This window comes from Pristis pectinata, chromosome 5 (assembly GCF_009764475.1).
Source record: "Pristis pectinata isolate sPriPec2 chromosome 5, sPriPec2.1.pri, whole genome shotgun sequence".
Taxonomy (NCBI): domain Eukaryota; kingdom Metazoa; phylum Chordata; class Chondrichthyes; order Rhinopristiformes; family Pristidae; genus Pristis; species Pristis pectinata.
The window spans coordinates 4,422,565-4,566,743 of NC_067409.1; the positions used below are offsets into that span (position 1 = coordinate 4,422,565).

The window sequence follows — 144,179 nt, forward strand, 5'->3', positions numbered from 1 at the left end:
ACCCACTGAGTTCCTTCATCAGATCCTTTGTTGCTTATGTTTCTGCCTTATCTAGTCTGCTTGTTACCTCTTTAAAAAAAATCCTGTTAGATTTGTCAAACATGGTGTTTCTTCCATGAACCCAGGTTGGCTTTGCCTGATCCCGTTCTGTTCTCCAAGTGCTCTCCCTCCCAAAATGTAACACCTCACATTTCTCCACATCTCCCACCCCTCCACCCGTCCCCCAGCCTGTTTATATCCGACTTCAATACATCACTATGTAGTTCACAATACTGCCAAATTTTGCATCAGCTGCAGATTTAGAAATTATGGCTTTTACCTCAAGTCTAGGTCATGTCTGTACATCAAAAAATACTGATCACTGGGGAATGCCACCATTCACCATGTCCTCTCTGTAAAACAATCATTCACCATGACCGTGACGTAGGAGCATAGGAGAATGAGTGGGGACCTTATAGAGGGGTATAAAATTATGAAGGGCATAGATAGGGGGAATGCACACAGTCTTTTTCCCAGGGTTGGGGAATCAAGAACTAGAGAGGACATGTTTAAGACAGAGGAGAGATATAATAGGGGCAACTTTTTCACCCAGAGGGTGGTCAGTATATGGAACGAGCTGCCAGAGGAATGGTTAAGGCAGGTACAATAACATTTAGAAGACACTTGGTTAAGTGCATGGATAAGAAAGGTTTAGAGGGATATGGGCCAAATGGTCCAGCTTAGATGGCAATCTTGGTTGGCATGGACAGGTTGGGCCAAAGGGCCTGATTCTGTGCTGTGTGACTCTCTCTGACTCTATGCCCTCTCAGGATCATATGTTCCAATAAGATCACCACTCATCCTTCAGAACTCCAAAGAATGTAGATCTAATTTATTCAGCTGCTCGCGATAGGACAACCCTCTCATCCCATGAATTAGCCTGGTGAGTCTCTTTGGACTACCTCCAGTACTAATATATCCTTTCTTAAATAATGAGTTCAAAACTGTGCACAGTACTCCAGTCGTCCCTATACAATTGTAATAAAACTTCCTGTTTCTATTACTCTGTTACAATAAGGGCCTGCCTGCCTGCTATCGTTCTGAGACTTGTGCACAAGAACACCTGGAGCCTTCTGTAGTCTGCACATCCTCAGCCTTTCTCAGCAATTACAGCAATTATCAGCCTTTCTCCATTTATATAATAGCCTGCCTTTAGTTCCCTCTTTCCCAGATGCATAACCTCATATTTTCCTGTAACAAACTCCATTTACCAAACATTGAATTCAGTAAGAATACCTTTCAGAAGACGGGTGCAGCATTCAGCACCATCAGATGTGCACATTTAGGGAGCACATCCAAAGGTACATTTCTGATTCATAACTGAGGGTGTGGGCAGCCTGCTGGCTATTGAAACAGCAAAGATCACAATAATGTCAATAAACAAGCATAGCCTTACCTTCCTTATCTTTTGTCACTATTTAGTTTATTATGATACCCAGGTAACCGTTGCTTACCTATTTAATGGCAGACATAAAACCTGACACACGTCAGCCCGGTGACGACCGTCTTCCCAGTGGATTCGTCCTTCAAGCTCCACCAAAAGGAAGAAGACTTGCAAGGGCAGGTTAGTACTGAACTGTTGGTACCCTTCCTCCGACTGTGGGACCCACATCAGGAATTCGGCCTCACAATCTATTTCACTGGTTCAGCAGATTTCTTCATGCCATGTGGCACCATTCCCAGCACGTCATCAGCCTGTTCGGCCGGATTCCAAAATATATGTCAATGATGCCAAGTGATCTGTAAGGTTAGACTGGTTTTAGATGCAGCAGTGATGGTCATATATATAACATAGAACACGACAGCACAGTACATGCCCTTCAGCCCACAATGTTATGCCGACATTTTAGCTTGCTCTAATATCTATCTAACCCTTCCCTCCCACATAGCCCTCCATTTCTCTATCATTCATGTGGCTATCTAAGAGTCTCTTAGATGTCCCTAATGTATCTGCCCCCACAACCTCTGCAGGCAGTGCGTTACACGCACCCACCACTCTCTGTGTAAAAAACTTACCCCTGACATCTCCCTTGTACCTTCCTCCAATCACCTTGAAATTATGCCCCCTCATGTTAACCATGTCCAAGCATCGATGGTGTGTGACTTTGATAAGGATCTGGAGGTGATGGTGCTTATCCGCTCTATAACCCTGACTCGGAGAGTACCTCTCTGAGTCAGAGACTTGGGATGTCTTCTAATTGTTGCTCCCTGGAGTTATTGCTGCCGATCATCTCATGAGGCACCTTTTTATAAATGTCTCTGTAAACTTTACAGATGTTGCTTTCATTTTATAGGCAATTATATGGCCGTAAGTTGACTCCTTTTCCATAAATGTACTTGTTGTTTGATAATTTCAAATTCTTGCTAGTTCTCATAACCATCTTAGCCACCTGGTCTGCAGAGTTTAGACATGTACAATACTGTCCCTGGTACACAGTATCTCAAAATTGTCTGTGTCTCTTAGTATCAGGAATAGTGGGGGGAAACACAGCAGTGCAACGTTGTCTCAGGTGGAAGACGACTGCAGCTACATTCCCACACCTGACGCTAACTAAATGTTCGAATGTCAGGGTAACCCCACTTCACGTCGTCCCTTCAGCTTCATACTGACCAAGTCTCTTTTGTTTTCGATTATTCTACTTAACCCTTTCTTCTCTGCTCGACCGTCTACACTGCTGCTCTTATGACCTTGCACCTGCTGCTCTGGCTGCTACAAGGCCGGGAGGTTCACTCGCGCTGCTCGGGAGGGTTTAAACTAGCTTGGCAGGGGGATGGGAACCAGAGCGCTGGGTCAGAAAGTGGAGGGGTGGAGACGAAGGGAGATGTCATGACCAACAAGTCTGTAAGGAAGGACAGGCAGGAGCAAGGTAATAGACACGATGGAACAGATGTGTTTATTTTAATGCTGGGAGTATTAAGGGTAAGGGTGATGAACTTAGAGCACGGATCAGTACATGGAACTATGATGTTGTGGCCATTACAGAGACTTGGTTGAGAGAGGGATTGGACTGGATGATTAATGTTTCCAGGGTTTTTGATATTTCTGAGGTAAAAGGGTGGAGGAGGAGGAAGTTGCACTATTAATGAGGGACAACATCACAGCTGCACTCAGAGGGGACATAATGGAGGGCTCGTCCACTGAGTCTATATGGGTAGAACTTAAAAATAAGAAAGGAGCAATCACTCTGTTGGGATTATACTACAGACTCCCCAGTAGCTACCGGGACATTGAGGGACAGATACGCAGGCAGATTAGGGAAAGGTATAAAAGTAGCAGGGGGGACTTCAACTTCCCCATATAGACTGGGACCTCCTTAGTTCGAGGTTTAGATGGGGCAGAATTTGTTAGGTGCAGGAGGGGTTCTTAAATCAGTATTTAATTAAATCAGGAGGAGCCATACTGGACCTGGTATTGGGAAATGAGCTGGCCAGGTGACTGACCTTTCAGTGGGAGAACAGTTAGGGAAGAGTGACCACAAGTTTTAAGATCGCTATAGATAAGGATAAGTAAGGACCTTGCGGGAGAGTATTAAATTGGAGCAGGGCAAATTATGAGAGTATTAGGCAGGAACTAGGGAGAGTTTATTGAAAACAGCTGTCTTTGGGCAAGTCCACATCTGACATGTCAAGTGTGTTTAAAGACCAACTGCGCAGAGTACAGGACAGGGATGTCCCAGTAAGAAGGAAGGACAAGGATGGCAGGGTAAGAGAACCTTGGGAGAGGTGGTGAATTTAGTCAAGAAGGAAAAGAAAGCATATGTAAGGTTTAGGAAGCTAAAATTGAACAAAGTCCTTGAGGACTATAAAGAAACTAGAAAAGGACTCAAGAAGGGAATTAGGAGAGCCAGGAGGGGCCATGAAAAGTCCTTAACAAGTAGGATTAAAGAGAATCCTAAGGCATTCCGTATGTTCATCAAGAGTAAGAGGATAACTAGGGAGAGGGTAGGGCCACTCAAGGATAAAGGAGGGAACATGTGCTTGGAGGCAGCGGATGCGAGCAAGGTCCTAAATGAATACTTTGCATCAGTATTTACCATGGAGAAGGACGTGGAGGATAGGGAGATCAGTGTGGAGTGTGCCAGTATGCTAGGGCATGTTGAGATAAAGAAAGAAGTAGTGTTGGGTGTCTTGAAGAACATTGTGGATGTCCCCAGGACCTGTTGGGATATACCCCAGGTTATTGAGAAAGGCAAAAGATGAGATTGCTGATATCTTCGTGTCCTCTCTGGCCACAGGCGAATTCCTGGATGACTGGCGAGTAGCTAATGTTGTTCCATTATTCAAGAAGGGAAATAGGGATAATCCTGGAAATTTATAGACTAGTGAGTCTCACATCAGTGGTAGGGAAGTTACTGGAGAGGATTCTTAGGGATAGGATCTGTGAGCATTTGTAAAACCATGGCCTAATTAGGGACTGTCAGCATGGCTTTGTGCGGGGCAAGTTATGTCTTACCAAATTGTGATCATCTTCAAGAAAGTAGTGAAGTAAGATTCTGGTATCCACAGAGGGGACTCCCTGCCTTGTGCCACAAGGAATTAGCTTTACCCAGCAGGGGTGGAACTGTTTCCCAATTTGTAGTGTGAATTTCTTCCATCTAGAGGCACATTGGACATGAACTTCACCATCCAACCACTCCAGGAGTAATGCAAGGAGTAGTATCAATCAACATGCATGAGCTTTGACAAAAGGCTTTCACAAAAGCCTTTGACTTTATCTCTATCTAAAGGGACTGTGGGTATCCTTTTCACATCTGGGTGCCTGCAGTAATTTATTTCCATCTTACACTTGCTTGATGCTGGCATGTAAATCATGATGTGTATACTCTAGTAGCGAAGGCGGACATTCACCAGCACCTTCAGTGCCAGCACAAAAGAGTCAAAGTCAAGTTTATTGTCATGTGCACGAGTACATGTGTGCACAGGTGCAATGAAAAACTTACTTGCAGTAGCATCACAGGCACATACCGTCAGATAAGCAGGATTCACAAGACAAATTTAAATTAAACATAAATTATACACAATTTTATAAGAACACAATTAGAACAAAAAACAAAGTCCATTTTAGTGCAAAGTGGTCACTGTTGTTATAATTAGGCAGTGATTAGGGTTGTGCAGGTTGGTTTAAGAACTGAATGGTTGAAGGGAAGTAGCTGTTCTTGAACCTGGTGGTGTGGGACTTCAGGCTTCTGTAGCTCCTGCCCGATAGTAGCTGTGAAAAGATGGCATGGTAATATTGGAAGATCAAGAGCTCAAACCTCAAAACTTATGGCTTGCTGGCCAGCAATAATCTCTGTCCCCTTGTACACTTCTGAGAGCACAACTACCTACAGCAGGCACCTCAGAGCAGTGGAGAGATACCACCAAGCTGTCTCTGCAAAATCCTCCAATCCTACAAAGCAATGAAGGTGTTCTCTTCCAACTCAACATCGGCAGCATCGAGGCTCTGATTGCATTCTGTCAGCATATCTTATCTGTGGAGAGTGAAGCGGTTACCTCTCCTTCAATGACCTTCTGCAAAATGGTCACTCATTCCTGGATATAGGACAGTCCCACCACAGTAGGTGGGGAATGTAGCCAAGTACCTGCATGAATCTGGACACAGTGAGTGGACAATCAGTGACGGACAGTAAATTCTGTTGTTGCCCGCAACTGCCACATCCCACAACTGGATAAGCATACAACATGTCCATTGCTTTTGTCTTTAATCTCTTCCAGCTTTCACCTCATGAAAGACTGTCCCTTTAATTCCTGCCTTTTCTCTTGTCTATCTATGAATCTAAAAACTTGTTTTATTTCCGACATTGTAAATTTCTGATGAAAAGTCATTGATCTAAAACAAAGGCCACGGCCAAGAAAGCTCACCAGCTACTCTACTTCCTCAGGAGGCTAAAGAAATTTGCATGTCCCTTCTGACCTTCACCAATTTTTATCGATGCACTATAGAAAGCATCCTATCCAGATGTATCATGGCTTGGTACGGCAACTGCTCTGCCTGTGACCGCAAGAAACTGCAGAGATTGTGGACACAGCCCAGCACGTCACGGAAACCAGCCTCCCCTCCATGGACTCTGTCTACACTTCCTGCTGTCTCGGTAAAGCAGCCAATATAATCAAAGACCCCACCCACCCCAGACATTCTCCCTTCTCTCCTCTTCCATCGGGCAGAAGATACAAAAACCTGAAAGCATGAACCACCAGGTTCAAGGACAGCTTCTATCCTGCTGTTGTGAGACTATTGAACAGTCCCCTAGTACAATAAGATGGATGCTTGATCTCACAATGTACCTTGTTATGGGCTTGCACCTTATTGTCTGCCTGCACTGCACTTTCTCTGTAACTGTAACACTGTATTCTACATTCTGTTATTGTTTTCCCTTGTACTACCTCAATGCACTGATATGATGAGATGATCTGTATGGATGGCATGCAAAACAAAACTTTTCACTGTACCACAGTACATGTGGCAATAATAAACCAATTTTAAGCTATTTTTCAACCGATGCCACATGACTTGCTGAGCTTTTCCAGTATTTCCTTATTTCATATTCCCAGCACACACAGTTTTATGGTGCTGTATTTTCTTCTCCTCATCTCCTTTCTTCTACACTATCCCCACCCCCAACCACTTCTATCCATCGGCTTTATACAAAGCACACTTTTGCTTAGATCATTAAAGTGACAAAAAGATACAGAAACAGTTATTTTCATAAAGGAATGACTGATTATTTTATTTTCATCCACTGTCAACAGCTGCATCAAGACCCACAGAAACACCATCCGTCCCAGAACCGACAGAAGCCGGTGTCTGTCCACTACCCTACGACACTACAGGTATGCCGTGGAATGACTAAATGATCAGGTCAATAACCCTTCACCAAATTTCCAGCATCTGCAGTGTTTTGATTTTCCATCAATATTCAACGTCATAGAGTCATAGAGCAATACAGCACGGATACAGGCCCTTCGGCCCAACTAGTCCATGCTGACTATGGTGTCCACCTAGCTAGCCCCAATGATGGCTAATATTTGCTGCATTGCCTCTCCTGCCTCCAGAAAAGCATTTAAGATTACCATGTCTTTGCATTCAGAATAAATTTCCTCAAAAAAAATGTAATTGTGCCTATGCTTTATTGATAGTGCGATCAGTTCCATTATCTACCCTTCAACTGAGCACATTATGTCTGTCAACAGGTCAGGTGCAGGAACAAGAGCCTTCAATTATTCCAAGACGTGAGTCATAGAAATAAGTAATATTTTGCATGAAAGACATTGAAGTTCTGTGTTCAAGGTGAAATGGTCTAAGAAGTGTTTCCAGTGGTGTAGGGTGGTGATGCTTTGCAGTGTTGTTAAGTGCTGATTCAGCTTCCGAAGTCATGAGATCAAGGCTTGGGCATCTAAATGTCAAGACATTTATCAGTCATATAATGTATACTCTAAATGTATATCTTTACCATTAAGTGCTGGATTGTTTGACACTTTTCAACAGAAATTAGGTGAAAGAGTGTCACCACCCAGCACTGATCCTTGAGGTACCCCACTTATCACTACCTGCTACTCAGTAAAAAATCCGTTTATTCCTATTTTTTGTTTCCTGTTGGCCAACTGTTCTCTATCTGTACTAGTAGCTTAATTGTTTTAATTGTGCACACAAATCTTTTATGTGGGACCTTATCAAAAGCTTTCTGAAAGTCCAAGTACACAACAGCCAGTGATTCTACCTTATCTAGAGACACAAGAGACGGCAGATGCTGGAGTCTGGAACAACAAACAATCTGCTGGAGGAACTCAAGCAGTATCTGTGGAGGGAAAGGAATTGGCGAAGGTGCAGGTCGAACCCTGCGTCAGGACTGAGAGTGGAGAGGGGAGATGGCCAGCGTAAAGAGTAGGGGGCAGGGGGGAGATAGGGTGCGGAGGTGATTGGTGGACAATGGGTCCGCCAACATCAGCAGTTCCTTCTCCGTCCCACTGAGTTCCTTCATCAGGTCCTTTGTTGCTCTTGTTTCTACCTTATCTAGTCTGCTTGTTGCCTCTTTTTTTAAAAAAAAATTCTGTTAGATTTGTCAAACATGATTTGTCTTTCACGAGTCCAGGTCGGCTTTGCCTGATCCCGTTCTCCCGTTCCCGTTCCCTTCTCCAAGTGCTCTCCCTCCCAAAATGTAACACCTCACATTTCTCCACATTAAACTTCATCTCCTGCCCCTCCACCCGTCCCCCAGCCTGTTTATATCCGACTTCGATACGTCATTATCCGCATGTAGTTCACAATACTGCCAAATTTTGTGTCAGCTGCAGATTTAGAAATTATGGTTTTTACCCTGTCTAGCACATTAATGTAGATCAAAGAACACTAATCGTTGCAATATGCCACCATTCACCATCCTCCTCTCCGTAAAACAAACATTCACCATGAACCTCTGCTGTTTGGTATTGGTATTGGTTTATTATTGTCACTTGTACCGAGGTACAGTGAAAAACTAGTCTTGCATACCGATCGTACAGGTCAATTCATTACACAGTGCAGTTACATTGGGTTAGTACAGAGTAAAGTGTACCGGGACTCTCTGTAATGGATCCTCCCGTTTCAGTTTCTGTTTGTGTGCAGGGAGAAGGAGCACAGACTGGCGGTCTGATTTCCCAAAGTGAGGACGAGGGGTGGCTCGGAAGGCATCTTTGTTACTGAGCCAGTGTTGTATCTGTGCTATCAATGTCCTTTTCACCTTGCCAAGAAGGCTGTAAAGTGGCATCTTATCAAGAGCCATATTGCACACCACATTGACAGCATTATCCTCATCAAAAAATTCTAGCAAATTGGTTACACATGATTTGTCCTTAACAAGCCTGTGCTGGCTGGCCTCAATTCATTTTTCATCAGGTGACTGATCCCACTTGTCCCATCTTGTCCCACTTCATTAGTTTGGCACAACATTGTGGGCTGAAGGGCCTGTCCCCTTGCTGTACTGTTCCACGCTCTATGTTTCATGTTTCTAAAAGCTTTCCCACCACCACAGTTAATCAGACTGGCCTGTAGTTGCTGGACTTATCCTTGCTCTTTTTTTGACAAAGGAAGTAACATTTGCCACTTCTGGCAGCATCCCAGATCTGAAGAGCATTGAAAGATTATGGTCAGTGCCCTCACAATATGCAAAGTACTGTACCTGTACTTCCCTTTGGTGTTTAGTGTAGCGGTTAGTGTAACAGTATTTCAGAGCCAGCGACCCGGGTTCAATTCCGGCTGCTGCCTGTAAGGAGTTTGTACGTTCTCCCCGTGTCTGTGTGGGTTTCCTCTGGGTGCTCCGGTCTCCTCCCACATTCCAAAGACGTACAGGTTAGGAGCTGTGGGCGTGCTATGTTGGCACTGGAAGCGTGGCGACACTTGCGGGCTGCCCACAGCACATCCTCAGTAGCGCAAAAAGGTACATTTCGCTGTGTGTTTCAATGTACATGTGACTAATAAATAAATATATAATATCTAATATCTAGAAGAGTGAGGGGTGATCTTGTTAAAACATATAAGATCCTAAGGGAACAAGACAGGGTAGATGTTGGGATGTTTCCATCAGTGGGAGAGTCTCAAATGAAAGAATTTGATGTTGAGTCTGGAATGCTGTAAGGTCCTCAGATAGAAGATGAGGTGTTGTTCCTTAAGCTTGTGTTGGGCTTTGTTGTAACTGTGCAGGAATCCACAATTAGAAAGGTCAGAGTGGGACAATGAATTAAAGTGGCAGGTACTCAGAAGCTCAGAGTCACTCCTGCACTCCAAATGCAGGTGCTTGTCCTTTAATGTAGAGGTCACAGATTGAGTAGCCTGAGTGAGTAACTACAGTACAGTTTATGGATAGTACACACCATGTGTTGGTGGCAGAGGGACTGAACATGTAGGATAGTGGATGAGATTTCAATCAAGTGGGCTATCAGGCTTCTTGAGTGTTGTTGGAACAGACTCAGACACTTGGAGAGAATTCTATCACATTCCTGACGTGTTGTATAGATGCAATGGCTTTAGGGCGTGAGCAGGAGAGTCACACACTACAGGATGGATTAAGGGTTGTTAAGGATAGATAATAACTGCTTTCTTTTTCAATATTTTTATTAATTCCAAATAAAAAAATACAAAGTCCATGAAACAAAGGAAAAAAACAAAATGTTACAAAATACATTGTATTGAATCACACTTGAATTCACAATACTTCATATTAATAAACAAAAATGATAACTAATTAATATTAATAAATTGGAATAATTTTATTATAAAAAAAATCTAACCCCACTACCAAAACCAAAGCTGTTTGGTTAAAAAAAAGACAAAAAAAAAACACCCTAAAGACATAATAGTATTGGCCAATATCTGTACTTTAAACACCAAATCAGTGGTTTTGAAAGTAGTTCAAAAAAGGTCCCCATAATATTTGAAAGTTCAGAATAGATCCAGAAATAGAGCAACAGATCTTCTTTAAATTTAGATATGACATAACATCCCGTAGCCATTGAACATGACTGGGGGAAGTAATTTCCTTCCATTTAAGCAATATAGCCCTCCTGGCTATGAGAAATAAAGGCTGATATGTATAAGTCAGAAGTCTCCAGATTTATATCTTTTTCTCCAACAATCCCAAATAATCAGTTAAAGGATTTGGCTTAAAATTTATTTTAAAAAACATGGAAAAGGTTTGAAATACCTCTATCCAGTATTTTTCCAGACTCGGACATGACCAAAACATATGAATTCAAGAAGCCTCTCCATTATTGCATTTGTCACAATAAGGAGATGTATCTGAATAGAAATGCAATAACTTGACTTTGGACAGGTGAGCTCTATGGACCACTTTAAATTGAAGGAAGGAGTGATGTGCACATAATGATGAAGTATTAACCAGTTTCAAAATTTGATTCCAAGTTTCCTCAGAAATTGAAATCTGCAGATCATGTTCCCAAGCATTTTAAATTTTATCTAAAGGAACCTTATTCGTTCCTGCTAACCTACCATAAATCTTAGATATTGAACCATCATGAAAAGGCTTCAAATTAAAAATTACATCTAGTAAGTTCTTATCAGGACTTATAGGGAAAGTACGTACTTGAGATTGGAGAAAATCTCTAATTTGCAAATATCGAAAAAAGTGAGTTTTTGGCAAATTATATTTAGTTGACAATTGTTCAAACGTTGCGAAATTTCCTCCAACAAACAGATCCTGAAAACAAGTAATACCCAGTCTATCCCATTCTTTAAAAACTATGTCAGTCATAGAAGGTTTAAAAAAACAATTAGCAAAAATGAGACTAGACAAAGAAAATCTCAATAAACCATAATATTTTCTAAATTGTAACCAAATCCTCAAAGCATGTTTAACTACCAAATTATCAGTTAATTTATTTAATTTATTTATTGAGGTGAATGGAGTCTCAGCAAATCAAACAGATTTGATCTAAATTATGGAGTTGGCATTCATTTGCAATAGTGTATTTACTTCCCTCAGCATCTCCCTCTGACTCTAAGGAAAAAGTAATGCAAGGGCAGGCGGTCACTTGGGCTGTTGGCTGGTGTGGGTGAAGAGCACAGAAAATTTCTTGGCACTCTTATTGTAGCTGCCCAGTCATCACTGGGAACTTCAGAAAGGAATACTCCGTGGACACATTTCACTCTGCAAGCACCACAGACAGAGTACCTCCAAAGCAGTGAAGACCAAATCCATTCAAATCTTCTGAGGATAATGGACATCGTAACAATCATGAGAGTTCCAGTGCACATCCTGTGATCTGTCGATCTTGGCTATTACCCTTCCCAATATATTACACATTAGCCAATGAAAGTTACATTTCAGCTTGCTGGTAAAAAGTTACAAGCCAGTGTTTGCAGGATTGTTAGAGGAACAGGTAAAATCTACCAATCTACCCCAGTTGCCCTCAGTTCATCTTTCTGCTGATAAGGTTGTGGATCTAAATGTAATTTGGGTTTTTGAGCACATATTGTAAGACGATCCATTGCAGTATTGAGGGTATGCTGCATTGTTACAGATGCAATTCATTGGATAAATAATTAAACCAAGGTCAGTAAGAAGATTTGTCTTTATGCAGCCTCTTTGCTATTCCTTTCAGGATATCCCAAGGAGCTTTACAGCCTGTGAAGTAGTCACTTTTGAAATGTAGTCACTGTTGTAATGTTGGACAAAGCACAGATTTAAAGATCCCGAATGTTCTCTCGATGTTCCTCAGCATTTTCCTCAATTGGTTCTGCTACATCATGCTATCATCATTATCCATTATGTGTGTCTTTAATACTTTGTAAGATTTGCCAACTGGTGGTTTTGTTTTCCTCTCATGACTTAATTTAAACTAAGTGAATAGACTTGTTCATGATCACAATATACCCTTCTGAGTACAAGTCTATTGGTTCTAAGTATAACAGTTTTACTAAGATGCATCTAACACAAAGAAACAGCATTTAGCAAAGGTGATAGTCATAGTTTGTTCCTCAAAACCTCGGAGACTCAGTTTCTGAGTGACTGCAGTGCAGTCTCATTCTCCCTTCTGCATTCTGTTGACCGCAGGGCCTCTTCCTTCTGGTCACACTTGTTTCTTCTCTCTCGAGCCCCACGCCTTTCTCCTTGATCTTATCAGCTAACTACCAATTTCCAGAGTTATCTTACCCTTTGTTCCTTTCATTAATACATTTCACATTTCATTTATTCTCAGCCCAATCTCTTCATAACCACGTCAAGACATTCTTTATCATCTTTAATTACTCACAGACTGATTACTCCTTGAATGGCATTCTTATACTATCTTATTCTTGCCTTGAATTCTGTCACAAACGTTGCTTGCATAGGTAATATGGCTTTGGATATTTCAATCTGTGCTTTGCTCTCCATCTCTAAGTCAGTGTTCTGGCCCTATTTATTTCCAGTATCATACTTCGTAAAATCCTCTTGGTAAATTCTCAGAACAATAACACAGCACTACAGTCTAAACAGGAGCCATGTCTTTCACGTGTAGCAAGTTTTAAACATAATATTGTTTCAGCATATTCGTTACAGAGGGCATCATTTCTCACTTAGCTGACTGCCACGATCTGCCTCTCAACTTCATAGCATTTTAATACAGAACTGATACATGTTGTATTTGTTTTACAATTATTAATGTGAACAATCTTTAAAACACTTGCATCACAGCAATAAAGTTAAAATACTAACACACATCAGAGACATTTCCTAATAGGTTATACATTTAAAAAATTTACTTTTCATTTAAGCTGATTCTTACAATTGTTCCTCTCTTGTAGTATTTATGTTAATTACAAATTTTCCCATTTTGTTTTTAGAAGCCAACTTTTCACCCTTCAACCCAAATGCACCTGTTGATCTGACATTGCACTATCAACGTAAGTTCTTCAAAGAGTCGGAATACGTTTGCTTGTCAGCATGGTTCCCATACAGATGCTTTAAATATGTATTCAGTGTTTAGGGGATCGCAGCATAGTAGGTAGAGCTCTAGATCATGTATCCAGGGATATGAGTTCAAATCCCTCAATGGCAGCTGCAGTGTTGAACTTTGAGTGGAGAAGGAAAATGCCTTCTGTGTGAAATGGAAATGATGCAATTGCTGGATTGTTGCCTAAACACATCTGATTTAGTAATGTCCTTCAGGGAAGAAAATCTGCTTTCGTGACTTAGTCTGGCCTATCCGTGGCTCCACACCCACATGGCTGACTCATCTTCTTCCTCACTTCAGGGTAATTAGGGGTGGGCAATGCGTTCTGGCATCTCCAGTAACACCTGCATCCCATGAGTGAGCTAAAAAAATCTTACTTGCACTCAGTTCCTAGTTTTTGTTTGCAAGGAACTCCACCAGTCATAAAATACACTCTATTTAAAACAGAATTTTGCACTGAGCGTAAGTGTTCCAAAAACAAGATTGGTCAGGCCAAGGCAGAATAGGACTCTGTGGTCCCTCACTTTCAAAGCACAGTATATATTCATGGAGGAGTTGCACTGCAGTATTAAAGTTGCAGCTTAGAACAAACAAAAAAGTTTAATGTACCATAATGGTTTCAATACCAATGAAAGAGGTCAAGAAGGCAGCATGTAAAATAGAAAGGTTAAAATGTGAAGGTAAAACAACTGAAATCCTCTGGAATATATAATATACCAAGCTTTACTTGTCTTCTTATGTGGAGTCTCGGATATAAATATCAAAAGAAAGTCAGCAGTATAACATACTTTGAGGTAGACTGTTAACGATTACCATCGAATGTCTGAAAGTAGCTTGTGAAGGTTGTCAAAAGTTTCTCATAAAGATCATTCTCTAAGATCATTCTCCCAGTTTTGTCAATAAACATAATGGATTTGCACACTGGAAGGTATTCCTTTAACAATGTGATCACAAAATAATTACTAAGTACTGTATTACAGTAGGTGAGCTTTTATTTATGGTTTCAAGAGGTCACAGATGTGGGCGGGGACTTGTGGAAGGGTAGCCTGGGTGGAGAAGTTATTTTATCAGATAACTAGTTCCTTTTATCTACTTATTTCTTATCTGATGAACATCAGTTCTTGCAGGATTTCTTCTCGCACTTGTAGATATTGAATTTTGGGAGGGAACCTGCTGAAGTGATCAGGTGTGGTGATCAGGATACCAATTTAGGTTCTTCTATATGAAACGTTATTGGTGCCTAAGATTTGTCTGTGACCCCTGAAAACCTCCACTTTTCTCACGGTGAGCTTGTGAACAGACTGGCAGAGTCTGAGAAAGTCGCTGGGAAAAAGGAGTGGAATCGGTGAGTAGGGGTCAGGTTCTATGACAAAGTTCAAGGACAACTGCTGCAGAGTAACTAGAAGACATTTTCTCCAGGCAATACTGGGAGTCATACATGATGTGTGACAAAACAATTCAGTGCATGGCTCCAGAGAGGTGGTGCTGAGGTAGGACTGGTGTTGTCAGCCTGCACTACAGACCTGATGTGTTTTCAGATCATATCACTAGAGCATCATGTAAATGCTAATGATTGGAAGAGCCAAAGATCAGCCCTTTGGGTACTCCTTAAGTGACTATTATGTACACAATTGTCACTTGGAAAAACACCGTGCATTGTACCCCAATATGTAGATTCAGGCGCAGGGATGAGAACATTTGACCAGGAAAAGTAGTCATTACTGATAACCAAGGTGGATAATGAGTCTTAATTTTCTCCACACTGACAGCTCTGCCCGTAGCCTATTTTATGCCCGGCGATCCAGGTTCCGATGACTCACCCTGCGATCTTCCAAGTAAGTTCTGGATTAAGACAGATAAAGTCCGATTTCAAATTGCCTGTTGGTAATGGATCAAAGCAGTGTTCATTTGTTTCGTTGGTTCACAATGATGATTCTCTATGGACTGGATGTGTCTGTCAGTAGTAAAAGAACAGTGCCCAGCGTTCATTATACTCACCTTCATGCAAAGACTTTCTTTGATCTTTCCCACTGGGAACTTCCGTGTTTTGGCACAGTGGAGCCAGGACCTGTATGAACAGCTGTTGTATTTTCCTAACCAACCAGACTGAAGAATTATTGCGCTTGTGTAAAGAGCAGAGCTAGAGTTAATTCAGTACAACATTACATAAAGTAAAATAGAGGAGCATAACTTTGGGACTAAGAGAGGTAAATGGAGAAAACATGAATTAAAGCTAATTACTTGAATATTTTAATTTTTTAAATTGTCAATAATAATTAAATGCTGAAAGAATGAAATTCACCAAAGTTGCAGAGGGCAGAGGTTGTTCAGTACCAAATAAGACATCACACTGATAAAAAGGAAGCACTTGGGTCAGAAAGGGCAAGTTCCAACTTTTCCCATTCCGTTCAATAGACATTTCACATATAATGTGCCCTGTATTTCACTGTGATTTCAATGCAAGAAATTGTTACAGCAACATTTCTGAAGGAGCAAGTCACCTTACCAACTTCAGGATTTCATTGTGCAGGTGTCTGAAACTGCCACCTAGTTTACCTTTCAATAAAGAAATTTTCTTAATCCTGTCAACCATTGATATTTCATGCCCTCACTTTATAGAACATAGAACAATACAGCACAATACAGGCCCTTCAGCCCACAATGTTGTGCCAACCTTTAAACCTCGCCTAAGACTATCTAACCCCTTCCTCCCACATAACCCTCTATTTTAAATTCCTCCATATGCTTATCTAGTAATCTCTTGAATTTGACCAACATACCTGCCTCCACCACTGCCCCAGGCAGCGCATTCCATGCCCCAACCACTCTCTGGGTAAAAAACCTTCCTCTGATATCTCCCTTGAACTTCCCACCCATTACTTTAAAGCCATGGCCCCTTGTATTGAGCATTGGTGCCCTGGGAAAGAGGCGCTGGCTGTCCACTCTATCTATTCCTCTTAATATTTTGTGCACCTCTATCATGTCTTCCCTCATCATCCTTCTCTCCAAAGAGTAAAGCCCCAGCTCCCTTAGTCTCTCCCCATAATGCATTCTCTAAACCAGGCAGCATCCTGGTAAATCTCCTCTGCACCCTTTCCAATGCTTCCACATCCTTCCTACAATGAGGCGACCAGAACTGGACACAGTACTCTATAAGTGTGGTCTCACCAGATTTTGCCCTCCAGATTTCTTTTGTATGTACCCACGTCTACTTTCTGTGCTCCTTTAGGGCCTCCCCTGTTTTTAGTTCTCTGTACCTATGTTATGCTTCACTTTATCCTTCGTCTATCTGTCAATGTCCTATGACATCCATCATTGCTGGCTCTCAATGCTGAACTCGTTGTCCTCCAATCTTGTGAGAGTACCGTCGCCAAAAGTTCAAGAAACTGTGTAGCCATCACATTCTGAGGGATAATTAAGAATGAGAAATTCCTACCTCCTGTGAATGACTAAAACCAAAGTTAAAGTGTACTGAGTGTGGAGAATGTGATTCTCACCAAAAGAAAGGAAGGAAAGAGTAGATGAATAACTTATTTCAGGTTGCTGCAGCTCACTGTTTTCTTAGCAAAACCATCCACTCTCAAGCTGGTGATGATACGATATGCTGTAACAAGAACTGCAATTTAATTCACTTCTTTAAAGTATTAATTGTTACCAGGAAAAAAACCTTATAAGATGATGAGATGTGAGACAATATGCAAATATTAGAATGGAGTGGAGCAAATCACCATTGAGACTTGTCTTCCACTGCTCGGCTGCCAAGCTGTTTAGCTTATAACAACTACTAAACAGAGTAACCATCTTTTATATGAAGGTATGCAGGCTATAAAATAGATTAAACATAATAAGGAATGGCCATTGGGCAAAATACCGTCCTGAAGATGGGTCCTGACCCAAAATGACCGCCTGCTTTTCTCCACGGATGCTGCCTGGCCTGCTGAGTTCCTCCAGCATCATTGTATTTTTCATCTAGATTCCAGCATCTGCAGTCCTTTGTTTCTCAGGCAAAATATTCCAAGACATTTTGAGATTTGGATATAGCACAATATGTAGTTTTACAGAGAAATTGCATTCATAATATTTGCTTTTAATACTTAAAACTGAGAAAAAAAATTGAAACTGTAAAGCTAATTTTAACTCTGTTCCATCTAACAGACAATCTTGGTTAATTGAACATTCCCAGCCAACCATTTTAGCTTGGCTGGATTCAGCTGTGAGAAGATCTCCTGCACCAGTGATGTAACGGCCTGACTTAAAAATGGATTATTGCATCCTGCTGACATCATTGGGACAAGAAAGCTGATGGTGGCAAGAACCCTGGTCCCTAGAAGCAAATAAATGACTTAAAAAGAGTTAAAGGTTCTTGTGGTTTCCCAAAATGCAAACTAGTTAGCTACTGAATTGCCATTAGATGCCCTCAATATTACCTTGACTGTGACTACTTTCATGGGTGCTCTAAATATTTGTGTAGTAACCCGCTTATTTTACCTCTGGTCCTCTAGTAATTCTTGGCTTCTCCATGGCAATGCTTGAATTTACCCTATTGGAAATTTACAGACAAATTTCTAACGAGTGCAACAATACCAGGGCAGTAAAACTGGTGTTTTTAACGGCCTTGATTTTAATTGGGATACAGTCTGCGTTAAGGATATAAAAAATGCAGAATTCCTACATTGCATTCAGAAGTTTTTCACAACGATGCAGCAAGCCTGGCAAGAGGTGGAGCCACAAGACAGGTGCAATTCTAGACTTAGCTTTAGGAATTGAAGTTGAAGGAGCATCAACGGGAGAGATTATCTTGTGGTAGTGAAGATAATTCAGTTAGATTTAGCAGGGTTGTGAAAAAGGACAAAGGTAAAACAGGGGTAAAACATCAACATTGCATTGGCCAATTTTACTCATCTGAAAGAGATTTAACAAAAGTGGGCAGGAAACAGTTACTTAAAAGTAAATCCATCTCAGAGAAATGGGAGGAGAAGGAGACCCAGATTGGTAAATTGCTTTATTACTGTCACATGTGCCGAGGTACAGTGAAAAACTTATCTTGCATACCGTTCATACAGATCAATTCATTACACAGTTCATAGAGGTAGTACAGGGGAAAACAATAACAGAATGCAGAATAAAGGGTAACAGCTACAGAGAAAGTGCAGTGCAGGCAGACAACAAGGTGCAAGGCCTTAACAAGGTAGATTGTGAGGTCAAGAGTCCATCTTGTCGTACTAGAGGACTTTTCAATAGTCTTAAAACAGCGGGATAGAAACTGTCCTTGAGCCTGGCGGTACGAGCTTTCAGGCTTTTGTATCTTCTACCGATGAGAGGGGGGAGAAGAGAGAATGTCCAGGGTGGGTGGGGTCTTTGATTATGGTCAAATGGTTCAAGCTAAACATGTTCCCACAAAGAACCAGGTGGGATTGCCAAGTCTAGAACCTGATTGTTAACGAGGTTCCCTGAGGGCTGGACACCAAGAGCACGATGCAGCAGCACATCTCGAAGAGGACAGAAATTTCAGGGATAACATTACAAGGAAAATTGAGAAAACAAAAGGGGATTAAAAAATTACAGAGGCTGATGAGGACAAGGGGAACCCTATTTTTGCTGTGAGTGTGCGGAGAGGGAGTGAGAGCAGAAATGCAAAAGAAGGACAGATATGGTCGCGGGTCCTAGCAGCTGCTGTGGAAGGGAAATCACAGTTAAGGGAAAAAGAAAACACCTGGGAATCACTGGTGTTGAAAGTGTCATCATCAGAGCTGTTACAGCGGAGCTGGTGAAACCGAGAGAGTGGAAAGGAGTCTTTACATAAAGCAGGGTTTAAGGAAACGTGGTCAGACGGTGGATCTCCCTGGACTTGTTGTAGATACTGGTTGCTGGAAATGTCACGAGTCAGAAATGGAGTGCGTGAAAGCGAGCGCAGGATGGAAATTGGCAAAAGGAGGTGATGAATATTTTCAAATTCCAATTCAGAGCAGGAAGCAGAGCCAATTCAGTCGACGAGGCAGTGGAAACAGAGTGAGAGGGGGCCTGAGACGAGAACAAAAAAGAATCCTCTCACTCCACAGCATCCACATTACATGGATAATCTTTCATAATTCTGATAGCTCCGGTACGATAGCACCACCAGAGCCATCTGCTCCTCCCCTCACCTTCTTACCATTCCATAGGGACTGTCCCCTTTGCAATTAGGTGGTTCACTTTCCATCTCCATCAGCACCAATTCTTCATCTCAGGGCACCTCCCCCTACTAGTAGAACACAGATAGAACATAGAACAGTACAGCACAGGAACAGGCCCTTCAGCTCACTATGTTGTGCCAAACTAATTAAACTAGTAATTAAACACCTAACTAAACTAATCCCTTCTGCCTACACAATGTCCGTATCCCTCCATTCTCTGCACAGTCATGTGCCTGTCCAAGGGCCTCTTAAACACCTCTGTATCGTATCTGACTCCACCACTACCCCTGGCAGTGTGTTCCAGGCACCCACCACTCTCTGTGTAAAAAATCTTGCCCTGCACACCTCCTTTGAACTTACCCCCCTCATCTCATGACCTCTAGTATTAGACATTTTGACCCTGGGCAAAAGATACCGGCCATCTCTATCTTTTCTAAATCATTGAAACCCTGGAACATTAAGCGTCCAGTCCTGTCCCTCTCTCCACCAAGTCTCTGTAATGGCCACAACATCATAGTTCCATGAATTGTAGGAGATACAAAGCCTGCTCCTGGCTTTCTTCCTTTCAGTTCAATAAGGTCCCAAACACTCCTTTCAGATGAAGCAGCGATTCATGTATACTTCATCCAACTTCGTGCGATCTGCATTCAGTGCTTAAAATGTATTCTATAGTGAGCAGATCAAACACAGATTGGGGAGCAAAACATCTCCATTCAATCTACATGGTTGACCCTGAGCTTCCAGTTGACCGTGGCTTTATCACATTGTGGCCAGATTCTGCTCTAACTCCATCTACAAGTTTGCAGATGATACCACCGTTGTAGGCCGTATCTCAAACACTGATGAGTCGGAGTACAGGAAGGAGACAGAGAGCTTAGTGGAATGGTGTCATGACAACAACCTTTCCCTCCATGTCAACAAAACTAAAGAGCTGGTCATTGACTTCAGGAAAGGGGGTGGTGTACATGCACCTGTCTACATCAATGTTGCTGAGGTCGAGGTGGTTGAGGGCTTCAAGTTTCTGGGAATGAACATCACCAACAGCCTGTCCTGGTGAAATCACGTAGATGCCACAGCCAAGAAAACTCACCAGCGCCTCGACTTCCTCAGGAGGCTAAAGAAATTTGGTTTTTCCCCTTTGGCACTTACCTACTTTTATTGATGCACCATAGAAAGCATCCTATCTGGATGCATCACGGCTTGATACGGCAACTGCTCTGCCCAGGACTGCAAGAAACTGCAGAGAGTTGTGGACACAGCCCAGCACATCACAGACACCAGCCTCCCCTCCTTGGACTCTCGCTGTCTTGGTGAAGCAGCCAGCCTAATCAAAGACCCCACCCACCCAGATCATTCTCTCTTCTCTCCTCTTCCATCAGGTAGATGATACAGGAGCCTGAGGGCACGTACCACCAGACTTAAGGACACTTAAGTGGGGGACTCTACCCCACTGTGATAAGACTATTGAACAGTTCCCTTATACGATGAGATGGACTATGACCTCACGATCTATCTTGTTGTGATCTTACACCTTATTGCACTGCACTTTCTCTGTAGCTATGACACTTTACTCTGTACTGTTATTGTTTTTACCTGTACTACATCAATGCACTCCGTACTGACTCAATGTAACTGCACTGTATAATGAATTGACCTGTACGATCAGTATGCACCTCGGTACAAGTGACAATAATAAACCAATACCAATACCCAATACCACTCTGACATTTCTGTCTTTGGCCTCTTCAATATTTCAGTTAAGCATGAGAAACATCGACTCAATTTCTGACGAGGCATGTTACAGCCCTCAAGGCTCAACGCTGAATTCCATAATTTCAGGTCATCAGCCATTCCAACCTTGTATCTACCTGCTTTTATTTTGGCTTTGCAGCTTCTGAAGTATTTTGCTTTTGTTATTATTGGAAAGATGCAATTGTATTAACGAGGGTATGGCCAGGGCTGGAAAATTGTAGCCATACAATGGATCGTCTGGTGCTTTCATTAAAACAAGGAGGCTGAGGGGAGACTTAATACTGATTGAAAAATTAGGACCTACAGAGAAAGAATAGGAAGGACGTATGCCCCCAATGACCAGGGGAGCACAGGTTTAAAGTCATGAGCAGAAGATTAAAGGGGAGATGAGGAAAATTATTTTCACCTAGATGTTGGTGATGGAAGCAAAGTCTGAATATTTTTAAGGCAAGTAGATAAGTACGAGGATGAAAAACTACTGGGGTTGGCAGTGCTGTGGAGTTAAGGTTACAGTCAGCCATGATATTATTGAATGGCAGAATTGAATTGACTTTTTCTTTTGTACCATGGAGCACTGCAAAAATCATATTACTTCTCCATCCAGCACATTGCAATTTACCAATGGTGCAAAGATCTAAGAAATATTGGGTGAGGGAGTAGCACAGACAGCAGAGCCAGTGTAAGTGGTCAGTGTGGTCCCGGAGGCCGAAGGTTCATGTTCTGTGCTGTTTGATGCTACAAAAGTCTATGTTCATTCACCAGCTGCTCTTTAATCTTGCTTTGCCAATCCTTACATAGGCCAAAAATAATTTGCGGTTCTATTCGCGTGAAGCAGTATCTTTATGTTAATCTTCAGGCCAACATAAAATGACAAAGAAATTATACAAAATAGAATATACTGGCTAATGTAAATGTTAACTAAAGAAGTGACATTGACATAGACTGTCAATTCAATAGTTCAAACAACAGTTGAGGAAGTTGGGTTATGATCCAGCTGCCTATTTAAGATAAGATAACATTTCTTTATTAGTCACATGTACATCGAAGATGCATTGAAATGCATCTTTTGTGTAGAGTGTTCTGGGGGCAGCCCGCAAGTGTCGCCACGCTTCTGGCGCCAACATAGCGTGCCCACAACTTCCTAACCTGTACGTCTTTGGAATGTGGGAGGAAACCGGAGCACCCGGAGGAAACCCACGCAGACACGGGGAGAACATACAAACTCCTTACAGACAGTGGCCAGAATTGAACCCGGGTCACTGGTGCTGTAAAGCGTTATGCTAACTGTTACACTACTGTGCCTGCCTATTTGTAGATATTCTTTAAACAATGACCTTGGTGTGCAATACAGTTACCATAGAACCACAGAACAATACAGCACAATACAGGCCCTTCGGCCCACCATGTTGTACCGACCTTCAAACCACACCTAAGACTATCTAACCCCTTCCTCCCACATATCCCTCTATCTTAAATTCCTCCATATGCTCATCTAACAATCTCTTGAACTTGACCAACGTATCAGCCTCCACCACCACCCCAGGCAGCGCCTTCCATGCACCAATCACTCTCTGGGTGAAAAACCTCCCTCTGACATCTCCCTTGAATTTCCCACCCATTACCTTAAAGCCATGCCCCCTTGTATTGAGCATTGGTGCCCTGGGAAAGAGGCGCTGGCTGTCCACTCTATCTATTCCTCTTAATATTTTGTACACCTCTATCATGTCTCCTCTCATGCTCCTTCTCTCCAAAGAGTAAAGCCCGAGCTCCCTTAGTCTGTCCTCGTAATCCATACTCTCCAAACCAGGCAGCATCCTGGTAAATCTACTCTGCACCCTCTCCAATGCCTCCAGTTAATGACATGTAAATGTAGCAAGCATGGTGTTCAACTAACCCAAGGGACATGGTGGCACATCAGAACCATATTACCTCTGACATATGTCATGAAATTTGTTGTTTTGTGGCAGCAGTACAGTGCAAAGACATAAAAATTACTATAAGTTACAAAAAGAAATAGTACCAGAGAGGAATAATGAGGTAGTGTTCATGGGGTCATGGACCATTCATAAATCTGATGGCGGAGGGGAAGAAGCTGTTCCTGAATCGTTGAGTGTGGGTCTTCAGGCTCCTGTACCTCCTCCCCGATGTTAGTAACATGAAGAGGACATGTCCTGGTTGGTGAGGGTCTTTAGGCACCACCTCTTTAAGGTGTCCACGATAGCGTGGAGGGTTGTGTCCGTGATGGAGCTGGCTGAGTCTACAACCCTCTGCAGCCTCTTTCGATCCTGTGCATTGGAGCCTCCGTACCAGGTGGTGATGCAACCAGTCAGAATGCTCTCCATTGTACACCTGTAGAAATTTTCCAGAGTCTTTGGTCATGTACCAAATCTCCTCAAACTCCTAACGAAGTAGAGCTGCTGGCGTGCCTTCTTCATGACTGCATCAATGTGTTGGGCCCAGGATAGATCCTCTGAGATGTTGATGCTGAGGAACTTGAAGCTGCTCACCCTTTCCACCGCTGACACCTCAATGAGGACTGGTATGTGTTCTCCTGACTTCCCCTTCCTGAAGTCCACAATCAATTTCTTGGTTTTGCTGACGTTGAGTGCAAGGTTGTTGTTGCAACACCACTCAACCAACCGATCTATCTCACTCCTGTACGCCTCCTTGTCGCCATCTAAGATTCTGCCAACAACAGTGGTGTCATCTGCAAATTTATGGATGGCATTTGAGCTGTGCCTAGCCACACAGTCATGAGTGTAGAGAGAGTAGAGCAGTGGGCTAAGCATGCATCCATGACGTGCACCTGTGTTGATTGTCAGCGAGGAGGAGATGTTGTTTCTGATCCACACTGACTGTGGTCTCCCAATAAGGAAGTTGAGGATCCAGTTGCAGAGGGAGGTACAGGGGCCCAGGTTTTGAAGCTTGTTGATTAGTACTGGGGGGATGATGGTGTTGAATGCCATTCCTGCCTCAGAAAAGCTTCAGGAAAAAGACAAATGGGACCAGCTTGGATAGACATCTTGGTCGGCATGGATGAGTTGGGCAGAAGGGCCTGTTTCAACTCTGTGGCTCTAAGATTTCCCTCCAGCACAGGAAAGGTTCGACCTAAACAATTTCCAATCAATAAACAGTGGTAGAATACCCCTTTTGAATCCTGTGTAACTGTGTGTGGATTTCATCTCAGCATGAATTTATTCAATGACGTAGACTCCACAGCTCTCCAACAGACTAGCAGTTCTACATAAATTCCTTGTCTTCTCAGTCTTAAATAGGTAACCTCTTAGTTTGAAATCATGACCCTGAGTTCTAGATCCTCCCATGAGGGGAAGCATCCTCTCAAACACTGAGCCCCTCCCAGGATCTTCTATGTTTCAACATGATCAATGCCCAGTCTTCGAACCTCTGATGAATATAGGCCCAACAGTTCTACTTTTCTCATAAAACAACCCTTCCATCCCAGGGATCAACTTAGGGAAGCTTTTCTACACTGCCTTCAGTGCAAGTATTTCTTCTTTTAAGGAAGGAGACCAAAACATTACAAAGATGTAGTCTCACCAGTGTCCTGTACAAATTTCTCTAGAATGAAATCCAACATTCCATTTGCCTTTTGAATTACTTGCTTTAAACTGAATGCTAACTTGTGGTGTTTTATCTTCAGCAGTCTGCTGGAGGAACTCAACATTATTTTCCAATTGCCTGACAGCCTTGACACTGACATAGGTGGTACAGTGGACAATGAAGGGGGTTATCAAAAATTACAGGCGGATCTTGATCAGCTGGGTAAGTGGGCCAAGGAATGGCAAATGGAGTTTAATTTGGATAAGTGCAAGGTGTTGCATTTTGGAAAGTCAAATCCAGATAGGACTTTCACAGTGAACGGCAGGGCCCTGGGGAGTGTTGTAGGACAGAGGGAGCTTGGAGTACAAGTACGTGGTTCTCTGAAAGTGGAGTCACAGGTAGACAGGGTGGTGAAGAAGGCTTTTGGCATGCTGGCCTTCATAGGTCAGGGCTCTGAGTATAAAAGTTGGGAGGTCATGGTGCGGTTGTACAGGATGCTGATGAGGTCGCACTTGGAGTATTGTGATCAGTTTTGGTTGCTCTGCTATTAAACTGGTGTCACGAACCAGCAACAAAAGAGACACACTGAGCATGATTCAGTGTTAAAAACTATTTTATTAATCACTACTTATGACCATACGTAAAATAGAAGTAAAAATGTTAGTATGTTAGAATTCAAAAATGTTAAACCTTGAACGTTAACCCCAAAACTAAACTCTTCGTGTGTGTGTGGCAAAGTCCCAAACTCCAAGTTCAGGGATGGTTCTTAAAGTTCAGTTCCTCAAGCCATAAGGTGAAACATGAGCAAGGGCTTCTTCACCAACCACCGTTGTCAGAAGATAAGACGTAGACGTAGAGAAACATAGAGAGAGTAAATACGAAATCCAAATGTTCCACGATGGAACCCAAACGACACTTAACTGTTTACTCGGTAGTGACTTCCTCACCCCGAAAAGCATCCACATCGTGGTCGTCCACACAAATACCTGTTTCCTTCTACAGGTCAGCAACAAAGTGAACTCCACCGGATTACTTCCAACTTCCATACATGGATTTCAGTGGCAGACACAGTTATTGTTTCTCATCCATCGATAGAGAAAACTAGCAGGCTGGTGTCTCTCTCCCTTCTCTTTCTCTCTCCTTTCTTCTTCTTCAACAACATCATTACGTCCTTTATCTTCTATTGACGTAAGCACGCCACACACACACACACACACACACACACACACTCTCTCTCTATCTTAAAGGGACATTCACTGAGTCCTTAACACCTCCCACCTAAAAAGAATTTTTCCCAAGAAAAATTTAACCGTGCATACAGTTAGTAATGTTAATAATTATCATTCTACACAACTACAGACTATCAGATTAGTACAGATACATGTTTCCCATTTAACATCGGGAAAGACAATCAGCAATCACATTATCTTTGCCTTTAATGTGAGTTATCATGAGATCAAACTCTTGCAAAATTAAACTCCAGTTTAACAGCCTTCTGTTCTTGTTTTTGACTCGGCTCAGAAACACCAATGAGTTATGATCTGTGTCACAAACCAGCAACAAAAGAAACACACTGAGCATGATTCAGTGTTAAAAACTATTTTATTAATCACTACTTATGATAATACGTAAAATAAAAGTAAAAAAAATGTTAGTATGTTAGAATTCAAAAATGTTAAACCTTGAACGTTGACCCCAAAACTAAACTCTTCGTGTGTGTGTGTAACAAAGTCCAAAACTCCCAGTTCCGGAATGGTTCTTAAAGTTCAGTTCCGCAAGCCATAAGGTGAAACATGAGCAAGGGCTTCTTCAACAACCACCGTTGTCTGAAGATAAGATGTAGATGTAGAAAAACATAGAGAGAGTACATACGAAATCCAAATGTTCCACGATGGAACCCAAACGACACTTCAGTGTTTACTCGGGAGTGACTTCCTCACCCCGAAAGCATCCGAACCGTGGTCGTCCACATACAAATACCTGTTTCCTTCTACAGGTCAGCAACAAAGTGAACTCCACCGGATTACTTCCAACTTCCATACATGGATTTCAGTGGCAAACACAGTTATTGTTTCTCATCCATCGATAGAGAGAACAAGCAGGCTGGTGTCTCTCTCCCTTCTCTCTCTCTCTCTCTTCTTCTTCTTCTTCTTCTGACTTCTTCAACAACGTCATTACGTCCTTTATCTTCTATTGACGTAAGCACGCCCCACACACACATACACACACACTCTCTATCTTAAAGGGACTTTCACTGAGTCCGTAACATCTGTATATACAGTCAATGGTTTCTGAGCGGTGCAAACATATACACTGAAATGTTGCAAGGCTAAAACAAGCGACAGTAATTCTTTCTCTATGGTGGAATAATTCTTTTGATGCTCATTAAATTTCTTTGAAAAGTAAGCTACGGGATGGTCAATATCATCAAGGTCACCCTTCTGCAACAACACAGCTCCTGCAGCTTCATCACTGGCATCTGGGGTGACCCATCACTCAGTGAAACAAAACCCTCTGATACATAAGAACGGAATTCCTTTCTCACCTCCTCCAACTTTTTCGCTTTTACCTCTTGCAAGGACTGATCTTTAACAGCATCTCCTAAACCTTTTTGATTTTTAATTGCCTGAAAGCAAGCATTAGGCACAGCTTCCTTCCTTTTCTTCAAAAGGGCACAATTAGATATCACATGGCCAGGTTTCTTACAGTAATAACTAGTACGCTCAACAGGTTTCTCCAACCCTGGCTTCTTTTCATCCTTCCCTTTTTGATTACCTCCGAATTTAATCTCCGGTTTACCTGGATTGTCCTTGTAACTCTTTTGAAAGGTTTTAGGTTGTCCCCATTTGGATTTATGGGTTAAAGCATAATCATCTGCCAATCTAGCAGTTTCTTGTAAAGTTTCCACTCCCTTTTCATTTAAATATGTTGTTAATTCAGCTGGAACACATCTTCTAAAGTCTTCCACTAATATCAATTCTTTCAATTTATCAAAATCCCCATCTACATTTTTAGCCATGTACCATCGTTCAAAACATATTCTCTTTCCATTGGCAAATTCCATATAAGTCTGATCTGCAGATTTCCTCAAGTCTCTAAATTTTTGTCTATAAGCTTCAGGTACCAATTCATAGGCCTTTAACACAGCTTGTTTTACCTTGGTATAATCAGCTGCATCCTCAACAGACAAAGCAGAATAAGCTTTTTGAGCTTTACCTTTAATCACCTCTGTACCATAAGAGCCCATCCTTCCTTTGGCCAGTTTGAACTCACAGCAACCTTTTCAAAATGTTGGAAATACTGATCAACCTGATCTTCCTCAAAAGGAGGGACTAATCGAACCTCCCTGCTGGCTGAAAAACCATCATCAGAATCAGATTCCAAACTCTTACGCTTCATTTTTAACTCATGCTGCCTCTGTTTCTCCTTCTCCTCGCTATCCAGCTCCATCCTCTTCAATTCCATCTGCTTCATTGCTAGATCAGCTTCTAATTTCGTTTGCTCTCGTTCAGCCTCTAATTTCTTTTGCTCTCGTTCAGCCTCTATCTTCATCCGAGTTAGCTCTCGTTCAGCCTCTATCTTTAACTGGGTTTGCTCTCGTTCAGCCTCTAATTTCTTTTGTTCCCGTTCAGCTTCTAATTTCTTTTGCTCTCGTTCAGCCTCTATCTTTAACTGGGTTTGCTCTCGTTCAGCCTCTATCTTTGCCAGCTGCACCTGTGCCTCAGAAATTGCTATTTCACTGCCAAGAAACTGTTTTAACACTTCCTTCTCAAACACATTCTTTTCCACATAATGGCCAGCTATCAGTCTCTGAATATCTACCTTTCTCATAGACTGCTTTACTTCTGTAAGGTTTAGCCTTGTAGCAATCTTTATCAAATCATCCTTTATCGCCACCTCCAATCCCTTTAGGGTTGGTGACTCCAAAAATGCCTTAATATCCATTGCTGCTGGTTTCCACACACACAAGCCAATTAAAAAGAATTTATCAGACCTCCCTCAACAATCTTTGGATTGAATCCCGACCGAATCCTGTCAATCTGGGGAACGATCCCAGACGACACTCGTTAATCTTTGGATTGGATCCCGGACGAGCCCCCAATTTTGTCATGAACCAGCAACAAAAGAGACACACTGAGCATGATTCAGTGTTAAAAACTATTTTATTAATCACTACTTATGACCATACGTAAAATAGAAGTAAAAATGTTAGTATGTTAGAATTCAAAAATGTTAAACCTTGAACGTTAACCCCAAAACTAAACTCTTCGTGTGTGTGTGGCAAAGTCCCAAACTCCAAGTTCAGGAATGGTTCTTAAAGTTCAGTTCCTCAAGCCATAAGGTGAAACATGAGTAAGGGCTTCTTCACCAACCACCGTTGTCTGAAGATAAGACGTAGACGTAGAGAAACATAGAGAGAGTAAATACGAAATCCAAATGTTCCACGATGGAACCCAAACGACACTTAACTGTTTACTCGGTAGTGACTTCCTCACCCCAAAAAGCATCCGAACCGTGGTCGTCCACACAAGTACCTGTTTCCTTCTACAGGTCAGCAACAAAGTGAACTCCACCGGATTACTTCCAACTTCCATACATGGATTTCAGTGGCAGACACAGTTATTGTTTCTCATCCATCGATAGAGAAAACTAGCAGGCTGGTGTCTCTCTCCCTTCTCTCTCTCTCTGCTTTCTTCTTCTTCAACAACGTCATTACGTCCTTTATCTTCTATTGACGTAAGCATGCCACACACATGCACGCACGCACGCACGCACGCACGCACGCACGCACGCACGCACGCACGCACGCACGCACACACACACACACACACACACACACACACACACACACACACTCTCTCTCTATCTTAAAGGGACATTCACTGAGTCCGTAACACTGGGAAGAGTGCAGAAAGGATTTACAAGGATGTTGCCAGGACTTGAGGGACTGAGTTATAGGGAGAGGTTGGAGAGGCTAGGACTTTATTCCTTAGAGCGTAGGAGACTGCGAGGTGATCTTATAGAGGTGTATAAAATCATGAGGGGCATAGATAGGGTGAATGCACTCAGTCTGTTTCCCAGGGCTGGGGAATCAAGAACTTGATAAGGCATAAGTTTAAGGTGAGAGGGGAGAGATATTAATAGGAACTTGAGGGGCAACTTTTTAAATACAAAGGGTGGTATGAGGCAGGTACAATAACAACTTTTAAAAGACAGCTGGACAGGTACATGGATTGGAAAGGTTTAGAAGGTTATGGGCCAAATACTGACAAATGGGACGAGCTTGAATGGGGCAGCTCGGTCAGAATAGACCAGTTGGGCTGAAGGGCCTGTTTCCGTGTTGTATGACTCCATGCTGTAAAGGTTGAGCGAGCTAAGGCTTTTCTCTTTGGAGCAACAGAAAATGAGAGGCAACTCAATAGAACTCAATAGATTATGAGAGGCATAGATAGAGTGGACAGCCAGCACCTTTTTCCCAGGACAGCAATGGCCAATACCAGAGGACATCTGTTTAAGGTGAAGGTTTAGGGGATGTCAGCGTAAGTTTTTTACACAGAGAGTGGTGGGTGTGTGGAACACACTGCCAGGGGTGGTGGTGGAGGCTGATATATTAGGGGCATTTAAAAGATTCTTAGATAGGCACGTGGATGTAAGAAAAATGGAGGGTTATGGTCTGTGCAGAAGGGAAGGGTTAGATTAATTGTGGAGTAGGTTTATATAGGTCAGCACAACATCATGGGCCGAAGGGCCCGTACTATGCTGTACTGTTCTATGTTCTATGCCAAACTTTCTCACTCATTTAATCAGCTTATGTTCCTTAATGTACTGTTTGTATCTTCCTCATAACTTGCTCTCCCATTTGTATTGTTCTGCAAGTTTGGCTACAATACAATCATCTAAGTCACTAATATAGGTTGTATAACAGCTGATTCCCCACCACTAATCCACTGGTCACCACAAATTACAGTTTGCCAAATGAAAGTAGCCCATTTATCCTGAATCTGAATTCTGATCATTGGCCAATTGTCTGTCATACCAATATGTTACTCCCAGTGCCATGAGCTCTTGTGTAGTAATGTGTTATCTTAATGTAATCAAACCAAGTTAACGTGATTTTATGAAAATAAATCACGTTTGCCGAACTTGCTGGAGCCCTTTAAGTTGATAAGGCAGAGCGCCGGTTAACGGAGGGAACCAGGTGAAGGGATGCCTGTTGAGAGGGGAAGCGGTGCAGCTGCAGAGCAGGTGAAAGAGAAACGAAAAGCTCACACAATCTCTATCAGAAGAACAGACACCTCGGAGCAGGAACGTGTCACATCACTACGCGAAGTGCTGGAAGGACAATGAGCGATGATACCAACTGTGAGGAAGTCTGTGGGCAGTCAGTGGAGCATTTAAAATTCCCACCAACAATTCAGCAAACATTGCTGGAACTATTTGGACAGATTGAGCAAGAATTTGATAATTTGGACAGGAAAGGTTTAGAGGAATATGGGCCAAACATGGCCAAACGGGACTAGCTTAGATGGGCATCTTGGTCGGCATGGACCAGTTGGACTGAAGGGCCTGTTTCCATGCTGATAGACTCTGATAGAGAGGATCCTGCAGTAGTTGCAGCCAGAATAAGTGCAGGATGCTCAGCAACTTGATGACAGCCATGACGTGTGGGGACTTCAGCAATGCCAAAGCCAGCTACAACCCAAGGACCCGAGAAACGTGGATGGACTCCTCAAGGAGAAGGCAGCAGTCAAGTCCATGCTGACTGTTCCTGATTAATCTGTTGCTTTCTAAATGAAAGGTTATACTATCCCTCAGAAGTGATTACAGTAATTTGTCCACTACCAAAGTTAAACTATCTGTAATTACTCGGTGTATCTCTTCTCCTTTCTGAACAACAGCACAACCCTCCCACCCTCAGACAGAATCCCTGTAGCCTGGGAGAAGGGAAAAGTGATGATTGGAGACTGTACTTCCTTGCTGCTTCTAACAGCTGGGGATATATGTCGTTCAGGTCTGGTGATCTCTCTGCTTATAAAGAAGTAAAAATAATATGTATGCTTTTAATGGAATGTATAATCTCCATTTTCGAGCCAGAGGAGATGGAAAACGCAGATACAACATTTACAAGGCATTTGGACAGAATCTTAGATAGGAAAAGGCATGGAGGGATATAGCCTAATGCAAACGAATATGAATTGCATAGATAGGAATCACAGTCGGCATGGACTAGGTGGTTCTAAGGGCCCACATCTGTGCTGTAAGGTTCTATAATTCGATGACAGTGAGCTGAGGAACTGCAGTGATGTCCTGGGGCTGTGCTGACAACCACAACTGACTCCCTTTGTGCAAAGTGTGACTGCAACCACTGGAGTGTTTTTCCCTCCATGCCCAATGTCACCATAGATGCACCGTTGTGCAAGGATCCTGACATATGAATTAGAAACAGGAGTAGACCTTGTCCCTCAAGTCTGTCCTCATTTAATAAAATCACAGCTAATTTGACTGAAATCTCATGGTAATACCGCAGTAACCTTTCACCACCTTGAAAATCAACAGAAAGTTAGAGCAGGAGGAGCCAGTCAGCTCGCAAGCCTCCTCTGTCATGCAATAAGATCATGGCTGACCCAATCTTGGCTTCTCCATAGCCCTCAACTCCCTTGTAGTGTCAATGTCCACCTTTAATATTGAGTCAGAGAGTTTTTCAGCATGGAAACAGGCCCTTTGGCCCAACACATCCATGCCAACAAAGTTGCCTGAGCCAGTCCTATTTGCCTGCGTTTGGCCCATATCCCTCTAAATCTTTCCTATCCATGTACCTGTACAAGTGTCTTTTGAACATTGTAATTGTAGAGAAACAAAGGACTGCAGATGCTGGAATCTAGATGTAAAACACCATGAGGCTGGAGGAACTCAGCAGGCCAGGCAGCATCCGTGGAGAAAAGCAGGCGGTCAATGTTTCAGGTCAGGACCCTTCTTCAGGACTGAAGATAGGAAAAGGGGAAGCCCGATATATTGGAGGGAAAAGTAGAGCAGTGATAGGTGGACAAAAGACGGGAGGCGGGGTGGGCACAGGGAGCTGATAGGTAGATGCAGGTAAGAGATAGTAATGGGCAGGTGCGGGGGAAGAGGGCAGAGCAGATCCACCGGGGGGTGGGTCAAAGGTAAGGAGAGAGGTAAAAAGGGGTTAGAATAAAAAGGGGTTAGAAAAAAGATAGGCCAGGTAAGGCATGGTTGGTGGGGGGGGGGGGGGGGGGGGGGAGGGGAAGGGGCGTGGGGATTATTTGAAGTGGGAGAATTCAATGTTCAAAACTGTACCCGCCTCTACCACTTCCTCTGGCAGCTCATTCCACATACCAACCACCCTGTGTGTGAAAAAGTTGCCCTTTAGGTCCCTTCTAAGTATTTCCCCTCTCATACCAATGCCCTCCAGTTTTTGACTCCCCTACCCTGGGAAAAAGTCGAATGGGTGGAAAGTGTTCGAATCCAGAAACAGTCAAACTGCATGTGTAACACTGTTGGTCTAACTGACCCACCTCGAAGCTGTTAAGTGTGCAGCCATTAAGTGCAAAAATGAGGTGGGTTCTATATTTTATTTAATTCTGCAGTTGGCTGGTGCAATTATGAATTTTCGTGAGCAGGTTTTAAGCACATTGAGAACTCCTACCCTCTGACTTTCCACCAACTGCCTCTTGTGTTTGAGAGTGCTTGTCTCAGACTGGTTGATCACCAATGACGTAAAGTGGATTCACAATGAATTCGGAGACTGCTTATCACCAGGCACACTTTTATTTATTGCGATGTTAAAAGTAAGGAGGGGAAACTTCAACCATTTCAGATTATTGCCACTGCGCAAGTTTGTTTTTGAACTGTTGATGTTGATAAGATTCTGCCGCTATTGTTCTACACCTTCCCTGGGTCAGCCTTTTACTCCTTGTCACACGACCAGCCCTGATCTTGCCCCATCATCACTTGTGTTATTTACCTGTCCCCGCCTGCGCCCCACTGCAGACCCTCGCCTGCCTCTTCCCTTCCCTCCCCATCCCCTTTTTCCGGGCCTCGGTACCTTGCCCCAAGATTTGCGCTCAGTCAGTAACAATAAATGTGGCGTTCACTAACGTCAGTGGATAGTACTCTGCCTCGGAGAGACAGAGGGCAAGGTGCTGTGGTGACTGTAGCCCAGTGCCACTTAACCTGGGGTGAATTGTGAGGGAGTCACGTCAAATGATGGGTCAGCAGCCTGAATGTTGGGGCGAGCTTGGTAGGTAAGGGGGAGGGGAGCCTGTGTGTAATGCCCGGAGTCTGTGTCCACTGGCACATTCGGGAGTTTTCCTGCCCAGATTGGGACCTTTGCCATCGACTGCTGGTGGGCAACTAGGGTTGGGGACATTCTGGAGGCTGCAGCTTAAGGAAATGCCTAGGAGATGCCAGCGGGGTTATGGGGCCTTCCGATTATGGGGCAGGGGGTAATCCAAAGCCCTGGGGAAGAGTAGGATCGGTTCAATCCCAACCCTGGCCAATGGGCTGGTCATGTGAATGGGGGAGCTGGTTCCGATCCGAGGGATGGAGGTGGTGGGGATAGGGGCAAGTCTGTTCCTGCTCCCAGGGTAAATGGGGAAATGAAACACACAACTGAATTCACATCAGAAAAGGCAAAGTGTCCCATGTTGGGGAGGCAGAGGGAGGAAGGTCAGCTTTAAAGTGCAACTTGAGGCACAGGACTTCCATTCAACACATAGTAGGAACAGAGCTTCAGGACACAAGGGCACCAGACTAGTTTGCCATCTTCAGAAGGTATACTGTTTCTAAGCTCTTATTGCACTGAAAACTGTCCGACAAACTTTCCTGCAACATGCTGCCCAGGCCTGTTAACTCACTGCATGAGTATCAGCTTTGATGATCTGCACATCTAATCCCTCCTTCAGCACAGGAGCCCCACTCACCAGGCAGTGACGCACATGGGAGCTGCCCCTTTTCTGGCTCTGATTCAACTGAGAAGGTCAGGAACCCTAAGGTCATCACGTCTGCTCACATGGTCCCAGTGCCAGTGAGGAGTCTGACAGCTTTGACCAGCACCTAAACTTTCCATCCTGACATCTGATTTCTTGGGCGATTTCATTTCAATTGGTGCCATTTCCCTTCATGGACTTTATCTGCCTACTTCCTCATTTCCCCTGCTACCCAATGGCTGCCCATTCCCCTCCCTCACCGCCTCTGTATTCTGGAGAACTTGTCAGATTCCTCTCCACGCGGAGAGGAGGCGAGGAGAAGATTGAAGATGGTGATGCTTGCCAGGCACACTGTCCCTTCCGTCTCCCATCTCTTCTGGGGAAGTCCAGGACTCCCCGTTCTGAGTTCCCAGTCCTTTGGGATGATGTTGCCTCGTTGTACTCCGTGGAAACAGTTGACAACTTAGCCACTCTTATGGCATCTTCCTCACCTTGGATCTTACAGAATGCCATGTAGCTGGTTACCAGCTCATTGCACATGGTGTAGTGGGAGAGGACCTTCATGGGAAGGCAGTGGAGGCAAAGACTCTGCACATCACTGGGCAACTGAGGGGTCCTGGGGAGGAGGCAGGGGAGGGGGCATCTGCCACAAGGCTGGGCATATTTACTAGCGTCGTCTTCAGGTCAATTCCCAATAGCGAACATCAACCAAAATAGGCTCTGGTTGAGGATAAAACTTAACATGATTACTGACTTTGCAGTTTGATGAAAGCTGAAGTGTGTGAGATGTGTGTCCCAGTTCTATTGAGTGAATGATGTTTAGTTGTGATTCATTTGCTCTAACTGCTGTTTATCATCCCACGCAGAAATTTCTACCAAATGAACAGCGGTCTCCTGTCATTCACTGACATGTGTGACAGACAATTAAGCAACACCATGAGGTCAAGAACTAAATTGAGGGGAGCGTTTTCATGGATTGTTTTCTTCAGGTACTCTGGATTGTTGTAGTTTGCTAACGTTATTGGGCACTGTGGCTTCTCCTTGAGGATTCCAAAGGTATTCACTATGCTCTCTGCAAATTTGGGGTGCTTTTGGGGGCAATAGCCAAAGTTTCCCAGTTGCTGCATTATTCCCCTGTAGCGGTTGCTCATTTCATCCCGCTCCGTGGCGCATGTAGAAACCTGAAGAAGGAACACTTCCATGAGACGACATTTTGTACACACAAGCACATCACGGAAACCAGCCTCCCCTCCATGGACTCTGTCTACACTTCTCACTGCCTCAGTAAAGCAGCCAAAATAATCAAAGACCCCTCCCACCCCGGACATTCTCTCTTCTCCCCTCTCCCATTGGGCAGAAGATACAAAAGCCTGAAAGCACGTACCACCAGGCTCAAGGACAGCTTCTATCTCACTGTTATAAGACTATTGAACAGTCTCCTTGTACAATAAAATGGACTCTTGATCTCACAATCTACCTCATTATGGCCTTGCACCTTATTGTCTGTCTGCACTGCACTTTCTCTGTACAGTAACTGTAACACTTTATTCTGCATTCTGTTATTGTTTTCCCTTGTACTACCTCAATGCACCGTTGTAATGAAATGATCTGTACGGATGGCATGCAGAACAAAGTTTTTCACTGTACCTCAGTACATGTGACAATAATAAACCGATTTACCAATGAAGTTGCCTTCACTACACAAATACCTTCTGCGTGGATGTACACCTTACCTAAAAAATGATACTGGAGACAGTACAAAGGGGATTCCCCAGGCTAATCCCAGGGATGAGAAGGTTGTCCTACCAAGAGAGGCTGGACAAGTTGGGTCTGTATTTGTGGAGTTTAGAAGACCGAGGAGTGACCTTATTGAAACATATAATATCGTAAGGTGACTTCACAGGGTAGATGTTGGGATGTTTCCACCAGTGGGAGATTTATGAACAAGGGGATATTACTACAAAATAAGGCCCAGTCATTTAAAACTGGCTAGAAATTTCTTCTCTTAGGATAGAGGTGTACAAGATGATAAGAGGCATAGATCGAGTGGACAGTCAGAGGCTTTCTCCCAGGGCGACAATGGTTAACACGAGGGGACATAATTTTAAGGTGATTGGAGGAAGGTATAAGGGGGATGTCAGGGGTAAGTGTTTTACACAGAGAGTGGTGGGTGCATGGAACACACTGCCGGCAGAGGTTGTGGGGGCAGATACATTAGGGACATTTAAGAGACTCTTAGATAGACACATGAATGATAGAGAAATGGAGGGCTATGTGGGAGGGAAGGGTTCGATAGATCTTAGAGCGGGATAAAATGTCGGCACAACATTGTAGGCCAAAGGGCCTGTACTGTGCTGTTATGTTCTATGTTCAATCAAGAACCTATCAATCTCTGTCCTAAGTACACCCAGTATCCACAGCCCTCTGTGGCAACGAATTCCACAGATTCACCACCCTCTGGCTGAAGAAATTCCTCCTCATCTCAGTTTTAAAAGAGACATCCCTTTTTTCTGAAGCTGTGCCCTCGGATCCTAGACTCTCCCACTGATGGAACCATCCTCTCCACATCCACTCTATCCAGGCCTTTCAGTGTCTGGTAGAGTTCAATAATATCCCTTCTCATCCTTCTGAACTCCATCGAGTACAGGCCCAGAGACATCAAACGCTCCTCATACGTTACACCTTTCATTCGTAGGATCAGTCTTGTGCACCTCCTCTGGAGCCTCTCCAGCGCCAGCACACCCTTCCTTAGATATGGGGCCCAAAATTGCTCAAAATATTCCAAATGTAGTCTGACTGACACCTTATAAAGCCTCAGCATTACATCCTTACTTTTATGTTCTAGTCCTCTCGAAATGAACGCTAGCATTGCACTTGCCTTCCTTACTACTGACTCAACCCACCAGTAAACCTCAAGGGAATTCTGCACTAGGACTCCCAAGTCCCTTTGCACCTCTGATTTCTGAATTCTCTCCCCATTTAGAAAATAGCCTACACCTTTATTCATCCTACCAAAGTGCATGACCGTACACTTCCCTTCCATCTGCCACTTCTTTGCCTACTCTCCCAAGCTGTCCAAGTTTTTCTGCAGACTCCCAGCCTCTGTGATACTACCTGTCCCCCCACCTATCTTGGTATCGTCTGCAAACTTGGCTACAAAGCCGTCAGTTCCTTCATCCACATCATTAATGTATAAAGTGAAAAGCTGAGGTCCCAACACCGACCCCTGCAGAACTCCATTAGTCACCGGCAGCCATCCTGAAAAGGCCCCCTTTATCCCCACTCTCTGCCTTCTGTGGGTCAGCCAATCTTCTATCCATGCAAGTACCTTGCCTCTAACCCCATGGGCTCTTATCTTGTTCAGCAGCCTTGTGTGCGGCACCTTGTCAGAGCCCTTCTGAAAATCCAAGTAAATAACATCCACGGACTCTCCTTTTTCTAACCTGCTTGTTACCTCCTCAAAGAATTCCAACAGATTTGTCAGACAAGATCTCTCCTTAACAGGGGAGTATTTTCATTGCACCTGTGCATACATGTACTTGTGAACACGATAATAAACTCGACTTTGTCTTTGATCTCAATACCTACCCTATCACGCACCTCAGGATACGTTTCAATAAGGTCACCCCTCATTCTAAACTCCAAAAACTACAGATCTAATTTTCATCAGCCATTCATGGTAAGTCAGCCCCCTCTTTCCAGGAATCAGCCTGGTGAATCCACATCGTAACATGTCCTCCCACCTATCTTTGTCATTTTAGGCCCATTTCATTGATGAATTTGGCTCCAGGACAATCACATAATTACTAATCTGGTCACCTCACACCATTGTTTTAATGGTTCCTTCCCTTCCTACTGCTTCTGTCCAGAGTCTGCTGTGTGCTGATTCCGAGTATTTAGTTCCTCCCCAATCTTCATTGGCTATAGCTTTCCATAAATCTTTCTTGATAAGTTGGAAGGATTTGACAGATCAGCGTAGAACTTTCACAGTGAACGGCAGGGCCCTGGGGAGTGGTGTAGAACAGAGGGACCTTGGAGAACAAGTACATAGTTCACTGACAGTGGAGTCACAGGTAGGCAGGGTGGTGAAGAAGGCGTTTGGCATGCTGGCCTTCATCAGTCAGGGCACTGAGTACAGAAACTGGGATGCAGTTGTACAAGACGTTAGTGAGACTGCATTTGGAATATTATGTTCCATCTTGGTCACCCTGCTATAAGAAAGAGTGCAGAGCAGATTTACAAGGATGTTGCCAGGACTCGAGGGACTGAGATATGGAGAGAGGTTGAATAGATTGTGACTTTTTTCATTGGAGTACAGGAGAATGAGGGGTGATCTTATAGAGGTGTATAAAATCATGAGGGAATACGCAGAGTCTTTTTCCCAGGGTTTGGGAATCGAGAACTAGAGGGCATAGGTTTAATGTGAGAGGGGAGAGATTTAATAGGAACCAGGGGGGCAACTTCTTCACCCAGAGGGTGGTCCGTATATGGAACAAGCTGCCAGATGACGTGCTTGAGGTAGGTACATTAGCAACATTTAAAAGACACTTGGACATGGATGGGAAAGGTTCAGAGGGATATGGGCCAAATGTGGGCATATGGGACTAGCTTATGTGGGCATCTTGTTTGGCATATATGAGTAGGGCTGAAGGGCCTGTTTCTGTGCTGTATGATTCTATGGCCATGACACAGTTACACAGAACATAGAACACTACAGCACAGCACAGGCCCTTCGGCCCACGATGTCGTGCTGACATTTTATTCTGCTTTAAGATCTATCTAATCCTTCCCTCCCACATAGCCCCCCATTTCTCTATCATTCATGTGTCTATCTAAGAGTCTCTTAAATGTCCCTCATGTATCTGCCCCCACAACCTCTGCCGGCAGTGTGTTCCACGCGCCCACGACTCTCTGTGTAAAAAACTTACCCCTGACATCCCCCTTATACCTTCCTCCAATCACTTTAAAATTATGTCCCCTCATGTTAGCCATTGTCGCCCTGGGAAAAGGTCTCTGACTGTCCACTCGATCTATGCCTCTTATCATCTTGTACACCTCTATCAAGTCACCTCTCATCCTCCTTCTCTCCAAAGAGAAAAGCCTGAGCTCGCTCAACCTGTCCTCATAAGACATGCTCTCCAATCCAGGCAACATCCTGATAAATCTCCTCTGCACCCTGTCTAAAGCTTCCACATCCTGTCTATAATGAGGCAACCAGAACTGAACACAATACTCCAATAGAGCTGCAACGTTACCTCGTGGCTCTTGAACTCAATACCCCGACTAATGAAGACCAACACACCATATGCCTTCTTAAAAACCCTATCAACCTGCATGGAAACCTTGAGGGATCTATGGACATGGACCCCAGGATCTCTCCACACTGCTAAGAGTCCTCTCATTAACCTTGTATTCTGCCTTCAAATTCAATCTTCCAAAGTGTATCACTTTTCCGGGTTGAACTCCATCTGCCACTTCTCAGCCCAGCTCTGCATCCTGTCAATATCCTATCAACCTGTTGTCAACCATGGTTCCTTCACTCTACCATCCTTACCCTGCCTCAATGGGACAAACCTATCCAGAACCCCATGCAAATACTCTCTAAACAACCTCCACATTTCCATTGTGCACTTCCCCAAGAACATCTGTTCCCAATTTATGCTTCCAAGTTCCTGCCTTATAGCACCATAATTCCCCCTGCTCCAATTAAATACTTTCCCATATCGTCTGCTCCTATCCCTCTCCAAGTCTATGGTAAAGGTCAAGGAGTTATGGTCACTGTCTCCAAAATGCTCTCCCACTGAGAGATCTGGAACCTGATCGGGCTCATTGTCTAGTACCAGGTCCAGTACGGCCTCTCCTCTAGTCAGCCTGTCCACATACTGTGTCAGGAATCCTTCCTGTACACACCTAACAAACTCTTCCCCATCTATCCCCTTTACACTAAGGAGGTGCCAATCAATATTAGGGAAGTTGAAATCACCCATGACAACAACCCTGTTATTTTTGCACCTCTTCAAAACCTGTTCCTCACTGTCTCTGCTGCTATTGGGGGGGGGGGGGGGGTCAATAGAATACTCCCAATACAGTGATCGCTCCCTTCCTGTTTCTGACTTCCACCCACACTGACTCAGTGGACGATCCTTCCATGATGTCCTCCCTTTCTACAGCCGTGATACTGTCCCTGATCAGCAAAGCCACTCCCCCAACTTGTTTACCTCCGTCCCTGTCCCTTTGGAAACATCGAAACCCTGGAATATCCAGCAGCCATTCCTGCCCTTGTGACAGCCAAATCCCTGTAATGGCCACAACATCGTAGTTCCATGTACTTACCCACACTCTAAGTTCATCAGCCTTGTTCCTGATGCTTTTCGCATTAGAGACACTTCGGCCCATCCAACTGACTGCAATTTTACCCTTTCAACTGCCTATCCTTCCTCACAGTCTTTCTACACACTGCATCTACTTGTACACTAAATGAACCAACCTCTGACCTATCACTCTGGTTCCAACCCCCCTGCCAAACTAGCTTAAACCCTCCCCAACAGTTCTAGCAAACCTGCCCGCAAGAATATTGGTCCCCCTCCAGTTCAGGTGTAACCCATCCGTTTTGTACAGGTCGTACCTTCCCCAGAAGAGATCCCAATGATGCACAAATCTGAAACCCTGCCCCCTGCAACAACTCCTCAGCCACACATTCATCTGCCAAATCATCCTATTCTTACCCTCACTGGTGCGTGGCACAGGCAGCAATCAGAGATTACTACCCTTGAGATCCTGCTTTTCAGCTTCCTACCTAACTCCCTATATTCCCTCTTCAGGACCTCATCTCTTTTCCTACCTATGTCATTGGTACCAATATGTACCACAACCTCTGGCTGTTCGCCCTCCCCCTTCAGAATGCTGTGGACCCGATCCGAGATGTCCCTGAGCCCAGCACCCAGGAGGCAACAAACCATTCGGGTGTCTCTTTCACGTCCACAGAATCTCCTGTCTGCCCCCTTTCTATGGAATCCCCTATCACTACCGTCCTCCTCTTCTCCCCCCTTCCCTTCTGCACCACACGACCTGGCTCAGTGCCAAAAACTTGGCCACTGTGGCTTTCCCCTGGTTAGTCACCCTCCTCAACAGTATCCAAAGCGGTATACCTGTTATTGAGGGGAACGACCACAGGGGTACTCTGCACTACCTGTCTATTCTCCTTCCTTCTCTTGACTACCTGCCTCCTGCAGCTTAGGAGTGACTGCCTCCCTGTAGCTCTTGTCTACGTACTCCTCGTTATCCCGTAGGAGCCGAAGGTCATCCAGCTGCAGCTCCAATTCCCTAACATGGTCTGTAAGGAGCTGCAGCTGGATGCACCTCATGCAGATGTATGTAGCTATCAGGGAGACTGCAGGTCGATTGTTAACTTCCAGACTCAGTTCCTGAAGTACCCTGCTGAACACATGCAGCTGTCGACCAACAAACCTGATTGATTTTTTCAGGGATGTTCAGCACTCTGAATCCATACATCCGGATCCCCGTGTTGAAGACGTATGACAGGATCCTGCGATCTAACTGGAAGGCAATCTCTCCAATCACTCTCCTGTGAGGTTCATCTTCTGAAAGGTAAGTGTTACACATCAGTTGGCAGGTTACTGGTACCGACTGCTCTGGGTAAGAGGTTCAGTTAGTACCAGTTTTGAGAACCATGTCCTGACCATCTCAAACTCATTTCCTGCAGCAGCAAGCAAGGAAGGTTATCAGGGTAGCCTACTCAGGTCCACTTAACTTAAAGGGAACAATTTTGTCCATTCACACTGCTGACTGAATGAGCAGTTTGGTAACTGAGTGAGATGTCAATGGAGAGAAACAAAGGACGGCAGATGCTGGAATCAAGATGAAAAACACGATGACGCTGGAGGGACTCAGCAGGCCAGGCAGCATCCGTGGAGAAAAGCAGGCGGTCAACGTTTCAGGTCGGGACCCTTCTTCAGGACTGAAGATAGGAAAAGGGGAAGCCCAATATGTAGGAGGGAAAAGCAGAGCAGTGATAGGTGGACAAAAGAGGGGAGGCAGGGTGGGCACAAGGACACAATGTATTTGGGGTCCTTTTTCAATGTAGCTGTCCTAATACCGTAAATTTGTTATAATATTGGAAGCTAACAGCCTTAAAACTCCTCTCTACATCACTGCTACCAGTTTTAAAGCAGAACCAAGGGAGATACAACATAGAACATAGAACATTACAGCACAGTACAGGCCCTTCAGCCCACAATGTTGTGCCGACATTTTATCCTGCTCTAAGATCTATCTAACCCTTCCCTCCCACATAGCCCACCATTTCACGATCATTTGTGTGTCTATATGTGACAGACACTCTCCTGCTCATTCCCACCTCGTCCTATTCCAACCCTTACCCACTGTAGTGACTGACAGACCTTAGACTTGACATGGCACAACTCTGCTTCAGACAGGTGCCCCTGGCTGATGGTTGTCAGGGGGCCTTTCATTAAACCAGTGGGTGAGCCTGGAGACTAACTGCACAGAGGCAGCCAACCGCACAAAGGGTGAAGGAAGGTCTCTGAAAGTCCTATCCTAACACACAGGGAAATGGCAGCAAGTGTTTCCTCAGGACTGACCACTCCTTCCAAACCTCAACACTGAATCAAGCAACTGTCAAAGCTGCAGATGATTCACAAGATCACAAGACAAAGGAGAAGAAGTAGGCCATTCAGCCCATCGAGTCTGCTCCGCTACCTCACCATTGGCTAAAAATATTCTCCTATCTAGCCCCAGTTCCCGGCCTTTTCCCCATATCCCTTGATACCTCGGCTAATTAGATACCTATCAATCTCCTCCTTAAACACCCCCAATGATCGGGCCTCCACTGCTGTACGTGGCAACGAATTCCATAAATACACGACCCTCTGGCTAAAGAAATTTCTCCTCATTTCTGTTCTAAATGGGTACCCTCTAAGAATGTGCCCTCTAGTCCTGGACTCACCCACCAAGGAAAACAACTTGGCTACTTCATCCAGTCCTTTCAACATTCGAAATGTCTCTATGAGGTCCCCTCTCATTCTTCTGTACCGCAGTGAGTACAGTCCAAGAGCCGACAATCGCTCATCGTATGTCAGCCCTTTCATTCCGGGAATCATCCTCAAGTGAGAACAGTCGTCAAGTGAAACCGAGGAAGGTGCTCAGTTCAGTCTGACACCATGGCCCCAATCCTAAACACCCAAGGAACTGGGAAGAGAAAATGACACCGGGATGTTGTCTGAGGCTTTGGAGCCACAAGCAAAGAGTGAATGGAGCAAGCGGCGGTACCGTGCAGTGGTTCCATTCCTAACGCACGCAGTCCGGGTCGCGGTGGGGTGGGTACACCTCTTCTGCTGGAGCGTCGTCTTCTGGCCCTTTGTCCTGATGAAATGAAGGAAGGGAGAAGGTTTGTACATTTGGCACCAGATATTACTATCCAGCGTAAAAAATACTCGAATTATACATCAGATAATCCAGCGAAGGTTTGCTACTCAATGGTGAAGCAGGTGAGCAAACGATGCATTGGACTTAATAAGTAAATGCTGAGAATACACCACATTGATTTCTCATGAAATATTGAACATTGAACACTACAGCACAGTACAGGCCCTTCGGCCCACAATGTTGTGCCGACATTTTATCCTGCTCTAAGATCTATCTAACCCTTCCCTCCCACATAGCCCCCCATTTCTCTATCATTCATGTGTCTGTCTAAGAGTCTCTTAAATGTCCCTAACGTATCCGCCCCCACAACCTCTGCCGGCAGTGCGTTCCACGCACCCACCACTCTCTGTGTAAAAAACTTACCTCTGACATCCCCCTTATACCTTCCTCCAATCACCTTAAAATTATGTCCCCTCGTGTTAGACATTGTCGCCCTGGGAAAAAGTCTCTGACTGTCCACTCAATCTATGCCTCTTATCATCTTGTACACCTCTCATCCTCCAAAGAGAAAAGCCCTAGCTCACTCAACCTATCCTCATAAGACATGCTCTCCAATCCAGGCAGTGTCCTGGTAAATCTCCTCTGCACCCTCTCTAAAGCTTCCACATCTTTCCTATAATGAGGCCACCAGAACTGAACACAATACTCCAAGTGTGGTCTAACCAGAGTCAAAATAAATATCAAAATCAAACTACATGTCAAAAACGACTGTAATACCTTGTAGCAACAAACAATCTGCTGGAGGAACTCAGCAGGTCGAGCAGCATCGATGGGGTGGGAGAAAACTTCGACGTTTTAGGTCGAAGCCCTGCACCAGGACTCTGTTGCTCCAGATTCCAACATCTGGTGTGTCTCTAATAATAACTTGTAGGTATGGAGGGCTTGAAATGTGAAAGGTTTTCGAAACAACTTCACAGGCGTGCTACCAAACCAAATTTGACACAGAATCACATAACAGAGCTGCTGGTTGAAACCTTGGTCTAAGAGAGGTGAGGGAGGTGATGAGATATGGGGGCTATCAGGCACATCTGCCTCTCCCCTTTTAGCATTATGGAGGGAAAGTTTCCTTCATTACTCCCTGGTCCACTCCTCCGTCCCCTCAACCCCCTCCTTCTCACACCATTTCCCCCTGCTAAAGGGGGAGAAGCAACACCTGTCCTTTCACTACTTCCCGCCATCCAGAGACCCAAACGGTCTTTCCAGGTGAAGTGGAGATTCACTTGCACTTCTTCCAGTCTGGTGTCCTGAATTCAGTGATCACAGTGTGGCCTGGAGAAACCGAACAGCGACTAGGTGATCGCTTTGTGCGTTCAGTCCACAGGGGTGACTCAGAGCTCCCAGGTGCCTGCCACTTTAATTCCCCCTCCCACTTCCACAGTCGTCACTTTCTCTGTCTTCCTCAGGTGGCATTTTCTGCTATCCATTAGCAGAGCCTGACCTGACCTGTGGGGCCACATTATACCGTTTCACATTCCTTTGTTTGGATTCTTATCCTCTAACTGCCTTCATCTCATATTGTTTGTTCTACTTATTCTCTCTCTAACTGCTCCCAGTTAGTCCTTGACGACTTAGCTCCATGGCAACCCTGGCCTCACCCTATCTATACTATATTCCACCCTATACTCCCTTTGCCCAATCCAGCCCCCTCCAACTTAAACCTAACGTATTTTCTTTCTTCCCCTGGTCTGTTGTAGGTTAGCTCTTTCCACAGATGCTGCTGGATTTGTGGGTGGACAGCTGGGATTGGGAAGGTGCTGAGCAGGGAAAGGGTGTCCATGACCAGCACACTGGGAGGTACGAGACCAGGGGAGAACGTAAGGTCGAGAGACCGGCCCTTATGCTCCTGACTTTCTGTACCGGATCCACACATTTCAGTTCTAGTGCCCCAATTGTGTGCACAGGGAAGGTATGGAACTGAGGTAACAACCTGATCAGGCCCACTCTCTCACCTCCAGTGCACCCGACGCCCAGTTGAATGGTTCCATGGCTGAACTGTGTCTCCGTGGTCCTCCACAGGCCTGATAAGGCATCGGAGCCCAGAACTTCCGGTGGAGGAGGATCGGGGGTGGGGAAAACGGCAATGGCTTGGGGATTTAGATCCGGAAAACTGGCCTTGCTGGGGGCATATTAAATTCTAGGCATTGCTTTACTGGAAGATGTAGTGAACATAGAACATAGTCAGTGTAGCGGTTAGTGTAACGCTATTACAGCGCCAGCGACCCGGGTTCAATTCCGGCCGCTGTCTGTAAGGAGTTTGTACGTTCTCCCCGTGTGGGTTTCCTCCGGGTGCTCCGGTTTCCTCCCACATTCCAAAGACGTACGGGTTAGGAAGTTGTGGGCGTGTTATGTTGGTGCCGGAAGTGTGGTGACACTTGCGGGCTGCCCCCAGAACACTCTACACAAAAGATGCATTTCACTGTGTGTTTCGATGTACATGTGACTGATAAAGATATCTTATGTTATCAGGAGGCGGAGGACAGACGTCAGGGTGGGAGTGAGATGGATGTTTAAATTGATGGGTGATTCAGAGCTTTGGGTCTCACCTGTGGACTGGGAGAAGGAGGTGGAGGCAAGATGAGGGGCAGTCTTTCCTTCCTTTTCCAAAGGAGGTGTGTTCAGTGATTACAGCATCGCACCATTACAATACTACACTGTTCCACCATTCGTATTATTTACAGTCAAGAGCTTCAAATTATAACACAGTCAGAGTCACAGAGTCACACAACACGGAAACAGGCCCTTCGGCACAACTCGTCCACGCCGACTACGTTGCCCAGCGAGCTAGTCCCATCTGCCTGCGTTTGGCCCATAGCCCTCTAAACCTCTCCTATCCATGTACTCATCTAGATGGCTGTTAAACGTTGCTAATGTGCCCGCCTCAACCACTATTTCTGGCAGCTCATTCCAAATTATGCACCACCCCCTGTGTGAAGCTGCCCCTGATGTCCCTTTTAAATCTCTCGCCTCTGATCTTAAAGCTCTGCCCTCTTGTTTTTGGCACCCCCACCCTGGGAAAAAGACTCTGTGCTTTCACCCTGTCTATGCCCCTCATGATCTTATACACCTCTATCAGGTCACCCCTCAATCTCCTACGTTCCAGGGAATAAAGTCCTAGTCTACGCAACCTCTCCTTGTAACTCAGGTCCCCAAGTCCATCCTGGTCATGCCAATCCAGAACGCCCTCGAGCCCCTGTGGTGCCCACCAGTCCCAGAGATCCCCCAATATACACGTGGATACCGCGTGCTCCTTCTCCAGGGACACAGGGGCACGGACATAACCCAAGTAGAGCGTCAGGCAATCACCTCGGGCAGAGCCCTCGACTGCCCCCCGCCTGGACCCATGAATGGCCACCTAATGAGGTCCCGTCAGACCAGCACACCCGATGTCAGTCCCTCCTGTCAGACCAGTACGCCCACTCACCTGTCGGCCGTCTCGGGCGACCTTGCTGTGATTGAAAACTCAGGTCTGGTGCTGCAGCAGCTGCTGGGGAGAGAGAGAGAGAAAACGGATTAAGTTTAAACTGTGACCATTCAAGTAACAGAGAGCGGCTGTTCGAGGCCCGGTCTGTTTCACTGCTGCGCCCACCCACCCATACAGTGGAAGTGGACACAACGTGGCAAAGGGAATGCAGGATGCTGGGGTCACACTGGGCTGGTCAGTCATTCCCAATGCTGATGGGTGAGTCCTGATCCTTCCCCCACCCACCCCCTATCCTATCCGGGTGCATCATGGCTTGGTACGGCAGCTGCTCTGTCCGGGACCGCAAGAAACTGCAGAGAGTTGTGGACACAGCCCAGCGCATCACGGAAACCAGCCTCCCCTCCATGGACTCTGTCTACACTTCTCACTGCCTCGGTAAAGCAGCCAACATAATCACAGACCCCACCCACCCCAGACATTCTCTCTTCTCCCCTCTCCCATCGGGTAGAAGATACAAAAGCCTGAAAGCATGTACCACCAGGCTCAAGGACAGCTTCTACCCCGCTGTTATAAAACCATTGAATGGTTCCCTAGTGCGATAAAATGGACTCTTGACCTCACAATCTACCTCGTTATGGCCTTGCACCTTATTGTCTGCCTGCACTTTCTCTGTAACTGTAACACTTTATTCTGCATTCTGTTATTGTTTTCCCTTGTCCTACCTCAATGCACTGTTGTAATGAAACAATCTGTATGGATGGCATGCAAAACAAAGTCTTTTCACTGTACCTCAGTACATGTGACAATAATAAACCAATTTACCCCCCCACCCCCACCCCCATTCCCCCCAAAAATGGAACTTGCCCAGAAAAGCCTTTCAATTTTTAGACAGTGTAAATTTGGAATAGAGAAGGGTTGGCTGATTTCTTAATTGTAACCCATCCACCAGGTTTAGTTAATCAGAAGCTATGGTGTGTGATACTAAAGTGGCCAAGCTTGATGTATACTCTTGACTTTCTTGTGTTGGTAGCAGAATCCCCACTGGAGTATAAAAATGTCCTCACCCATCTTCCTGCTACAACTTCCTTGTGTCAATTGTCTCATTACTACGTATATAGAATTATACAGCACAGAAACTGGCCATTCGGCCCAACTCATCCATGCTGACCAAGGTGCTAATCCCAGTTTGCCTCCGTTTGGCCCATGTCCCTCTAAACCTTTCCTATCTGTGTACCTGTCCAAATATTTTTTAAATGTTGTAATTGTACCCGCCTCTACCACTTCCTCTGGCAGCTCGTTCCACATACCCGTCACCCTCTGTGTGAAAAAGTTGCCCCTCAGGTCCCTTCTAAATCTTTCCCCTCTCACCTTAAACCCATGCCCTTTAGTTTTGGCCTCCCCCTACCTTGGGAAAAAGACGGTGACCATCTACCCTATCTATACCCCTGATAATTTTATATACCTAAGAACAAGAGAGACAGAAACATTGTGGGCTGAAGGGCCTGTTCCTGTGCTGTACCGCTCCATGTTCTATGATGTGCCCAAAGCCTCCTTCAAGAAACACAACAGCCCCATTGACTCCCAGGAACCTCTGGCCCTCAACCACTCAATTAGTTTCAGCACCCCTTGCTATGGTATTGAAGGGTTAGATATGTGACTTCTGTGACTGACCCAGTCCTAAGGTCAAACTGAGCCTGACGGGGCAGATAAGATATCCTTATTGGTGACATGTACATCGAAACACACAGTGAAATGCATCTTTTGTGCAGTGTTCTGGGGGCAGCCCGCAAGTGTCGCCACACTTCTGGCACCAACATAGCACGCCCACAATTTCCTAACCCGTATGCCTTTGGAATGTGGGAGGAAACCGGGGCACCTGGAGGAAACCCATGCAGTCACGGGGAGAACGTACAAACTCCTTACAGGCAGCGGCTGGTATTGAACCCGGGTCGCTGGTGCTGTAATAGTGTTACGCTAACTGCTACACTACCGTGTCTGCCCTGTACCTGGGACAGGCAAATTGGGATTAGCACCTTGGTCAGCATGGATGAGTTGGGCTGAATGGCCAGTTTCTGTGCTGTATAATTCTATATATGTAGTAATGAGACAATTGATCCTGGGTAGGTTCTTTCTGTGCTGATTCAGCCTCTCTTGGTACGGCAACTGTGCTGGCCAGGACCGCAAGAAACTGCAGAGAGTTGTGGACACAGCCCAGCGCATCACGGAAACCAGCCTCCCCTCCTTGGACTCTGTCTTTACCTCTCGCTGCCTTGGTGAAGCAGCCAGCATAATCAAAGACCCCACCCACCCGGGTCATTATCTCTTCTCTCCTCTTCCATAAGGTAGAAGATACAGGAGCCTGAGGGCACGTACCACCAGGCTTAAGGACAGCTTCTACCCCACTGTGATAAGACCATTGAACGGTTCACTTATATGATGAGATGGACTCTGACCTCACGATCTACCTTGTTGTGACCTTGCACCTTATTGCACTGCACTCTCTCTGTAGCTGTGACACTTTACTCTGTACTGTTATTGATTTTACCTGTACTACCTCAATGCACTCTGTACTACCTCAATGTAACTGCACTGTGTAATGAATTGACCTGTACGATTGGTATGCAAGACAAGTTTTTCACTGTACCTCGGTACAAGTGACAATAATAAACCAATACCAATACCAATACCTCTTCATTCCCAAGTGAGGCCAGGTAAAACAACCGCTGATGCCCTGACTTGCAGTTCCTAATTTGCCATCGATGTTTATTGTTGCCCTGCCGAGAGCAGGTCATTTCACTGTCGTGTTGTAAGGCAGTGACAGACACTGGCTCCCAGAGGTATCAGTCCAGGACAGGAGTCTGTGTGTCTTGTGACATACCTGCACCTTGTCTCTGCAGCTCCTGATGTGGTATGATCACCGTGTCTGCTGCTGGAGCCGCTGCCATCGAGACGGAGAGTGGAATTCAGTAAGGAAACATCACAGTTCATCAAACACACAGAATGCTGGAGGAACTCAGCGGGTCAGGCAGCATCTGTGGAGGGAAACGGACTGTTGATGTTTCAGGTCGAGACCCTTCATTGGGACTGGACCCAAAAGGTCGACTGTCCGTTTCCCTCCACAGACGCTGCCCGACCCGCTGAGTTCCTCCAGCATTCTGTGTGTTGCTCCAGGTTCCAGCATCTGCAGAATCTCCTGTGTCTCTAGTTCATCAAATTGGTGTTGACATGCAGTAGTGGGAGAGGGGAGGGGGCGCAGACCAGAGGGGGTGAAGACCTGAGGGGGTGCAGATGGGGAGGGGGCGTGGACAGGGAGGGGGTGCGGATGGGGAGGGGACTCACACGGGGAGGGGTTGTGGATGTGTTGGGCCAAGGGTTTGTTTTCCTGCTGTATAACTCGATGACTCTACGGACAAGGAGAGATGGTGCCTCATGGGATCAGGTGAGCCCCTCCCGTCCTGCGCTGGTCACACTGGACCAGGTATCCGTAACCAGCATGGTTTTCCATTCCTAACTCCGTGCTAACCCTTCTTTTAATTCTTTTCAAGACTTTCTGTCAGTACCTCTGTTGGTATCGGCTCCTATACCTGCCCTGTACCCCCTCAACATCACTTCCCAATATCGCTCCTCCCTCGCCCACCAACTCCTTCCTTCCTTGATCCTTGGGCTTTGGAAGGGACGGCTTTAGAGACGGTGAACACTCCGGTCGTCAGACCCCACATTCTGGCCGTCGACGGAGGAGGCAAGAGGCCCCGAGGGCCATCTTGGGGGACGGACGGGGCCCACAGCCTGAGCTCCAGTCGCTACTTCAATGCAACATGGAATGAGCAGTCACGTACAGAGAAGTGATTGGCCGGCATTTGAAAAGCAAAATTCTGCAGATACTGGAAATCTGAAATAAAAAAAAACAGACCATGCTGGAAACACTGGTGATTCATTAACCGACGTGGTTTTCCTTTCCAAACCCCATGCTAACTCTGCTCAGTCTTTTAACTCTGCTCAAGACTTTCTATCAGTACCTCTTTTATTATCCGTTCCTGTATCTCCCCCCACCACTGGCGTCAGACCAACAGCTCAGCGGTTCCCTGCTCCTCTCTCCCTCCATTTTGGATGGGAGGATTAATCAAACTCCAGCATCTTTCTCTCTCCCTTCAGATGCTCCTGAGTTTTTCCAGCATTTTTATTCTTCAAACAGATTTTCAGTCTGTTGAATAGTTGCCGAAGCATTTTTCAAATTTGTTGAAAAGGCAGGGAAAGTCCCAAGTTGTGCTGAGCTGATGTGGATGATACGACAAATTTCACCTCAGGTAAGGCAGTGATAATAAAGCTGATTCTGATAACGCCACGGTCTCTAAATTACCCAGAGAGTTTAAAACAAAACAGGTGGTTCTGCAGAAACAAAGAACTGCTTGGCTTTCGGCAGCGTTTGTTCCACCATGCAGGCCACATTCTTAGCCCTGAAGTGTTGCATCGTGAGACTTATAATCAGACTAGAACCACAGTCCTGCTTTGCTGCCACTCACCTGCCCCCAGTCTCTGAAGACTATTGTCTGCCACAGAAAGAGAATGGAATTCAGTTCAAATTATGACAATCAATCAAAATGCAATCAACATGCAATGTTGTCTATTATTCAATATAATACAACGTAATGTAATATGCAATAGAACATATGACAGAATGGCAGGATTCTGGGCAGTGTAGAGGAGCAGAGGGATCTGGGGGTCCTTATCCACAGATCCCTGAAAGTTGCCTCACAGGTGGATAGGGTAGTTAAGAAAGCTTATGGGATGTTAGCTCTCATAAGTCATGGGATCGAGTTTAAGAGTCGCGAGGTAGTGAGGCAGCTCTACAAAACTCTGATTAGACCACACTTAGAGTACTGTGTCCAGTTCTGGTCGCCTCATTATAAGAAGGATGTGGAAGCGTTGGAAAGGGTGCAGAGGAGATTTACCAGGATGCTGCCTGGTTTGGAGAGTATGCATTATGAGGAGAGACTAAGGGAGCTAGGGCTTTACTGTTTGGAGAGAAGGAGGATGAGAGGAGACATGATAGAGGTGTACAAAATATTGAGAGGAATAGATAGAGTGGACAGCCAGCGCCTCTTTCCCAGGGCACCAATGCTCAATACAAGAGGGCATGGCTTTAAAGTAATGGGTGGGAAGTTCAAGGAGATATCAGAGGAAGGTTTTTTACCCAGAGAGTGGTTGGGGTATGGAATGCGCTGCCTGGGGCGGTGGTGGAGGCAGGTACATTGGTCAAGTCCAAGAGATTGCTAGATAAGCATATGGAGGAATTTAAAATAGAGGGATATGTGGGAGGAAGGGGTTAGATAGTCTTAGGTGAGGTTTAAAGGTTGACAAAACATTGTGGGCTGAAAGGCCTATATTGTGCTGCACTGTTCTATGATTCTATGGTAAATTGCAATAGACTGCAGGCTGCCTGCGAGTAGTAGGAGTAGGCCTGGTCAATTTTACCCATGAGTTATCAATATTTCATCTCCAACCACCTCCCCAAATTGGGAATGTTACTGAGAAGAAATGGGAGACCTGTACCCTGCACTCCACCACTGAGTGAACATGTGGGACACTTCCCAGGACGGAGGCCCCTGGCGTGAGGAGCAGGGGCCATTCCTGGCGATCAGAGATTGACGAGTGCTGGGAGGGCAAGTGTAGTTCTCTCCATCTAACCACAGGCAAAAGGTTCAAAGTCACAGAGAAAATTCAGAGAAGTGGCTGTATGTACAAAATCAGTCAGGTGACAGGAAAAATCCGGGGCTGCCAAAACAATACTACAGGCAGGAGTACCACGAAGGTATGATACGGGGTTCGAGGTGAACCAGTGAAGATGTTTTCACGGTGGGTGGTTGCAACAGTTGGAGACCCGTCCTGCACAAGTGGCTGGCAAGATCACTGGAAGAGTCCACAACATCCCAGCTGGCAGAGGATGCTGGTCCACTCCGCTGCGCTGCCCCAGGTCTTTCACAGGAGAATCGTGTCGAGAATACTGACTGACTCCTCACACAGTGACCTGACTCCCGCTGACCCCACCTCACTGATACTCCTCCTCACTGATACCCCTCCTCACTGAAACCCCTCCCCGCTGATGCCCCCTCCTCACTGATACCCCCACCTCACTGATACCCCACCTCATGGAAACCCCCTCACTGAAACCCCACCTCTCTGAAACCCCTCCTCACTGATGCCCCTCCCTCACTGATACCCCACCTCACTGATACCCCCTCCTCACTGATACCCCCACCTCACTGATACCCTCCTCCTCACTGATACCCCTCCTCACTGAAACTCCTCCTCACTGATACCACCACCTCACTGATACCTCACCTCACTGATACCCCCTCCTCACTGATACCCCCACCTCACTGAAACCCCTCCTCACTGATGCCCCTCCCTCACTGATACCCCACCTCACTGACACATTAACTCCTTCACCATCACTGCCGGACCAGATGAGCATCTCCCCCATTTCCCTTGGTTCTCTGACTTTCCAGCATCCACAGAGTGAACTTCTCGAGTCACCAGGTCCCTGCTTTCACAAGTCCCACCGCACTGTCTGCTCCCATTTTCCTGCCTCCCACATGCACTCTATAGACAAGCCTAGAACCAGCCCTCTTACTGGTCCCACTAACGTCCTGCTAAATCTTTTCTGCACCCTTTCATCTTAACATCCTTCCTATAGCTGGGCAACCAGAACTGCACACAATCCTCCAAGTGCAGTCTCACCAGAGGCAGATAGCAGAGCAGCATTTAAGAGACCCTTAGATAGGCACATAGAGAGGGGAGGGATACGGCCAATGTGTGGGGAAGAGGGATTAGATTAGTTTGGAAACATCAGTTTAATTGGTTTGGCACAACACTGTGGGCCGAAGGGCCTGCCCTGTGCTGCATTGTTCCATGTTCTATGTAAAGGCTCACCTGCACTTGCAATGGGACATGTTCCTGCCTTGGGTGTGGGGCTGTGGGGCAGCAGAGCGAATGACGTTTGCAATGGCGTTGGAACATTCTGGGCATTTGCATCAGGCCGCCTTGCAGCTCTTCTCATAGCTGGCGATATTTAAATAGAATAACTCAGGTGAACTTTAGCTCTTCAACTGTCCCAATGCAACATAATCAAGGGCCCCTCCCAGCCCGGTCATCCTCTCTTCTCCGCTCTCCCCTCCAGCAGAGGGAACAAACGCTCAAGACCACCAGATTCAGGGGCAGCTCCTATCCCGCTGTTATCAGGTTCTTGAACAAACCTGTCAAACACTAAAAGATGAACCTTTGATCTTCCAATCTACCTCACCGTGGCCCTCACACTTCATTTGTCTGCCTGCACTGCACTTCCTCTGTAACTGTAACACGATACAAAAGCCTGAAAGCACGTCCCACCAGGCTCAAGGACAGCTTCTATCCCGCTGTTATAAGACTATTGAACGGTTCCCTAGTACAATAATTGGACTCTTGACCTCACAATCTACCTTATTATGGCCTTATTGTCTGCCTGCACTGCACTTTCTCTGTATTCTGCATTCTGTTATTGTTTTCCCTTGTACTACCTCAATGCACTGTGTAATGAATTGATCAGTATGGATGATATGCAACACAAGTTTTTCACTGTACCTTTGTACATGTGACAATATGTACATGTAAAAGACCCCACCCACCCAGGACATTCTCTCTCCTCTCCTCTTCCATCGGGTAGAAGATACAGGAGCCTGAGGTCACGTAGCACCAGGCTTAAGGACAGCTTCTACCCCCCTGTGATAAGACTATTGAACAGTTCCCTTATATGATGAGATGGACTCTGACCTCACGATCTACCTTGTTGTGACCTTGCACCTTATTGCACTGCACTTTCTCTGTAGCTGTGACACTTTACTCTGTACTGTTATTGTTTTTACCTGTACTACATCAATGTACTTTGTACTAACTCAATGTAACTGCACTGTGTAATGAATTGACCTGTACGATCGGTTTGTAAGACAAGCTTTTCACTGTACCTCAGTACAAGTGACAATAATAAACCAATACCAATACCAATAATAAACCAATTTACCAACCTGTTTTCTACTTACTACCGCAATGTACTTATGTAAGGAATGATCTGTCTGGATGGCATGTAAACAAAGCTTTTACACTGTGTGTTGGTACATGGGACAATAATGAACCAATACCAATACCTTACTCTGCCCACAGTACCTGTTCCCTCTTTAATTCCTCAGGTCTGTAGGTCACATTTGAACAAACTGGTCTTTTAAGCCATTTGACTGAACCAGTTCACCTGTTAGGACAGGCAGCTGTTGGGTGGGACACCTCTGTAGATTTTGTAATGACCCTTCCCAAGCTTTTGCAGTTGGAATCCTCCAGAAAATACAAGCTGCTGGTGTCTCCTTGGTCTCTGAGTGGAGAAGAATCAGTGCAGTTGCCTGTGCCTTCAGTCCCAACCCTGCTGTTATCTGCCCTGCACCCTGAGCTACATTGCCACTGCTCCTCAGAGACGGCACCGGGCCCTGCTTCACGTCTCGGACAGGCTAGCCACCTTCCTAAAGCACCACCTTAATGTGCCGATGTTATCTGATGTACCTGGTCTTCGGATGCCTGAACCAGACTGCCGTCTCATCCTGGAAGGTCTTTCACTACCACTGAGCCTTGGCAGTTTTTTCCGCCTGCACGATACTTCTGTTGGAGAAATAATTCATGCAAACCTGATTAGTCAAAGTACAAAAACTCCTTGCTTTCTTGTATGGGATGGTAATGTCTCTGGACTAGTTATCCTGAGTCCTGGAGACATATAAATATAATATGATCACCAGGAAATCTAAATTCTCTTACTTTTGTAAATATATCTATTTTATATGTGTAATAGACCATTAGTTAGGCCAAACCTGCAGTCACTACACTATAAGACTACAAGATAGGAGCAGTATTAGACCATTCGGCCCATCAAGTCTGCTCCGCCATTCAATCATGGCTGATTTTATTTAAACTCCATTCTCCTGCCTTCTCCTCACAAACCTTAACCCCCCCTTACCAATCAAAAACCTACCAGTTTCGGCCTTAAATACACCCAGTGACTTGGCCTCCGCAGCCCTCAGTGGCAACGGATTCCACAGATTCACCACCCTTTGGCTGAAGAAATTCCTCCTCATCTCAGTTCTAAAGGGACGTCACTTTATCCTGAGGCTGTGCCCTCGGATCCTGGATGCTCCCACTGATGGAAACATCCTCTCCCCGTCCACTCTATCCAGTAGGTTTCAATAAGATCGCCCTTCATCCTTCTGAACTCCGAGTACAGGCCCAAAGACATCAAACGCTCCTCATACATGAAGCAATAGGAAGGTTGTAATTGTGCTGGGGAGGGTGCAGAGGAGATTCACCGGGACGTTGCCTGGATTGGAGGGCTTTAGTTATGGGGAGAGACTGGATACATTGGGCTTGTTTTCCATGGAATGGAGGAGGCTGAGGGGGGGACCTGACAGAAGTGTATAAGATTATGAGGGGGACAGATAGGGGAGACAGTGAAAATCTTTTTCCCATGGTAGGGGTGACAAAGGTTTAAGGCACAGGTTTAAGGTGGAAGTTTAGAAGGGGTTTGAGGGCGAAGTTTTTCACAGAGGGTGTTGGACTCTGGGTCTCACTGCCTGAGGAGATGGTGGAGGAAAAGACCCTCACAACAGTTACGAAGCATCCAGACTGGTATATGAATTGCCAAGGCATAGAAGGCTATGGACCCAACGCAGGTAAATGGGATTGGTGCAGCTAGGTACGACGGGCAGCATGGACATGGTGGGCCGAAGGGTCTGGTCCTGTGCTCCATTACACCATGACTCTTTGGCCTGAAGTTCAAAGCTCACGAGTGTACTGGTGGCCATGAAAACGTCCACAATATGATTGTTGGATTGTTTTCTCTGGAGGCTGAGGGAAACCAGATCGAAGTTTATAAAATTATGAGAGGCAGAGATAGGGTGGACAGTCAGTCTTTTCCCTGGAGTGGAAATGTCAAATACTAGAGATCATGGGTTTAAAGTGAGAGGGGAAAGTTTAAAGGAGATGTGCGATCAAGTTTTTTTTACACAGAGAGTGGTGGGTGCCTGGAACGGGCTGCCAGGGGAGATGGTGGAGGCAGATACAATAGGGGCATTTAAGAATTGTTTAGAAAGTCACATGAACAGGAATGGAGGGATATAGACCATGTGCAGGCAGATGTGCAGTATGATTGGAATCATGGACGGCACAGACAGCGTGGGCTGAAGGGCTTGTTCCTGTGCTCTACTGTTCTATGTTCTATAATCAGAGACAGGATGGTGTTACCTTCACCCGATCGCTCTACAGCTGACACCAGATCCAGCATAAAGTGCAGTACATAACTTGCCCTCTGAAATAGAACAGTTAAGCAATTTAACTGTGTCAGAAAGGCAGGCAAAAGATAAATAAGGATATAGCTGGACTGACTGCCCAGCACTGAGTGGAACATTTGGGCATAATGATAAGATTTCTTTATTGGTCACATGCACATCGAAACACACAGTGAAATGCATCTTTTGCGTAGAGTGTTCTGGGGGGCAGCCCGCAAGTGTTGCCACGCTTCCGGCGCCAACATAGCATGCCCACAGCTTCCTAACCCATACGTCCTTGGAATGTGGGAGGAAACCGAAGCACCCGGAGGAAACCCACGCAGACACGGGGAGAACGTACAAACTCCTTACAGACAGTGGCCGGAATAGAACCTGGGTCGCTGGCACTGTTATAGCGTTATGCTAACCGCTACACTACCGTGCAAATCCTCACTGACAACAAGGGATGAATTTTCCCACAAGCTGTGTCCCCAACACCGCAGCACTGGGGGTGATTCAGAACTATTTCATTGGCTGTGAAGTACTGGTGAGGAGTTGGGGGGCAAGGAGGGTGAGTGATGTCCTCCTGGGGAGTAACAGCAAGCTCACACACCTTCCAGTCACCGGACGGTGCCTCAGTAATACACACTACAGCTCACATCCCACTGTAGGGAAAACACCAGTTTTCCTGTCAGGGTAACATTCTTCAAAAAGCAAACTGTTGGAGGGACCCAGTGGGTCAAGCAGCATCTGTGGTGGGTGTGAGAAGAATTGTCCATCATTCAGGTCGAGACCCTGCCTCAGATCTCGACCCAAAACGTCGGCAATTTTCCTCCCCCCACAAATGCTGCTCGACCCGCTGGGTTCCTCCAACAGTTTGCTTTTCAAAGAATGTTAACCTGACAGGAAAACTCCAGCATCTGTGGTCTCTTGTGTCTCCAGGTTAATCTTCCCTCTGCCTGGTTAATTAGTATTTAGTTAAAAATGAATCTCGAAACAAAAGAACTGGAATTGCAAAATGTGGCATTGAAGGTAAAACAAAAAATGCTGGAAACACTCAGCAGGTCAGGCAGCATCTGTGGAGAGAGGTGCAGAGTTAATGAATCATATTGAAGACCCTTTGTCAGAACATGGTTATTCAGATCTTTAACCTGAGGCATTGAATCTGTTTCTCTCTCCACAGATGCTGCCTGACCTGATGACCACTTCCAGCAATTTTTTGTTTTTGTTTAAAATTTCAAGTATCTGCAATCTTTTTCTGGACTTTCAGTGTCAATGGATTGAGGCAAAATATGGGACCCCTTTGCTGCAAAGAAGAGAATCTGGCTCAGATTGGCATGGTTCCAGTCCCTAGGAACAGGGCTGAATCCCGGTTACTCTCTGAAGGTCTAGCAGGTCATTGTATCAGACAGTTGTAATGCATTACTGTTCAGAACTCTGTAGAATGAGCAACAAATGCCTGCTGCTCATCCCACTGGCTACTAAAACAGGACTGCCTCCTAACTGGATTGTGTGTGGGATTGAGAATAACATTCACGGTAGTGTAGCGGTTAGTGTAACGCTATTACAGTGCCAGCGACCCAGGTTCAATTCAGGCTGCTACCTGTAAGGAGTTTGTACATTCTCCCCGTGTCTGCATGGGTTTCCTCCGGGTGCTCCGGTTTCCTCCCACGTTCCAAAGACGTACGGGTTAGGAAGTTGTGGGCGTGCTATGTTGGCGCCGGAAGCGCGGCGACACTTGCGGCTGCCCCCAGAACACTCTACACAAAAGATGCATTTCACTGTGTGTTTTGATGTGCATGTGACCAATAAAGAAATCTTATATCTTATATGAGCCCAGACTGGACAGAAATTGGAATAAGGAGCCTTAAATATTTCCTACACATCGTAGTGCCAGGGTACAGATAACTCTGTGGAACTCTGTGCTCCCTTAGAAACATTCTGTGGAAAATGAGTACTTTGCTGACTCACTGAATGGATCATCATCCTGGTCCTGAGACGAAGCCATCAGATTTACCGCCAGGTTGTTGGGATCAATACTCGGCACACCCAAGCCCACACTTGCTTGCACTGTCAAAAGAGGCAGAGAGTAGCATTAGCCTCTGTAACTCTGGCAACAGCACACATTGAACATCACCACCAACCAGACACAAACATATAGCACTGATCTGAAGTGCTGTGGATGTGGTAAACACTGTAATCAAAGTCGAGTTTACTGTCATGTGTACATATATGCACAGGTGCAATGAAAACTTACTTACAGCAGCATCACAGGCACCTAGCATCAGATAAGCGGCATTCACAAGAAAAACATAAACTAAGCATTACAAGTTTTACAAGAAAGAAACACAATTAGAACAAAAAAAAACAGTCCATCTTAGTGCAAAGTGATCAAAGTGGTCAGTGTTGCTAAACTGTAGTGATTAGGGTTGTGCCGGTTGGTTCAAGAACTGAATGGTTGAAGGGAAGTAGCTGTTCTTGAATTGGATTTATCTGGTGTCGTTACCAGGTCCCTCTGTCCCTGATCATCCTTCAGAACATCTCATTCCTTTTCCGAAGTGTAATGCTTCATAATTTCTTCCATTTTCCTGCTCATTTAATCCTGCCCATGTGATCCTGCAACAGAAAGCACGCCAGTGCCTCTACTTCCTCAGAAGGTTCAGGAAATTCGGCATGTCCCCGTTGATCCTCACCAATTTTTACAGATGCACCATAGAAAGCATCCTAGCCAGATGCACCACAGTTTGGTACGGCAACTGCTCTGCCTGTGACTGCAAGAAATTGCGGAGAGTTGTGGACACAGCCCAGTCCATCACACAAACCAGTCACCCCTCCATTGACTCTGTCTACACTTCCCACTGCCTCGGGAAAGCAGCCAACATAATCAAAGTAATTGGTAATTGATTTATTATTGTCACGTGTAATGAGAGACATGAAAGACTTTGTTTTGCATGCCATCCATACAGTTCATTTCAAAACATAAGTACATCGAGATAGTACAAGGGAAAACAATAACAGAATGCAGAATAAGGTGTAACAGTTACAGAGAAAGTGCAGTGCAGGCAGACAGTAAGGTGCAAGGTCATAACGAGGTAGATTGTGAGGTCAAGGGTCCATCTTTATTCTGCTTGATGGGAGGGGGGAGAAGAGAGAATGTCTGGGGTGGGAGGGGCCCTTTCCCGGAAGAGCGGGACCACCCCAGACATTCTCTCTTCTCCCCTCTCTTGTCAGGAGGAGGTGCAAAAGTTTGAAAGCACGCACCACCAGACTCAAGGACAGCTTCTATCCCGCTGTTACCAGAGCCTTGAACGGACCTCTCATACGCTAAAGATGAACTCAATCTCCCAATCTACTTCGCCGTGGCCCTTGCACTTTATTTGTTAACCTGCACTTTAACACTATATTCTGTATTTTTTTCACCTTTCACCTTGATGTACTGATGTATGGCATGATCTGTCTGGATGGCACGCAGACAAAGCTTTTCACTGTATCTCAGTACATGAGACAATAATAAACCAATTACCGATCTCCACACCTTCAAACTGTGTGGCATCTGCAAATGTGGAAATTTCACTTTGCACACATTTATCTAAATATATATAGAAAGCAGAAGGCTGAAGAATGGCCTCTGGGGAACACCACTGTTCACCAACCTCCAGTCTAAGGAACAACTGCTCTCTGTCTTTAGACCACTTTCCCACCAGCGACCCAGGTTCAATTCCCACCGCTGTCTGTAAGGAGTTTGTACGTTCTCCCCACGTCTACGTGGGTTTCCTCCGGGTGCTCCGGTTTCCTCCCACATTCCAAAGACGTACTGGTTAGGAAGTTGTGGGCATGCTATGTTGGCACCGGAAGTGTGGCGACACTTGCGGGCTGCCCCCAGAACACTCTATGCAAAAGATGCATTTCACTGTGTGTTTTGATGTACATGTGACTAATAAAATATATCTTATATTATCTTATCTTATTCACCATTACTGACCTGTTTATTGCACAGGCTTCAGTTCCCAGGCCCTTGTGGGGTCTGTTCGGAATTACAACAGCACATTGGCTGTTACTGAACTAGCAGAGAGAGTTCTGGACCATTCACACAGACCAGTGACCAAAGCCCAAAATCCCACCTCAACAAGTAGGGATTTTAACATCCAAACTATTAAATAAACCTTGTATTTAAAAAGAAGCCAGTGTCAGTCTGATTCACTGCTGCCCTTCTGTGGGCTGGCCTGTGACTCCAGACTCTCTTAACTTGGATGGGCTGAAGTGTGTCTATTTTAATGAGAGAAGTGTCAGGAACAAGGGAGATGAACTTAGATCATGGGTAAGTACATGGAACTATGACGTGGTGGCCATTACAGAGATTTGGCTGTCGCAAGGGCAGGAATGGCTGCTGGATGTTCTGGGGTTTAGATGTTTCAGAAGGGACAGGGAGGGAGGTAAATGAGGTGGGGGAGCGGCTTTGCTGATCAGGGACAGTGTCACAGCTGCAGAAAGGGAGGACGTCCCGGAGGGATCGTCTACTGAGTCAGTGTGGGTGAAAGTCAGAAACAGGAAGGGAGCGATCACTCTATTGGGAGTATTCTACAGACCCCCCCCCCCCAATAGCAGCAGAGATGCTGAGGGACAGATCGGGAGGCAGATTCTGGAAAGGTGCAAACAACAGGGTTGTTGTCATGGGTGATTTCAACTTCCCTAATATTGATTGGCACCTCCTTTTGCAAAAGATTTGGATGCAGCAGAATTTAGTTAGGAGTGTCCAGGAAGGATTCCTGACACAGTATGTAGACAGGCCAACTAGAGGAGAGGCCACTCTGGATCTGGTACTAGGCAATGAGCCAGGTTTCACATTTTTCAATGGGAGAGCATTTTGGAGACAGTGACCATAACTCCTTGACTTTTACGCTTGGCTTGGAGATAGATAAGAGCTGATGATACAGGAAAGTATTTAATTGAGGGAGGGGGAATTATGATGCTACTTGGCAGGAACTTGGGAGCATAAATTGGGAACAGATGTTCTTGGGGAAGTGCACAGTGGAAATGTGGAGGTTGTTTAGGGAGTCCTTGCGTGGGGTTCAGGATAGGATTGTCCCATTGATGCAGGGCAAGGATGGTCGAGTGAAGGAACCATAGCTGACAAGAGACGTAGAATATCTCTTGTCATAGAGTAGGGCTCTGGAGAATTGGAGTACTAGAGAAACAAAGGACTGCAGATGCTGAAATCTAGATGAAAAACACGATGATGCTGGAGGAACTCAGCAGGCCAGGCAGCATCCGTGGAGAAAAGCAGGCGGTCAATGTTTCAGATGCAGCACTGGAAGGTGGTGTCAGGCTGGGTGACTCACTTTTTAGTAGCAAAGATGTAATGGGCTGAATTGCCTCTGTGTTGTCAATGTTCTGTCATTCTGAAACATTCCAGAACAAGTCACCCAGTGGAGAGCTCACTGCGGCATTTACAGTATCCAATTTTTTTTTACAATAAGCAAAGAACAAATTGCTGGAGGAACACAGTGGGTCAGGCAGCATCTGTGGAGGGAAATGGACAGTCTCGAGTTGAAACATCCACCGTCCATTTCCCTCCACAGACGCTGCCTGACCCGCTGAGTTCCTCCAGCATGCGTGTTGCTCCAAATTCCAGCATCTGCAGTCTCTTGTGTGTCTGCCTCTCTTTACAATAAATTCAGTTCCACATTACTCTCCACATTAGGGTTGAAGTTCGTGACGGAGTACAGGAAGGAGATAGAGAGCTTAGTGACATGGTGTCATGACAACAACCTTTCCATCAACGTCAGCAAAACAAAAAGAGCTGGTAGTTGACTTCAGGAAAGGGGGTGGTGTACATGCACCTGTCTACATCAATGGTGCTGAGGTCGAGAGGTTTGAGAGCTTCAAGTTCCTTGGAGTGGACATCACTAACAGCCTGTCTTGGTCCAACCATGTAGACACCATGGCCAAGAAATCTCACCAGCACCTCTACTTCCTCAGGAGGCTAAAGAAATTTGGCATGTCCCCTTTGACCCTCACCAATTTTTATTGATGCACCATAGAAAGCATCCTATCTGGATGCACCACGGCTTGGTACGGCAACTGCTCTGCCCGTGACTGCAAGAAACTGCAGAGAGTTGTGGACACAGCCCAGCACATCGCGGACATCAGCCTCCCCTCCATGGACTCTGTCTACACTTCTCACTCAATCGGTAAAGCAGCCAATATAATCAAAGACCCCACCCACCCCGGACATTCTCTCTTCTGCCCCCTCCCATCAGGCAGAAGATACAAAAGCCTGAAAGCACGTAACACCAGGCTCAAGAACAGCTTCTATCCCGCTTGTTATAAGACTATTGAATGTTTCCCTTGTACAATAAGATGGACTCTTGACCTCACAATCTACCTCATTATGACCTTGCACCTTATTGTCTGCCTGCACTGCACTTTCTCTGTAACTGGAACACTTTATTCTGCATTCTCTTATTGTTTTAACTTGTAATATCTTATAAGATATCTTATCTTATCTACTACCTCAAAGCACTGATGTAATGAATTGATCAGTATTAATAGCATGCAAAACAAAAGTTTTTCACTGTACCTTGGTACATGTGGCAATAATAAACCAATTTATAATAAACAAATTTACCCATATAATTTACCGATTTTGAAGAAACAGCCATCGGGTCTTTGCGCGCTTTGTGTGAATGCCTTCGTCATTAGTGGGTTCACTGTGACTCTATCACACTGCGCCTCCCTCATTCCATAGAACCATACAGCACAACCATAGAACCATACAGCACAAAACAGACCCCTCGGCCCACCATACAGGCCCTTCGGCCCACCATTCCCACCTGCTGTTTCAAGCAGACTGCTCGTCCAGTGCAGCGACACACCATGCTGTTGACTAAGAAACATTTCATCCCCGAATTCATTAAAACCCCAGGCATCTCACCTCTCCTCCCAACGCTGGCCTCGTACCCTGTACCGGCCGGGACAGACGGTCTTTTTCTTGGAGTTCTCTCCCTTCTTCTGAGCATCTTGTAATCTTCTGGGAATTTTCTGCCGTGATCTGCCATTAAATGCAGAATTTAAAGATCAGAGGACACAGATTCCCTGATTCAGGGTATAACATCCTAACAGAGGGAACACAGGGGCGCAGCTCCAGTGACCCAGGTTCGATCCTGATCTTTGGCGCTGTCTGTGTGGAGTTTGCACGCTCTCCCTGTGATTGAGTTGGTAGGTTACTGGCCACTGTAAGTAGCCCCTAGTGTAGGTGAGTGGTTGGATCTGGAGGCAAGTTCATAGGAATGTTGGGGAGAACAGAACACAGAACAGTACAGCACAGGAACAGGCCCTTCGGCCCGCCATGTCTGTGCTGAGCATGATGTCTACTTAAACCAATCCCTTCTGCCTGCGCATGGTCCGTATCCCTTCCTTCCCTGCACATTCATCTGCCTATCTAAGAGCCTCTTAAACACCACGTCGGCTTGAATTACCATGTGTGGCAGCGCATTCCAGGCACCCACCACTCTCTGTGTGGAAAACACTTGCCCTGCACATCTCCTTTTAACTATCTCCCCCCACCTTTAAAACTACGTCTCTGGTATTCTACATTTCTCCCCTGGGAGAAAGCCTCTGACTGCCTACTATCTATGACTATCGATGCCCCTCATAATTTTATCAACTTTGAGCAGGTCTCCCCTCAGCCTCCGACACTCCAGAGAAAACAACCCAAGTTTGTCCAACCTCTCCTTATAGCTCATACCCTCTAATCCAGGCAACATCCTGGTGAAGCTCTTCTGCACCCTCTCCAAAGCCTCCACCTCCTTCCTGTAATGGGATGACCAGAACTGCACACAATACTCCAAGTGTGGCTTAACCAAATTTTTATTCAGCTTCAACATGACTTCCTGATTCTTATACTCGATGTCCCTAGCGATGAAAGCAAGCATGCCGTATGCCTTTTTTACCACTCTATCTACTTGCACTGCCATTTTCAGGAAGCTTTGGACTTGGACCCCTAGAACCCTCTGTGCATCAAAACTATTAAGGGACTTGCCATTAACTGTATACTGCCTCTTTACATTTGATGTCCCAAAGTGTAACACCTCACACTTGCCCGGATTAAACTCCATCTGCCATTTCTCTGCCCATAACTGTAACTGATAAAATAAGATTAAATAGGATGAGTGTGAATTGAGTGCTTTGTTGTCAGTGCAGACTTGTTGGGTCTGCCTCCATGTTATGGCTCTTTTGACCTGAGCCTCTCTAACGCTCCCAGATTGTGGGTTTGAAAGTGTTTATTTCATAGAGTCACAGAGTTTTACAGTCCTTCGGCCCAGCTGGTCCATGCTGACCAAGATTCCCATCTTAATTAGTCCCATTTTCCCACGTTTGGCTCATATCTCTCTAAACCTTTCCTATCCATGTACCTGTCCAAGTACCTTTTGAATGTTGATGTACCTTCCTCAACCACTTCCTTCGGCAGCTCGTTCCATATACTGACCACCCTCTGGGTGAAAAAGTTGCCCCTCAAGTTCCTATTAAATCTCTCCCCTCAAGGTCCAAAGTCTTCATGTCTTCCTCCATGGTAAAAACAGAGCAAAAATTCTCATTGAGAACCTTGCCCATCTCCTGCGGCGCCAAATAAAGATGTCCACTTTGGTCTTTGAGGGGCCCTATCCTAATGGGCAGGCACGGTAGTGTAGCAGTTAGCGTAACACTATTACAGTTCCAGTGACCCGGGTTCAATTCCTGCCACTGTCTGTGAGGAGTTTGTACGTTCTCCCTGTGTCTGCGTGGGTTTCCCCCGGGTGCTCCGGTTTCCTCCCACATTCCAAAGACGTACAGGTTAGGAAGTTGTGGGCATGCTATGTTGGCACCGGAAGTGTGGCGACACTTGTGGGCTGCCCCCAGAACACTCTACACAAAAGGTGCATTTCACTGTGTGTTTCGATGTACATGTGACTAATAAAAGATATCTTATCTTATCTCTCTCTCTGGTTATTCTTTATGCATAAAATCTCTTTGGATTCTCCCTAATATTCTCTGCCGAAGCTGTCTCGTGCCCCCTTTTTGTCCTCCTGATTTCCTTCTTGACTACACTCCTGCATCCCCCATACTCCTCCAGGGATTCACTTGATCCTAGCTGCCTGTACCTGACCCATGCCTCCTTTATCCCGGCCAGGGCCTGAATATCCCTCATCATCCAGGGTTCCCTACTCCTGCCAGCCTTGTCCTTCACTCAAACAGGAACACGTGGACCTTGAACTCTCGATATCTCACTTTTAAACCCCCCTCTCTCTTGCCGTAGGTCCCTTTGACCACAAACAACCTACTCCTATCAACTTTTGCAAGTTCCTGTCTAATACAGTCAAAATTTGCCTTGCGGACCAGATTTGTCCCTTTCCATATTAATCTAAAACGAATAAAACTGTGGTCACTGGTCCCAAAGTGCTCCCCACTGTCGTATCTACAGGAGGTGCTGCCTCAAGAAGGCAATATCCACCATCAAAGATCCCCACCATCCGGGCCGTGTCATCTTCTCACAGGTCCCATCGGGCAGGAGGTACAGAAGCCTGAAGTCCCCACACCACCAGGTTCAGGAACAGCTACTTCCCTTCAACCATTTGGTTCTTGAACCAACCGACACACCCCTAATCACTACCCCAGTACAGCAACACTATGATCAGTTTGCACTAAAACTGACTTATTTTTGTTCTAATTTTGTTCTTTATTATAAAAATTGTGTATTATTTAGGTTTATGTTTTTCTTGTGAATGCTGCTTACATGATGCTATGTGCCTGTGATGCTGCTGCAAGTAAGTTTTTCATAGCACCTGGGCACACGTGGACCTGTGCATCTGACAATAAACTCGACTTTGACTTTGGTTTCAATGTCGAGACACAAAAGATTCTGCAGATGCTGGAATCTGGGGCAACACACACAAAAAGTGCTGGAGGAACTCAGCAGGTCAGGCAGCATCCATGGAGGGAAGTAAACAGTCGACGTTTCGGGCTGAGACCCTTCATCAGGACCGGAAAAGAAGAGGGCAGAAGCCAGAATAAGAAGGTGGGGGGAGGGGGAGGAGCACACGCATAGAACATAGAACACTGCAGCACAGTACAGGCCCTTCGGCCCACAATGTTGTGCCGACGTTTTATCCTGCTCTAAGATCTATCTAACCCTTCCCTCCCACACAGCCCTCCATTTCTCTATTATTCATGTGTCTATCTAAGGGTTTCTTAAATGTCCCTAATGTATCAGCCCCCACAACCTCTGCCGGCAGTGCGTTCCACACACCCACCACTCTCTGTGTAAAAAACCTACTCCTGACATCCCCCTTATACCTTCCTCCAATCACCTTAAACTTGCGTCTCCTTGTGTTAGCCATTGTTGCCCTGGGAAAAAGTCTCTGACTGTCCACTCGATCTATGCCTCTCATCATCTTGTACACCTCTATCAAGTCACCTCTCATCCTCCTCCTCTCCAAAGAGAAAAGCCCTAGCTCGCTCAACCTATCCTCATAAGACATGCTCTCCAATCCAGGCAGCATCCTGGTAAATCTCCTCTGCACCCTCTCTAAAGCCTCCACATCCATCTTATAATGAGGGGACCAGAACTGAACACAATACTCCAAGTGTGGTCTGACCAGAGTTCTATAGAGCTGCAACATCACCTCGCGGCTCTTGAACTCAATACCCCGACTAATGAAGGCCAACACACCATATGCCTTCTTAACAACCCTATCGACCTGCGTGGCAACCTTGAGGAATCTATGGACGTGGACCCCAAGATCCCTCTGTTCCTCCACACTGCGAAGACTCCTGCAGGCAGGGGATAGGTGAGTTCAGGTGCGAGGGGGAAGGTAGGTGGGTGGGGGAGGGGGGAGGACGTAAGACGCTGAGAGGTGATTGGTAGAAGAGGCAAAGAGCTGAAGGAGGAGGAATCCGGTAGGAGAGGGCAGTGGACCATGGAGTAAAGGATGGGGGAGGGGAGGAGATGGGCAGGTCACCAAGGCGGGGGAAGGGAGCCACAGGAATAAGGAAGTGGGGGGGGTGGTGGGGGGGGAGACAAAGAAGTGGTGGGGTTGCCGGAAATCGATGTTGAGGCTGTCAGGTTGGAGACTCCCAAGGGGGAATATTGATTGATATCTTTATTAATCACATGTGCATCGAAACACACAGTGAAACGCACCTTTTGCGTAGAGTGTTCTGGGGGCAGCCCACAAGTGTCGCCACGCTTCCGGCGCCAACATAGCATGCCCACAACTTCCTAACCCCTACGTCTTTGGAATGTGGGAGGAAACCGGAGCACCCGGAGGAAACCCACGCAGACACGGGGAGAACGTACAAACTCCTTATTGACAGTGGCCGGAATTGAACCCAGGTCGCTGGCGCTGTAAAGCGTTACACTAACCGCTACCTTCCTCCAACCTGCGCCTGGCCTCAGCGTGGCAGCAGAGGAGGCCGTGGACAGACATGTCAGTGTGGGAGTGGGATGTGGAATTGACGTGGGTGGCCGCCGGGAGATCCTGGCTGTTGTGGCAGACGGAGCGAAGGCGCTCAACGGAGCGGTCACCCAATCTGTGTCAGGTCTCACCGATGAACAGGAGGCCACACCAGGAGCACCGGATGCAATAAATGACACCCTCAGTCTCACAGGTGGAAGGATCGTCTGGGACCCTGAATGGTGGTGAGGGAGGAGGTGTAAGGTGAATGTAGTTTGTGCAACCAGAACTGTGGAAGTCTTTCAATGTTCATGTCTTCCACACAGCAAGAACCAGATTGGAATAATCCTGTTTAAAACCATTCCTTCTGCAGACTCACCGGCAGTGGTACCAGGAACAGGCTGGGGAAGGATATCCAGTACGTCCATGGTCCGAGGAATGAACGACACCCTGGCAGCTGGAAGATGCTGATCAGCAGCTACGACAATCCATCCGAAATCATTCAGTGTGGCAAAAGGGAGAAGAACATTCAGCATTTTCAGGTTAATCAGTCAAATACAGAACACTGTTGTCAACAAGCACAGGCGCAATCAGGTGACATAAATAGATTTCTTTGGAAGAAGAAATGCTTTTGAATCCTGTAAAAGCTGGAAGGATTTAGGAGACTTCCTGGCTGAACACCACTCCTTCAACCCGCCACACGCCCCTCACTCCCCGTCACCAGAGGGAATCCAAATGAAAAACACGATGATGCTGGAGGAACTCAGCAGGCCAGGCAGCATCCGTGGAGAAAAGCAGGCAGTTAATGTTTCGGGTCAGGACCCTTCTTCAGGACTGAAGATAGGACAAGGGGAAGCCCAATATATAGGAGAGAAAATCAGAGCAGTGATAGGTGGACAAAAGAGCGGAGGTGGGGTGGGCACAGGGTGGTGACAGGTAGACGCAGGTAAGAGATAGTAATGGGCAGGTGCAGGGGAGGAGGGCAGAGCAGATCCACCGGGGCATGGGTCAAAAGTAAGGAGAGAGAGGAAATAAAAGAAGAGAGAGAGGCTAGGAAAGGGAAGAAGTATGGTGGGGGGGTTGTGGGGAAGGTGGGGGGATTATGTAAAGTGGGAGAATTCAATGTTCATGCTGTTAGGCTGTATGGTTCTCCACAGATGCTGCCTGGCCTGCTGAGTTCCTCCAGCATCATTGTTTCACCTAGATTCTGGCGTCTGCAGTCCTTTGTTTCTCTCGTGTTAATGTTTCGGGTATCAATACTTTTCTCAATCTTTCTTGCCTCAATATCGCACCTCACGTTCAGCAACCCTTGTGCTGGAATGGAGTTAATCCACAGGATGAATGAGAAACTCTACAGCTACCACTTCCAAAACTAAGACCCTTCTGACCCCAGCCACTGAGCTGCAGAACGTAGATAGCACCCGTGTCGGCATCCATTCAGAGGCTGAGCTCCAAGGTGCTGTTGACTCGTTTCCTGAAGAGTACAGGAGAATCAGCCTTATGCTCGACGTCCCCGCAACAAAACTCCTCCACAAAGCTGCCCCCACTGCACAACAGAAGTCCACAATGAGACCCCGGGAGAACATGGGCCACTCTCCATTTCTCAGGAGCCACCTCTCTGTGAAGTTAACCATGGATGATGATATTCACCAGCCTTTGGCCATACGAAGAACAGAGTCCCACTGTGGAACAAAGGCGTACAAGTACATGGCGTCCTGAAAGTGGCATCACAGTGAGACAGGGTGGAGAAGAAGGCATTTGGTATGCCGGCCTTCATCGGTTAGGACATTGAGTTGGGTCATTATGTCGCAGTTGTACAAGGCATTGGTGAGGCCACACGGAGTATTATGTACATTTTTGGTCACCCTGTTACAGGAAATATGTCATTAACCTGGAAAAAGTGCAGAAAAGATTTACAAGGATGTTGCCAGGACTTGAGGGCCTGAGTTATAGGGAGAGGTTGGTCAGGCTTGGACTGAGGGCTGACTTTATAGAGGGGTATAAAATCATGAGGGGTATAAATAGGGTGAATGCACACGGTCTTTTTTCCAGGGAAAGGGAATCAAGAATTAGAGGGCATAGGTTTAGGGTGAGAGGGGAGAGATTTAATAGGAACCTAAGAGGCAACTTTTTCACACAGAGGGTGGTCAGTATATGGAACAAACTGCCAGTGGAAGTAGTTGAGGCAGGTACAATAACAACATTTAAAGAACATTTGGATAAGCACATGGATAGGAGGGGTTTAGAGGGATATGGGCCAAACACGGGCAAATGGGATCAGTATGGACAAGTACAATGGTCAGCGTGGGTAAGGTGGGTTGAAGGGCCCTTTTCTGTGCTATGTGACTATCTATGACTTTATGAGGGTGTAACGGTACCAGTGGAGGGAAAAACTGAGCCTCACTAACGCTTCCTGAGTTTGAAAGTCATGTCAGTTTAATTGAAGCAACGAGAACCATGGAAATCTTTCAATGTTCACCTCTTCCACAGAGCGAGAACCAGATTCGCCTGCTCAAAGCCATTCACCACTGTCATTGGTAAGATCTCAGATGGCAACGAGGAGGCGTACGGGAGTGAGATAGATCAGCTGGTTGAGAGGTGTCGCAACAACAACCTCACACTCAACGTCAGCAAGACCGATTGTGGACTTCAGGAAGGGGAAGTCGGGAGAACACACACCAGTCCTCATTGAGGGGTCAGCAGTGGAAAGGGTGAGCAGCTTCAAGTTCCTGGGCGTCAACATCTCAGAGGATCTATCCTGAGCCAAACACATTGATGCAATCATGAAGAAGGCACGCCAGCAGCTCTACTTCATTAGGAGTTTGAGGAGATTTGGTATGTCACCGAAGACTCTTGCAAATTTCTACAGATGTACGGTGGAGAGCATTCTGACTGGTTGCATCACCGCCTGGTATGGAGGCTCTAATGCGCAGGATCGAAAGAGGCTGCAGAGGGTTGTAGACTCAGCCAGCTCCATCACGGCACAACCCTCCCCACCATCGAAGACATCAAGGCTCAAACCTGTTCAAAAAATCGAAATTCTGAAGACCTTCATGGTGCCAAGAGTGGACTTCCATCTCATTCTAACCGAGGCCTCGCAGAACTGCCTCGTAGAACTGGCCAGCCTTATCGAAAAGGCGGCCAATACTACACCTTCCCTAGGATACAACAGATGGGATTTTGTACGCATGGAATAGAGATGGAGGTCTTGGCCTGCCGACACTTGAAACTCAAATTCCCGTAGCCATAGTAAAGAAACAAAGCCTCGGATTGTCCAAGGACACGGTGATAAAGGCCTCGTTCGATATGGCCGGGGAGAACAACACTATGACCATCGAAAGATTGAAAAATGTGCAAGTTCTCAAAGATATCGAGAACCAGTACAGTGGGAATACAAGACCAAATCTACTGCCAACACCTCTAACTGAATCTGACGAGGAGCCGGAAATTGAAGTTGGCCCCATGAAGGGCAGAAGACCCAAGCCTCTGAGCATATATGCCAACTGGAGAGCAAGGGAGTTCGGCATGGGCCAGCCTTGCTAGTCAAGGAGCAGGAATAAAAGAGCTCAAAAATGACAAGATCTCGAACTCTTGGGTAACAGCTAATAGGCACTGGAAAGGGCACCAGGTCATCAATGCCCTCCTGCTTAAATGCGGGCAATACCCAACACGATGTACAAGGAGTCGAGATAGCCCAGATGCCGTGAAGACCTGCAGGAGATGCAGGATTGCCAGCGAGATCCTGGCACACGTTTCCGGACGGTGCTTGAGCGTAAAGAATGCCTGAATTAAAAGACATAACTAAATCGCGGATCGTCTGAAGATCAAGGCGAATGGAAACGGATGGGCATCAGGCATAGAAGCGCACCTAACCGCGGACGATGGATCACTCTGGAAGCCTGGCCTGGTCTTCATTAGAGACAATAAGGCAGTTGTAGTCGACGTTACCATTGGGTACGAAGACAACAACTGTGCGATAAGGAGGGTTTGGGACGAAAAGCAGCAAAAGTACCGTCACCTGATGAGACAAGTTAAAGAACTGACTGGCGCAGATACTGTGGATTACTTCGGATTTGTAATCAGAGCCCAAGGTCCACGGTCAAATGATAACCACAAGCTGCTCAAAGTCCTCGACATCCCAAGCTACAAGATCTTTTGCCGAAAACATCTGCAATCTGACAATATGACTTGCGAACGACATTGCAGATTTTTATGGACTATTAGTATATGGCTTAGTGACATATGTACGTAAATGTATTAAAGTGCACTACATGTGCTATGCATCCCATCACACCCCAACTGATTGACATGAAACTGTAGCTCACGTTTCTGAGAGCCCACATCTCGGGTTTGATACACCTCGCCCATTGGCGGGGCTCTTACCAACATCAACCAGGCATCTGGCCTTTACTGTTCTCCTTGCGTCAGGGTATGGACCCATTCAACCTGCAGATGTAACGCGCAGTACTATGAAAAGTGCACCAATTAATCTTAGTGATTAAGTGTTTTAAATAGCATTAAGGTTGATAAGTCCTCAGGGCCTGATGAGATGTACCCCAGGTTACTGAGAGGCAAGAGATGAGATTGCTGGGGCCTTGACCAATATCTTTGTGTCCTCTCTAGCCACAGGCGAGGTCCCGGAGGACTGGCGAGTAGCTAATGTTGTCCCATTATTCAAGAAGGGAAACAGGGATAATCCTGGTATCTATTGAGCAGTGAGTCTCACGTCAGTGGTAGGGAAGTTACTGGAGAGGATTCTTGGGGATAGGATTTATGAACATTTGGAAAACCATGGCCTTATTAGGGACGGTCAGTATGGCTTTGTGCGGGCAAGTTGTGTCTTACTTGATTGAGTTTTTTAATGAGGTGAGGAGGGTGATTGATGAACGTAGAGCTGTGGATGTTGTCTGCATGGATTTCAGTAAAGCGTTTGACAAGGTCCCTCATGGGACGCTCATTCGGAAGATTAAGATGCATGGGATCCACGATGAATTGGCCGTTTCGATTCAGAACTGGCCTGTCCATAGAAGCCAGAGGGTAGTGGTCAATGGGACTTGTTCTAGCTGGAGGTCTGTGACTAGTGGTGTTCCTCAGGGATCTGTACTGGGACCTCTGCTCTTTGTGATGTATATAAATGATCTGGATAAAAATGTACGAGGGTGTGTTAGTAAGTTTGCAGATGTTATGAAGATTGGTGGTGTTGTGGATGGCGTAGAAAACTGGCAAAGGATACAGCAGGATATGGATAGTTGCAGGTATGGGCAGAGAAATGGCAGATGGAGTTTAACCCAGTCAAATGTGAAGTGTTGCACTTTGGGAGATCAAATGTAAAGAGACAGTACACTGTTAATGGCAAGATTCTTAAGTGTTGATGAGCAGAGGGATCTTGGGGTCCAAGTTCATAGCTCCCTGAAAGTGTCTGCACAGGTTGATAGGGCGGTAAAGAAGGCGTATGGCGTGCCTGCCTTCATTAATCGCAGCACTGGTTCAAGAGTCAGGAAGTTATGCTGCAGCTTTATAAAACTTTAGTTAGGCCTCATCTGGAGTATTGCATTCAGTTCTGGTCACCCCATTACAGGAAGGATGTGGAGGCTTTGGAGAGGGTGCAGAAGAGGCTTACCAGGATGCTGCCTGGATTAGAGGGCATGTGCCATGAGGAGAGGTTGGACAAACTTGGGTTGTTTTCTCTGGAGCGGCAGAGGCTGAGGGGAGGTCTGATTTATAAGAGGTTTATAAGATTATGAGAGGCATAGATACAGCCAGTATCTTTTCCCCAGGGTTGAAATGTCTAATACCAGAGGGCATACACTTAAGGTGGGGGGGGGGGGGTAAGTTCAAAGGAGATGTGCAGGGCAAGTTTTTTACAGAGAGTGGTGGGTGTGTCGAATGTGCTGCCTGGAGTGGGGGTGGAGGCAGATACGATAGGGGCGTTCAAGGAGCTCTTAGATAGGCCCATGAATGTGAGGGAAATGGTAGGATGCGGACATTGTGCAGGCAGAAGGGATTAGTTTACTTGGGTGTTTTATTACTAATGTAATTGGTTCAGCACAACATTGTGGGCCGAAGGGCCTGTTCCTGTGCTGCACTGTTCTATGTTCCACGTCAGTGATAATAAACCTGGTTCTGATTGCTTTTGCAGACTCACCAGCAGTAGGTCCAGGAACGGACTGCCTATGGATGTCCAGTACATCCATGGCCTGAGGAACAAACAGCACCCTGGCAGTGTGGGCAGACGGGGTGGCATTAACTTGTGAATTAAAGGAGAAAAAAATTCACTGTCAACATTGTCAGGTTAACAAATCAATGCAGAACATTACTCTGAGCCAGCATGTGTCCAGTCGGGTGAAATAAGCAGATTATTGTGGGATGTTACATGCGTCTGAATTCTGCAAAAGCTGACGATGCTTCCTGGCCCCATCAAAAGTTAGATCCTTAGGATGTGGCATGCCACAAGCAGGAGGGGGCTGAGGGGCGAGGAAAATGATATTCACCCCCTCAAAAAAGGCAACTCTACTCATAAGGCTTGCTGCTCCTGCATCAACATGAAACATTACGGTCCTCCCTTCCCCAGATGTTGCCTGACTTCTTGAGTAATTCCAGCAATGTCGGCCTTCATTTCAGCCTTACAGAGTCTGCACTGTTTTGCTTCTGGTTTATTGTTCAGTGCACTGCACACCCAGGGATGCCCACCTGGAAGAGGTCTTGTTCATCAGACCAAATGGATTCATTGGCTCGCTCTTTAACAATTCTCGCTTCTGTGGCAACATTTTTTTGCTCAGCAGCTGCCTCCAGCCTGGAGCTACCCTGCAGAATTCCAACTTAAATTGGTTTATTATTGTCACATGAACTGAGGTACCGTGAAAAACTTGTCTTGCATACCGATTGTACAGGTCAATTCATTACACAGTGCATTGACGTTGTACAAGGTAAAACAATACAGAATGCAGAATAAAGTGTTACGGTTACGGAGAAAGTGCAGACAGATAATAAGGTGCAAGGCCATAACGAGGTAGATTGTGAGGTCAAGAGTCCATCTTATCATACTTGGGGACTGTTCAATGGTCTTACAACAGCGAGATAGAAGCTGTCCTTGAGCCTGGTGTTACGTGCTTTCAGGCTTTTGTATCTTCTGCCTGATGGGAGGGGGGAGAAGAGAGAATGTCCGGGGTGGGTGGGGTCTTTGATTACGTTGGCTGCTTTACCAAGGCAGTGAGAAGTGTAGACAGAGTCCATGGAGGGGAGGCTGGTTTCCGTGATGTGCTGAGCTGCGTCCACATCTCTCTGCAGCTTTTTGTAGTCCTGGGTAGAGTAGTTCCCATACCAAACCGTGATCCATCCGGATAGGATGCTTTCTATGGTGCATTGACAAAAGTAAGTGAGGGTCAATGCAGCCATGCCGAATTTCTTTAGCCTCCTGAGGAAGCAGAGGCGCTGGTGAGCTTTCTTAGCCGTGGCGTCTACGTGGTTGGACCAGGACATTGGTGATGTTCACTCGATGAACTTGAAGCTCAAAACAAAGTTTTTCACTGTACCTCAGTACATGTGACAATAATAAGCCAATTTACCAGAATTAGCCAACAACGCTCCACATTGTGGTTTTAGTTGCGTGGTACGACCCAATAAAAGGTGACTGCTCCCTGCCCTGTGCTGCCCACAGGTTCCGAGTGGGAGCAGGACCTTTGGAAGCAACTTCAGTCAGGAGCTGTGACATCAGCTGTCTTCAGTGTGAATGCACACTTCACGCAGGGGCCAGCCCCCTCCCGCGCACACCGCATAACCTGTAACTCAACCTCAAAAGCAAAATACCGCAGATGCTGGAAATCTGAAATAAGAACTTCAAATGGTTAAAATACTCTGCAGGTCAGGCAGCTTCCTGCGGTGACAGAACTAGAGATCATGGACTTAAAAATATCTCTCTCTCTCCCTCCCTCTGTGTCTCTCTCCCTCTCTCTGTCTCTCTCTCCCTCTCTGTCTCTCCCCACCATTTTCTGGTTTTCTTACTGTCCGTTCCAAACTAACTTGCAGTAAACTAATGCTTATTCTGACTCACCAAATGTATCTTGTGGCACATGGGCTCTGGGACGAACTGGAACCAACTGCTGGCTGGGAGGGGATGCTGCTGGAACACAGAACAGAAGCCTCGATTCAACAATATCACATTAATAATTCAAACTGCAACACAATAAGCACAGGTATATGGTGCTAAATTAGGTTATTTCATATAGAATATCAAACACATCTAATCATGGCATCATAGAATCACTTCGTCCTGACCAAGATACCCAGCTGAGCCAGTCCCATTTGCCTGGGTTTGGCCCAATTCCCTTTCCTACCTATGTACCTGTCCAAATGCCCTCTCCAGCTCTCCTCTGTGTGTTTCGGTGGAGCGGAGTGAGAGTGAATCAGAGCCTGATTTCACATTCTGCCTGAGTTTTTACCCCCCACTGACTGGTTTGAGATTGGTTGATGATTCACACTTTTGCCAGTGGCAAGGACTATTTCACCATCGTTCTCAAATCACCTACAGGAGGCGCTGCCTTAAGAAGGCAGCATCCGTCATCAAAGATCCCCACCGTCCGGACCGTGCCAGCTTCTCGCTGCTACCGTCGGGCAGGAGGTACAGAAGCCTGAAGACCCCACACCACCAGGATCAGGGACGGCTACTTCCCTTCAAACAGTCGGCTCTTGAACTGACCTAGACGACCCTAACCCTACCTCGGCAGCGGAACACTACGGATCACCTCTTGCACTGCCGTGGACCGTGTCTTTTTCACACTAATATCTTGTTTTCCACAGTCGGTCTTGTACAATGTATGTATAAATTTACATACTGTGTGTTGTCTGTACCGCATGCCTGTGATGCTGCTGCAAGCAGGTTTTTCAATGTACCTGTGCCTCACCGCACTTGTGCACTTGACAATTAACTGTTGCCTCACCTGTACTCCTGGATGGGTCCTCTGTCCTGGCCAGAACAGAGGGTCTTCTTGCTCTGTGCAGTGGGATATATAATTCACTCCTGAATCTTTGTTGCTGTGTATCCACTAAAAGCAGAGTCCAAAGAATTCAGTTGAGAGGATGCACGTCAAAACTATCCCTTCCTAGCTCTACATACACTTCCCAGATTTTCCCGCACCATTCCAAGGCCACCCGGCTCATCCTTCACTCACTCACCCCAGGTCACCACGTGCAGCAACCTGCCTCTGCCTCCTGGCTCCAGGGAGTGGCAGAGGGAACCAAGGTGGGCAAAAGTGAGGGCACCAAGGCCTCCCCCAGTGCTGGTGACACCTGCCCATGGTCAGAGTACAGAACAGCCTCCCACCACGGGCAGAAAACTTCTTCACATTGTCACTTCATGCACAACCGATGTGATTTCAAATTCAATTGATTTGATTCATAATCAAAGACCCCACCCACCCGGATCATTCTCTCTTCCATCGGGTAGAAGATACAGGAGCCTGAGGGCACGTACCACCAGGCTCAAGGACAGCTTCTTCCCCACTGTGATAAGACTATTGAACGGTTCCCTTATACGATGAGATGGACTCTTTTGACCTCACAATCTACCTTGTTGTGACCTCGCACCTTATTGCACTGCACTTTCTCTGTAGCTGTGACACTTTACTCTGTACTATTATTGTCTTTACCTGTACTACATCAATGCACTCTGTACTAACTCAATTTAACTGCACTGTGTAATGAATTGACCTGCACAATGTATGCAAGACAAGTTTTTCACTGTACCTCGATACAAGTGACAATAATAAACCAATACCAGTCTCCGAGGGCACCCTTCAACAAAGGCAGGTGATAGATCTGCCTGATAGATAGCTCCAGCTCATGAACTCTGCATCTCAGAGAACTTGTCCTCAGAGTCGACGAGCTGGAGTTGGAGGAGAAGATAATGCAGAGCCATCAGGCTGGGGATGTTTTGCCCTGATAGTTTGATTCAGCTGCCAGTAACATCCTTTACATCAGGTAATGATACATGTCTGGTTGGGTCAGGAACAGGGCATTGCAACTATGGCTCATGTGGTTAAGGTATCCCCAATGCTGCCTCTCAGAAGCTCCACTGGGACAACTGAGGAGGTAGAACTGAAATGACTACAGGCAGTAAGTTGCACAGGCCATGTGGCCCAGGGACAAACAACTCAAATGGCTAAATATCAATGCACAGTTGAAACTCATTGGGGTGCAGTTTGAGCATCATGATCCTTCCTGGGAGTGTTGTATTGTTAAAATAATGATGGAACTGTGAGCTCAAACCTCATTATGCCTAGTTGAGAATTTGAATGCAGTTTTAAGTAAAGCAAGACATGAAAAACAGGGAAGAATAAATGTTGGAACAAAGCTGTTGGATGTCACAGAAAGAACATTGCTTCACTCAAGGTAGCACCGAAAAACCACCGGAACATGACGTGGTTTTGCAGACAAAGTGTGAATCACATTATTGCAGTCTGAGACTTTGAATTTAGTTTCAAAATCAATAAAGGTGCTTTCATTTTTGGGGGGGGGGGGTAATAATGAAAGTGGTCACTGGTAGAGATTGCTGTCAATCATACCTTTTAAGGAGGTACGCGTGCCACATCTTCCTGTTTCCATTTGCTCTCTCGCGGATATGTTGCCTCTTAACTGTCTCTGCCAGGGGCATTAAGCAGCCCCTGGGGGTTCTCCGAGGTAGACAATGAGTTTACTCTTGTCAGAGACACAAACCTGCAGCTGATGAACCATAACCAGCCACCTCCTCTCCTGCACTGTGCGTGGAATGGGGTCTATTCAGGAATTTCTGACACTAACTGTGGCAGGACAACAGTGTGGGTCAGTGATCTCAACCACTTCACCGTCAGTGCGGAGTGGCATGTAACGCAATCCCTCGTCCCCTCATCGGCCATTCCGTAACATCCTGATGAACGTGACTGCATTTGACAACTCACCATCAGAGATATCAGTGATGGCGTATTGGCTAATATCTGAATCATCCAAGTCCGGCTCAGGCACCAGGGGAGACATCTGGTCACTTCCATACAGTAGCACTGTAGAAATACAGAAAGAACACAAGCTCTCATTGAGTGCCTGCACATCAAGAAATCAAGACCCCAGCCACACCGGCAGATGGTCCAATGGTTCAAACATCAACAGTTGCATCAAGTGGCCATCCTGTTCGAAGACTTTGTCCACTCACACTGACTGCTCCTGGTGATGGAACAACTGCCAGGATCAGAAGTAGTTCAGTGACGGTACAATACCTGGCCAGGTAACACCCTGAAGAGGGGGAGACTGAGGAGTGACCTGACAGAGGTGCATAAAGTCAAAGACAAAAATCAATTAGGAGAGGTCTTTGGCAATATTGGGAAAACATGGTTGTGATTATAATTCAGTTAGATTTAGCAGAGTGAAAGCCACTGTATTGTTCCCATTCCCTGTTACCTCCCCCCCAGCAGCCCCCACACCCCTCCCTTTGTAACCCCCTCAGGACCCGACAACCCTTCCTGTAACCCCCTCCAGCCCCTACACCCCTCCCTCTGTAACCCCCTCAGGACCCGACAACCCTCCCTCTGTAACCCGCTCCAGCACTTACAACCCTCCCTCTGTAACACCCTCAGGACCCTACAGCCCTCCTTATCTCTGTAACCCCCTCCAGCTCCTACACCCCTCCCTCTGTAACCCCCTCAGGACCTGACAACCCTTCCTGTAACCCCCTCCAGCCCCTACACCCCTCCCTCTGTAACCCCCTCAGGACCCGACAACCCTCCCTCTGTAACCCCCTCCAGCCCCTACACCCCTCCCTCTGTAACCCCCTCAGGACCCGACAACCCTCCCTCTGTAACCCGCTCCAGCCCTTACAACCCTCCCTCTGTAACCCCCTCAGGACCCTACACACCTCTCTATCTCTATAACCCCTCTGGTCCCTACACCTCTCCCTCTCTGTAACCCCCTCAGGACCCTACACCCCTCCTTATATCTGTAAACCCCTCCAGACCCTCTTTTCCAAAACCCCCTCAGGCCCCCTCAGGCCTCTTTATCTCTGTAACCCACCACCCCCCCCCCCCATATCCCTCCCTATCTCTGTGCTCTCTCTGGTCCCTCTCTTTCTCTGTAACTCCCTCCAGATCCTATACTCCTCCCTATTTCCCTAACCCCCTACACCCCTCCCTATCTCTGTAACTCCTTCCAGATCCTACACCACTTGTCTGTAAACCCACCCAAACCCAGGACATCTGCGATATGGACATATGTAAGAGTGTGATAACACTACCTGTAGATGATATAACATGTGCTTGTGGGGTTGACAGTGAAGGGAAAGCTGGAGACTGGAGACAGCCTATCCAATCTCTCCATATCACTAAAGTTCTCGAATTCAGGCAACATCCTTGTGAATCTCCTCTGCACTCTCTCCAGCACAATCACATTGTATGTTGCTCTGGTAGCCATTGGCTACCATCCTTCTGATTCATCCTTCCAATAGGAAGGATGTGGAGGCTTTGGAGAGAGTGAGGAAGAGGTTCACCAGGATGTTGCCTGGACTACGGTATATTAGTTAAAAGGAATTGGACATACTTGGACTCTTGACCTCACAATCTACTCATTATGACCTTGCACCTCATTGTCTGCCTCACTGCACTTCCTCTGTAGCTGTGACATTTTACTCTGCATTCTGTATTGTTTTACCGTGTACTACCTCAATGCACTGTGTAATGAATTGATCTGTATGAACAGTATGCAAGACAAGTTTTTCACTGTACCTCGGTACAAGTGACAATAATAAACCAATACCAATACTTGAATCATTTTCTCTGGAATGTCAGGGGCTGAGGAGCAGTCTGATCGAAGTTTATATAGTGATGAACTCCAGGGTGGAAATGTCAAAGACTAGCGGGCAGAGGTTTGAGGTGAGAGGGGGAAAGTTTAAAGGAGAATTTTGCAAGTTTTTTTGCAGAGAGTGGTAGGTGCCTGCAATGTGTTGCCAGGGGAGATGGTAGAAGCAGATACAATTGCAATGTGTCAGAGGCATTTAGACAGACACGTGAACAGGTAGGAAATGGAGGGATGTGGACCACGGTCAGTGCAGACAGGGCCTGCTCCCGTGCTGTACTGTGACCAGAACTGCTTACAATTCTACAGGTGCATTCTAATCAGTGTTTTGTAAGGTTGGAACATAAAGCCCCAACTCTTAGAATATAAGAGGTAAGCATGCCATATGCCTTGTTCGCCACTTTATCTGCCTGTGTTGCCACTTACAGGGAACTCTCTAGATCTCACTGTTCATCAACATTCCTTAGCACCCTGCATATATCCTACCTCGATTTGACTTCCCAAAATGCATCACTTTGCAGTTGTTTTGATTAAATTCCAGCTACCAACATTCTGCACAACTTTCCATCTGATCCCTACCCTGCTGTAGCCTCAGACAACCTTCCCCACTACCACCACGACACAAAAGTTGGAGGTGTTGTGGATAACGAGGAAGGTCGTCTAAGACTACAGGAGGACGGAGTGTTGGCAGGTCACGTCAGGAATTTGCAAGGTGAGTTGGAGAGTTTGTTCACAGGTTCTTAAAGGTGGCAGGACAGGGCAAGGTGTGTGAAGAGACATCCGAGATGCTTTCATTTAATAGCCATGGCACAAATTGAAAGAGCAGAAACGTTAGGCTAAAAGTGTCCACAACTTCTAGAGGTGTATAAAATCATGAGGGGCACAGATAGGGTGAATGTGCACGGTCTTTTTCCCAGGGTTGGGGAATCAAGAACTAGAGGGCGTAGGTTTAAGGTGAGAGGGGAAAGATTTAATAGGAACCTGAGGGGCAACTTTTTCACCCAGAGGGTGGTATGTATGTGGAACGAGCTTCTAGAGGAAGTGGTTGAGGCAGGTACAATAACAACATTTAAAAGACAGTTGGACAGGCACATGGATTGGAAAGATTTAGAAGATTATGGGCCAAATACTGGCAAATGAGACTGGCTTAGATGAGCATCTTGGTCGGCATGGACCAGTTGGGCCGAAGGGCTTGTTTCCGTGCTATATGACCCGATGACTGTACGAAGGGTTAGGGTTTGAGTACTCCACACACCGCATTACAGGAAGGATGTGATTGCACCAAGAGGCTATAGAGGAGATCCAAGAACAGAAAAATTGTAACCGTGAGGGAAGGTTGGGTTGGCTGGGGCTGTTTTCTTTGGAGCAGAGGAGATGGCGGGAACTTTATGAGCACAGAGAGATTAGAAAGGAAGGACCCATTTCCCTTAGGAGTGGAGACAAAAATCAGGAAGGATGGATATAAAGTAACGTAGAAGTATTGGAGGGAAAAGGGGAATAATACTTTCACCAGGAGGGTGGTGGGGATCTGGATCTCACTGCCTGAGAGACGGGGTGGTGGCAGAAACCTTCACCACACTTAAATGGGACTTCAAGAGCTGAGACCTGCAGGGCCACAGGCTCGGTGCAGGAAGTTTACTGTGTATGATAGGAGTTTATAAAATTGTGAGAAGCATCGATAGGGTAGACAGTCAGAATCCTTTTCCCAGGGTAGAAATGTCAATTAGTAGAGGGCATGCATTTAAGGTGAGAGGGGGTATTGGTATTGGTTTATTATTGTCACTTGTACCGAGGTGCAGTGAAAAACTTGTCTTGCAAACCGATCGTACAGGTCAATTCATTACACAGTGCAGTTACATTGGGTTAGTACAGAGTGCATTGATGTAGTACAGGTAAGAACAATAACAGTGCAGAGTAAAGATGTGCGGGGAAAGTTTTTACACACAGAGAGCGGTGGGTGCCCGGAACGGTGGTGGAAGCAGATACAATAGTTGTGTTTCAGATACTTTTAGATACATGTGAATGTGCTGGGAATGGAGGGAGATGGATCATGTACCATCAGAAAGGATTTAGTTTAATTCAGCATCGTGTTCGGCACAGACGTGGTGGACTGAAGGGCCTGTTCCTGTGCTGTACTGTTCTCTGTTCTATGTTCTACCAGGTTTTTTTGACCAGGATGGACATAATGAGCACCCTTTGGTGTCATAAACTTTCTCTGTGATTCTACATGCTTCATACTCTGTTGGCTCGTCGTTCACTCTGAAATGTTTTGATCAATGTTATTGCTTTAGATGTGTAAACGCGAAATCCATGACCCTACCTGAATCATCTGAATCAAGTTCAGGTACCAGGGGCATCATCTGGTCACTTCCAGCTCCATACTGTTGTACTGTGAAAACAGAGGGAGACTCTCGCTCAACATCCATACAGCAATACATCAAACTGCCACACATGGCCTCAAACAATACAATGCGGTGTTGGCAAGTCCTTCAATGGTTCAATGCGCTCTGTACTAACTCAATGTAACTGCACCATGTAATGAATTGACCTGTACGATCGGTATGCAAGACAAGTTTTTCACTGTACCTCAGTACAAGTGACAATAATAAACCAATGCCAATACCAATTTCCTAGGACACCCTGCAACAAAGGCAGATGATAGATCTGCTCCAGATAGATAACTCCAGCTCATTAACTCTGCATCTCAGAGAACTTGTCCTCAGAGTCGATGAGCTGGAGTTGGAGGAGCAGATAATGCAGAGCCATCAGGCAGGGGATGTTTTGCCCTGATAGTTTGATTCAGCTGCCAGTAACATCCTTTAGATCAGGTAATGATACATGTCTGGTTGGGTCAGGAACAGGGCATTGCAACTATGGCTCATGTGGTTAAGGTATCCCCAGTGCTGCCTCTCAGAAGCTCCACTGGGACAACTGAGGAGGTAGAACTGAAACGACTACAGGCAGTAAGTTGCCCGGGCCATGTGGCCCAGGGACAAACAACTCAAATGGCTAAATATCAATGCACAGTTGAAACTCATTGGGGTGCAGTTTGAGCATCATGATCCTTCCTGGGAGTGTTGTATTGTTAAAATAATGATGGAACTGTGAGCTCAAACCTCATTATGCCTAGTTGAGAATTTGAATGCAGTTTTAAGTAAAGCAAGACATGAAAAACAGGGAAGAATAAATGTTGGAACAAAGCTGTTGGATGTCACAGAAAGAACATTGCTTCACTCAAGGTAGCACCGAAAAACCACCGGAACATGACGTGGTTTTGCAGACAAAGTGTGAATCACATTATTGCAGTCTGAGACTTTGAATTTAGTTTCAAAATCAATAAAGGTGCTTTCATTTTTGGGGGGGGGGGGTAATAATGAAAGTGGTCACTGGTAGAGATTGCTGTCAATCATACCTTTTAAGGAGGTACGCGTGCCACATCTTCCTGTTTCCATTTGCTCTCTCGCGGATATGTTGCCTCTTAACTGTCTCTGCCAGGGGCATTAAGCAGCCCCTGGGGGTTCTCCGAGGTAGACAATGAGTTTACTCTTGTCAGAGACACAAACCTGCAGCTGATGAACCATAACCAGCCACCTCCTCTCCTGCACTGTGCGTGGAATGGGGTCTATTCAGGAATTTCTGACACTAACTGTGGCAGGACAACAGTGTGGGTCAGTGATCTCAACCACTTCACCGTCAGTGCGGAGTGGCATGTAATGCAATCCCTCGTCCTCTCATCGGCCATTCCGTAACATCCTGATGAACGTGACTGCATTTGACAACTCACCATCAGAGATATCAGTGATGGCGTATTGGCTAATATCTGAATCATCCAAGTCCGGCTCAGGCACCAGGGGAGACATCTGGTCACTTCCATACAGTTGCACTGTGAAAACAGAGGGAGACTCTCGCTCAGCATCCGCACAGCAATACATCAAACTGCCACACATGGCCTCAAATGATACAATGTGGTATTGGCAAGTCCTTTGATGGTTCAAATCTCAAAATTTTTTATTAGCCAACCAAGTTGGGCTTCAAGATCGCTCAAGTGGGCTTGCTATCCATTCTGAAATATCCTGGCCAACTCATTGTTCTTGATGACTCACTGCTGGAGATGTTAGTAATGGTGCAACGGCAAACTCCATGGGCCTACCTGAGTCATCAAGATCCAGCTGAGGTAGCAGGGGCATCATCTGCTCACCTCCATTCCCAGCCGGTTGCACTGTGAAAACAGAGGGAGGTTCCAATGGAACATGCACATGGTAGTAAATCAAAGACCTGTACATCCTGTAGAATAGAGAGATCTAGGGCTACAAGTACATGGTTGTAGAACAGAGAGACCTAGGCATACACGTACATAGCTCCCTGAAAGTGGTGACACAGGTAGACAGGGCGGTGAAGAAGGTGTTTGCCACGCTGGCCTTCATCAGTCGGGGCACTGAGTACAAGAGTTGGGATGTCATGTTACAACTGTACAAGACGTGGGTGAGACCGCACTTGGAGCATCGTGTGCAGTTCTAGCCTCCCAGCTATAAGAAGGATGCCGTTAAGCTGGAAAGGATGCAGAAAAGATTCTCAAGGATGTTACTGGAACCGGAGGGCTTGAGTTATAGAGACTGGATAGGTTGCATTTTTTTTTCCCTGGAGTGCAGAAAGCTGAGGGGTGACCTTATGGAGGTATACAGAAACACGAGGGGAATGGATAAGGTCACTGTCTTTTTCCCAGGATAGGAGAGTCTAGAACTAAAGGGCAGAGATTTAAGGTGAAAGGGAAAAGACTTAAGGGGGACCTGAGGGGCAAATTTTTCACACAGAGGGTGGTGGGTATAGGGAACGAGCTGCCAGAGGAAGTGACAGAGACGGATATAATTGCAATGTTTAAAAGACAATTGGACAGGTACATGGATAGGAAAGGTTTAGAGAGATATGGGCCAAACGCAGGCAAATGGGACTAGCTTAGGTAGGCACCTTGGTCAGCATGGATGAGTTGGGCCGAAGGGCCTGTTTCCATGCTGAATGACTCTACGAATCTACGAGTCTTGAATTCTGACCTCAAATTGTACAATGTACCATTTTAATCTTTTTTCGCCACCAAATGAACTTCATAATCACTTATTGACTTGTTCACATTGTTCGTGCAGAAGAATCTAGATCAAGAACTTTGCTTTGGATTCAGAAATGGTGTAAGAGGTAAAATCCATCGTCCTACCTGAGTCATCGAGATCCAGCTGAGGTACCAGGGGCATCATCTGCTCAACTCCGTCGCCACCCTGTTGCACTGTGAAAACAGAGGGAGGTTCCAATTCAATGTCGGTGAAAACCTCAGAGAAACCAAACCCAAACTGGGTGAGTGCTTTGCAGAGCACCTGTGTTCAGTCCGCAGGGTGACCTTGATCTTACAGTTGCCTGTCACTTTAATACACCATCCAACTCCCGCCTTGACCTCTCAGTCTGTGCATCCCCCCCCCCCCCCCCCCCCCCAACACTGTTACAATGAGGCCCAACGCAAAGCTGAGGAACAGCATCCGACTTCTGTCTGGGCACTGTGCAACCTTCCAGAATCAATTTTGAATTCTCCAGCTTTGGGTAACTCACTCTCTCTGTCAGAACTGGTGTTGCTGCCTGTTATCATTTTGGCTCAGTGTTTGATATTCTATTTGTATAGTCTGACCTCCTGAGTATGTCCTGCAGCCTCACTATTAACCAACACACAGACCAAGAAACGTAAAGTGCTCGTAACCCATTGACACATTTGGCCTCACCCTATCAGAGATGCTCCTTCTGTTCTACTCACCCCTTCCCCACCCTCTCTGCAAATCAAACCAACTTGTTTCTTTTGTCTTCTTCCCTAGTTCTAACAGAAGTCCTGGACCTGAAACGTGTTTCTCTTTCCGCAGATGCTTCTACTGAGGATTTCCTGCATTTTCTGTTTAATTTCAGGTTTCCATCATCAGCAATGTTTTGCTCTTGAAGACACAGGGGAAGGAATAGATTGCTAGTGGGAGAAGCTGTGAGAAAAGCCTCAAAAGCGTAAGGAGGTTCAGCTCACTCTAACAAACATCTACAGCCGTACTGTGGAAAGTATCCTGACTGGCTGCGTCGTGGTCTGGGATAGCAATCCGAATGCACAGGAACGTAAGCAGCAGCTAAGTGGTGGACTCTGCCCAACACATCACGGGCACATCCCTCCCCACCATCGAGAGTATCTACAGGAGCGGCTGCCTCAAGAAGGGAACACCCATCGTCAAAGATCCCCACCATCCGGGCCGTGCCATCTTCTCGCAGCTCCCATCAGGCAGGAGGTACAGAAGCCTGAAGTCCCACACCACCAGGTTCAGGAACAGCTACTTCCCTTCAACCATTGGGTTCTTGAACCGACCGGCACAACCCTAATCACGACCACAGCACAGCAACACTGTGACCACTTTGATCACTTTGCACTAAAATGGACTTTATTTTTGTTCTGATTGTGGTCTTTCTTGTAAAAATTGTGTATAATTTATGTTTTTCTTGTGAATGCTGCTTATCTGATGCTCTGTGCCTGTGATGCTGCTGCAAGTAAGTTTTTCATTGCACCTCTGCACACATGGACTTGTGCATGTGACAGTAAACTCAACTTTGAAACAAGATTTGCTTAAGGACACAATTTACATTATCTCTTCTTTAATCTGTGGATATTAGGCAGAACAGGGACTTTTCAAGGTGCAGAGTCCTTCCCCATTAAAACATCCTTTCTGTGAAGACTGGTGACACAGGACCAGCTGGACTGATCAGGTTAAGGTGCACGGACGTAAGGAATCGTCCATGAATTGCACTTGGAAAGAGACATCTTGGAAAGAGGGGGCTGCGTCAATCGATCGTCACCGGTCTGATTCCACTTTATAATGAAGGAGGCGGAGATCTGGGGGCAAACCTTGGATCTAGCAAAGAAACTAAAGACGGGTCAGGTGAATCTGTGCATAATGGGGCAACACCAGGTGAGTTGTGCCCAGGATGAAACTAAGAGCTAATGTGTGGGAGCTGAAGTAACAGTTAAGAGTTCAAAGCTTTATAAGATCACTAAAGTAGGCTGCAGGAGTGGAATTGTATTATAGTTCATAACATTTCCACCCATATAATCCTTTGGGACTTCCTTGTAATATTGATTTGCTCCTGGTAACTTATAACAACAGAACATAGAACAGAGAACATTACAGAACAGGAATAGGCCATTCGGCCCACAATGTCTGTGCTAACCATGACGCCAAATTAAACTAATTCCATCTGCCTGCACATGATCCACATCCCTCCATTCCCCGCATGTTCCTGAGCCTGTCTAAATACGTCTTAACCTCCACTAACGTGTCTGCTTCTACTACGTCCCCGGCAGCAAATCCCAGGCACCAATAAAACTTGCCCTACACATCTCCTTTAAACTTTCCCCCTCTCACCTTAAACCTATGCCTTCCAGTATTTGACATTTCCATCCTGGGAAAAAAAAATCTGGCCTTATCTATGCCTCTCATAATTTTATAAACCTCTTTTCAGGTCTCCTCTCAGCCTCCGATGCTCCGGAGAAAACAACCTAAGTTTGTCCAACCTCTCCTTGTACCCAACAGCTCTCAGCCCTATATTCTACTCTACTCCCTATACACTGATGACTGCATGGCCAGATTCTGCTCTAACTCCATCTACAAGTTTGCAGATGATACCACCGTTGTAGGCCGTATCTCAAATAATGATGAGTCAGGAGTACAGGAAGGAGATGGAGAGCTTAGTGACATGGTAACATGACAACAACCTTTCCCTCCATGTCAGCAAAACAAAAGAGCTGGTCATTAACTTCAGGAAGAGGGGCGGTGTACATGCCCCGGTTACATCAACGGTGCTGAGCTGAGAGGGTTGAGAGCTTCAAGTTCCTAGGAGTGAACATCACCAATAGTCTGTCCTGGTCCAACCACATAGACGCCACAGCCAAGAAAGCTCATCAGCACCTCTACTTCCTCAAGAGGCTAAAGAAATTTGGCATGTCCACTTTGACACTCACCAACTTTTATCGATGCACCATAGAAAGCATCCTATCTGGATGTATCACGGCTTGGTGTGGCAACTGCTCTGCCTGGGACTGGAAGAAACTGCAGATAGTTGTGGACACAGCCCAGCGCATCACAGAAACCAGCCTCCTCTTCATGGACTCTTGTCTATACCCCTCACTGCCTTGGTGAAGCAGCCAGCATAATCAAAGACCCCACCCACCTGGGTCATGTTCTATGTTCTAATAAGGATTAAATGCCAGTCCCACAGCAAAGTTAGCTGCGGAACCGCTCAGGTGACTTGATGCCAGTTGTGAAACATTCTGATGAAGGTTCGAGCTTTCGCTGACTTACAGTTATAGGTTCCAGCATTGCCACCGCTGCTTGCCGAAGAATCTGAATCGTCCGAGTCCAGCTGTGGCATCAGAGGTAACATCTGGTCACTTTCATCTGCACTTTGTTGCGCTGTGAAAATACAGACAAAACAGACTACCTCAACCAGACTTGCCTGTCAATAAATCACTCAACTCTACCCGCTGGTATCAGTACACAGCCACGAGCACAATAAACACCACTTCTGGAACTTTGAAGGTTCAAACCTGACCGCTTATTTTTCAGGCATCTCTCCCCCACCCTACACTTCAGCACCTTTGTTGATTCACGGAGAGCGAACCAAGTAATGGAGTAACTAACAGGCTCAGGTATATGTCAGTGGTTTGACCACGGCAGGCCAAGTAACAGAGAGGTGATGGGGCCTCTCTTGGTCACTCCAGCTCCCCATTTGCCCATCCACCAAACAGCCGCCTTGCAGAGCAACAAGACCTCCTATCTTGCCCACCCACTGGTGAGTGGTCTGTGCTCCTGGTGATCCGGGTGCTGTCTGAGAGAGTCAGCACAACGCTGGAGTGTTCAATAATTAATCCAACCGCGGGTCAACGAGCAGTGTTGTGACAGAGACCATTGCTTCAGTGTTTACAGGGGAGTGATTGAAAAGGACATCAAGATTGCTGCCTCTGGATAACATACTAACATTTGGTGGAGGTTAGTCCAAATGTTTATGGGGAAAAGTGAAGGACCTTAAAAGTGCACAGGATTGATAGGGTGGTAAATAAGGCGTGTAGCAAATGTGCCTTCATTACTCAAGGCACTGAGTTCAAGAGCCAGGAAGTTATGTTACATCTTTATAAAACTCTGGTTAGGCCACGTTTAGAGTATTGCGTTCAATTCTAGTTGCCTTGTTACACGAAGTATGTGGAAGGTTTGGAGAGGGTGCAGAGGAAGGTTTACCAGGATGCTGCCTGGTTTGGAGGACGTGCTCTGAGGAGAGGTTGGACAAGCTGGGGCTGTTTTCTCTGGAGCGTCGGAGGCTGAGAGGAGACTTGATAGAAGTTTATAAAATTATGTGGGGCATAGATAGAGTAGACAGCTGGTATCTTTTTCTCAGGACTGAAATATCTAATACTAGAGGGCGTGTATTTAAGGTGAGACGGGGCAAGTACAAAGGAGTTGTGCGAGGCAGGTTTTTTTACACAGAGAGTGGTGGGTGCCTGGAACACACTGCCAGGGGTGGGGGGAGAGGCAGATAGCATAGGGGCATGTAAGAGACTCTTAGATAGGCACATGGATATGCAGAGAAGGGAGGGATATGGTCATGTGTGGGGAAGAGGGGTTAGATTAATTAGGAGTATTGATTTAATTAGTTCGGCATAACATTGCGGGCCGAAGGGCCTGTCCTGTGTTGCACTGTTCTATGTTCTATGATCGGCATTGTCATTGCAAAGGGAATATTCTGTCCAACTGACCTGCAGGATCCCATCATCATGGCTGATCATTAAATGGATATGGAGACTGGATAACTGGCTGTGATTGGCTAATTGGCAACTTGCCCCTGGTGTAGGCGAGGGATAGAGTCTGGGGGGATTTGGTGGGAATGAGGGTAGAATTAAATGGGTTAAGGTAGGACTAGTGTAAAGATGGGAATTTGATGGTCAGCACAGATTTGGTGGGCTGAAGGGCCTGGTCTGTGGTGTATCTCTCATTGACTCAACGTGATTAATAAGTGTACCATCAGTTTTAGAGCTCAGATTGAATTACAATTGGAACCAGCAACTCTTTCACTCAGGGAAGGTTTGAATTTGGAGACCAGTTCAAAACAAATTCAGTAGGTCGTTCCTGGGAGCATTGTCCATTAGCACGTTGGTAAAGAAGTTGAATCTGTAGTCTTTGGAGTTTGGAGGAATCAGGGACGATCTTATTGGAACATATAAAATTCTAAGGGAGGTTTACAGGGTAGATGTCAAGATGTTTCCACTGGATGGAGAGCGTCGAACAAGGGAACACAGCTACAAGGAGAAGTTGGTGAACACCAGAGACTGCAGATGCTGAAATCTGGAGCCACAAACAATCTGCCGGAGGAACTCAGCGGGTCGAGCAGCATCTGTGGGGGGAGAGGAATTGTCGACATTTCGGCTCAAGACCCTGCATCAGGACTGAGAGTCGAGGTGGTGGGGGGGGGGGCGGGGGGGGTGGTGGCCGGTATAGAGGGGAGGTGGCCAATACTAAGAGGAGAAGGGGAGTAGTGGGACAGGAGTCCGAGGCAATTGGTGGACAGAGGAGGGGCGTAAGATGGTGCCGGGTAGAGGAGGGGAGCGGGGCTGGAGTTGGGAGACAAAGAGGCAGGTGAACGAGAGGTGGAGGCAGACAGCAGAGAGAGGAAAAATATTGAAAGGCAGGGTGGAGTGAGGTGGGAGGAGGGGAGGCTGAAGATAGGAGACAGCTGCTGGGAGTGGTTGGTGAGGCTCTGGAATTTTCTACCCCAGGAGCTAGATCACTGGGGGTAGTTAGAGGAGGTAGGTACATTGCTGAGAGATTGGGGTGTCGAGGACAGTGTGGAGCTGGCACAGGAGGAATTAAGGCCAGAGGCAGATCAGCCACGATCATGTGGGAGCACAGGGCTTGCTCCAAAGGCCTTGCAGCCAGTGGTCTGGTCACTGGACGGCCTCCCCCATTGTAAGAGCAGGCCACTTGGACCCCTATGCCCACCCCGCCATGAAGTACCCCAATCAGTGTTCTTGTTCTCGAGACTCACTGTCAGAGGCATCGGAAATGGTGTAACTGGAGAGATCTGAATCATCCAAGGGTTGAGGCACCAGCGGTAATATCTGGTCACTTCCATCTCCAGATTGTTGCACTGTGAATATAGAGAACAGACATCCTTAGTCAGCGTTTACACATCAAACCCCTGCCCATAGAAAATGCTGTCAGCGCACATCCACCTGTACCACGGAACTGGACAATGATTCCACATTCAAAATCTTCCATTAGCCATCCAGCTTAGACTGGGAAGCCATGAACACAACACTCCAGGTATGGTCTCACCAGAGGTCCAGGTAATTACAGCAAGATGTCTCTACTCTTGTATTCAAGTCATAGAGAGAGTCATACAGTATGGAAACAGGCCATTCGGCCCGTCATGTCTACGTTAACCACCGGGCACCCATTTGTGTGCAGAGTCATAGTCAGAGAATCCTTGTCTATAGCTGCCTGGTTTAGAGAGTATGCATTATGAGGAGAGACTAAGGGAGCTCGGGCTTTACTCTTTGGAGAGAAGGAGGATGAGAGGAGACATGATAGAGGTGTACAAAATATTAAGAGGAACAGATAGAGTGGACAGCCAGCACCTCTTTCCCAGGGCACCAATGCTCAATACAAGAGGGCATGGCTTTAAGGTAATGGGCGGGAAGTTCAAGGGAGATATCAGAGGGAGGTTTTTTACCCAGAGAGTGGTTGGGGCATGGAATGTGCTGCATGGGGTGGTGGTGGAGGCAGGTACATTGGTCAAGTTCAAGAGATTACTGGATAAGCATATGGAGGAATTTAAAATAGAGGGATATGTGGGAGGAAGGGGTTAGATAGTCTTTGGTGAGGTTTAAAGTTTAGCACAACACTGTAGGCTGAAAGGCCTGTATTATGCTGTACTGTTCCTACATTTTATGTTCTATAGGTATAGAATCCTCTAATATGGAATCCTCTTCAATACATGCGGTCATAGAATCATCTTACAGTAAAGGCCAACATATTCACAGTACCCATGGGATCCACGGTGACCACTAGGATTCAGAACTGACTTGCCCATAAAAGATGGTGGGTCTTATTCTACCTGGAAGTCCATGACCAGTGGTGCTCCGCAGGGATCCGCACTGGGACCTCTGCTGTTTGCAATAAATGTAAAAGGCCTGGATGGATGGGTTGGTAAGTTTGCTGATGACACAAAGATTGGTGGTGTTGTGGGTAGTTTAGAAGGTTGCCAAAGGATCCAGCGGGATATAGATCAGTTGCAGATATGGGCAGAGAAACGGCAGGTGGAGTTTAATCCGGCCGTGTGTGAGGTATCACACTTTGGGAGATCAAATGTAAAGGGACAGTACACAGTTAATGGCAGGACCCTTAACAGTGTTGATGGATCTTGGGCTCCAAGTTCACAGCTCCCTGAAAGTGGCTGCACAGGTTGATATGGTGGTGAAGAAGGCGCCTGGCACACTTGCCTTCATTAGCGAAGGCATTGAGTTTAAGAGTCAGGAAGTTATGATGCAGTTTTATAAAACTCTGGTTAGGCAGAGTACTGCATTCAGTTCTGGTCACCCCATTACAAGAAGGATGTGGAGGCTTTGGAGAGGGTGCAGAAGATATTTACCAGGATACCGCCTGGATTAGAGGTCATGTGACATAAGGAGAGGTTGGACAAACTTGGGTTGTTTCCTCTGGAGTGGCAGAGGCTGATAAAAGTTAATAAAATTATGAGAGCCATTGATAGAATATGCATCTTTTTCCCAGGGTCAAAATGTCTAATACTAGAGGGTATGACTTAAGATGAGAGGGGGTAAGTACAAAGGAGATGTGTGGGGCAATTTTTTACACAGAGAGTGGTGGGTGCCTGGAATGTGCTGCCTGGGGTGGTGGCATGACATAATTTTATAAACTTCCACCGGGTCTCCCCTCAGCCTCCGACGCTCCAGAGAAAACACTCCAAATTTATCCAACCTGTCCTTATAGCTAATACTCTCTAATCCAGGCAGCATCCTGGTGAACCTCTCCTGCACCCTCTCCAAAGCCTCCACATCCTTCCTATAATGGGGCGACCAGAACCGAACGCAGTAATCCAGATGCGGCCTAACCAGAGTCTTATAAAGCTGCAACATAACTTGCTGACTCTTGAACTCAGTGCCTTGACTAATAAAAGCAAGCATGCCATACGCCTTCTCTACCGCCCTATCAACCTGTGCAGACACTTTCAGGGAGCTATGGACATGGACCCCAAGATCCCTCCGTACATCAACACTATTGAGGATCTTGCCATACTGTCCCTTTACATTTGATCCCACAGAGTGCAACACCTCGCAAAACCTCAAGATCCCTCCAGATCTCCCCACTGCCCAGCAGAAGCCTTGTCCAGCCTGAAACATCCTGATGAGCGCCAGTGCCTTTGTTGACTCACGAGGATAGCTTCCAGAACTTGCAGAAGAGTCCGAATCATCGGAATCTTGTTGAGGCACCAGAGGTAACAGCCCGTCATTTCCATCATCGGCATCTTGTCCTGTGGAAGGAGGAAGAACTAAAGTCTTCATTCACCAGTTGCTCATTACTAAATCAAACAAGTGCGCAAACTAAAGTTTTTAACAATGTATTCGTTTGTTGAGCTTCGTCCACTTCCGGCAAGGCCGATGCCTATGGCCCATCCCAACTTCCTTTTTGAGAAGGTGCTAGCCAGTTGCCTCCTTGAACCTCTCCAGTTCTTCTGGTAAAGATGTCCCCACAGGGCTGCTGGGGAGGAAGTTCCAAGGAATTTGGAAAGGTTTAGAAGGTTATGGGCCAAACGCTGGCAAATGGGACCAGCTTGGATGGGGCATCTATAAATTAAAATAGAACGGGTCAGGTTCTGGGTATCCTGTGGCAGGTGACTCACCTCCCTATATCTCATAGCCTGTCCACCATCTACAGGACACAATCAGGAGTGTGGTGGAACACCCTCCACCTGCCTGGGTGAGTGCAGTTCCAACGGCACCCACAAAGTTTGACACCATCTTAATACGAAGGAGTGTACATCCACCCTAAACCTTCTTCCTCTCCATCATGGTGGCTGCAACTTGTGTCATCTACAAAAGTCACCAAAGTTACTCATCCGATCTATTCCCACAATGGTAAATTGGTTTATTATTGTCACATGTACCGAGGTACAGTGAAAAACTTTGCTGCCCATACAGATCGTTTCATCACGACGGTGCATCGAGGCAGTACAAGGGAAAAAAAATAACAAAATGAAGAATATAGTGTTACAGTTACAGAGAAAGTGCAGTGCAGGCAGACAATAAGGTGCAAGGGCCATAACGAGGTAGATTGTGAGGTCAAGAGTCCATATCGTTCTTGGTATTCAAGAAAACAGCGGGTTAGAAGCTGTCCTTGAGCCTGGTGGTACGCGCTTTCAGGCTTTTGAATCTTCTGCCGGATGGGAGAGGGGAGGAGAGAGAATGTCTGGGGTGGGTGGGGTCTTTTATTATGATGTCTTTGATCTAAATCTTTGATTTAGATGTCAGGGGTAAGTTTTTTACTCAGAGAGCGGTGAGTGTGTGGAATGGGCTGCCGGCAACGGTGGTGGAGGCAGATACGATAGGGTCTTTCAAGAGACTGTTAGATAGGTACATGGAGCTGAGTAAAATAGAGGGCTGTGGGTAAGCCTAGTAATTTCTAGGGTAGGGACATGTTCGGCACAGCTTTGTGGGCCGAAGGGCCTGAATTGTGCTGTAGTTTTTCTATGTTCTATGTTCTATTATATTGGCTGCTTTACCGAGGCAGCAAGAAGTGTAGACAGAGCCCGAGGAGGGGAGGCTGGTTTCGTGATGTGCTGGGCTGCGTCTACAACTCCCTGCAGTGCTTCCCAAAACCATGACCTCCACCATCAGGAATTTGGGTACACAGGACACTACCACCTTCGAGTTCCCCTCTATGTCACACACCAGCCCGATTTGGAAATGTATCAAAGAATCATAGAGTCATATAACATATAAAAGGCCCTTCAGTGCACTGAGCCTGTGCTAGCCATCAAGCACCCATCCACACTAATCCTATTTTGTTCTCCCCATATTCCCTACAATTCCCCACCCCATCCTATCATTGACCGGCACAAATGGAGCAATTTACGGTGGTCAGTTCACCTACTAACCCACACATTTCCGGAGGAAGCCCATGCAGTCACAGGGAGAAAATGGAAAGTCCCCACCGACAGCACTGGGCATCATAAGGCCCTTCAGCCCACCCAGTGGGTGCTGACCATCAAGTTACCATTTTTACACTCTTCCTTTGTTCTTTCCCACACTCCCGTCAACATTTCCCCTCACTTCCCGCTCACTTGCACACTAGAAGCAGTTTACAGCAGCCAATTAACCCACCAACCCACACGTCTGGGAGGTGGGAGGAGACCAGGGCACCTGGAGGTAACCCACACAGTGGCAGGGAGTTGGTGCAAACTCCACACAGGAAGCACCAGAGGTCAGGATTGAACTAGGGTCACTGATCCACCCCTGCCTTTCCAGATGGACATAAGTCCTACCTCTTAGGATTCTCTCTGATAACTTCCCTACCACTGAGGTAAGGCTCACCAGCCTGTAGTTACCTGTATAATCCCTGCTGCCCTTCTTAAATAGAGGAACATTAGACATACTCCAGTCTTCTGGCACCTCAACAGTGGCTAATGAAGATGCAACAATCTCCGTCAGAGCCTGGTGCCCTGGGATAGATCTCATCTGGCTATGGGGATTTATCCACCCTTATCAGTCTCACGATATCCGACATCTCCTCCTTCTTAATACTGACCTGCTCCAGATTGTCCACACACCCCTCCCTGATTTCACTATCCTCCACGTTCTCCTTGGTCAATACAGCTGAGGGGTATTCAGTTAGGAATCCACCTCCCATCCCCTGAATCCACGCACAGATTATGCCCTAAGGGGAGCCACTCCCTCTTGCTCCTGATGTAGAATGCCTTGTGCTTTTCTCCCTAATCTTACTTGCCAAGAATATTTCATGGCCCAAGTTTGCCCTCCTAATTTCCCTCTTAAGTTCTCTCCTACACACTCTATATTCTCCAAGAGATTCCCTTGACCCTCATTGCCTATACCTGTCATATATTTCCTTTTTTTCCCTGATCAAACCTTTGTCATCCAAGGTTCCCTAATCTTTCCATCTTGATCTTTCACTCTGTAGTGGTGGAACATGTTGAAGACACATTGGTACACGTTGATCCTGAACCCATACTAACTCCCTTTTAAAAGAACCCACTTGTCAGATGTCATTTTACCCAGGGGTATCTGCTCCCAATCTACTTCCACCAGGTCCTGACTTACACTATTGAATCAGCCTTCCCCCAAATCAAGACCTTAACTTGAGGACCAATGTTACCTCTTTCCAAAACTACGTTGAATATTGGTCACTTGTCCCAAAGTGTTCCTCCACCAACACTTCTCCCAATTTCATTTCCTAAGATAACGTTGAGCACCCCACATCTTTAGGAAGACTCTTTAAGTACTGTATCAAAATTTTTCCTAGATGCACTGAACAAATTCCGCCCCATCTAGTTCAGAGTTCATAGAGTTATCAGCATAGAAAGAGACCCTTTGGCCCAACTGGTCCATGCCGACCAAGATGCCCCATCCGTTTGGCCCATAACCTTCTAAACGTTTCCAATCCATCTACCTGTCCAACTGTCTTTTAAAAGTTGTTATTCTACCTGCCTCAACCACTTCCTCTGGCAGCTAGTTCCACAAACATACCACCCTCTGTGTAAAAAAAATGCCCTCAAGTTCCTATTAAATCTTTCCCCTCTCACCTTAAACCTACGCCCTCTAGTTCTTGATTCTCCAACCCTGGGAAAAAGACTGTACGCATTCACCCTATCTATGCCCCTCATGATTTTATACACCTCCATAAAATCTCCTCCCAGTCTTCTACCATCCAAGGAATAAAGTCCCATCCTGTCCAACCTCTCCCTGTAACTCAGTCAATATAACTAAGCCCCATGCACTAAGGTAATCCCGGTCAATACTGGGAAAGTTAAAATACTCCACTTCTATAACCCTCTTGCTTTTACACCTTTCTGCGATCTGCTTACATATCTGTTCCTCCGATTCCCACTGATAATTGGGAGGCCGATAGTATAACCCTAGCAGTGTGATCACCTCGCTCTGATTCCGACATTCTACCCATATGGTCCCATTAGACAATCCCTCCAGGATATTGGTATTGGGATTGGTTTATTATTGTCACTTGTACCGAGGTACAGTGAAAAACTTGTCTTGCATACCGATCGTACAGATCAATTCATTACACAGTGCAGTTACATTGGGTTAGTACAGAGTGCATTGATGTAGTACAGGTAAGAACAATAACAGTACAGAGTAAAGTGTCGCCAGGACTGTAAGAAGATTTAAAGGAACATTATTAGTGATAGTTAGTGACATAGAATTTAAATTTAAAAGTGTAGAATTATCATATTAAGGGTAATGAGTAGATCTGTAGAGAGCAGCTTGCAACGTGTCGCCACGCTCCGGCTCTGTCTCGCTTTCATCTCTAAATACTGCTGTTATGTTCTCCCAAATAAGTAGTGTGACTCCCCTCCTCTTTTGCACCCCTTCTGTCATTTCTGAAACTTCTATACACCAGAACATTAGAACATAGGACAGTACAGCACAGAACAGGCCCTTCGGCCCACAATGTTCTGCCGACAGAGCTATTGCTTCCTGCCTACAGAATGCCCATATCCCTCTATTTTCCTCTCATTCATGTGCCCATCCAAGACCCTCTTAAAAGCCCCTAATGAATTTGCCTCCACCACCCTATCAGGCAACGCATTCCAGGCATCCACCACTCTCTCAGTAAAAAACGTACCCCTCACGTCTGTTCTGAACCTACCCCCTCTCACCTTAAATGCATGCCCTCTGGTATTGGATCGCTCAATAATGGGAAAAAGATATTGCTTGTCCACCCTATCTATGCCCCTCATCATTTTATACACCTCCATTGAGCTGCCATTCCTGTCTTACCTCAACCAGCAATAACATCACCGTTGCAATTGCTGATCCATTCTCTGGGCTCATCTGTCTTACCTGTGTTTAACGTTATGAAGCAAAATTTAGCACTGAACCACAGAGGCCAGATTGGTATTGGTATTGGTTTATTATTGTCACTTGTACCGAGCTACAGTGAAAAACTTGTCTTGCATACCAATCGTACAGGTCAATTCATTACACAGTGCAGTTACATTGAGTTAGTACAGAGTGCATTGATGTAGTACAGGTAAAAATGATAACAGTACAGAGTAAAGTGTCACAGCTACAGAGAAAGTGCAGTGCAATAAGGTGCAAGGTCACAACAAGGTGGATCATGAGGTCAGAGTCCATCTCATCATATAAGGTAACTGTTCAATAGTCTTATAAGCAGGGAATTGCAGGCAGTTCCGCCTGGAATGGATGGCACATCCCCACAGAAGTGGCACCATGAAGGCAGAGGTTAGCACGGAGTCTTTAGTCGCTGACAGTTGATGATTACATGCTGAATTGAGTGCTCACAAGCTTCAGCAGACAAGTGCAAAGTTGTAGCTGTTCCCCATCAGTGACAGTGGGAATCCATGCAAACAGCCTGCACAGGGTTGATGTGGTGAAGAGAGGCGACGTCCACTGATTTCAATGAAGCCGAGCACAGAGAGGGAGTCAGGTCTTCACACTTTCAGATGGAGAGGGCTGGGGAGACCTCTACGTCAGTGAGACCCAGCACAGAATAGGCCGCAGCTTAGCCGACCACTCGCTCCGTCCACCCTGGCCTTCAGGAGCTCCCGCTTGCCGGCCATTTTAATTCCCCTCCCCATTCCCACACCGACCCGTCTGTCCTCGGCCTCCTCCACTGCCAGGGTGAGGCAAAATGAAAACTGGAGGAACAGCACCTCATATTCCCCCAAGGGTCGTCTAACAACCCGACGGCATGGACACTGAACTCTCCTGCTTCAGGTAACCTGCTCCCCCTCTGACCTTCCTCTCTCCTTCTGATCCACCCAGGCTCTGTCACACACACACACTCTTCTTTCCAACCTCCCCCCACTCCTCCAAAACCCAATTTCTTTCCCCTCCTCCATCTGCCCGTCACCCACACACTCCTCCCACTGGGCGCCCTCCCCCCACAGTTCCCATCTGCCCTCCCCACCTCCCTTATTTGGTTCCTCTTCACTTCGCTGTATTCCCCGTATGGGTTAGTAAGTTTGCAGATGACACGAAGGTTGGTGGTGTTGTGGATGGTGTAGAAGGTTGCTGTCAGTTACAACAGGATATTGATAGGATGCAGACCTGGGCTGAGAAGTGGCAGATGGAGTTCAACCCGGAAAAGTGTGAAGTGATTCACTTTGGGAGATCGAATTTGAAGGCAGAATACAAGGTTAATGGCAGGACTCTCAGCAGTGTGGAGGAACAGAGGGATCTTGGGGTCCACGTCCATAGATCCCTCAAGGTTGCCGCACAGGTCGATGGGGTTGTTAAGAAGGCGTATGATGTGTTGGCCTTCATTAGTCGGGTTATTGAGTTCAAGAGCCACAAGGTGATGTTGCAGCTCTAAAGAACTCAGGTTAGACCACACCTGAGTATTGTGTTCAGTTCTGATCACCTCATCAAAGGAAGGATGTGGAAGCTTTAGAGACGGTGCAGAGGAGATTTACCAGGATGCTGCCTGGATTGGAGAGCATGTCTTATGAGGATAGGTTGAGTGAGCTAGGGCTTTTCTCTTTGGAGAGAAGGAGGATGAGAGGAGACCTGATAGAGGTGTACAAGATGATAAGGGGCATAGATCGAGTGGACAGTCAGAGACTTTTTTCAAGGACAACAATGGCTAACACGAGGGGACATAATTTTAAGGTGATTGGAGGAAGATATAAGGGGGATGTCAGGGGTAAGTTCTCTACACAGAGTGGTGGGTGCGTGGAACGCACTGCCGGCAGAGGTTGTGGGGGCAGATACATTAGGGACATTGAAGAGACTCTTAGATAGACACATGAATGATAGAGAAATGGTGGGGGGGGGGGGGCTATGTGGGAGGGAATGGTTAGATAGATCTTAGAGCAGGATAAAATGTCGGCACAACATTGTGGGCCGAAGGGCCTGTGCTGTGCTGTAGTGTTCTATGTTCTATGTTCATCTTTTTTTGTCAGATCCCATCATCTGCAGCCCTTTTTGCCTCCACCTCTCACCTCCCAGCCTCTGTCGCTACCTCCACCCTTCCCTCCCCCACCTGACTCCACCTACCAACCAACCCCTCCTCACCTGGATCCACCTGTCACCTGCCAGGCCTCGCTCCACCTCCTCCCCTCCACCGCTTTCTACTGGCTGTCTCCCCTCTACTCTTTCAGTCCACAGTCCAAACGTCGACTGCCCATTTCCCTCCACGGATGTTGCCTGACCCACTGAGTTTCTCCAGCAGCTCATTTTTTGCTTCAGATTGCGGCGCCTGCAGTCGCTTGTGTCTCCTAATGATCTCATCTGCACTGCCCGGCAGGAAGAAGTTCCTATGCACCTCAGTTTGAAGTGACTGCTGCTTATCTTGTAACTGTGTCACCTCATTCGAGACTCCCCCACATGGAAACTTCTCAATGTCCATCCTTTCATACCTCCTAGGAATCCTATACAATTCCAAGGAGGTTCTTCTAAACTCCAAAGGTGCATTTTATAGAAGGAACCATGGAGGCACAAGGGCTTTGCTCTTCCATTCATTGACTTACTTGTCATGAGATGTTTAAAAATTGCCACAGAACCATTTCAGGTTTCCTCCACTGATACCTATCTGCAAAGATTCCTCAGCAGAGGCAAACCTGAGTAAATTGTGCTGTGGTATGAGTTGATTCTCACCCAATGGGACTCAATTCCCATTCTGGAACATTCCAGCGTGTTTTGCTGACTTACCTGGCCAGGATCCAGTGTCGAACAGGGTACTAAGGTGAAGTGAGTCTGAATCATCGCCATCCTGACCAAGGTACTGGGGGTTTGCAGCTCCCATCCCCTGTGTCGGTACTATCAATGGAAAGGAAGGAGAGAAATTCTCAGCCAACGTCCAGGAATTCATAAGTCATAGAAACATAGAAAACCTGCAGCATAATACAGGCTCTTCGGCCCACAAAGCTGTGCCGAACATGTCCCTACCTTAGAAATTACTAGGCTTACTCATAGCCCTCTATTTTTCTAAGCTCCATGTACCCATCCAAAAGTGTCTTAAAAGACCCTATTGAATCAGCCTCTACCACCGTTTCCAGCAGCCCATTCCATGCACTCACCACTCTCTGAGTAAAAAACTTACCCCTGACATCTCCTCTGTACCTACTCCCCAGCACCTTAAACCTGTGTCCTCTTGTGGAAACCATTTCAGCCCTGGGGAAAAGCCTCTGACTATCCACACGATCAATGCCTCTTATCATCTTGTACACCTCTATCAGGTCCCCCCTCATCCTCCATCGCTCCAAGGAGAAAAGGCCGAGTTCACTCAACCTTTCTTCATAAGGCATAAATCCAACAAATGAAAAGACCCTTGTGCATCTACATAACGCCTTTACTGTTGTCCACAGTCCCCTCCGCCATCAGATTTCTGAACAGTCCATGAACACTACTTTGTTATTCCTTTTTTCCTTTCACTATTTATGTGTTTATGTTGTAACTTAGAGTAACTTGGCATCTTTGCACTGTACTGCTGCCTCAGAACAACAAATTTCACGACATATAAGTCAGATAATAAACCTGATTCGGATTCTGATTCTGATCGAACAACATTTTAGAATGATCCAATTGTGCAGGAGATACAAGGAGGAGCGGGTCAGGTGTCCTGGGTACGCTCCGTCCAGCAATAAGACCCGGCGGATCTGATCGCTTTATCTCCACTTACCTGCCCGCTCCCCATGGCCCCCGATTCTTCACATATCTCTGTCCAACACTCAGCTCTCGTGGGGGAAGGGGGAGAAGTCCAAAGGTTCAACCCTCGGAGAAAAGAAACTCCCCCTCCGTTCAGTCGAGAGCAATTGCTGACACTAGCCAGGTCCAGAATTTCCCATCTAGAGGAAGCATCATTTCACCCTGCCCAGCTCCCTCACGATCTTGGATGTAAGGAGTTTGTACATTCTCCCTGTGTCTGCTTGGGTTTCCTCCGGGTGCTCCGGTTTCCTCCCACATTCCAAAGACGTACAGGTTAGGAAGTTGTGGGCGTGCTATGTCGGTGCCGGAAGTGTGGCGACACTTGCGGGCTGCCCCCAGAACACCCGACGCAAAAGGTGTATTTCACTGTGTGCTTCGATGTACATGTGACTAATAAAGAAATCTTATCTTATCTTATCAAGATTACTTCCCATCCTTCTAAGCTTCAGAGCACAATCCAGCCTCCATAGTCTTCCCTCATGGTCGTAGGGTCGTAGAGTCACACGGCAACTGGTCCATGCTGACCAAGATGCCCATCAAAGCCAGTCCCATTTCCCCATGTTTGGTCCATATCCCTCTGAACCTTTCCTATCCATGGACATGTCCAAGTATCTTTTAAATGTTGTTATCGTTCCTGCCTCGACTACTTCCTCTGGCAGCTCGTTCCATATATGCACCACCCTCTGTGTGAATTATTTGCCCCTCAGGTCCCTTTTAAATCTTTCCACTCTCACCTTAACCCTTTGCCCTCCAGTTTTTTGATTCCCCAACCCTGGGAAAAAGACTGTGTGCATTCACTTGATCTATTCCCCTCATGATTTTATACACCTCTATAAAGTCACCCCCCAGCCTCCTAAACACCAATGAATAAAGTCCTAGCCTGTCCAACCTCTCCCTATAACTCAGGCCCTCGAGTCCTGGCAACATTCTTGTAAATCTTCTTTGGACTCTTTCCAGTTTAATGACACCTTTTCTATAACAGGGTGACCAAAACTGTACAGTACTCCAGGTGCAGCCTCAACAACATCTCGTACAACTGAAAAATAACATCCCACCTCCTGTACTCAGTGCCCTGACCGATGAAGGCCAGCGTGCCAAACGCCTTCTTCACCACCCAGTCAGCTAATTCCTTCATCCCAGAATTCAGCCCGGTCAGTCTTTTCTGCGTGAGCTGCAAAAGAGGAGTGTACGCCACAGAAGTATAGTTGTTGTCTGACTTGCTTGAGTCTTCCTAACTATCCATCAAGACCATGGCTGACTTTTTACCTCAGCTCCGATCTCTCTGCACTGGAAATCTATCCCTGCCTCAATGACTGAGCCACCGGCCTTACATGGTAGAGAATTCCAAAGATTCACCACCCTCTTGTGTGAAGAAATGTCTCCCCATCTCAGACCTTAACGACCTACCCCTTAGACTAAGACTGTGACCCCCAGTTCACGACTTTGAACCAGGGGCAACCTTCCCCAAGATCCAGTCTGTCAACCAACAGGAATTTTATGAGATCTCCTCTCCTCCTCCGAAACTCTTGGAATACAGGCCCAGTCTACTCAATCTCTGCCACTGGAACCTGTCCAGTCAATCTTTGCTGCGCTCCTGCAATGGCGAATCCATCATTTTATGGGTTTGGAGACCAAATCCGTGCACATTATTCCAAGGACAATCTCACCAAGGTCCTATGTATTTACTCCTGTATTCGAATCCTCTTATATTAAAGGCTAAGATGCTATTTGCTTTCCGATATGGCCACTGCAAATTGGCCTTCAGTGACTAGTGTACAATGACACCTAATTTCCTTTGAACATCAACGTTAACCAGTCACTCTCCATTTAACAAATACCCGTTTTTGCTGTTTTACGGATCAAAGTGGCTAACTTCACTTTTTTCCATTTGATATTACCACAAGATACATGGAATAACAATGCTGTGGCCATTACAGAGACTTGGCCGTCACGAGGGCAGGAATGGCTGCTTGATGTTCCGGGGTTTAGGTGTTTCGAAAGGAACAGGGAGGGAAGTAAAAGATGGGAGGAGTGGCCTTGCTAATCAGGGACAGTATCACAGCTGCAGAAAGGGAGGACGTCGTGGAGGGATCATCGACTGACTCAGTGTGGGTAGAAGTCAGAAACAGGAAGGGAGCGATCACTCTATTGGGAGTATTCCATAGGCCCCCAGTAGCCACCAGGACACCAAGGAGCAGATGAGTAGGCAGATTTTGGAAAGGTGCAAAAATAACAGGGTTGTTGCCATGGGTGACTTCAACTTCCCTAATATTGATTGGCACCTCCTTAGTGCAAAAGGTTTAGATGGGGCAGAGTTTGTAAGGCATGTCCGGGAAGGATTGGTCAGTATGTGGACAGGCCGACCTGAGGAGAGGCCATACTGGATCTAGTACTAGGCAATGAACCTGGTCAGGTGACAGACTCAGTGGGCGAGCATTTTGGAGATAGTCACCACAACTCCCTGACCTTTAGCATAGCCATGGACAGGGATAGGAGCAGACGATATGGGAAAGTTTTTAATTGGGGCAGGCTAATTACGACAGTATTAGGCAGGAACTTGGGAGTGTAAATTGGGAAGTTGTTCTCAGGGGAATGCACAGCAGAAATGTGGAGGTTGTTTAAGGACCACATGCATGGGGTTCTGGATAGATTTGTCCCACTGAGGCAGGGAAAGGATGGTCGGGACCATGGTTGACAAGAGAGGTGGAACATTTAGTCGAGAGGAAGAGGAAGACATACTTAAGGTTTAGGAAGCAAAAACCCAGACAGGGCTCTTGAGAGTTATAAGGTAGCCAGGAAGGAGCTTAAGAAGGGACTTAGGAGAGCTAGAAGGGGACATGAGGCGGCCTTGGCGAGTAGGATTAAGGAAAACCCCAAGGCGTTCTACATGTATGTGAAGAACAGGAGGATGACTAGTGTGAGGGTAGGACCACTCGGGGATAAAGAAGGAAACATGTGCCTGGAGGTGGACAAGGTACAGGAGGAGGTCCTTAATGAATCCTTTGCTTCAGTGTTCACCAGGCAGCGGGACTTTGACTAATGTGAGGTCAGCATAGAACAGGCTAATGTGCTGGAGCATTTGAAGGTTAAGAAAGAGGTAGTGTTGGAGCTTCTGAAAAATATTAGGTTAGATAAGTCCCTGGGTCCAGATGGGATATATTCCAGATTACTATGGGAAGTGAGGGAAGAGATACCTGGGGCATTGACGATGATCTTTGTGCCCTCCCTGGCCACAGGAGTGGTACCAGAGGATTGGAGGATGGCAAATGTTGTTCTGTTGTTCAAGAAAGGTAATAGGGATAATCCTGGGAATTATAGACCAGTGAGTCTTATGTCAGTGGTGGGTAAACTATCAGGAGACGATTCTTAGACACAGGATTTATGAGCATTTGGAGAAGCATAGTCTTATTTGGAATAGTCAGCATGGCTTTGTGAGGGGCAGGTCGTGCCTCACGACCCAATTGAGTTTTTCGAGGAGTCCACAAGACAAATTGATGAGGGTAGAGCAGTGGATGTGGAGTATATGGACTTTAGTAAGGTGTTTGACAAGGTTCCCCATGGTAGGCTCATCCAGAAAGTCATGAGGCATAGGATCCATGGAGATTTGGTTGCGTGGATTCAGAATTGGCTTGCCCATAGAAGGCAGAGGGTGGTAGTAGATGGAGCATATTCTACCTGGAGGTCGGTGACCAGTGGTGTTCCGCAGGGATCTGTTCTGGGACCCCTGCTCTTTGTGATTTTTATAAATGACTTGGATGAGGAAGTGGAAGGGTGGGTTAGTAAGTTTGCAGATGACGTGAAGACTGGTGGTGTTGTGGATAGTGTAGAAGATTGTCGTAGGTTACAACAAGATATAGACAGGATGCAGAGTTGGGCGGAGAAGTGGCAGATGGAGTTCAATCCAGAGACGTGTGAAGTGATACACTTCGGAAGATCGAACTTGAAGGTCGAGTACAAGGTTAATGGCAGGACTCTTAGCAGTGTGGAGGAAAAGAGGAACCTTGGGGTCCAAGTACATAGATCCCTCAAAGTTGCCGTGCAAGTTGATAAGGTGGTTAAGGCAGCATATGGTGTGCTGGCCTTTGTTAGCCAGGGGATTGAGTTCAAGAGCCGTGAGGTGATGTTGCAGCTCTATAGATCTCTGGTTAGACCACACTTGGAGTATTGTGTTCAGTTCTGGTCGCCTCATTATAGGAAGGATGTGGAAGCTTTAGAGAGGGTGCAGAGGAGATTTACCAGGATGCTGCCTGGATTAGAGAACATGTCTTATGAGGAAAGATTGAGCAAGCTGGGGCTTTTCTCTTTGGAATGATGGAGGATGAGAGGCCACTTGATAGAGGTGTATAAGATTGAGAGGCATAGATAGAGTGGACAGCCAGCACCTTTTTCCCAGGGCAGCAATGGCCAACACCAGAGGAAATCCATTTAAGGTCAGAGGAGGAAAGTTCAGGGGAGACGTCAGAGGTAAGTTCTTTACACAGAGAGTGGTGGGTGCCTGGAACACACTGCCGGGCGTGGTGGTAGAGGCTGATACAAAAGGGACATTTAAAAGACTCTTAGATAGGCACATGGATGTAAGAAAAATAGAAGGTTATGGGCTGTGCAGGAGGGAAGGGTCAGATTGATAGTGGGGAAAGTTTATATTGGTCAGTACAACATTGTGGGCCGAAGGGCCTGTACTGTGCTGTACTCTTCTATGTTCTATGATACTCCCCTTGTCCAATCACTCCGCTTGTCTCCCCTTGAAACCCCTTTACATTCTCACTAGTCATGATCCCACCTAGTTTAGTATCATCAGCAAACTTATAAATATGACATTTATCTCCACACTTTGTTTTCTATCTGCCCAATTCTAAATTCATGTCTGTATATTTCCCCCAGTTCTGGCTGTTTGAACCTTGTTGAACAACTTCCCGTTTGGGACTTTATTGAAAATCTTCTGAAAATCCAAATCCAAGGAGAATAACCTCAGCTGAGAGTCAGACGCTCATGGATTCATCTGGCACAGAGAGAAGTCCCTTGGCCCACCATGTCCATGTCGATCATCAGGTAGCTATCTACATCAATCCCGTTTTACAGCACTTGCTCCATAGCTTCTATGTCTTGGCAATTCAAGTACTCGTCAGATACGTCTCAAAATGTTATGGGTGTCTCTGTCCTTACCCCCTTCCTTGTACCTGAAATACTCCGTCCCAAGCAACACCCTTCTGAATCTCCCTTGTACCTTCTCCATTGCAATCACATCCATCCCGTAGGATGTCAACTAATACTCCAGCTAACCAATGTTTTCTAAGGTTGTACCCTAATCTCCCTGTTCATATGTTCTACGCCTTGGCGAACTGAAGGCCAGTATCCCCTACGCCTTCTTCACTACCTCATCTACCTGTGTTTCCACCTTCAGGGATTCGTGGACCAGTACACCAAGGTCGCTCTGTTCCTCAGTGCTCCCTGGGGCCCTGTCATTCATAGTGCATATCCTCGTCCCATTAGTGCATCATCTCACACCTGTCTGGATTAAATTCCACTTACTATTGTTCTGCCCATTTTACCAACTGATCAATATCATCCTGAAACCTGTGACTATCCTCCTCACAAACAATACCTCGTACATTCAAATCATATGTAATAGATGGGTTAATACCCAATTCCTGTGGGTATTAATTACAACAAACCAACAGCAATCATTTCTCAGAATAGATTTAAGGGCATAATTTTAAGGTGATTGGAGGATTGATGTCAGGGGTAGGTTTTTTTACACAGACAGTGGTGGGTGCGTGGAACGCACTGCCGGCAGAGGTTGTGGGGGCAGATACATTAGGGACATTTAGGAGACTTTTAGATAGACACATGAATGACAGAGAAATGGAGGGCTATGTGGGAAGGAAGGGTTAGACAGATCTTAGAGCAGGATAAAATGTCGGCACAACATTGTGAGCCGAAGGGCCTGTACTGTGCTGTAATGTTCTAAGTCCTATGTTCTAGATTTCTTTCTTAAATTCCAGATTTGCACCAAATTCTCGGTTCCACAGCTGCCACGATGGGAATTGAATTTGTGTCTATAGTTTCTGAGTGTAGGCTTTTGGGTCAGTGAGCTGGTAAGTTAACACTGCACCATCACCATCTCCTCCTGTGTGGGACTGCACAAAGCTTTAACTTGCTGAAAGTGGTTGGATCAAGAACGTGCTGCCTACGGGGGCAGTGGAAGCAGTACACGTCCAACATTTAAGATAAGGTTTCTTTAGCAGTCGCATGTGCATCGAAACACACAGTGAAATGAATCTTTTGCATAGGGTGTTCTGGAGGCAGCCCGCAAGTGTCGCCACACTTCCAGCGCCAACATAGCATGCCCACAACTTCCTAACCCGTACGCCTTTGGAAGATGGGAGGAAACCGGAGCACCCGGAGGAAACCCACGCAGACACAGGGAGAACGTACAAACTCCTTACGGACAGTGGCGGGAATTGAACCCGGGTCACTGGCGCTGTAATAGAGTTACGCTAACCGCTAAAATACCATGCCTGCCATCTAGACATGAATTTGAATCACCAACACACTGCAGCAACTCACCAAGACTCCTCAGACAGCACCTTCCAAACCCACCACCTCCACCAGCAAAAGTACCAAGTGGTGGAACACCATCAGCTGGACGTTGCCCTCTGAGCCACACACCATCCCAACCTGGAAATAAGTCGCTGTTCCTTCACTGTCGCTGGGTCAAAATCCTGGAACTCCCTCCTTGACAGTGTGGTGGGTGCACCCACACCTCAGGGACTGCAGCGGTTTCAAGAAGGCAGCTCACCACCACCCTCTCAAGGGCAACTATGGATGGGCAATTCAATGCTGGCTCAGCCTGGGATGCCCACACCCCTTGAATGAATAACAAAAAGAAAATTGAAGGCTATGGACCCAATGGGGGTAAATGGGATTCGTATAGATGGGGGCTATGCTTGGTGTGAACGTGATGGGCCTGGTTCTGTGCTGTATGACTGTAAGTCTGTGAGTCTGTGATAATGGAAGCAGAGCCTTTGAATAATTTTACAGGAGAGAGAGATAGTTTCTTGATAACATAGAACATAGAACAGTACAGCACAATACAGGCCCTTCGGTCCACAGTGTTATGCCGACCTTTAAACTTCATCTAAGATTATCTAACCCCTTCCTCCCACATATCCCTCTATTTTAAATTCCTCCATATGCTTATCTAGCAATCTCTTGAACTTGATCAATGTACCTGCCTCCACCACCGCCCCAGGCAGCGCATTCCATACACCAACCACTCTCTGGGTAAAAAACCTTCCTCTGATATCTCCCTTGAACTTCCCACCCATTACTTTAAAGCCATGCCCTCTTGTATTGAGCATTGGTGCCCTGGGAAAGAGGCGCTGGCTGTCCACGCTATCTATTCCTCTTAATATGTTGTGCACCTCTATTATGTCTCCCCTCATCCTCCTTCTCTCCAAAGAGTAAAGCCCGAGCTCCCTTAGTCTCTCCTCATAATCCATACTCTCTAAACCAGGCAGCATCCTGGTAAATCTCCTCTGCACCCTTTCCAATGCTTCCACATTATAGACCAGAACTGGACACAGTACTCTAAGTGTGGTCTAACCAGAGTTCTGTAAAGCTGCATCATTACCTCATGGCTCTTAAACTCGATCCCTGGACTTATGAAAGCTAACACCCCATAAGCTTTCTTAACTACCCTATCCACCTGTGAGGCAACTTTCAGTGATCTGTGGATATGGACCCCCAGATCCCTCTGCTCCTCCACACTGCCCAGAATCCTGCCATTAACCTTATACTCCACCTTGGAGTTTGTCCTTCCAAAGTGTACCACCTCACACTTCTCCGGATTGAACTCCATCTGCCGCTTCTCAGCCCAGCTCTGCATCCCATCAATGTCCCTCTGCAATCTTCGACAATCCTCTACAATAAGCCAGAAGCTGATTGGTAAACGAGAACACGGAGTTGAGATTACAATCAAATCATCTTATTAAATGGCAGAGCAGTCTTGGGGGTGTGAGTGACCCAGCCCTGCTGCCAGTTCATATGTCCGTACATCTTTACCTGGTTTAGAACCGATGGGCATTGTTTCTGTGGACTCACCAAAATTTGCTGCTGTTGCTCTGTTTCTTCTGGGGACGAAACGGCATGTGCCTCCTAAATAAAAAAACAAAGGCTGTATTTATACGGCACCTTTCACATCACACCAAAAACATTTTTACACAGCAAATAAATTAGCTTCGGAAGTGTGGCCTCTATTTTAATGTAGGAAACAGCCCAGCCAATTTACACATTGATGAAATGGCGCAGGGATGTAGGGAGGTTGCTATAATGGTTGAAATACTTAATCAATCAGTTTATTTGAGGCTGAGAGCGAGTACAAATGCAATACTGAAAAGGTATTTGGACAGGTTCATGGATAGGAAAGGCTTAGAGGGACTTGGGCCAAATGCAGGCAAATGGGACTAGCTCAGGGAGGCACCTTGGTCCGTATGGACGAGTTGGGCTGAATGGCCTGTTTCCGGGCTGTGTGACTCTATTTATAGATCTATCAGTAATTGAGGAATATAGAGATAGTGTAGGAAAGTGGAATTGACAGAGAGAAGTTCCAAGGATCTGACTAAGTGGGCTGTCCTGTCCCACTCCTGTTCCTATCTTTAATGCCTTTGTGTAATCGGGAGATGTGGTGAAAAAACAAAAGCAGACACGAGGTGACTGTACTCTGGTCTGGTCACAAAGAAACAAAGGTTAAACTACAGGAAGCTTTTTATGTCCCCATGAAACATGCATTGGTTTATTATTGTCACTTGTACCGAGCTACAGTGAAAAACTTGTCTTGCATACCGTTCGTACAGGTCAATTCATTACACAGTGCAGATACATTGAGTTAGTACAGAGTCCATTGATGTAGTACAGGTAAAAACAATAACAGTACAGAGTAAAGTGTCACAGCTACAGAGAAAGTGCAGTGCAATAAGGTGCAAGGTCACAACAAGGTAGGTTGTGAGGTCAGAGTCCGTCTCATTGTATAAGGGAACCGTTCAATAGTCTTATCGCCGTGGGGTAGAAGCTGTCCTTGAGCCTGGTGGTACGTGCCCTCAGGCTCCTGTATCTTCTACCCGATGGGAGAGGAGAGAAGAAGATGTTGTGTCTTGCTGGAAAGTAAGTGTAAAGTGCCAAGGGTTTGGGCAAAGCCAGGGATCCACCCCTTCATTCCAACACCGACTGTCCCGATCACCATCCACCATCTGAAGGCTCTTGTCCGAGCTTCTATTACAGCTCATTCTAAACCAGCCTGCGTCTGGGAACCGCACTGGTGCATTGGATTTTGGCCTGCAGGCTGGTGTGTTCTGACGCCTGGTTAACTTGCTGCCAGCCAATCTCCATCTACTGTCGTCACTGCTGGGAGTGATTAGAGGAGCGTTCGAGGTCAGCCTTCTATCTCCATTCAGGCACCATCCTGGGGGAACGGCAGCGGTTCCTCACTGTGTCCTCTCTCTCTTCGCCAGTAACCTCCGCTACCGGTTAGACCCTCGTCACTCATGGCGAGTCGCTCTAGTTTAACACTGGGCCATATGAGCTCCATGTCTATAGCCTCCTCCACTGAAAGTAACCGCCTTCCACCAGCCAAAGGAGAACCTTGGCCATGAGAGGAAAGTACAGAGGAAAGTCACACACTGAGCTAAAAGATCAGGCGGGAGGGGTTGAAAGGACTACTCCTGTTTCTAATTCTTAGAATAATGCTGTGGGTTGCATCCGTAGAAGATAAACTGCAGAGAAAGGCACATAGATGATAGATGCCAAGGGTACACAGAAGGACAATTCGAGTCATAGTTATAGAGTTATAGTTGTTCTAGCTATAGAGTTATTGACAATTAGCTGATATTCACTTGGACATATAACAATAATTTGGCTTTGCACTCAACAGTTGTGGCCATGTGGACACTGAAAAAGCCAGAGGGGAGACGTAAGATGGCACCGGAGCATGGCGACTCGTTGCAAGCTGCTCTCTACAAATCTACTCATTACCCTTACTATAATCATTCTGCACTTTTAAATTTAAACTCTACCGGTACTACATCAATGCATTTTGTACAACCCAATGTAACTGCACTGTGTAATGAATTGACCTGTACAATCAGTATGCAAGACAAGTTTTTCACTGTACCTCGGTACAAGTGACAATAATAAACCAATACCAATACCAATAATCTGTGAATTGAAGAACAGTTGTTTGCTGTACTTTTATTCACTCAAGGAATGTGAGCATTGCTTGAAAGGAAGATTTCTTTATTAGTCACATGTACATCGAAACACACAGTGAAATGCATCTTTTGCATAGAGTGTTCTGGGGGCAGCCCGCAAGTGTCGCCACGCTTCCGGCGCCAACATAGCATGCCCACAACTTCCTAACCCGTACACCTTTGGAATGTGGGAGGAAACCGGAGCACCCAGAGGAAACCAACGCAGACACAGGGAGAACGTACAAACTCCTTACAGACAGCGGCCAGAATTGAACCTGGGTCGCTGGCGCTGTAATAGCGTGATGTTAACCACTACACTACCGTGCCTGGCCTACACTACCGAGAATGAGCATCTTGAGGAGCCATTTTCTTGACCCTTTGCTGTGCTTATGATGAAGTTACTCCTTGTTAGTGAAACAACAGGACAGTCAGTGACTCCCTGACAGAATGGCTGAGAAAGCCTCCTTCTTGATGCCCCTCCTCCTCCCTCTTTCCTCAAGATGCGTCGCAACTGGCAAGTGGTGGACCTGCATGGCCTTCCCAGATCGAGAGCTGCGGTGTAGCTCTCCAGAACAGGCCTTACACAAAGCACTCCTCTCTTGTGGGTGGAACTTGCACAGGAGCCAGGCCCCATTTGTATTGCTGAGTATTTAAAGTCCAAGTTGAATTTATTGCCATCTGCACAAGTAGATGTGTGCACAGGTGCAATGAAAAACTTACTTGCAGCAGCATCACAGGCACATAACATTAAGATAAGATTTCTTTATCAGTCACGTGTACATTGAAACACACAGTGAAATGCATCTTTTGCGTAGAGTGTTCTGGGGGCAGCTTGCAAGTGTCGCCACGCTTCCGGCGCCAACATAGCACGCCCACAACTTCCTAACCCGTACGCCTTTGAAATGTGGGAGGAAACCAGAGCACCCGGAGGAAACCCACGCAGACATGGGGAGTACGTACAAAATCCTTATAGACAGCAGCCGGAATTTAACCCGGGTCGCTCATGCTGTAATAGCGTCATGCTAGCCGATACACTACTGTGCCTGCCCATTATATAGGTAGCATTCACAAGAAGAACATAAATTAAACATAAATTATACGTGATTATTACAAGAAAGAACACAAATAGAATTTTAAAAAAGTTCATTTTAGTGCAAAGTGATCAAAGTGGTCATAGTGTTGCTAAACTGTAGTGATTAGGGTTGTGTCGGTTTGTTCAAGAACCGGATGGTTGAAGGGAAGTAGCTGTTCCTGAACCTGGTGGTGTGGGACTTCAGGCTTCTGTACCCCCCATCCCAGGCAGTGTCTGATCGATCCAGCATAATGGCTTGAAGATAGGGAGGAGAGATGACTGGTGCACCATCTCAGCATGGTTGGGTGCCTGACCCTGGCATTGAAATTTTCTGTGGCCACAAACCAGGTGATCATTGAACAAACTGCAGTGTAGTTCCATGCGCTCAGGTGGAGCCTTCAGTGCAAGATGGGTGTAGGCAGTTACTCCCACACGATTGACCATGTTGCAGATCCACACATGCACTGCTTAGGGAGAAGATGTGCATTAAAGTAATTGACTAGATGTAACAAAGATGGGGAGGAGGGTCTCAGCAATGTATGGAGTCAGGGAGAGTCAGATTCAAGCCATGCTGCAGTGGTGGAGGTGGGATATGTGGTCTGAAGGTCACCTCAGGGTTGAGTATGGCACTGAGGTGACAGACAGACGGGCTGGATGAAGGTCTGATGTGGGAGTCACCAGCCACCCTCCTTCAATGACTTTGACTTTGACTTCCATGTCAAGGGATATAAACCTCCCACCTCACCACAGGACTAGCCACTGTACAGTTCCTAACTATGCTGAACAGAGGGATCAGACGCATCGCATATCAGTCCCTTATCAGAACCTGACGTCATCTGTGGCTGGAGTACAACAACAACCCAATTCATTAGAATGTGGCTATCAACCTTCAGAAAAAGGTCATTCTGGTTAAGCTTTAGAATCAGAGAGTCATATAGCACGGAAACAGGCCCTTCAGCCCAGTTAGCCAAGATTCTCATCTAAACTAGCCCCATTTGCCTGAGTTTGGCCCATATGCCTCTAAACGTTTTCTATCCATGTACCTGTAAATGTTGTTATTGTTCCTGCTTCAAATATTTCCTCTGGCAGCTCGTTCCATATACTCTGTGTGAAGGAGTTGCTCCTTGGGTCCCTTTTAAATCTTTCCCCTCTCGCCTTAAACCTATGCCCTTTAGTTTTTGATTTTGGATGAGAATTTTGATTCCTCAACTCTGGGAAAAAGACAGTGCGCATTCACCCAATCTATGCCCCCCATGATTTTATACACCTCTATAAGATCACGCCTCACTCTCCTACACTCCAGTAAAAAAACGTCCCAACCTGCTCAACCTCTCTCCATAACTCAGTCCTTCGAGTCCCGGCAATATCCTTGTAAACCTCCTCTGCACTCTTTCCAGCTTAATGGCATCTTTCCTATAGCAGCGTAACCAAAACTGAATGCAATACTCCAAATGTGGCCTCACTAACATCTTGCACAACTGCAACACAACATCCCAACTTCTATACTGAATGCCCTGACTGATGACGGTCAGCGTGCCAAAAGCTGCCTTCACCACCTCTACAGGAGGATTGATTGAATATTGGAAGGGCAGGCACGGTAGTGTAGCGGTTAGCGTAACTCTATTCCAGCACCAGCGACCCGGGTTCAATACCGGCCACTGCCTGCAAGGAGTTTGTACGTTCTCCCCGTGTCTGCGTGGGTTTCCTCCGGGTGCTCCGGTTTCCTCCCACATTCCAGAGATGTACGGGTTAGGAAGTTGTGGGCACGCCATGTTGGTGCCAGAAGCATGGCAACACTTGCGGGCTACCCCCAGAACACTCTACGCAAAAAAAGATGCATTTCACCGTGTGTTTCGATGTACATGAGACCAATAAAGATACCTTGTCTTGACTTGGTAGAGTGCAAGTTCATTCAAGAATTAAAATTACAAAGCAGGCTTATCAATGCATCTTGTGTTCCCGAAGGAAAGAACCGTGTTTTCACTTCTGCACTAAATAATGCTTGAAATATGAAGTCTGACGAAGACAGCAGAGCTGATGACTGAAAGAAGGCAAACAACACAACGAGTTTGGTTCTGTGGAATGCTAACTTTTAATGGGTATAGCATTGCCTTTAGAACAAATATCCCAGAGGGTAACAACTTATTTGCAAGATTATCCCAGGTTTATCTCACAAAAGGAAGACTGTTCATCATTGCACCTGGAAAATATAAGAAAGATGTGTCAGCGATCTAGATCATGACTTCAACCTGCCCCTTCTCTCCACCCATGCATGGAAATGCACATCTAAATTGTGGGAAATGCAGAAAGTCGCATGTATTCAAGATACCAAAAAATACTTCCAATGATGAGCAATTTGTTTTTGTCTATTGGGTTTCAACATATTTTTTCATCACAATGTGCCCATTGACTAGATTTAATTCGGTGAGCGGGGAAGATTTTCCAGTAACATAGCATTATTATTCTCCTGTTTACCAACCGATTACATTATAGGTTAAATGTTAGTCAAATTCTTTGATCCCCAGCCTTGACTGAATCATTGCAACAATTCTAAGTGGCAATGTGACATGTCTCACAGACTTTACAAAAAATCCCAATTCTAACGGCATCTTAAATGCTGTTTACTGTTTACCAACAAGGATAATCAGTAGTGACAACTTAATCACTGAAGTGCTGTTTTTCAAGTAAAATTGTCATTTACCTGTTCTACTGAAGACACTGTCGAGTAAAAACTTATTTTCCATCACGCTTTCCGTTTTGTTTCACCCGATGCTGGAAAACAGGTTATGGTTATGTTTCAAACTAAAATACTGTGAGAGAATTGTTGCAAGGTTGTCTTGTGTCCTGCTCTTTCACTCTCTGTCCCATGCTGCCATCCTCTGGATCCTCAGTTCTTTAACTTAGCAGGTGGCTTGATTGTATAGATAATAATAAAACCACAGGCAGATAGAAATTTATGTCACAGTTTACAGCATTCCCAAGCACACTTTGCGTTGTGAGGACACGCTGTTCATTTCCAGTGCTGTTGGTCCAGGTAGACACTACTTCAAGGTTCAGGATCATTTTGGATAGATGGACGAGGGAAAAGAGTTTGAAGTGAACTGGGAGTAGGAGGGACGGATGCGATCAGGATCAGAACCATTTGCTTGCATGGAATCTAATACTGCCACGTGGCCTGCTTCCTTGTACCCTACAGCTATCATTCACTCATAGTTAGTAAGATGATCGCAAAATGCCACAAAAGTTTGACAGGAGCAAACTATGCGTGATACCAGGGTAACGGGTTTGCAGTTACATATTTCCATTATGGAATGGGAGGTATGAAGTGCAATTTCAAGCATGCATGTATACTTAATGCAAAAACAGTAACACATGACTGAGAGCAATAAGATTCTCAAAGGTTCAATAGAAAGCACTCATGCTTCATAACTAGAGACTGTAAATGCTGAGATCTTGAGGAACAGACAAACTGCCAGAGGAACTCAACAGGGCGGGCAGCATCTGTGGAGGGGAAGCAGCCAACATAATCAAAGACCCCTCCCACCCCTGACAGTCTCTCTTCTCCTTCCCCCCTTCAGGCAGAAGGTACAAAAGCCTGAAAGCACGTACTACCAGGCTCAAGGACAGCTTCTATCCCACTGTTATAAGACTATTGAATGGTCCCCAGTACGATGGACTCGAGCTCACAATCCACCTCGTTATGACCTTGCACCTTATTGTCTGCCTGCACTGCACTTTCTCTGTAACTGTAACACTTTATTCTGCATTCTGTTATTGTTTTCCCTTGTACTATAGCACTGTGTAATGAATTCATCTGTATGGACAGCATGCAAGGGAAGTTTTTCACAGTACCTCAGTACAAGTGACAATGATAAACCAATTTACCAAGTGTGGATGGAGACCAGTCCTGAGGAAGGGCCTCAATCTGAAACATTGACTGTCCATTTCTCCCCACAGATGCTGCCTGACCCACTGAGTTTTTTGCTTCATAACAAGACTGGGGTGGAATATGCTTCAGGTTATAACCCTCCCAAACTGCAGCACCCATGAGGCAGAATTGCCTTCCATAGTGGTTGCTGAGATTTTCGTCTAAGGTTAGTTACAGCCGATGGTGTACAACAATCCGACTCCTCTTTGCAAAATGCATGTAGTCCCAACACAAAGAGACACGCGTCCATTCTCTCTAAACCGTTCATACAAGGTAATTCATCAATTAGGTGAGAGCATTAAACCATGTTATCAACTAATGAGGCTGTGACAGTGTAATCGTGGTGCCTCTGGAGAGAGTGGAGCCTGGCTCGGTTCAGTGATCCTCAGACGTGGATAGTCCCCGGGGCAGGCAGGACAATTACCACGTCTGCTTCTGCTGCCCATGCCCTGGGTGAGGGAGGAGATGGACTCACCGGCAGAGGCGGACGCTACGGCTGGGAAGGGGCAAGTTCCATCCGGGGAGGTGGCGGAATCACAAGCGGCTGCGCCTCCGGGGCTGGGGTGGGTCGGACCCGGCGGCTGGTTCCCTCCCCTGTGAGGCTCATCGGGCGCGCTTCCCTCTGCCTTGTCGCTATCCATAGCCCTCCGACTCCTCCTGCCCCTCTCTTCCCTCCTGGGCCAGTTGCCCTCGCCGGGTGTCAGTGCCAACTCCCCGCCCGCCAGGCTCACGGCTCTTGTGACGGCCGCTGACACCCAACATGATGCAACAATAAACCCCTGCCTTGCCTTGGCTCCTGTCTCCACATTACAGCAGGGGCTTGGGGTGAGTGTGTCACAACCCTCTTGAGTACGTGGGGCTGCCTCGATGGACCAAATGGCCTAATTCCGCCCCCTCCATATCTTAGATCTGTGGTCTTCTGTTTGGGACATGCAGAACACAGTACAGCACAGGAACAGGCCATTCGGCCCATAATGTCTGTGCCAACCATGCCTGCACCAAGTCCCTCTCCCTCTAATCCCTGCCTGTTCATTGTGTCTGTCTAAACACCTCTATTGTATCTGCCTCCACCAGCTCCCCTGGGAGCCCATTCCAGGCACCCACCACTCTCTATGGAAAAAACACTTGCCCCGCACATCTTTAAGCTATTCCCCTCTCAGGGATGGGAAATGTAACTTCATCTATGGAGCACACCCAATTTACAGATGAATTTAACCTCAATTGTAAGTGTTGAGATCACGAAGATTCTCCTCACTTTACTTTTCAAAAGATCCCACTTTAATTTGGGAGGTCAATAATCGTGTCCCAGACCGGTTGCAACTTCATGGTTGGACTCGAACACTCAGCAGGTCAGGAAAGAGAAACTGAGTTAATGTTTTAGGCCGGTGACCTGTCATCAGGATTGGCCGGTCCTGAAACAAACAGGAACGGCTGGTTATCTGAAATTGTTGAACTCAGTGTTCAGACTTCATACTGAATGCAATAATTTCAGTCAACCAGCCTTTTCAGTTTGCATCAGAACTGGCCAGTCCTGATTAACTTGCGAACTTAACCCTGCTTCTCTCTCCGCAGATGCTGCCCGACCTGTGGTGTATTCCCAGCATTCCCGGTGCTTTGTATCCCACTGCTTCTCTCTCTCTTTTGTGTCCTCATGGATTTCCTTCCGATTGTTCCTCCTCCTCGGCTACAGCTAACAACTCTCCTCACCATCGCCACTTGCACTTCTCTCTTCACGGAACTACAGAATAGAGGGAGGCCATTCTACCCACCGAGCAAGTACTGGCAACACATACAACAATCCCGCTGGTCCCTTTCCCTGCCCTTTCCCTGATTATTTTCCTCCTTTCAGAACATGGAACAGTACAGCTCAGTACGGGCCCTTCGGCCCACAAAGTTGTGCCGACCTATACGTACACCTCCTCCATGATCAATCTAACCCTTCCCTCCTGTACAGCCCATAACCCTCCATTTTCCTTACTTCCATGTGCCTATCTAAGGGTCTTCTAAATGTCCCTATTGTATCAGCCTCTACCACCACCCCCGGCAGTGTGTTCCAGGCACCCACCACTCTCTGTGTAAAGAACCTACCTCTGACGTCTCCCCTGAACATTCCTCCTCTGACAAACTGATGGTATTGGCCATTGCCGCCCTGGGGAAAAGGTGCTGGCTGTCCACTCTGTCTATGCCCCTCATAATCTTATACACCTCTATCAAGTTGCCTCTCATCCTGCATCGCTCCAAAGAGAAAAGCCCTAGCTCGCTCAACCTTTCCTCATAAAACATGTTCTCTAATCCAGGCAGGATCCTGATAGGTCTCCTCTGCACCCTCTCTAAAGCTTCCACATCCTTATCCAGCACCCCTGGAGACTTAGGCTGGAAACTTATCCAGCACCCCTTCGAGTGGGAGTACAATGGAGCAGGAGAAATGATCGCAGTGGTGTGGCTGCACTTCTGCTGTAGTTTAATTCCAAACAGGTAATCTGTCTTTTATTGTTATACAATGTCCTGTCACCTATCATCGCAACATCATCATCCCAACCTTCATGCACTTACATACAGCTACTATAAACCATCTTAGTCATTGAACATAGAACACTACAGCACTGTACAGGCCCTTCGGTCCACAATGTTGTACCAACATTTTATCCTGCTCGCGATCAGGATCAGAACCATTTCCTTGCATGGAATCTAATACTGCCACGTGGCCTGCTTCCTTGTACCCTACAGCTATCATTCACTCATAGTTAGTAAGATGATCGCAAAATGCCACAAAAGTTTGACAGGAGCAAACTATGCGTGATACCAGGGTAACAGGTTTGCAGTTACATATTTCCATTATGGAATGGGAGGTATGAAGTGCAATTTCAAGCATGCATGTATACTTAATGCAAAAACAGTAACACATGACTGAGAGCAATAAGATTCTCAAAGGTTCAATAGAAAGCACTCATGCTTCATAACTAGAGACTGTAAATGCTGAGATCTTGAGGAACAGACAAACTGCCAGAGGAACTCAACAGGGCGGGCAGCATCTGTGGAGGGGAAGCAGCCAACATAATCAAAGACCCCTCCCACCCCAGACATTCTCTCTTCTCTTTCCCCCCTTCAGGCAGAAGGTACAAAAGCCTGAAAGCACGTACCACCAGGCTCAAGGACAGCTTCTATCCCACTGTTATAAGACTATTGAATGGTCCCCAGTACGATGGACTCTTGAGCTCACAATCCACCTCGTTATGACCTTGCACCTTATTGTCTGCCTGCACTGCACTTTCTCTGTAACTGTAACACTTTATTCTGCATTCTGTTATTGTTTTCCCTTGTACTATAGCACTGTGTAATGAATTCATCTGTATGGACAGCATGCAAGGGAAGTTTTTCACAGTACCTCAGTACAAGTGACAATGATAAACCAATTTACCAAGTGTGGATGGAGACCAGTCCTGAGGAAGGGCCTCAATCTGAAACATTGACTGTCCATTTCTCCTCACAGATGCTGCCTGACCCACTGAGTTTTTTTGCTTCATAACAAGACTGGGGTGGAATATGCTTCAGGTTATAACCCTCCCAAACTGCAGCACCCATGAGGCAGAATTGCCTTCCATAGTGGTTGCTGAGATTTTCGTCTAAGGTTAGTTACAGCCGATGGTGTACAACAATCCGACTCCTCTTTGCAAAATGCATGTAGTCCCAACACAAAGAGACACGCGTCCATTCTCTCTAAACCGTTCATACAAGGTAATTCATCAATTAGGTGAGAGCATTAAACCGTGTTATCAACTAATGAGGCTGTGACAGTGTAATCGTGGTGCCTCTGGAGAGAGTGGAGCCTGGCTCGGTTCAGTGATCCTCAGACGTGGATAGTCCCCGGGGCAGGCAGGACAATTACCACGTCTGCTTCTGCTGCCCATGCCCTGGGTGAGGGAGGAGATGGACTCACCGGCAGAGGCGGACGCTGCGGCTGGGAAGGGGCAAGTTCCATCCGGGGAGGTGGCGGAATCACAAGCGGCTGCGCCTCCGGGGCTGGGGTGGGTCGGACCCGGCGGCTGGTTCCCTCCCCTGTGAGGCTCATCGGGCGCGCTTCCCTCTGCCTTGTCGCTATCCATAGCCCTCCGACTCCTCCTGCCCCTCTCTTCCCTCCTGGGCCAGTTGCCCTCGCCGGGTGTCAGTGCCAACTCCCCGTCCGCCAGGCTCACGGCTCTTGTGACGGCCGCTGACACCCAACATGATGCAACAATAAACCCCTGCCTTGCCTTGGCTCCTGTCTCCACATTACAGCAGGGGCTTGGGGTGAGTGTGTCACAACCCTTTTGAGTACGTGGGGCTGCCTCGATGGACCGAATGGCCTAATTCCGCCCCCTCCATATCTTAGATCTGTGGTCTTCTGTTTGGGACATGCAGAACACAGTACAGCACAGGAACAGGCCATTCGGCCCATAATGTCTGTGCCAACCATGCCTGCACCAAGTCCCTCTCCCTCTAATCCCTGCCTGTTCATTGTGTCTGTCTAAACACCTCTATTGTATCTGCCTCCACCAGCTCCCCTGGGAGCCCATTCCAGGCACCCACCACTCTCTATGGAAAAAACACTTGCCCCGCACATCTTTAAGCTATTCCCCTCTCAGGGATGGGAAATGTAACTTCATCTATGGAGCACACCCAATTTACAGATGAATTTAACCTCAATTGTAAGTGTTGAGATCACGAAGATTCTCCTCACTTTACTTTTCAAAAGATCCCACTTTAATTTGGGAGGTCAATAATCGTGTCCCAGACCGGTTGCAACTTCATGGTTGGACTCGAACACTCAGCAGGTCAGGAAAGAGAAACTGAGTTAATGTTTTAGGCCGGTGACCTGTCATCAGGATTGGCTGGTCCTGAAACAAACAGGAACGGCTGGTTATCTGAAATTGTTGAACTCAGTGTTCAGACTTCATACTGAATGCAATAATTTCAGTCAACCAGCCTTTTCAGTTTGCATCAGAACTGGCCAGTCCTGATTAACTTGCGAACTTAACCCTGCTTCTCTCTCCGCAGATGCTGCCCGACCTGTGGTGTATTCCCAGCATTCCCGGTGCTTTGTATCCCACTGCTTCTCTCTCTCTTTTGTGTCCTCATGGATTTCCTTCCGATTGTTCCTCCTCCTCGGCTACAGCTAACAACTCTCCTCACCATCGCCACTTGCACTTCTCTCTTCACAGAACCTACAGAATAGAGGGAGGCCATTCTACCCACCGAGCAAGTACTGGCAACACATACAACAATCCCGCTGGTCCCTTTCCCTGCCCTTTCCCTGATTATTTTCCTCCTTTCAGAACACGGAACAGTACAGCTCAGTACGGGCCCTTCGGCCCACAAAGTTGTGCCGACCTATACGTACACCTCCTCCATGATCAATCTAACCCTTCCCTCCTGTACAGCCCATAACCCTCCATTTTCCTTACTTCCATGTGCCTATCTAAGGGTCTTTTAAATGTCCCTATTGTATCAGCCTCTACCACCACCCCCGGCAGTGTGTTCCAGGCACCCACCACTCTCTGTGTAAAGAACCTACCTCTGACGTCTCCCCTGAACATTCCTCCTCTGACAAACTGATGGTATTGGCCATTGCCGCCCTGGGGAAAAGGTGCTGGCTGTCCACTCTGTCTATGCCCCTCATAATCTTATACACCTCTATCAAGTTGCCTCTCATCCTGCATCGCTCCAAAGAGAAAAGCCCTAGCTCGCTCAACCTTTCCTCATAAAACATGTTCTCTAATCCAGGCAGGATCCTGATAGGTCTCCTCTGCACCCTCTCTAAAGCTTCCACATCCTTATCCAGCACCCCTGGAGACTTAGGCTGGAAACTTATCCAGCACCCCTTCGAGTGGGAGTACAATGGAGCAGGAGAAATGATCGCAGTGGTGTGGCTGCACTTCTGCTGTAGTTTAATTCCAAACAGGTAATCTGTCTTTTATTGTTATACAATGTCCTGTCACCTATCATCGCAACATCATCATCCCAACCTTCATGCACTTACATACAGCTACTATAAACCATCTTAGTCATTGAACATAGAACACTACAGCACTGTACAGGCCCTTCGGTCCACAATGTTGTGCCAACATTTTATCCTGCTCTAAGATCTATCTAAACCTTCCCTCCCAAATATTAACCCTTCCCTCCCATTTCTCTATCATGCATGTGGCTATCTAAGAGTCTCTTAAATGTCCCTAATGTATCTGCCCCCACAACCTCCGCAGGCAATGCGTTCCACGCACCCACCACTCTCTGTGTAAAAAAACTTACCCCTGACATCCCCCTTATATCTTCCCCCAATCACCTTAAAATTATGTCCCCTCGTGTTAGCCATTTTCACCCTAGGAGAAAGTTTCTGACTGTCCACTTGATCAATGCCCCTTATCACCTTGTACACCTCTATCAAGTCACCTCTCTTCCTCCTTCTCTACAAAGAGAAAAGCCATAATTCACTCAACCTATCCTCATAAGACGTGCTCTCCAATCCAGGAAGCATCCTGGTAAATCTCCTCTGCACCCTCTCTAAAGCTTCCACATCCTTCCTCTAATGAGGCAACCAGAACTGAACACAATACTCCAAGTGTGGTCTAACCAGAGTTCTTTAGAGCTGCAACATCACCTCGTGGCTCTTGAACTCAGTACCCCGACTAATGAAGGCCAACTCGCCATATGCCTTCTTAACCACCCTGTCTTAACAGTCACTATCTCTTAGTCTGGTTGTGTCTAAAACGTTTCTATTTCTGATACTGTTTATCTCTCCAAATCCATTTTGCACCTTTTTGCTCTACTTCAATACTTCCTTCCTGAGCCCGTGCCCCCACCTCCTCCCCTTCTCCCTCCTCCCTGCCACCCCCACCAACTTAAACCTCTTGCTGTAGGATAATGGTCCCAGCTCTGTTGAGGTGCAATGGAGTCCACCCTCCCCCTCCCCTCCTCACTCCCAGCCCCCATCTTCCTCACCTTTTGTCTGCCTCCATCCATCATCCACCTGCCTCTGACTCCCAACTCCACCCCTCCCCTACCTGGCCTGATCTGCCCGTCATCCAACCCTCCTCTCCACCTTCCCTCAGTCCACCAATCATCTCTGGCCCCCGTCTACCCTCTCCACTCTCAGTCCCGATGCAGGACTTTGACTCGAAACGTCGACAGTTGCTCTGCTACCTCAGATGCTGCTCCACCCGCTGAGATCCTCCTTTGAGGCTGTTGAGGTGCAATGTGCCCTTATCTGCAGGGGTGGCAGCTCCCCCAGAACCGGTCCCAGTGCCCCAGGAGTCAAACCCCCTCCCTCCTGCACCACCTTTCCATCCACACATCCTCTGCACTCTCCCCCCTCTATCTCAGATACAGATAGGACCTTCTTAATCTCTCTCCTAACTCTTCAAAATATGCCTGTAGCTCTCAACTTTTCTCCAATCATTATGTTGGTACCAATATGGACCACAACCTCTGAGGGGGGGCAGGGATTTGCCCTCCCCTTTACAGATACTCTGCAGTTGGCCCTTGCATCAGAGAGGCAAGATACTATCGTGGAATCACATCTCTGATCACAGGGAAACAAGATCACAAGACAAGGGAGCAGAAGTAGGCCATTCGGCCCATCAAGTCTGCTCCAAGGAAAAGGGAAAAAAGGGGCAAAAAAACCCCACGTTATTCTAACCCCAATTTCCAGCCTTATCCCCATATCACTTGATACCCCGAATATTTAGATATATGTCTATCTCTTCCTTAAACGCCTCCAATGATCTGGCCTCCACTGCTGTACCTGGCAAGGAATTCCACAAATTCACCACCCTCTGGCTAAAGAAATTTCTTCTCATCTCTGTTTTAAACCTGTACCCTCTAACCCTCTAATTCTAAGATTGTGCCCTCTGGTCCTGGACTCACCCACCAAGGGAAACAGCCTAGCCACATCTACTCTGTCCAGTCCTTTCAATATTTTAAATGTCTCTCTGAGGTCCCCTCTCGTTCTTCTGTACTCCAGTGAGTACAGTCCAAGAGCTGACAAACGCTCATCATACGTAAGCCCTTTCATTCTGGGAATCATCCTCATAAATCTCCTCTGAACCCTCTCAACATCAGCACATCTTTCCTAAGATATGGGGCCCAAAACTGTGCACAGTATTCCAAATGAGGCCTCACTACTGCCCCGTAGAGCCTCATTAACACTTCCTTACTTTTATACACTATACCTCTTGAAATGAATGCCAACATAGCATTCGCTTTCTTTACCACCGATCCGACCTGGTGGTTAACCTTTAGGGTATCCTGCACGAGTACCCCCAAGTCCCTTTGTACTTCTGTACTTTGAATTTTCTCTCCTTCTAGATAATAATCTGCCCATTTATTTCTGTTTCCAAAGTGTACAACGGCACATTTCTCAACATTGAATCTCATCTGCCATTTCCTTGCCCATTCTCCTAAACTATCTAGGTCTCTGCAACTTTCCTGTCTCCTCAATACTCTCTACTCCTCCACCTATCTTGGTGTCATCCGCAAATTTAGCCACAAAACCATTTACTCCCATCTGCCCCCCTGATTATAGAGTCTCCTCTAACTATTGCTCCCCTCCTCCGTCCCCCCGTCAAAAGAGCTGAGCCACCCCTCTACCCCTGATGTTATAGTCTTGGGCTCATATTGGTATTAGAATTGGTTTATTATTGTCACTTGTACTGAGGCACAGTGAAAAATTTGTCTTGCATACCGATCGTACAGGTCAATTCATTGCACAGTGCAGAGCGGAGGAGGTTAAGAGGAGACATGAGATACTTCCGATGATGGGGACAGATGTGCCTGTTGTGGGCTCTACCATTATCAGCTGGCTTGCACACTAAAATTATAGAAAATTACTGAAGCTGTTTAAATTACTTTCAAAAAAAGTTGTGTGTGGTAATGCAGGCTGCAGAAACTGACTTTGCAGGCTCATTCATCAAGTTAGACACTAATTTCCAAGATTGACCCAGGTGTGACCTGTGCTACTTTCCAAGTGTGGACCAGGCCAAGCAAGCATGGATAAAGTTGCTTTGACTCTCCCATTCTGTCTGCTCCTGTCCTTTCTTTCACATGTCTCTTATTTACTCTCTGCTCTTGATCTTTTCACTCTCTGTGCTTCAGTCATCAGTGACGTTCACTTGACTGTATGAAGATATTTCAAGGAGGTAAATAGTAAATGGTGTATTGGTATTGGTATTGGTTTATTATTGTCACTTGTACTGAGGTACAGTGAATAACTTGTCTTGCATACCGTTCGTACAGGTCAATTCATTACACAGTGCATTGAGGCAGTACAGGGTAAAAACAATAACAGAATACAGAGTAAAGTATCACAGCTACAGGGGAGTGCAGTGCAGGTAGACAATAAGGTGCAAGGTCACAACAAGGTAGATTGTGAGGTCAAGAGTCCATCTCATCGTATAAGGGAACCGTTCAATAGTCTTATCACCGTGGGGTAGAAGCTGTCCTTGAGCCTGGTGGTACGTGGCCTCAGGCTCCTGTATCTTCTGCCGAATGGGAGAGGGGAGGAGAGAGAATGTCCCAGGTGGGTGGGGTCTTTGATTATGCTGGCTGCTTCACCAAGGCAGCGAGAGGCTGCACTCCCCAGAGGAACACCTACCCCCCTCCGTCAGTGTTGGGAACTGAATTTCTTGAATTTCTGGTTGGAGAGCGAGATACCCTCAGGTTTAGAACAGTACAGCACAGGAACTGGCCCTACGGCCCACCATGCCTGCGCCGTCCATGATGACCAATGTAACCAATCCCATCCGCCTGCACACGATCCATATCCCCCCCCTCTTCCCTTCATCTTCATGTGTCTGTTTAAGTGCCTCTTAAACACCACTACCGTATCTGTTTACACCACCTGCCCTAGCAACATGTTCCTGGCACCCACCGCTCTCTGTGTTTATATAAAAAAAAATTGTCTCACCCATCTCCCTTAAACTCTCCCCCTCTCACCTTAAAACTACGCCTTTTAGTATTCGATATTTCTACTCTGGGAAAGATACTGTCAGAATCTCCCCTATTTATACGTCTTATAATTTTATAAACTTCTATCAGGTCTCCCGTCAGCCTCCAACGCTCCAGAGAAAACAACCCAAGCTTGTCCAGCCTCTCCTTAAAGCTCATGCTCTCTAATCCAGGCAGCATCCTGGTGAACCTCTTCTGCACCCTCTCCAAAGCCTAAATTTGTGGAGTTACTTGTCCGCTGTGTCTGACAGTCACCCGTTCCCTCTCTGCATGCACTCCCTTGAGCTTCAAGGTCACCACCTCCTGAAACATGCAGTCCATGAAACACTCCGCCTTGCAATGCAGAGCACCGACGGCAGCTATCGCTCGAGCTCCTCCAACTGACAACTCTTCCTGCTCATCCGGATGTCCAGGACATGGGACGATTCCTGGAATTCCCACAAGGCAGAAGGCGTGCATTTCCATTGGTCTGAGGATTTCTACCACCCCTCCAGTTATTAGTTTAGCATGACAAACAGAAAGAATGTATATTAAGGTATTACTTATTAGATTGTTCACTGATTTACTTACAATGAAAAGAATGTTCAATTCCTTGTGTCTTGTTTAATCCAAAAATGCTCATTTAAAGTCACCTTTTTTATTTCAAAAATAAACTTGGTTCAGAAAAATATAAACAAGAAATACAAAGCAGTGCATGGCCTTCGTAGTGTTGTCCAATCTATTTATTCATTATGCAGTCGTTTATACATGTGTAGTGTCATCACTCTGTACATACTGTGCATAAAGCAGCAACGTCACTCATTCCGTTGTTTGTGGGGATGTTACCCTGGACCCAGCCACTCAGTGTCCAGTGGTGGCAGGACCTTAGACTGCAATCCTTCCCCACAATATATTTGCATTGGTTCCACCAAGGTTTACAGTATTCCCTTACCGGCATCTCATCCTGCTGGAAGACCAACAGGTTTCGGGCAGACCAAAGTGGGTCCTTCACCAAGCGGATGATCTTCTGGCAGCACTTAATGTTTGTCTTGGTGTGTGTCCCCGGGAACAGCTCGTCGATCAGAGTGTCCTCTGTTAGGCAGCTGCTCGGGTTGAACCTTGACAAGGGCTCTTGCGTCCTTTTCCAGACCTTCTTTGCAAAGGCAGAGTCTGCAGAGAGGCGGGCAATCGTCTCATCCTCATTGCAGGCATCCTGAGGGCAAGTGTGCGTTGGGAGTGAGACACCGACATTGGAAGGAGTCTCAAGTACGGTGAGGTACAGATGCAATGGAAGCCTTACAGCAGCACCACAACAGAACATAAGTTATACATAAATTGTATATAAATTATACAAGACAGTGAAGAAAAGTGTGCAAAACAGTGCAAAAAACACAATCAATTAGAATTGGTTTATTATTGTCACTTGTACCGAGGTACAGTGAAAAGCTTGTCTTGCATACCGATCATACAGGTCAATTCATCATACAGTGCATTGAGGGTGCACAGGGTAAAAACAATAACAGAATGCAGAGTGAAGTGTTACAGTTACAGAGAAAGTACAGTGCAGGCAGACAATAAGGGGCAAGGCCATGACAAGGTAGATTTTGAGGTCAAGAGTCCATCTTATCGTACTAGGGAACCATTCAATACTCATAACAATGGGATAGAAGCTGTCTTTGAGCCTGGTGGTATGTGCTTTCAGGCTTTTGTATCTTCTGCCTGATGGGAGGAGGGAGAAGAAAAAAATGTCTTGGGTGGGTGGGGTCTTTGATCTTGTTGGCTGTTTTACCAAGGCAGCGAGAGGTGTAGACAGAGTCCATGGAGGGGCGGTTGGTGTCTGTGATGTGCTGAGCTGTGTCCACGACTCTGCAGTTTCTTGTGGTCCTGGGCAGAGCAGTTGCTGTACCAAGCCGTGATGCATCCAGATAGGATGCTTTCTATGGTGCATCAATAAAAATTGGTGAGGGTCAAAGGGGACATGCCAAATTTCTAAAGCCTCCTGAGGAAGTAGAGGCGCTGGTGAGCTTTCTTGGCCGTGGCGTCTACGTAGTTGGACCAGGACAGGCTATTGGTGATGTTCAGTAGGGAGTGGATCTCCCGGTTCATCCATGGTTTCTGGTTTGGGAACACTCTGATTGTCCTCTCCGCCAGAAACAAGTCCTTGGTATTTCGGAGGCACAGTGAAACACTGAGACAAATATGGCCCACAGAAAGATCAGGAGAATGGAAACATTCCTGCTCCTGCCCTCTCAAAAGATATTGCTTTCAAAAAAGTACTTCTATAGCCAACTGATCCCATTTAGCTGCCAGGTTTCCTGAACCTTGGAAAATCCAATGGGCCATCATTAAATTTAAATTAGGCTCCCAGATACTCTATGGGAGCCTGATCTAAATAAATTAGAAATGAAATATTAAAGTATATTAAACATTATTATGAATTCCTTAAGACATGAGGATTAATATCAATCCCCCTATATCTCATTACTTGATCTCAAGGCCTTATCCTCAATTCTATCCCATTCCGCAGAACCCAAGCAGCGTTTGGCAGAACTTCTCTCTTTTTACACTCCATCCTCCAATCACCTCACTTTCCACGCAACTCATTTCCTTTTACAGTAACCGTACTTACTATGACATTGAAGGAGGCCATTCATCCCATCAGGACCACAGCAGCTCCCAGCAGAGCAATCCCATCAACCCTGCCTCGATTTTTTTTGCTCCTTACCTCCATAAACAGTAAATTAGCCAAAAAATCCACCAGTAACACCTTGGGGTGAAACCAGAGCACACAGACAGCATCTGAAGTCAGGACTGAACCGGAGTCACAGAATCTTAATAAAATATTAAGAGGAATAGATAGATTGGACAGCCAGCGCCTCTTTCCCAGGGCACCAATGCTCAATACAAGAGGGCATGGCTTTAAAGTAATGAGTGGGATGTTCAAGGGAGATATCAGAGGAAGGTTTTTTTTACCCAGAGAGTGGTTGGGGCATGGAATGCACTGCCTGGGGTGTGGTGGAGGCAGGTACATTGGTCAAATTCAAGAGATTACTAGATAAGCATATGGAGGAATTTAAAATAGAGGGATATGTGGGAGGAAGGGGTTAGATAGTCTTAGGTGAGGTTTAAAGGTAGGCACAACATTGTGGGCCGAAGGGCCTGTATTGTGCTGTACTGGTCTATGTTCTAATCTATGAGGCAGCAGCACTAACAACTGTTCCACCATTGCGTAAGGATAGAGGGACAGCTGGTAGACACAAAACAATTACATGATGTGGTCTTATGTCACAGCCTATCGAAAGAATATTCATTCGATTCTTCAACATGCCCACTAATCACAGAACATCACCTGAAATTGGTCAGATAAGGCCTTCCCTTTACAAGATCTGGCTGTGTTCATGATCTGCATGCCTGTCGGAAACAATGCCTCGTTGGATCGGAGCACTATCATGTAGGCACTGAATGAGGACATAATAAAGACACATTCAGTTAGTAGACATAAACTGTAGATCCTGGAAATATTTAGTTCTTGCTTCATTGTTGCTGGTTAAGATCCTGGCACCCCCACTTAACGGCATTATATTGTTCAGCATGTGGACTGTAGCCTTTCTCAAAGGAAGTCCACTTTCACATAGAACCTAGAACACACAACAGTACAGCACAGGAACAGGCCCAATGGCCCACGATCTCTGTGCCAAGCATAATGCCAATCTTACTTATATGATGAGATGGACTCTGACCTCACGATCTACCTTGTGACCTTGCACCTTATTGTCTACCTGCACTGCACTTTCTCTGTAGCTGTGACACTTTACTCTGTACTGTTATTGTTTTTACCTGTACTACTTCAATGCACTTTGTACCAACTCAATGTATCTGCACTGTGTAATGAATTGACCTGTACGATTGGTGTGCAAGACAAGTTTTTCGCTGTACCTCAATACAAGTGACAATAATAAACCAATACCAATACCAATAATCCCATCTGCCTGCACATGGCCTGATACAGGAGCCTGAGGGCACGTACCACCAGGCTCAAGGACAGCTTCTATCCCACAGTGATAAATCTATTGAACGGTTCCCTTATTCGATGAGATGGACTCCTGAACTCACAATCTACCTTGTTATGACCTTGCACCTTATTGTCGACCTGCACTGCGCTTCCCTGTAGCTGTGACGCTTTACTCCGTATTCTGTTATTGTTTTTACCCTGTACTGCCTCAATGCACTGTGTAATGAATTGATCTGTACAATCGGTATGCAAGACAAGGTTTTCACTGGACCTCGGTACATACGACAATAATAAACCAATACCAATGGTCTATATCACTCCATTCCCTGCCTGTTCATGTGTCTGTCTAAATGCCTCTTAAACTTTGCTATTGTATCTGCCTCCACCACCTCCCCTGGCAGCCCGTTCCAGGCACCCACCACTATCTGTGTAAAATAACTTGACTTGCACATCTGCTTTAAACTTACCCCTCTCACCTTTAACCATGCCCTGTAGCATTTGACATTTCCACCCTGGGAAAAAGACTCTATCTACCTGAAACGTTGACCGCCTGCTTTTCTCCACGGATGCTGCCTGGCCTGCTGAGTTCCTCCAGCATCATCGTGCTTTTCGTCTAGATACCAGCATCTGCAGTACCTGCCCCATCTATGTCTCTCATAATCTTACATACTTCTATCAGCTTGCCCTCGGCCTCTGACGCTCCAGAGAAACAATCCAAGGTTGTCTAACTTCTCCTTATAATCATTACACTTCAACCTTGGCAACATCCTGGTGAATCTCTTCCGCAGCCTTTCCAAAACCCGCACATCCTTCCTATAGTCTGGCAATCAGGACTACGCACAATACTCTAGATGTGGCGAAGTAAAGTTTTATACAGTTACAACATGACTTACCAGTTTTTATACTCAATGCCCCAACCGATGCAGGCACGTACACCTTCTTTAGCCACCCTATCTACTTGTGTTGCCACTTTCAAGGAGCAACGGATAAGACAAAATAAGATAAGATCTTTATTAGTCACATGTACATCAAGACACACAGTGAAATGCATTTTTTGCGTAGTGTTCTGGGGGGGACAGTGAAATACATCTTTTTGCGTAGAGTGTTCTGGGGGCATCCCGCAAGTGTCGCCACGCTTCCGGCGCCAACATAGCATGCCCACAACTTCCTAACCCGTACGTCTTTGGAATGTGGGAGGAAACCGGAGCACCCGGAGGAAACCCACCCAGACACGGGGAGAACGTATAAACTCCTTACAGACAGCGGCAGGAATTGAACCTGGGTCACTGGCACTGTAAAGCGTTATGCTAACCGCTACACTACAGTGCCTGCCCTGGACCCAAAATCCCTCTGTACATCCATGCTCCTAATGGTCTTTGGAATTGGAATGGCATGTACCACCAGACTCAAGGACAGCTTCTATCCCACTGTGATAAGTCTATGAACGGTTCCCTTACACGATGAGATGGACTCCTGAACTCACAATCTACCTTGACCTGTACGAACAGTATGCAAGACAAGTTTTTCACTGTAGCTCGGTACAAGTGACAATAATAAACCAATACCAATTCCAATTCATTACACAGTGCATTGAGGTAGTACAAGGGAAAACAATAACAGAATGCAGAATGAAGTGTTACAGTTGCAGAGAAAATGCAGTGCAGGCAGACAATAAGGTGCAAGGCCATAACGAGGGAGATTGTGAGGACAAGCGTCCATCTGATCGTACCATATACTTTCCTCTTGCATTTGACCTCCCCAACTGCATTGGCTCCGGGAAAAGATGCATGGGAAGCACCATCTTTGGGAGTGAGTGGGTAAGGATTTGGCAAATGGAGTAAAATGTGGGAAAACGTAAATTGTCCATTATAGCGGGAAAATTAGTAAGTATATTATCTAAATGGTGAGACACTGCAGAGCTCTGATGTGTTCTAATGCATAACTCATGAAAGGCTAGGATGTAGTCACAGTAATTCGGAAAATGGACAGAATTATTTCTTATTGCGAGGGGAATTGAATACAAAAGATAATAGAAGGTATCTTTATTAGTCACATGTACATTGAAACACACAGTGAAATGCACCTTTAGCGTAGAGTGTTCTGGGGGCAGCCCACAAGTGTCGCCACACTTCCGACACCAACATAGCACGCCCACAACTTCCTAACCCGTACGCCTTTGGAATGTGGGAGGAAACCGGAGCACCCGGAGGAAACCCACGCAGGGGAGAACGTACACACTCCTTATAGACGGTGGCCGGAATTGAAGAGATGTAGAAAGATGCTACACAGGGCTCTAGTGAGACTACAGCTGGAGCATTGTATTTAGTGTTAGTCTCCTCATTTAGCTTAGTAAACCTCTGAACTGCCTCCAACGATGCTAACATATTGGAAACAGTTCAGAAGTCTTCTAAGCTTATGCCTGGAATAACAGTATATCTAATGAGGAAAGGTAGAACCGGCTATGCTCATATCCACTGGAGTGGATATAAGTTGGTTTAAGAGTTGGTTTAATTAAAACATACAAGATGAGGGATCTTGACAGGGTGGATGTGGAGCAGACGTTTCCTTTTGTGGGCAAATCTGGAACTACTGGTCGCAGTTTAAAGATGAGAGGTTGGCCATTGAAGAGAGAAATGAGGTCAATTAGTTCTTCTGTTCTTATGAAATGTGGGGAGTCTTTGGAACTTTCTTCGGCAAAGGGTGGCGGAACCAGCGTCCTCAAATATTTCTAAGGCAGGAATAGATAAGCAAGGGGGTGAATGATTAGTTTGGGCGGATGGGAAAGTGGAGTTATATCCACTTCAGTTATAATCAGATCAGTTATAATCTCATGAAATAGCAGAGCAGGCTCAAGGGACCAAGTGACCCACTCCTCGTGGCTAACACAAGGGGACATAATTTTAAGGTGATTGGAGGAAGGTATAAGGGGGACGTCAGGGGTAAGTTTTTTACACAGAGAGTGGTGGGTGCGTGGAACGCACTGCCGGCAGAGGTGGTGGGGGCAGGTACATTAGGGACATTTAAGAGACTCTTAGATAGGCACATGAATGATAGAAAAATAGAGGGCTATGTGGGAGGGAAGGGTTAGATAGATCTTAGAGCAGGATAAAATGTTGGCACAACTTTGTGGGCCGAAAGGACTGTACTGTGCTGTAGTGTTCTATGTTCTATGTATGTCCTGTATGTGCGTATGTCTGTTTGTAATGCCAAGTCTTGGGAATGAATCCAATTATTGTTACCAGATGAATGTAGAACTATAACTATTGTGAAACCTCATCCCTCCAACTAAACTTAGATTGTACATACCTCCAGATACTGATGGCGTCTTGGTAATCGTGTTGTCACTGTTGGTTGAGTCTTTTCTTGTTGGAGGTGGTCAGGGTTATAGTAGCATGAATGTTAGCTCCTGCTTGTCAGTAGAAACGTGCAGTATGTCCATTCGTTGTTCTAGACCAGCGTGGACAACATTCATTATGCCGGCATGTGGAAATAAATCTTCACACTGAAATTTTCAGCGAATAGCTTTCTTCTTGTCCTTATGATGGAGTGATTGTTGAGAGTTGGAGGTGGGACTGGCTGACGTCAGAAGCTGCTGTAGTGATGTTCAACAGCCGCAATGGGAGGCCTCCAATAAGCTACACATCTAGTAAGGCTTCAGTCCTTTGGACCGATTTCCCTTCCACACCACCTTTCACCTAAAGGACCACTCAGTAGTTACATGGTGGCTTGCTTTGCATCACCAGCATTATAAGCAATGCCAGACTGTTATTACTGGGCACACTTGGATTCTGTGGGAATCATTATCTTAGGAAGTGAAGTGATCGAATCCTGAGGAGAAAAGCAGACCTGGCGTTTGATCAGCTTTGTTAAATGGTACAACTGGGCAGATTGGGTTGTGTCGAGCTTCAAAGGGAGCTGTGTGTCACTGTCCATAACTGAAAGCCAACGTGCAAGCAAAGCCATTGATAGGAGGCCAAATGGGACATTGGCCTTTAATGCGAAAGAATTTGAATACAGAAGTATTACTGAAATTGTATAAGGACTTGGTGAACTGCACGTGGATTACAATATATACTTTAATACGACAAGACAGATTTCTTTATTAGTCACATGTACATCGAAACACACAGTGAAATGCATCTTTCTTCATAGAGTGTTCTGGGGGCAGCCCGCAAGTGTCGCCACACTTCCGGCGCCAACATAGCACGCCCACAACTTCCTAACCCATATGTCTTTGGAATGTGGGAGGAAACCAGAGCACCCGGAGGAAACCCACACAGACACAGGGAGAACGTACAAACTTCTTCCAGACAGCAGCCAGAATTGAAGCTGGGTCGCTGGCGCTGTAATAGCGGTACGCTAACCGCTACACTACCGAGTCTCAGAGTCACACAGTGCGGAAACAGACCCTTCGGCTTAACTCATCCATGCCTACCTGAGCTAGTCTAATTTGCCTGTGTTTGGCCCATATCCCTCTAAACGTTTCCTACCCAGGTAGCTGTCCAAGTGTTTTGTGAAACATTGTAGTTTTGGTTAGCTTACCTGAGAAGGCTGTACTTGCGTTAGAGGAGGTGCTGTGAAGAGTCACTAGACCGGTTGTAGTGACGGCTGGCCTACTGTGTGAGGAGAGATTATTTCTAGAGGTTCGAGGGATAAGAGGAGATCTCATTCTTAGCTTGAGAGGCCGGATGGTGAGAAGACCTGTCCCCACTGGCTGAGGAGTCCACATCCAAGGGTCACAGGCTCAGGCTCAGAGGACTGGGATGAGGAGATATTTTTTCACTCAGGAGGCGGTGAATCTTTGAAATTCTCTACCCCAGAGGATGCCGAGGCTCAGTGGTTAGGCTTGTTTGGAACAGATATTTCTTGATATTAAGGGAATCAAGGAATGTTAGGAAAGTGCAGGAATGTGGCACTAAGGTAGAGATCAGTTATAATCTTGATGAATGGATGACAGAGCGGGTTTGAAGAAGTGAATGGTCTACTCCTGCTTCTTTTTCTCATGTTCTTATCTAAACGATGAACCTAATTGACAAAAGCAGGGCGCTGCGATTGCTGGAAACCCGAAATAAAACAGAAAATGCAGGACACACTCAATAGGTCTGCGGAGGGAGAAACAGTGCAAAGGCTTCAGGGTGAGAACTTTCCAATAGAACTGGTAAAAGGTGAAAATTAAAATAAATGAGAAGGGGGAGGAAAGAACATCAAACGTCTGTAAAAGGATGGAGAGCAGGGGAGATTAAATAACAAGAAGGAATGATAATGCTCAGTGAAAGGTGGTGGCAATGGAGGCACCCTCCCATTTTGCCATTTATTCTCCCACCCTATCACGGACCTCCCCTTTTGTTCTCTCCACCCTTTCCAATCCCTGCTTCTTAAAACCTGCCCATCTTTACCATTCCCCGGTGCGGATGAGAGGTCATTCATTCCTCATTAATGTAATAATTTGGAACGGAGATAAACTTGATGAAGCTGCCATTGGTTTCACTGTGAACTTATACCTAAAAGGATGTACACAGGTTTTATCTTTTAGCTTGCATAGTTTTATTGACTCAATGTGGTGCTGCGAAAACCCTTCATGTGCGCATCAATGCCTATCCACCGACACCTATAAAGTAAACGCCGGATGCCTGCTGCTTCCTAAGAAGTTTCTCGAGCCATCGTACCTCATGAATTGAACCTTCAGTCAGCTGAGTGAAGCAGAATCATACTCCGCAGGAGATTTGGATCTTTGTAATCCACTAACATCACTGCACAAGGCGGTTGCTTCGTACAGGTGCTCCATGAACTCTGGGATGGGCGTTTCCTACATCTAACTGTCCGACCAATATTATTTTGTCCATTTTCCTGTACCTGGAGAATAAGTTGATATTTTTACCTTTACGTCTGTATATTGAGAAACAAAGATTATGAAGATATACAGCTCTGCTCTTATTTTTCCTGTTGGAATTGAACCCAACCTGTATCTGAACCAGCAGTGAGCCGGGTGGGTAAATGAAGCCTCCTTGGGCCTGGTTGTTCTGAGATTAAATGGATGGCAAAACATCATAATGGAATGATCTATTCACCAGTTTAACCACTTAAGACCTCCAACCTTCCAAGAACAATACAGAATAAAATAGACTGCACCATCCATACAAGTGACTTGTTTTTTAAATTGTTCTGCACAATTCTTTTCTCCTGGAACTAACATAAGAAAATGTGAGGTGTTGCATCTTGGTAGCACTAATGTCAAGAGGCAGTACACTCTTAAGAGCAAGACCCTTAACAGTGTTGAAGAGTAGAGAGAACTTGGGGTGCAAGTCCTTGACTCATTGGAAGTGGCTACACAGGTAGACAGGGTGGTTAAGAAGGCTTATGGAATGCTTGCATTTATTAATCGGGGTATTGAGTACAAGAGTCAAGAAGTTATGATGCATCTCTACGGAACTCTGGTTAGGCTGCATTTAGAGCATTAACATTACAGCACAATACAGGCTCTTCAGCCCACAATGTTGTGCAATTCTGGTCACCTCACTATAGGAAGGATGTCGAGGCTTTAGAGAGGGTGCAGAGGAGGTTTACTGGGATGCTGCCTGGATTAGAGGGCATGTCTATCAGGAGAGGCTGGACAAAAACTTGGGCTCTTTTCTCTGGAGCGGCAGAGGCTGAGGGGTGATCTGTTGGAAGTGTATAAAATGATGAGGGGCATAGATAGGGTGGACAAGCAATATCTTTTTCCCATTATTGAGCGATCCAATACCAGAAGACATGCATTAAAGGTGAGAGGGGGTAGGTTCAGAACAGACGTGAGGGGTACATTTTTTACTGAGAGAGCGGTGGATGCCCGGAATGTGTTGCCTGATAGGGCGGTGGAGGCAAATTCATGGGGGGCTTTTAAGAGGGGCTTGGATGGGCACATGAATGAGAGGAAAATGGAGGGATATGAGCATTCTGTAGGTAGGAGGGATTAACTGTGTCGGCACAACATTGTGGGCCGAAGGGCCTGTTCTGTGTGCTGTACTGTTCTATGTTCTATCTAAAACTCAATCTATGTTCCATTATTTCAAACAATGGTTAAGGCAGTACAGAAGAGGTGGGTGAAGGAAAGATCGAGGAAAATAACTCACCTGAATTTTGTTACAGCCTACCTTTCTGTAATTCTTGACATGTTGCCAGGTACTGGTGATGCATTACATCATCGCGTTAACCTTAAAATTGTTCCTGTTTGCAAAGCACTCAGAATTGTCATTCGATTCCTTTCTCGTACTTTTATGATTAAGTTCTTTTTCTTTGAGGCATTTTGCAAACTTTTGATCCTCCGGATTGTCTTGGGGTACGTGGTGCCACTAGCAATAAGAGAACAGAATGTTACTTCAGTTCTCAGTCTGAACAACAGTGGAAAGAGTTAACTCATTTTGAGTCACGGTTCTTAATTATTCAAGTACTTTACATTTGGTAAGCAAAAGATGCAAAGAGCCTTGTTGTTCAATTAACAATCTGCCACATTTTTATTATCCAGCCCTCAATAGATAAACATTTGAAAGATTGAGGAATTGAGGGTTATGAGGAACTGGCACAGAGTAGATATGGCTAGGCTGTTTCCCTTGGTGGGCGAGTCCAGGACCAGAGGGCACAATCTTAGAATTAGAGGGTACAGGTTTAAAACAGAGATGAGGAGAAATTTCTTTAGCCAGATGGCGGTGAATTTGTGGAATTCCTTGCCACGTACAGCAGTGGAGGCCAGATCATTGGAGGTGTTTAAGGAAGAGGTAGCTAGATATCTAAATAGTCGGGGTATCAAGGGATATGGGAATAAGGCCGGAAATTGAGGTTAGAATAGTGTGGTTCTTTTTTGCACCTTTTTTCCCTTTTCCTTGGAGCAGACTTGATGGGCCGAATGGCCTACTTCTGCTCCCTTGTCTTGTGATCTTGTGAGGGGAGTGAGGCCAACATAGATCAGCCATGATCATATTGAATGGAGGGTGGGGGGGAAGGTGAGAGGGACCTGGTGGCCAACTTCTGCTCCTATTTTTACATGTTCTTGCATTACCCCTTGACATCTTGGGTTCCTTGTACTTGTTGCCTTATCTTTCCCCCATCTGGGAACAGGTTCAGATTCAGTTAAGTTTATTGTCATATATACCAGGGTGCAATGAAATTCATTGCTCGCATGAAGCTCACAGAGTAAACTGTGTACATGGTAGAACCATGGAACCATAGAATACTACAGCACAGAAAACAGGCCATTCGGCCCTTTCTAGTCTGTGCCAAAACTTTATTCTGCTAGTCCCATTGACCTGCACCCAGTCCATAACCCTCCAGACCTCTCCCATCCATGTATCTGTCCAATTTATTCTTAAAATTTAAGGATGAGCCCGCATTTACCCCGTCAGATGGCAGCTCGTTCCACACTCCCACCGCTCTCTGAGTGAAGTTCCCCCTAATGTTCCCCCTAAACCTTTCCTTTCGTAAGCCATGTCCTCTTGTACTTCTCTCTCCTAATCTAGGTGGAAAGAGCCTACTTGCATTTACTTTGTCCATACCCCTCATAATTTTGTAAAGCTCTATCAAATCTCCCCTCATTCTTCTACGCTCCAAGGAATAAAGTCCTAACCTGTTCAATCTTTCCCTGTAACTCAACTCCTGAAGACCCGGTAACTTTCTAGTAAATCTTCTCTGCACTCTTTCAATCTTACTGATATCCTTCCTATAGTTAGGTGACCAGAACTGCACACAATACTCCAAATTTGGTCTCACCAGTGACTTATACAACAATAAGTACAGTGACAAGCACAAAACAGCAGAATGGGACACAGGTAATAGTGCAGTCTGAAGTAGTGCAAAAAGAAATGCTAACTAAAGTTTTATACGGCTGCAATATGACTTCCCAACTTGTAAACTCAATGTCCTAGCCGATGAAGGCAAGGGTGCTGTACACCTTCTTTACCACCCTATCCACATGTGTTGCCACTTTCAGGGAGCTATGGACTTGCACCCCAAGATCCCTCTGTACATCCATGCTCCTAAGGGTCCTGCCATTTAGAAACATAGAAACATAGAAAACCTACAGCACATTAGGCCCTTCAGCCCACAAAGCTGTGCCGAACATGTCCCTACCTTAGAAATTACTAGGCTTACCCATAGCCCTCTATTTTTCTCAGTTCTATGTACCTATCCAAAAGTCTCTTAAACGACCCTATCGTATCCGCCTCCACCACCGTTGCCGGCAGCCCGTTCCACGCACTCACCACTCTCTGAGTAAAAAACTTACCCCTGACATCTCCTCTGTACCTACTCCCCAGCACCTTAAACCTGTATCCTCTTGCGGCAACCATTTCAGCCCTGGGGAAAAGCCTCTGACTATCCACATGATCAATGCCTCTTATCATCTTATACACCTCTATCAGTTCACCTCTGGATTTACTGGATACTTTCCTCTTGCATTGACCTGTAGCCCTGGACTCACACTATTTCACTGTTTAATGATAATACATCTAACTATTTTTGGCCCGTTGTAAAAGGGACGGTACCGTCTGAGTGTTAACCATTAACATGCCACAGTATCAGTTCAAGGGTTTCCCTTCTTCTACTTACACATTCCAGATTGTTGTCGGGTGGGTGCTGGGATCGATCTTGGCAGGACAGCTGTTATTTACACAGGATAAAAGATTGAATGTGAGTTTTTTCAAATATGTAGACAGATGAAAGAGTAAAATGCACAGGAATAAATAAATAAAGGTTCTCACTGCAATAAATTTTCACTTAATCATCAGCCAGTTTTAGTCTCCAGAAATCTCTTTACAATTAAACACCAACTATTGTAAAATTATATCCAACATCCTAATACGGCCAACATCAAGGACTCTGAGCGAAAGCATCACAAGCAGAGAGTAAGTAAGAGACAAGTGAAAGAGAAGTGAATGGAATGGGAGAGTCAAAGCAATATCTTTTTCTCATTATTGAGCGATTCAATACCAGAGGGCATGCATTTAAGGTGAGAGGGGGTGGGTTCAGAACAGACGTGAGACGTACATTTTTTACTGAGGGAGTGGTGGATGCCTGGAATGCGTGGAGGCAAATTCATTGGGGGCTTTTAAGAGGGGCTTGGATGGGCACATGAATGAGTGTAAAATAGAGGGATATGGGCATTCTGTAGGTAGGAGGGATTAGCTATGTCGGCACAACATTGAGGGCCGAAGGGCCTGTTCTGTGCTGTACTGTTTGATGTTCTGTGTAACCTTATCCGTGTCTGCTTGGTCTGACCCACACTGGGAAAGAGGCAAGGGTCACACCAGTGTCAGTCTTGGAAATTTGTGTTTAATATTCCAAATGAACCTGAAAGGTTGATTTCTGCATCATGCACCATTGCACACAACTTTAGTACATAGAACAGAGAACAGTACAGCACAGGAACAGGCCCTTCGGCCCACCATGTCTGTGCTGAGCAAGATGCCAAATTAAACTCATCCCTTCCTCCTGCACACGATCCACGTCCCTCGATTCCCTGCACATTCGTGCGTCTATCTAAAAGCCTCTTAAAACACCACTATCGTATCTGCCTCCACCACAACCCCTGGCAGCACATTCCAGGCACCCACCACTCTCTGTGTAAAAAAAAAACTTTCCCACACATCCCC

The 144,179-nt window shown here is 46.2% G+C and overlaps 1 protein-coding gene and 1 long non-coding RNA gene across 3 annotated transcripts; one reads left to right on the forward strand and one right to left on the reverse strand.

Moving 5' to 3' along the window:
• Positions 1-33,735: 33,735 nt before the first annotated feature.
• Positions 33,736-91,248, reverse strand: LOC127570215 (uncharacterized). The gene is made up of 21 exons (XM_052015503.1): positions 91,204-91,248; positions 90,720-90,830; positions 87,563-87,631; positions 86,507-86,575; positions 86,141-86,239; positions 84,677-84,745; positions 80,478-80,576; positions 78,483-78,587; positions 77,597-77,665; positions 75,692-75,793; positions 69,926-70,024; positions 65,049-65,165; positions 60,086-60,184; positions 56,364-56,459; positions 54,714-54,842; positions 52,304-52,330; positions 50,662-50,721; positions 47,784-47,846; positions 44,207-44,299; positions 42,365-42,498; positions 33,736-36,078 (listed from the first exon to the last, which is right to left on the reverse strand). Exons 2-21 carry the CDS (start codon positions 90,799-90,801, stop codon positions 35,770-35,772), a joined length of 1,989 nt encoding a protein of 662 aa, XP_051871463.1. The 5' UTR covers positions 90,802-90,830; positions 91,204-91,248; the 3' UTR covers positions 33,736-35,769.
• A 90-nt stretch (positions 91,249-91,338) lies between these two features.
• Positions 91,339-114,534, forward strand: LOC127570221 (uncharacterized). 2 transcript variants are annotated; one of them, XR_007956322.1, is made up of 5 exons: positions 91,354-91,406; positions 93,547-93,731; positions 94,369-94,616; positions 109,229-109,396; positions 114,276-114,534. It is a non-coding gene; the product is annotated as an uncharacterized LOC127570221 (long non-coding RNA). The 2 variants fall into 2 exon arrangements; XR_007956321.1 differs by lacking the exons at positions 93,547-93,731; positions 94,369-94,616 and having other exon boundaries at positions 91,339-91,406.
• The last annotated feature ends 29,645 nt before the right edge of the window (positions 114,535-144,179 follow it).

What these genes read in the sequence shown, in the direction of transcription:
- LOC127570215 (XM_052015503.1), bottom strand. Translation starts at nt 90,801, where the DNA reads ATGTTACCTCTGATGCCACAGCTGGACTCGGACGATTCAGATTCTTCG. An exon ending in TTCAGGCATCCGAAGACCAG is followed by an intron (nt 54,843 to 56,363) that starts GTACATCAGATA and finishes AAATATCGCCAG; the next exon opens with CTATGAGAAGAGCTGCAAGG. An exon ending in GCTGCAGAGACAAGGTGCAG is followed by an intron (nt 47,847 to 50,661) that starts GTATGTCACAAG and finishes CTCTCTCCCCAG; the next exon opens with CAGCTGCTGCAGCACCAGAC.